Below are 140,294 nucleotides of genomic sequence, written 5' to 3'. Positions count from 1 at the left end.
ATTTGTACTCAGTGTCTGAGGCTTCTCGCTTAAGTGTCCAACAATAATCAGCCAGTATTGATGGATTCCAGTTGCCCTGATACCGTTTCTCCATGACCGCAATGTCCTGGTGAAACCTTTCACCGTGCTCGTCACTGACAGCACCAAGATTTGCAGGGAAGAAGTCTAAATGGGAATGCAGAAAATGAATCTCCAGTGACATGTTACACTTCATGGTTTTGTTTGCTTGAAGCATGTTGTCAACCAGCTGCACGTAGTTTGATGCTCCGTAGTTGCCAAGAAAACTTTTAACAACATCCTTGAATGCTTTCCATGTGATTTTCTCCGGTCCCACTAGAAATTCTTCGAATTAACTGTCGTTGATGACCTGTTTGATTTGTGAACCAACAAAAATGCCTCCTTAATCTTGGTCTTAAACTATGTAGTGAAGTAACAGACATAGGTGGTTTCATAAAAGTGGTGTGTGCCAGGGAACTTTCATGATGATTCCAATGTTCAGCAGTCCAAAATCTTTGTTCTCCGGTGTAATCTATTGATATGGAGCTGTAAAAGGTGAGGAAGATCTATGAAGCAACAGTTCGTCTATCTCAGTCAATGTTTCTGGCCTAAGTCTTTCATTAGGACCCTTCAACAGTCTTGATGAAAGGTCTCAGCCCAGAATGTCAACCGTTTATTCCTCCTGGCCCGCTGAGTTCCTCCAGCATTTTGTGTGTGTTGCTCTGGATTCCTGGCCTCTGCAGATTCTCTCCTGCTTACTTCATCCACCTGAAGTATTTTTTTCTTATTTGAGGTGGTAGTAGGAATACACCCATTGGACTCCTTTTCCCTGAGGTAGGGATGGTGAGAAGGAGGTTTGGGTGAAATCAACAGAACTCCCACTCAATAACTTCCCCTTGTTTGCAATGTTCCTCATTTGTACACTCAGTAGTCACTTTGTTAGGTATACCCTGTACCTTATAAAGAGGCCACTGAGTGTATGTTCATGGTCTTCTGCTGCTGTAGCCCGTCCGCTTCAAGGTTTGATGTGTTGTGCATTCAGAGATGCTCTTCTGCACACCACTGTTGTAACGTGTGGTTATTTGAGTTACTGTCACCTTCCTGTCAGCTTGAACCAGTCTGGCCATTCTCCTCTGACCTCTCTCATTAAAAAAAGGTGTTTTTGCCCACTGAACTACTTCTCACGGGATTTTTTTTGTTTTGTTTTTCACACCATTCTCTGGAAATTGTGGCGATTTCTGTGAGTGAAAATCCCAGGAGATCAAAGTAAAAATTATTATCGAAGTACATGTATGTCACCATATACAACCCTGAGATTCATTTTCATGTGTACATTTTCATGTGTACACATGTGTACTATGTGTAATAGTGTACACATTAATAAATGTGTATATTTATTAATGTGTAAATTAATAAATAGTAACTACAACAGTTTCAATGAAACTTGGCAGTTTCTGGGATACTAAAACCACCCCATCTGGCACCAACAATCATTCCACAGTCAAAGTCACTTAGGTGACAAATCTTCCCCATTCTGATGTTTGGTCTGAACAACTGAACCTCTTGACCATGTCTGCATGCATTGAGTTGCTGCCACATGATTGGCTGATTAGATATTTGCATAAGCGAGCATTGGATGTAAGGGTGTACCTAATGAGGTGGACAACGATTGTAACTTCTCACGATAATCCTGTTGCTCAATCCCACACTGTTTTCTGATGTCACCCCCAATGCTTCGCCCTTTCCCTTGTATCCAAAACAGAGCTTAATCAAGTTGTGCTCACTCTCCCAGCACTGGCCCACTATGTCCCTCTGTTACTGTGAGGCAGCTCATCAGGACTTTGGGATCATAGAGTCATGGAGCATTACTTTCAGTCCATCTAGTCAGTGCTGAACTATTATTCTGCCTAGTCTTGTCAACATGGGCCTGTACCATAGCATTAGGGAGGCAGGCTGGAGACACAGCACATCTCTACCAAAGGAAGTGTGAGCAACTCCTTCCCACCACGAGCCTTTAGTTCACCCTTGTTGTACCTGCTTAGCCCAAGTGAAGGCATGGGAGCAGGTGGTGGGTGGTCGTACGAGCAGCCGGTGCAGATCACAAGTCCTGGTTATGTGACCACTGACACCAGGCAGACAATCTCCGAAGAGTATTGATAATGACTGGGGTGACCCGTCTTGTAAAGACACTGGCCAGAAGAATGCAATGGAAAAACACTGTTACCTACCCCATGGGTATCTTGTGACTGTCTTACGACCATGATGCAATTGAGTATCTGGTGAGCATGATGTAATTGTCTTGTGATGGTGGGGTGATGTAATTTTCCCGCCAGTGTGAGGTCACATGATGTAATTTTCCCGCCAGTGTGTGGTCACATGATGTGATGTTCCAACAGGTATATAAGGGGAAAACGCTGTTGTGATGCAGGTTAGTTCGATAGTTTGTTAGTTAGTTTTGCTGCGTATTTGTCTCATGACACAGTTTCATTTTTAAAGTGGAATTTTTATTTTCAATTGTAAGGAGCAAAAACCGTTGTGCTGGCAGTTTCGCCAGTTGCTGCCAGTTCTGGTTTGTTGCATGCTTGATTTACTGTTGCAGTCTAGTATCGGAGAGTAAAGACTTTACCAAAGTACGGGAACCCGAAGGATTGAGTGAAGTTGGTGTCATTCAGCGGCTTTGTAAAGGATCGACCTTATTGAATCTTCATTCGGGAATAGTGGCCTGCATCTGAGATAACCCCTGCAAGATCAGGAAGGTTTGTGCAGTGTTCACGCTCCAGGAAAAAGGTCAGTTCCTTTAAGCCGTTTTATTTCCTTAGTCGTGAATCCTTTGGACAAGGCATTGCTTGGCTGTAGGATCGGCAGATCATCGTTGCTTCGAAGAAATCAGTCTCTCCTTACTGACTGTGTAAATCACTTGGACATTCAAATTTACCACTTTAAGACTGTGTTCGAATTTACCACTTTAAGAACTATTCCAGAGTTTGGCTGTTTGCTAAATTGCCGGAGAGCAGTTAACTCCCAGTTAAGTTAGTAGTTTGTTTACTTTTCACTTTTGTTGAGCGGAGTTTAATAAATGTTTATGTTTGTTTATAAAACGTGACTCAATTTAATATCCATTGTTGCCGGCCACAGAACACCACTTCCTTAGGAAAATTTACCAAGAACAATCTTGGTCACGGGATGACCATGATTTCCTACAACATAGGACATCATGACCGTAGCCCTCTATACCCCTCCCATCATGTACGCACCCTTCTCTTAAATGTTGCCTTTGAACCCACCTCCAACACTTCCACTGGTAACTCACCACCCTCTGAGTGGGTCCTCCTCATGTTCCTCTTAAATATTTCACCTTTCACCCTTAACCTATGACCTCTAGTACTAGTCTCACCCAACCTCAATGGACTAAGCCTGCTTGCATTTACCCTGTCTATACCCCTCATCATTTTGTATACCTCTATCCAATCTCCCCTCATTCTCCTACGGTCCAGGGAATAAAGTCCTAATCTATTCAGCATTTCTCTATAACTCAGGTCCTGAAGTCCCGGCAACATCATTGTAATTTTTTTTTCTGTATTCTTTGAATCTTATTGATATTCCTCCCGAAGGTAGATGACCAGAACAAGGTAAATCATCAACATTTCAAAGTATATTTAATCTCTTCTCAGAAATAAAGAAACCCCATAGGATGACAGAAACGTCAAAGCCCAGGAGCCACCTCCCCCACGAGCCCTCCCTCCACACAAGCAGTGGCAAAGGCCTCCATCACAGCCAAACCTCAAGCCTGCAAACTGAGTGGATGAATCATCTAAATAGGATATTTCAGCAAGGAAAGTCACAATGGGTCTATGTAATGAAAACCTACATCGTGGGGGATATTACAGGAGAGAGAAGTAGTACTTAATAAATATTACAGGGAGGAAGATTATCGTGGGGCACATTAGATAAGAACATTACAGTGAGAGGTTTTACTGTGAAAACACATTACATCCAGGCCATGGTCTTTTCTCGCTGCTGCCATCAGGAAGGAGGTACAGGAGCCTCAGGTCCCACACCACCAGGTTCAGGAACAGTTATTACCCCACAACCATCAGGCTCCTGAACCGGCGTGGATAACTTCACTCACCACAATGAGCCTCAGGTCCCACACCTCCAGGTTCAGGAACAGTTATTACCCCACAACCATCAGGCTCCTGAACCAGTGTGGATAACTTCACTCACCACAATGAGCCTCAGGTCCCACACCACCAGGTTCAGGAACAGTTATTACCCCACAACCATCAGGCTCCTGAACCAGTGTGGATAACTTCACTCAACTCAACTCTGAACTGATTCCACAACCTAAAATACAAGGACTCTACAACTGATGTTCTCAGTATTATTTTTTAAATTTTTTTTTGTTGTTAATTTTTTGCATTTGTTCAATGGTCAAATTAAATACACTATCACCAAATACTACCCTGAGATTAATTTTCTTCTGGGCATTCACAGTAAATAAAAAGAAACACAATAGAATCAATTAAAATACAATCTCAACAGAGATGGACAAACAACCAATATGCAAAATACAACAAAATATGAAAATGCAAAAAAAAAGAAAATAATAAGTATAATAAATATATAAGCAATAAATATTGAAAACATGAGTTGCAGAGTGAGTCTGTAGGTTGTGGAATCATCTGTATAGAGCCATATTACATCATTAAAACATTGAAATATATTGTTATCAAATGAATTATATTAGGCATAAAATGTCTGTAAGTTTAGTTTTCCCAGGGAGAGGGAACCAAAAACTGGAGGGTATAGGTTTAAGGTTCAAGTTCAAGTTCATTGTCATACAAACATATACTGTATATGTATACTGCCAAAGGAAACAATGTTCCTCTGGACCAAGGTGTGCAATGCAGTTCATATAACTGACACATAACACAAAGGTAATACAGATAAATTACCAAAGAATAAGGTACATTTATGACACAAGTCACCTATGACAACACAAACACCTACATCATGATGCTGTTCATCAACTATAGTTCAGCATTTAATACCATCATTCCCACAATCTTTGTTGAGAAGTTACAGAACCTGGGCCTCAGTACCTCCCTCTGAAATTGGATCCTCAACTTTCTAACTTGAAGACCACAATCTGTGTGGACTCGTGTTAACATATCCTCTTCACTGATGATCAACACTGACGCACCTCAGGGGTGTGTGCTTAGCCCACGGTTCTACTCTCTGTATACACATGACTGTGTGGCTAGGCATAGCTCAAATACCATCTACAAATTTGCTGACGATACAACCATTGTTGGTAGAATCTCAGGTGGTGACGAGAGGGCGCACAGGGATGAGATATGCCAACTAGTGGAATGGTGCCGCAGCGACAACCTGGCACTTAACGTCAGTAAGACGAAAGAGCTGATTGTGGACTTCAGGAAGGGTAAGACGAAGGAACACATACCAATCCTCAGAGAGGGATCAGAAGTGGAGAGAATGAGCAGGTTTAAGTTCCTGGGTGTCAAGATCTCTGAGGACCTAAACTGATCTCAACATATCGAAGGCAAGTTATAAAGAAGGCAAGACAATGATTATACTACATTAGGAGTTTGAAGAGATTTGGTATGTCAACAAATACACTCCAAAACTTCTATAGATCTACCATGGAGAGTATTCTGACCGGTTGCATCACTGTTTGGTACGGGGTGGGGGGGACGGTGGGGACGGGGGTGCTACTGCACAGGACCAAAACAAGCTTCGGAGGGTTGTAAATTTAGTCGGCTCCATCTTGGGTACCAGTCTACAAAGTACCCAGAACATCTTCAAGGAGCGGTGTCTCAGAAAGACAGCGTCCATTATTAAGGACCTCCAGCACCCAGGACATGCTCGTTTCTCACTGCTACCATCAGGGAGGAGGTACAGAAGCCTGAAGGCACACACTCAGTGTTTCAGGAACAGATTCTTCCCCTCTACCATCCGATTCCTAAATGGACATTGAACCCTTGAACACTACCTCACTTTTTAGATATATATTATTTCTATTTTTTGCACGACTTTTAATCTATTCAATATACGTATACTGTAATTGATTTATTTATTTATTATTATGATTTACTTGCTTTTTTCTATATTATGAATTGCATTGAACTGCTGCGGCTCAGTTGACACATTTCACAACACATGCCAGTGATAATAAACCTGATTCTAAGGTCACAAAGTAAACAATATGTGCTATTGCCACTTCATGGGCGATGGGATCTGGGGGTGGCAGGGAGTTCAGTAGTTTCATAGTCTGGGGGAAGAAGCTGTTTTCCATCCTAACAGTCCTTGTCCCAGCACTAGCCCTAGCCCTTTTGCCTGATGGTAGGGGGTCAAAGAGGTTGTTTAATGGATGGGAAGGGTCAAGAGGGCCCTGCATGATGAATATCTCAGATGGGTAAGAGAGAGCCCAGATGATCCTATCAGCAGATGACAAGAAATCCAAGGGGGACCTGGCACAACTTTTTCCTGCAACATGCAGAGGGTGGTGTGGAAATGGAACAGCCTCCCTGGGGGAAGTGGTTGATCCAACATAATGTTGAACACAACATTTACAAGACAGTTGGACAGATATGTGGGTGGGAAAGGTTTAGTAGATATGGCAGGCAAATGGATCGTCTTAGATGGGGAATCTCAATCTGTATGGGCTTGTTGGACTGAAAGCCCTGTTTCGTTTCCATCTGTCTCGACGACTCTGTAAGTGTCACAGGGAAGAGCATTACAGTGAGAGACCCGGCGGTGAGGGCGATGACACAGCCCTGTGACTGCAGGCTAAGCAGCAATTGGAAATTACAACGGATTCCACACACCCTACAGGATTAGAACAGGAAATCATGTAGTCCTGAATTAGAAGACCAGCCCACTAGGAGTTCTAGATGATAGTAATTTGATACTTGTAGTTCACAGCCGGGAAGCGGCCCTAACCCAACACCATCGGCACCCTCGCCTTTACCTTGCTGAATGTCGTAATGAATAACGGCGGATTTTAGCGTGTAGTAATGGGTCGGCTGACCGCAAGCACACGATCTGTAGGGCAACACGCCTGGGAGCGGAACTAACGCGTTGCCGCGGCTTGACCCTCGAATCGGGGAAGTTCTCTCTGCGTACAAGTGGGTTATTGACCGGCACCCTGTGGCTTTCCCCATGGTGGTGTGCGATTACGATCGCAGCTCTTCTCTCCCGGAGGCCTTGCAATGGGCGATGTGCCGGGTCGCCTAGGGTCCGTGGGGATTCAGAACACACGGTGGAATCCCCAAAGCCCCAGTATTCCCGACATGTCATTTCACATATCCCCGGTTCAGGGATGCTTGTGGGATCTTCGTAGATTTTCACGAGTTCTCCAAGAACCCGTCCGCAATATCGCGTTGAAATTCCTTTTCCAAGGCGAGATCTAACCCGGTTATTGGATAAACCGTAATATAAATATTGAGAGCGCTGCTGGGCGGTACACTGTATACCACCCAGCTTTAACGGGTGAACTGTGAGATGATAGTTTTGCAATGGTCGCCTGCAAAATAAAGCTGACCTCAGGGATATTTTCAGGGCCTGATGGATCTGTCGGGGACGTGCCTAAAGGGGTGTTTACAACCGGCAAACTCGGGTGAATGAGATGACAGCACTCACCCGCCAAACTATCGTAGCAGTCGATCTCGGTGCTCTCGATAAGTCGGTTCTGCTCCTCGGTCAATCTACCGCGTCCTTTGCGCAGATCGCTCACGTCTTCGCCCCGAGCTTCGCCGATCCGGATCCCTTTGAGTTGCAGTAACGCCCGGTGGTACTTGCCAATCGCCTCGCGGAATTTCTTCTCCCGGTAGCATTGATTCCCCTCGATCTTGAAGCACACGGCTCTCTGGATCTTGCAACCGTTGTCGCTCTCGCTCTCTCCTTGGTGGGCTGCCGGGTTCCTGGGATCCGGCAGCCCCGCCGGACCCCGGAAAGGGTCCCGGGAGCCGGCTGGTGACTGACTGCCTCCCCTCGCTCCTATCCGCGACTGTCGCTGACCGATGCTCCCCCCGCCTATGCCTTGAGCTTTTAGGGAATATTTGCTTTCCATCCCGCCTACAGGCGCACCATTCTTCGCAAGGTCGGAAACCTGTCGCCTTTTGATGGTCTGTAACAGTTTGCTGTGCATATATATATGAGCGATCGCTCCGGCGGTGCTGTTCGCCAACCGAGCTGTCCTTCAGCACCGTGGACAGCGCAAGCTCACACCGGGCTCTCGTGCTGCAGCGGCGCCCGTTTCTCCCGCTTAACCCTTGAAGGCGTTTCCATTTAACCCGCCCACTCTCCTTCAACCACACACACACACACACACGCGTGCGCTGGGGCTCGGGCAATCGCGAAAATAATTGGAACACGAGTAGTAAACGCCGGATAAACCTCCACCCAAATATCAACAACCACTGCAAGGCTGCGTGTTTTCCCGAAATCCCTCTTCCACATCTGCGGCAGTTAGACAGAGCGGTATGGTGATTTGTAATTTAACTCCGCGTGTGCCCACAAGGCGCCGCACCGAGGGAAGGAACTCCGTGCAATACATTTATTGCCACAGACGGCCGGGGAGGCCAAGTCATTGGCTATATTTAAAGCGGCGGTTGATCGGTTCTTGATTAGTACGAGAAGGCGAGAGAATGGGAATGAGGGGGGTTAACAAACCAGCCGTGATAGAGTGGTGGAGGAGACTCGATGGGGCGAACGGTAATACCACGCGGATTAGGCAACATCTGTGGAGCCGTAACAGTCAGTGGTTCCGGTCTCCGACCCCCTCATCGGCTGCTGTCCGTCAGTTTCATTTCAATTTTCTGATTGGAATTGACCTCATGGAGGTGTATAAGATCGTGAGAGCCATGAATACAATACCGGGGCCGGGGTGCTTGGGTTTAAGGTGAGAGGAGTTGATACTTAACACCAGAAAAAAAAGTAGGGAAAGAATTAGGCCATTCAGCCCATCGAGTCTGCTCCACCATTCAATCATGGCTGATTTATCATTTCCTGCCTTCCCCCGTAACCTTTGACACCCTTACTAATCAAGAACCTATCAACCTCCGCCTGTACAATCAATCTATGCATATAAGCTCACTTATGGATTTATATTTATTGTGGTTTTTATTATTGTCTTCTTTAACTTATTGTGTATTTTTGTGCTGAATTGGAGCCAGAGTAACAATTATTTCGTTTTTCTTTTACAGTCGTGTACTGGAAATGACATTTAACAGTCTTGAGTCTGATCAAGGAGAATTCAACGTTCATGCCGTTGGGGCTGTAAACTATTCAGACGAGAAGGCGCTGATCTTCTAGTCTACAAACCCAATGGCACGAGTGTGCTTATCCCTCTACCAGCTTCACTGGGAGCTCACCATCCATCGAATCAGATTTAATATCACTGGTAGTTGTTGTATAATTTGTTGTTTCACACCAGCGGTACATTGCAAAACATAATAAGAAATATTTATAAAAATTAAGTTAAGTGATTTTTCCTGCTCCCTTAAGTGAGAGCACAAAATATAGCAAGGTATGAGTTCAGTGTCCATTCAGAAATCTGAAGGCAGAGGAGGAGAAGCTGTTCCTGAAATGTTCCGGGTGCTTTCAGGCTCTTGTACCACCTCCTTCATAGTAGCAATGAGAAGAGGGCATGTCCTGGGTGATGATGGTCCTTAATGATGTGTGCCAACTACTTGAGGCATCGCCTTTTGAAGATGTCCTCTGTTTTGGGGAGCCCAGTGCCCATGATGTTAAAGATGGCTGTGTTTACAACTTTCTGCAGCTTATTCTGATCCTGCGCAGTGCCTCTCCCCCCCCCCCCCCATACCAGACAGTGATGCGACCAGTTGGAATGCTCTGCACAGTACATCTGTCGAAATCTGTGGGCGTCTTAGATGACGTAACAAATTTCCTCAAACTCCTAATGAAACACAGTCAGTGCTTTGTCCAGCATCGATATGTTGGACCCAGTTTGCTGCCGATCCTCAGAGACGTTGACACCCAGGAACTTGAAACTGCTCACCCTTCCCACTGCTAATCCCTCGATGATGGTTGGTGGTGTGCTCTTTCAACTTCCCCTTCCTGAAGTCCATATTGAGGGATGTGTCATTATAATGGAGACCATACTCCAGAAGTGCTAATGGTATGAACATTGACTTCTTTAACTTCTGTTAACCACTTCCCTCTAATTACACATCCTTCACCTTTCCCCCTACTTTGGTGGCCCTCTCATTACTTCTCTTCTTCTATCTCACAATCATGACCTGCCCATCACTCCCTTCTGGTTTTATTTCAATTTATTTCACTGTCCACTACACCTCAAATCTTTGTATCATCAGCAACTTTGCTGATCCAATTTGCCACATTATCATCCAGATCATTGATATAGATGACAAATAACAATGGACCCAGCACTGATCCCTGTGGCACACCACTAGTCACAGGCCTCCACTCAGAGAAGCAATCCTCCACTAACACTCTCTGACTTCTCCCATTGAGCCAATGTCTAATCCAATTTACTACCTCACCATGTATACCTAGCAACTGAATCTTCCTAACTAACCTCCCATGCAGGACCTTGTCAAAGGCCTTACTGAAGTCCATGTAGACAACATCCACTGCCTTCCCTTCATCCACTTTCCAGTAACCTCCTCGAAAAACTCTAATAATTTGTTCAACATGACCTACCATGCACAAAGCCCTGTTGACTCTCCCTAATAATTCCCTGTCTATCTAAATACTTGTAGATCTTATCTCTTAGTACTCCTTCCAATAATTTACCTACTACTGACGTCAAACTTACCAGCCTATAATTTCCCAGGTTACCTTTAGAGCCTTTTTTTAAACAACAGAAAAACACGAGCTATCCTCCAACTGCATTGCACAATAGTTTTGTGCCAGCAAAGTAATCCTATGCCCATTGTGAATGTAATGCTCTGCTATTGCTGATTTCCTCGGGTAACCCAAAAGGATACACCTCCTGTGCTCCTTGAGACCAAGGTCTCGCTTTAAGTAAGAACTAGAATTCGATTGTAAACAAGGTGGAACAGTGCAAACCTGGTTGGATGAGGACTAACCAATCAGGAGGGACGGGGGTATATATATCCCCGGTCTAGACATGCCTAGGCATCAGCCCTGATGAAGATGGTAGAGTTTGTCATTGGAACATTAGTTAAAGTGACAATAGGCACAGGAATGCCTGTACATAAGGTGGCTGAGAGGAAATGATAAAGTAGTGGTAGTTTTTGATGGGTGGAGGTGTTGATCAGCCTTATTGCTTGGGAAAAGTAACTGTTTCTGAGTCTGGTGGTGGATGTTACATATCTCCTCCCTGATGGAAGTGTGAGCAGGGTGGGTGCAATCCCTTATGATGTTGCTGGCCCTTTTCTGTATATTTGTACTTGATAGGCGTGTATTCTGGGACTGGTGATGTGTTGCACAGTTCGGACTACCTATTGCAGTGTCTTATTGTCTGTTGCAGTGCCGGTAACCTGCTACCCCCCACCTTGTCCATCTCCCTCTCCCTCTGATGCACCCAGGCCCTCTCCCACTGTCCTTCCCCCAGCCCGGTTTCTTCCCCCTCCCTTCTGCTCAATGACTCTAGGTACCTTGGTGAGGCCTTGAAGTTTTCTGAGCAGCTAGGGGTGGATTTATGAGCACCTTGCTCTGACTGCCTAACCAGCTGTGACATCAACTGCATCCGTTCCTGTCCATAGGTAAGGACAGCCATCATAGGCACGGTGGTATTTCAGAAAATGTCCACACCCCTGGAAGGATTACAAGGCATTCAAATTAACATTTTACACTTGAATCTCAAGACATCTCTCACAGCGTTAGTCCCACTTCCATCAGGGAGGAGACTACACTGCATCCACGCCAGGACCACCAAACTCAAAAACAGAACTTACCCCAAGCAGTAAGACTGCTCTACCTGTGAATCCGCCCTCCACACCCCCAAACCACTACTTTATCACTTCCTGTCAGAGTCACTTTATATACAGACACTCATTTGCATATGGACGCACAATCTGTGTACATAAGCTATCTTGTGTATTTATTTTTTTGGTGTTTTTTTACAATTTAAAAAAAATCTTATTGTGCTTCTTTGTGGTGCATCAGATCCAGAACAAAGTCAAATCAAAGTCAAAGTAAATTTTATTATCAGAGTATCATATACAACCCTGAGAGTCATTTTCCTGCGGGCATACTCAGCAAATCTATAGCATGGTAACTATAACAGGATGAATGAAAGATCAAGTAGAGCATAGAGCACCGTGCAAACGCAAATATAAATAAATAGCAAGAAACAATAAGAACATTAAATAACAAGACAAATCACCCCTAAAGTGAGATTATTGGCGTTGGAACATCTCAGTAGATGGGCAGGTGAGCGTAGTTAACCCCTTTTGTTCAAGAGCCTGATGGTTGAGGGACAGTAACTGTTCTTGAACCTGGTGATGTGAGTCCTGAGGCTCCTGTACCTTCTACCTGATGGCAGCAGCGAGCAGAGATCATGGCCTGGGTGGTGGGGATCTCTGATGATGGATGCTGCTTTCCTATGACAGTGTTTCATGTAGATGTGCTCAATAGTTGGAGAGCAAGATGGCGGCAGCGATCATTGGTGATTTTCTGAGTAACATTTGTTTTGTCTTCCTTTACACTCGTGAAATAACTATAAACACTTGAATCTTGTTCTTGTTAAAAACATCACTTATTTGTTTACAATTTTTGGGCATATCATGCGTTCATTTTGGGATCTGTACTTATTAAATAAGACATAATTCTCTTCCAATATCATACATTTGTAGAGCCATTGGTGTGGCATGCTTCATTTTGGATTGGTTAGCACAGGTCTTGACTCAATTAGTGCATCAGCTTGATTTCAAAAATATGTTATAAAATATTAAGTCTGTGCCTGGTCACATGACATAGCACAGTGGTCGCCACTTTCGCTTTGAAGTCAATGTTTAAGCTGCAATCTGACTCATGCCAAAAATCCAGGCTGTGATCTCAGCATAGAGGCGTTTAGGGCAGCAGTGAAGGTCCTCCATCTTTGTATAGGATTCTTCATTGCTGTTTCTGTAATAATTGTTTCTTTGACTGGTCAGGGTTGCTAGCCCTGAGTTGAACCTCCAAACCCAAGGAACTGGAGGACCTCTCTGAGTCTGTCCTCTACCCTTTGACCTGTTTGGCATGGGTGACCCTAACAAGAGCCAACGCAAAAAGCCCTGACTCCAGCCAGCATAGCTCTCCAGGTGATTGAGTCTCCAAACCCTTCGACAAGGTTGTGGTCTTCTTGGAGCAGATAAAGTACTGAAACAGCATTATTCTGAATAAAGTGCAAGGGGGTAACACACACAGAACGCTGGATGAACTCAGCAGGTCAGGCAGCATCTTTGGAAAGGGAATAAACAGTTAATGTTTGGGCTGAGACCCTTCTTCATGACTGGGAACTCTATAGATATTGCCTCCCCTGTTGTGTGTTACTCTGAATAAGCTAGGATTTCAATTGGTGAAGTTAGGGTTGGTCAACGACGGTTTGAGGGATCTGACAAATGCACAAGCTTCCGGCACATTTAGCAGTTCAGACAACACCTAGGGAGGGAAATGGATGGTCAATGTTTCCAATTTGGACTGAGACAGAATCCAGATGGAAGGTCTCGACTTGTAACGTTGACCATCTATCTCCTTCTGTAGATACTGCCTGACCTGCTGAGCTCTTCTGGCATTTTGTGTGTGTTCATCTGGAACACTACCGTCTGTAGAATTTCTTGTGTTTATGAAGTGCATGGGGGAAGCTCTTTGGTCTGTAGAACCAACATTTCTCTCTCAACCAATATCTCTTAGGTGGGTATCTTGGTCAGTACTGACAGGTTGGGTTGAAAGGCCAGTTTTCATGCTCTGTTATTCTATGATCACTAAAGCAGATTATCTGAGCAAAGCACCTTCGCTCCATCCACAAAAACTGGATTTTTCAGTCACCAACCAGTCTCCACCCCCATTCTGACATGTCAAAACATGAGGCCAAACTCAGGTTAGAGGAGCAACACCTCATATCCCATCTGGGTGGCCTCCAACTTGATGGCATGAACATCAATTTCTCCAACTTCCAGTAATTTTCTCCCCTCCCCTATTCAATTCCCCCAATCTGCAACCCCACCCTTACCTCTTCTCTTCTCCTCACCTGCTTATCACTTCTCCCTCCTTCCCTAGCCTATCAGATTCCTTCCTCTACAGCCCTTTACCTATCATCTCCAGTTTCTTAGTTCATTCTCCAGCCCCAAACTTCCTTACTCTGGAATCTTCCCCCTTCCTTTCCAGTGCTGATGAAGGGTCTCAGCCAGAAACACAGAGTCTTTATTGTACTTCACAGATGCTGCCTGACCTGTCAAGTTCCTCCAGCATCTTGCATGTGTTTATCTGACCATTATTACGACGGTGGAACCTTTACCTGCCATATTTCCCACATTAACAAGTAGCTGTGAGATTATAAGGTAGCGTTTTCACATCTTTCTTTGAAGCTTTCTGCTGCTTTTTTTTTGTTAGAGTTGTGGCAGTAATGTTAGCAAGTGACTGTGCTGGATGCCAGGCCCCCAGGAATCCCGGTGTCACAGGCTGACAGGGTCGTAAAGAGCTTTTGGCACATTGACCTTTACAAATCAAAGTATTGAGTACAGGAACTGGAATGTTATGCTAAGGTTGTATAAGACATTGGCGAGGCCTAATTTAGAGTACTGTTTGCAATTCTGGTCACCTACCTACAGGCAAGATATCAAATTGAAAGAGTGCCAAGAATATTTACAAGGATGGTGCCAGGACTTGAGGATCTGAGTTATACGATAAGGTTGAATAGGTTACAACTTCATTCCCTAGAGCCCGGGAGATTTGATAGAGGTATACAAAATTATTAGAAATATAGACAGGGCAAATGCAAGCAGACTTTTTCCACTGAGGTCGGGTGGGAATAGAACTAGAGGTCATGGGTTGCGGGTGAAAGGTGAAATATTTGAAGGGAACTTTTTCCACACAGAGAGCAGTGAGAGCGTGGAATTAGCTGCCAGCACAAGTGCTGGATGAGGTTTCACTTTCAGCAATTTGGATAAGTAGATGGATGGGAGGGGTATGGAGGTCTCTGTTCCCAGTGCAGGTCAATGGGATCAGGCAGAATAACAGTTCAGTATGAACTAGATGGGCCAAATGGCCTGTTTCTGTGCAGAAATTCTATAATGACAATGACTAAGCACACATCAACCATTCTGGGATGGTTGCTTGATCAAAATCCCAATTCCACCTGGCTATCTAGCCTGCAGCTTCTCAAGAAAGTAGTGGGCCATCATTTGTTCAACAGAAGCAAGAAATATCCCAAAATAAATCCTTAAGGAAAGCCTAATTCAAATGGAATTCATTAGCCTTTCCTTCCCCCAAAGTACCTTAAACATAATTAGTCAAGATGATGGGCATTTGAATTGATTTGGATACGATCACTGACAGGACAATAAAATGTATTCAATTAAAGCTGCTTTCAGCAAGGGTAATGGTAGCAACCTCGTTGAATTTCAAAATGTCATTTTGGAATATTAAAAAAAAGGTTCAGGAAATACCCAGCGGTCAGGCAGCAGCTGTGGGAAAAGAATCAAGTTAACATTTATGTAGTTATGTAGTGATGAAGTTTTTTGAATTGTTTATTTGGATCTGCTTTACTTATTGCGAGGCCACCATGTGGGAATTTGCCTTCCGAAGGCTTCCTCATCAAGCCTTTTGATGGCTCTGGGCCTGTACTATACTCATTGGGATGGGGCGGGGTGGAACCTCACTGAAACCTAGGTGTTAGGTTTTAGATTTGAAATTATGTCTGAGTGTTCAGAGGCTTTGATAAAGTGGATGTGGTGATGAGGAGGAATTTCTTTAGCCAGAGAGTGGTGATTCTGTGGAATTTGTTGCCACACGCAGCTATGGCGGTCAAGTCATTGAGTATATTTAAGGCAGAGGGTGATAGATTCTTGATTAGTCAGGATATGGTGAAAAGGCAGGAGATTGGGGCTGAGAGGAAAAAGGATCAGCTATGATGAAATGGCAGAGCAGCCTCAATGGGCCAAATGGCCTCATTCTGCTCCTATATCTTATGGTCTTGTAGGTCAACATTTGGGCTCAAGAAAGATGATGCTGAGATTTTAAAGAGTAAAGCAAGTAGTCAAACAGCTACCAGAAGGTAATCACAGTCCCACTGTACTTCAAATCCAATATAGGTTCCATTAACTGGAGCAAGCCTGAGGTGCCTATTGCTTACACAGTGGCTTCTGGTTAATCGGGCCATCAGTCAGGACAGCCGCTTATTTGGGACAACTATTAAAGTACAAAAACTGATCTAGAAAATACCCAGATTCACTTCATTTATTTGGGGCACTATGTCACTTAATTGGGACAAGACTGTTGCCAAACCATTCCTAACTAGCGTCAGTCACATACATTTATTTATTGAAGGTTGGAGGCCCAATATTTATATATTGATTGAGATACAGTGTGAAATAGGCCTTTCTGCCCCTTTGAGCCATGCTTTCAGCAATTCGATTTAATTCTAGCATAATCACAGGACAACTTAAAATGACAGATTAACCTACAAATCGGTAGGTCTTTGGACAGTGGGAGGAAACTAGAACACCCAAAGGAAACCCAGGTGGTCACAGGGAGAAGTTACAAACTCTTTGCAGGCAGCGGTGGGAATTGAATCTGGATCACCTGTACTGTAATGCATTATACGCTGATCACTACACTACCGCGTGTGGCCGCAGGACACTAACTACACCGAGCTTTGAGCGAACAGTTTTTTAATAGCATCAGTTGTGTGTGTGTGTTTGTGTTTAAAAAGTGATTTTTGTCACTAATAGTTAGCAAGAAATAATCAGTAAGGCAATTCAGTACTGTTTTGTTCACTGTGGTTTCAAACATTCAGATGCCAGAGAGAAAATGAAACGATTTCACTACTTCAACGTTAGGAACTTGAAGAATTTGAAGGGTTTGGCAATCATCTTGAATGTTACAATAAAAATGAAGATTTGGAGAATGCAATTGTTGTAAGCATTGTATGAAGGCAGTCCATTATCTGTACCAGGTGTCTGCACTGAATTTTTACATACATTGGATGAATTCCTCTGTCAATAACAATTAACTAATATAGTTTTATAGAACTGCAGTAGCATTGGTAGTGTTGTAATATGTTCTGCATTTCATTTAAATACATAAATTATTACCGTTTGTCTTTTTTTAAATACCTTTTTAGCGATTTCCATTAAATTTTGGCTAACTGTGGTAGCCACTTAATTAGCCAATATGTACTGGTCCCTATGTTTCTCAATTAACCAGAACCTACTGTAGCTCCATCCCACTGCCAATGCCAAAATCAGAGAGAAATGGACGAAGGATGTTGTAAGCAATATCTGTTTAGTGTGCCTGTAACATCATGCAAGACTGGCCTGAATATTACATTTGGATGACAGACGCTAGAATCTGTAGCAACACACAAGGACTTGGCAGGTCAGGCAACATCTAAAGAAGGAAATGGACTGTCAATGATGCAGATCTACAATTGTTGAGACTCAACTTAAAGCATCAACTGTCCATCTCCATCATAAATGCTGCCTGACCAGCTGAGTTTCGTGTCCGTTCTGTGTTAGTGAATATTAATCCTGTCCAGTTTGAGTGAAGGTAGGATGATTTAAGCAATATCTCCATTTAATATGCATATAATATCATAAAAGACTGGCCTGAATACACTGGACAACAAAAATCTTGTTTCTTGAATATGAGGGGTCATTGATAAGTTTGTGACCTAAGGTAGGAGTAAATTTTAGAAACCTAGCACATTTATTTTTCAACATAGTCCCCTCCCACATTTACACACAGTCCAGCGGTCGTGGAGCATACGGATCTTTGACCTCCAGAAAGTGTCCACAGCAGGGGTGATTGATAAGCTTGCGGCCTAAGGTAGAAGGAAATGAGTTATACAGCTCTCGTTACATGCACATGCATTTCAACTCTTTGACTGATTATGCAGAAAGTTTGAAGTTAATAACTCATCAGGGGTGATTGATAAGTTTGTGGCCTAAGGCAGAAGGAGATGCATTATTACTTCAAACTTTCTGCATAATCACTCAGAGTTGACCTGCATGTGCATGTAATGAGAGTTGTAGAACTCATCTCCCTCTACCTTAGGCCATGAACCTATCAATCACCCTTGCTGTGGACACCTTCTGGAGGTGCAAGATCCGTATGCTCCACGACCGCTGGACTAAGTGTGTAAATGTGGGAGGGGACTATGTTGAAAAATAAATGTGCTAGGTTTTGTAAAACTGACTCCTTCTACCTTAGGCCACAAACTTATCAATCACCCCTCATACTTTATGGTGTACCTTATGAAGTTTTGGGCTTCTGATCAAGAAACTCATCATGAAATTTCCACATGAGGCACAATTTTTTAAAAAATCACCCGTATCTGTTATTTCAATTAATAATTCAAGTCAAAATAACTGATGTCAAGATTAAGGAGGCATTTTTGTTAGTTCATAAATCAAACAGGTCATCAGTGACAGGCATTTTGAAGAATTTCTAGTGGGACCGGAGAAATTCACATGGAAGGCATTTAAGGATTTTGTTGAAAGTTCTCTTGGCAACTACAGAGCATCAAACTACGTGCAGCTGGTTGACAACATGCTTCAAGCAAACAAAACCATGAAGTGCAACGTGTCACTGAAGATTCATTTTCTGCATTCCCATTTGGACTTCTTCCCTGCAAATCTTGGTGCTGTCAGTGACGAGCACGGTGAAAGGTTTCACCAGGACATTGCGGTCATGGAGAAACGGTATCAGGGCAACTGGAATCCATCAATACTGGCTGATTATTGTTGGACACTTGAGTGAGAAGCCTCAGGCACTGAGTACAAATGAAAATCATCAACAAAACATTTTTAGCTCAGTTGAACTATTGCGAAGCGTCACCACTGTTATGCAATTAAACACTTTATATTCAATAAAAGTTAATTTATTGTTTCTCCAAAATCTTACATGATACAAGTAGTCTGAAATTATATTTGTGTTTTAGCTTTAAGTAGTCTATCATTTAAAAAAATTCTGAGGAAGCAACGTTTCCGAAAAAACTTTGTTGTCCAGTGTTATCAAAGTATGTACAGTGTACTGCATATAAACTTGAGATTCACCTTCCACTACAGACAGCACACTGACAAGTAATCTCCAACTACAGAGGAGTTCAGGCATTACCCGGGTTCAGTTTCCAATGCTGCCTATGAGGAGTTTGTGCATTCCCTGTGAGTGTGTGGGTGCCCTACGGCTGCTCCAGTTTCCTCCCACATTCCAAGGAGGTTAATTGGTGACAAGGGTGTAATTGGGTGACATGGACTCATTGGGCCAGAAGAACCTTCTACTGAGCTGTATCTCTAAATAAAATAAAAGATAAAATAGAGATTTGTCTTTCAGGTACGCCTTAAACATTTCAAAATTAGCATCAGTCAACAATGTTATTGAATAAAGAGGGAAGCTTTGGGGTTCTAATGTTTTCTGACATTCATTCTTCAGGTTTCTTTTCCTGTTCTGTGGATGTTTGTGGAGAGTAAGGATTTCAGGTTGTACGCTGTAGATGTTCTCTGATATCAAATTGAACCATTTGAAACTGGCTACTCAGTCAAAGCACAAATCAAACTACAGTAGCAAGAGATGAATTAAAATAATTTTATATCTTCTCAGAAGCAAGAAAAATAAACGCATGGGAATAAACGGTGCCTTATAAACACAGGCATAAAACACTCCAAATGGCAATAACTTTGTAAATAAAATGGCCTGCACCTGATGTTCCTCAGTGCTGAGGTATCCCAACGTGACACATACCCACGAATGGCAGGAGTTCTGTAATGAAGTAAACAGTCCGATTTATCCAAGTCCCCTTTTAACAGGGGTTCCCAGCCTTTTCTTATGCCATGCACTGATACCATGAAGCAAGGGGTCTGTGGACCCCAGGTTGGGAACCCCTGCCTTGTTAGTAGTGACAGTGACCACACTGCACCGGAATAAACTGTGAATGAGGGGAGAAAAATTCCCAGCACAGTCCGAGCGACAATGGCTTGACTGATAACGAGGCGTCACTTAAACCCGTGCGCCAAGGCAGTGATCATATACAAAATATCTACACCAAAATTTACTGACCCCTTGAAAAAGCTTTAACACCCTTCCTATTAACACACGCACACACAAAACAACAGGTTCTGAATAAATTATCAAAACAAAATCTAAATGTTAATTAAAATCTTGTTCTCTCCCATTATCCTTTCAATAGATTCCTTATGTTGATCTTTTGGTGGGAGAATGGTGTGTTGCTGTGAACGAAGGGATACCTAATGCGCATATAAAAATAAAGTGTCATGCGTGCCTTTTGTTACTTCAGTTTCTTGCCCAGCCGTTCGAACACACTGACGGCGGCCGTGGAGTCCATCTGAGCCAGGCGACCCTCTGTACTGCTGGTCACTTTGGTACCGGCCGCAGTCCGTGCCATGTTCTTGATGGTCACAGTGAACTCGGGGCTGCCGCGGCTTTTCGTACTGCTGACTTTGTTGTCCTGTGTGTCGGCCTCGGTGGAGGCGGGCTTCCCCAGCCTATGCCTGATGCTGACCTTGGCTTGGCTCGCCGACTGCAGGCGGGTGGTGGGGACCACACCTGCGGTTTGTACACCCTTGCCGGGCACAGTCCTACTGCCAGTTTTCGGGACTGCCAGCCGTCTTATCGTGGTGGCGGAGGCTTTGGCTCTCTCCCTGGTTATGAGCGGAAGCGCGGGGCTCTCCTGTGCGGACGCGGTCGGAGCCCTCTTCAAGACCCCCGCGTACTGAAGCACAGAACCGGCCTCGTCATCATCGCTGCTCTCCTTCTGACTGACAACTTCGCCCAGGCGGCTGAACACTCCCGTCGGCTGAAAGAGAATCCGTATTTCAGCACAATCAGTCTAACTACCATGAAGACAATAGCACAGCACAGCACAGCAATATCATGAAGGATCCCGCCACCCTGCTCATGGACTGTCTGTCCCACCTCCATCAGGGAGAAGGCTAAGTAGTATCCACACCAGGACCACCAGAGTCAAAACAACTACTTCCCCCAAACCATCAGGTCGATCAAAACCGTCACCCATTAACCCACCCCAATGAACACATCACCGAGCATCACTTTATGTACAGTACTGTGCAAAAGTCTTGTTATACAGCCAGGTTACTAAGACTTTTGCGCAGTTCTGTATTTGTTAACTTGGAGTGGAGAGCAAGCTTGTAAATCTGGCTGGAGCAAAGGATCTTCAGAATGGTGACGGTGGAGCACTGTGGGAGGGGTGTGGGACAGGCTGTAGAGAAGGAATGCTGGTGGGGGGTGGGGGTATCATGGGTGCAGACACACCCAGCCCTGAGACACCAGGCGAGGTCATTTGATTCTAATAACTGGTTTATTGATCATTACAGAACGTCTCTCTGGTGTTTCCCACTCCCTTCCCCTTTTCCCAACCATGATCCTCCTCCTTCTTGCCCCCTCTCCCCTTCCTTCCCATACATATCATCGTATGGGATATCGTATCCCATACGATAGAGACCCATATCAGAATTAGGTTTATCATCACTCACACGTCATGAAATTTGTGTTTTTTTTGCGGCAGCAGTACAATGCAAAACACCACATTGCTACAGTATTGTACAAAAGTCTTAGGCACCCTAGCTATATAGATGTGACTAAAACTTTTGCACAGTTCTGTAGCTTCAATCAGTCTATGTGTTTAACAGTTACTTGTACATTACTAGCCTGTATGACTTGGGACGATGGGAGGAAATCCCCACGGTCACGTGGAGAACATAGAAACTGCTCAAGACACTGATGGGAAGTGAACCCAGGCCACGGTGCTGTACAGCGGCACGCTCACTGCTCTGCTCCCACACCACCCCAGTGTAGTGCTTCTGTTTCTCTGGTGAACAATGTTTGTCTAATGCTACGTGCCTGTGATGCGGTTGGAAATTTTCATTCTATGCATGTATCTGTGTACGTGACAACTTCACTCTGAATTCATTCGGTGTTTGATTCACATGTCCAGCTGCCAGCCAGCATGCTCTCATGATGATATTGATAAAAGTGGACCGAGTGGGATAAATTCTTGATTACTAAGTTTCAAGGTTATGGGGAATGGGGTTGAGAGGAAAAGTAAATCAGCAGAGCAGAATGGATGGGCTGAATTGCCTGATAACGTCATAAGACGCTGGAGCAGAATTAGGCCGTTTGGCCTAGTGAGCCTGCTCCGCCATTCCATCGTGGCCAATTTATTTTCCCTCTCAACCCCATTCTCCTGTCTTATCCCCATAAACTCTGACCCCTTACAAATCAAAGATCTATCAACCTCTGCTTTAAATATACCCATTGACTTGGCCTCTACAGTTGCCTGTGGTAACTAATTTCATAGATTCACCACCCTCTGGCTAAAGAAATTCCTCTTCATCTCTCTTCAAAAGGGATTTCCCTGTAATCTGAAGCTGTATCCCCGATCCTAGATTTCCCAATGTAGAAAACATCCTCTCCACATCCATTCAGTCTGGGCCTTCCAATGTTTCAATGAGATCCCGCTCATTCTTCTCAACTCTGAAGTGTACAGGCCTAGAGCTGTCAAATGTTCCTCATACATTAACCCCTTATTTCCCACAATCATTCCCATAAACCTCTTCTGGATCCTCTCCAATGCCAGCACATCCTATCTTAAATACGAGGCCCAAAACTGCTGACAATACTCCAACTGTGGTCTGACCAATGCTTTAAAAATTCTCAGCAGTACCACCTTGCTTTTATATTCAAATTCTCTCAAAATAAAAGCCACCATGGCATTTGCCTGCCTCACCACTGGCTCAACCTGTAAATTAACCTTTAGGGAATCCTGCCCAAGGATTCTCTGATTTCTGAACTTTCTCCCTATTTAGAAAATAACGTAGGTCTTTTTGCCTTTTACCAAAGTGCATTACCATAAACTTCCCAACTCTTTTCCAGCTGCCGCTTCTTTGCCCATTCTCCTAATCTGTCCAGGACCTTTTGTAGCCTCTCTACTTCCTCAAATCCAGCCCCTCCTATTCTTGTATCATCTGCAAACTTGGCCACAAAGCCATCAATTCCATCATCCAAATCACTGACGTAAAACGTAAAAATAACAGTCTCAATGCCGACCCTGCAGAACACCACTAGTCATGGGCAACCAATCAGAAAAGGATCCCTTTATTCCCACTCTTTGCCTTCTGATAGTCAGCCAATCTTCTGTCCATGCTAGTACCTTTACTGTAATTCCATGGGCTCTTACCAGTTTTAGCAGCCTCACATGTGGCACCTTGTCAAAGGCCTTATGACAATCCAAGTACACAACATCCATCCAGTCTCCTTTGTCTATCCTGCCTGTTATTTCCTCAAAGAATTCCAACAGGTTTGGCAGGCAAGATTTCTCCTAAAGGAAGCAATGCCCACTTTGGCCTACTTTATCATGTGCATTAAGAACCCCAAAACCACATCCTTAACAATTAACTCCAACATCTTCCAAACCACTGAAGCCAGGCTAACTGGCCTGTAATTCCTGTCTGTTACCTCCCTCTCTTCTTAGAGTGGAATAACATTTGCAATCTTCCAGTCCTCTGGAACCAAACCAAAATCTAGTGATTCTTGAATGATCACTACAACATCATCAGCTACCTCTTTCAGTTCACTGGGGTGTAGTCCACCTGCTCCAGGTGACTTACCCACCTTCAGACCCTTGGTCTTCCCAAGCACCTTCTCCTTAGTAATGGCAACTTCACTCACTTCTGCCTCCTGACACTCAAATTTCTGGCATACTGCTAGTGTCTTCCACAGTGTGGACTAATGTAAAATACTTAGTAATTTTGCCCTCCTTTTCCTGGTCCCCATTACTACCTCTCCAGTGTAATTTTCCAGCTGTCAAATATCCACTCGCGCCTCTCTTTTACTCTTTATATATCTGAAAAAAAACTTTTGGTATGCTTTTATATTATTCACTAGCTTACATACATATTTCACCTTTTCCTCCTTATTGCTATATTTAATTGCCTTCTGTCAGTTTTTTAAAAGTTTCCTAATCCTCTAAGTTCCCACTAATTTTTGCTATATTGTATGCCCTATCTTTGGCTTTTATGCTGTCTTTGACCTCTCTTGTCAGCCAAATTACTATCAGAAATTCCAACCATTGCTGCTCTACTGTCATCTCTGCTAGAGTCCCCCTCCTATCAACATTGGCCAGCTCCTCTCTCATGCCCCTGTAATTCCCTTTACTGCGCTGTAATACCAATATATCTGAGCTCAGCTTCTGCCTCTCAAAGTGGCATGATGAATTCTATCACATTATGACTACTGCCTCCTAAGGGTAGTAGTAGGGAACAGTTCAATTACAGTAATCAGAATGGAACTGAATTAGTGTCTCATAAACATGAGAAGAAGGAGGGTCCTAGTGCAAAGCGTTGACTGTTTATTCATTTCCATAGACTCTGTATGTACCCCAGGCTACTGTGGGAGGCGAGGGAGGAGATTGCTGAGCCTCTGGCGATGATCTTTGCATCATCAATGAGGACAGGAGAAGTTCCGGAAGATTGGAGGGTTGCGGATGTTGTTCCCTTGTTCAAGAAAGGGAATAGAGAGAGCCCAGGAAATTATAGACCAGTGAGTCTTACTTCAGTAGTTGGTAAGTTGATGGAGAAGGTCCTGAGAGGCATAATAATATTAGGAATAGTCAGCATGGCTTTGTCAAAGTCAGTTCGTGCCTTACGAGCCTGATTGAATTTTTTGAGGATGTGACTAAACACATTGATGAAGGTAGAGCCATAGATGTAGTGTATATGGATTTCAGCAAGACATTTGATAAGGTACCCCATGTCAGGCTTATTGAGAAAGTAAGGAGGCATGGGATCCAAGGGGACATTGCTTTGTAGATCCAGAACTGGCTTGCCCACAGAAGACAAAGAGTGGTTGTAGACAGGTCATATTCTGCATGGAGGTTGGTGACCAGTGGAGTGCCTCAGGGATCTGTTCTGGGACCCCTACTCTTAGTGATTTTTATAAATGACCTGGATGAGGATGTGGAAGTGTAACTGGCGGTGGTGGAGGCGGAAACAGTAGGGCCTCTTAAGAGATTCCTGGATGGATACATGGAGATAGAAAAATAGAGGGCTATGGGTAAGCCTAGGTAGTTCTAAGGTAAGGACATGTTCAGCACAGCTTTGTGGAATGAAGTTCCTGTATTGTGCTGAGGGGTTTCTATGTAGAAGTAGGCCATTCGGTCCATCAAGTCTGCTCTGCCTTTCAATCATGGGTTGATCCAATTCTTCTGGTCACCCCACTCCCCTGCCTTCTTCCCATACCCTTTGATGCCCTGGCTAATCAAGAACCTATCTATTTCTGCCTTAAAAGCACCAAATGTGTTGGCATGACCTGCTGAGTTTTTCCAGCATCTTGTGCGTGTTGCTTTGGGCGAGTATCTGATAGGACAGAGAGTGGGACTACTTTGATTGTTCTTACACTGAGCAGTTATGGAGTTGATGGGCCAAATGGACTACTTCCAGGATGTAACAACTCCGTGATTCAGTGATGATAATATGCAGGGCATTTTCCGAAGATTTGCTCTCAGAATGACATCAGTATCTCTTCACTGAATGTTAAGGACGTTAACATTTAGTGGAACCTCGCAGGCCCACTGACATAAGCAGCACCTGAATATAGGGCCATTAATCAGAAATTTTAAGGTCATAAGACCACAAGATATAAGAGCAGAATGAGGCTATTTGGCCCATTGAGTCTGTTCCATCATCTCCCCATGGCTGATCCATTTCCCTCTCAGCTCCATTTTCCCGTATCCCTTCATGCCTTGACTAATTAAAAGAATCTATCAACCTCTGCCTTAAATATACTCAATGACTTGACCTCCACAGCCGCCTGTGACAATGAATTCCAGATCATTGTCCAGATCCAGACACACTGGCTAAAGAAATTCCTCCACTTGTCCTCTTAATCTTGGGCCGTGTCATTTGGTGTTAGACTTTCCCACCAGAGGAAATACCCTCCTCTCCACATCCACTCTATCCAGGCCTTTAAACATTCAATGGGTTTCAATGAGGTCACCCCTCATTATTCTGAGTTCCAGTGAGTACAAGCCCAGAGCCATCAAATAATTTTAATATGACAAGCCATTCAATTACAGTATGTATATAACAGTTAAATTAAATAAGTAGTGCAAAAAGATTTTTAAAAAAGTAGTGAGGTAGTGTTCATTGAATGGGCTTCAATGTCCATTCAGAAATCAGATGGCACAGGGAAAGAAGCTGTTCCTGAATCATTGAATATGTCCCATCAGGCTCCCGTACCTCCTCCCTGATGGTAGCAATGAGAACAAGGCCAAGCCCTGGGTGATGGGGGCCATTATTGATGGAAGTCATCTTTCTGAGGCATCAGAATCAGAATCAGGTTTATTATCACTGGCATGTGTTGTGAAATGTGTTAACTGAGCCGCAGCAGTTCAATGCAATATATAATATAGAAGAAAACAAATAAATAATAATAAAAAATAAATCAATTACAGTATACGTATATTGAATAGATTAAAAATCATGCAAAAAATAGAAATAATATACATTTAAAAAGTGAGGTAGTGTTCATGGTTCAATGCCCATTTAGGAATCGGATGGCAGAGGGGAAGAAGCTGAGTGTGTGTCTTCAGGCTTCTGTACCTCCTCCCTGATGGTAACAGTGAGAAAAGGGCATGCCCTGGGTGCTGGAGGTCCTTAATAATGGACGCTGCCTTTCTGAGACATCGCTCCTTGAAGATGTTCTGGGTACTTTGTAGGCTGGTACCCAAGATAGAGCCAACTAAATTTACAACCCTCTGAAGCTTGTTTCGGTCCTGTGCATTAGTACAACCCCCCCCCCCCCTCCCCCGTACCAAACAGTGATGCAGCCGGTCAGAATACTCTCCATGGTAGATCTATAGAAGTTTTGGAGTGTATTTGTTGACATACCAAATCTCTTCAAACTCCAAATGTAGTATAATCATTGTCTTGCCTTCTTTATAACTTGCCTTTGATATGTTGGGACCAGGTTAGGTCCTCAGAGATCTTGACACCCAGGAACTTGAAACTGCTCATTCTCTCCACTTCTGATCCCTCTCTGAGGATTGGTATGTGTTCCTTCATCTTACCTTTCCTGAAGTCCACAATCAGCTCTTTCGTCTTACTGACATTGAGTGCCAGGTTTTTGCTGCGGCACCATTCCACTAGTTGGCATATCTCACTCCTGTACGCCCTCATCACCATGTGAGATTCTACCAACAATGGTTGCATTGTCAGCAAATTTGTAGATGGTATTTGAGCCGTGCCTAGCTACACAGTCATGTGTATACAGAGAGTAGAGCAGTGGGCTAAGCACACACCCCTGAGGTGCGCCAGTGTTAATCGTCAGCAAGGAGGATATCACCAATCCGCACAGCTTGTGGTCTTCCAGTTAGGAAGTCAAGGATCCAATTACGGAGGGAGGTACAGAGGCCCAGGTTCTGCAACTTCTCAATCAGGGTCGTGGGAATGATGGTATTAAATGCTGAGCTTTAGTCGATGAACAGCATCCTGACGTAGGTGCTTTTGTTGTCCAGGTGGCATTGCTCCTTCATGACAAAGGGTGAATGTTTCAGGCCATTCACGTTCAGTTCCCTCTCTGCAGATGCTCCCTGACTTATTTCAAATTGTCAGTAATTTAGAATTTCTTTAAAAGGTTCAGCAGGTTTATTTCATTATAGATATAGAGCTTATATAATAGAATACTAGAAAACGTACAATAAGAGTGTATGCCTTTAAAAGTTTGGGGCCCCACGTGCTTAGATCCCTCAAAGTTGCTGTGCAAGTTGATAAGCTTATTCAGATGGCGTATGGTCTTCATTAGTCAGGTGACTGAGAGCCACGAGGTAGCGTTGCAGCTCTGTGAAACCCTGGTTAGACCACACTTGGAGTCTTGTGCTCACTATAGGAGGGATGGGGAAGCTTTAGAGAGGGTGCAGAAGAGATTTACCAGGACGCTGCCTGGATTAGAGAACAAGCCTGATGAATATAGTTTGAGCGAGCTAGGGCTTTTCTCTTTGGAGTGGAGGAAGATGAGAGGTGATTTGATAGAGTGTACACGATAGTGAAAGGCAGAGATAGAGTGGACAGCTAGAACTTTTAGAAATGGTTAATATGAGGGGGCATAATCAGTGTTTGGAGGAAAGTATGGTGGCAGGGAGGGGAGTGAGATGAAAGTTTTTAATTTTTTTTATTTCTTAATTTTTTTTAATATACACAGTGTGGTTGGTGCGTAGAACACGTTGCCAGGGTTGCTGGTACAGGTAAATACATAAGATCCATTTAAGAAATTATGGATGGCAGGATGGAGATACATCTCTACTAAAGGAGGTGTAAGACACACTTTCCCGCCACTAGCCTGCAGGTCACCTTTGGGCAAGGTGTAGCGTCTGTTTAGCCCACCCCCCTCCCCACCACCACCAATCAGAGTCACATGAAGCCATGGTGGATGGTTGAATGAGTAGCCGGTGCACATCACAAGTCCTGGTTATGAAGAGTATTGGTAATGGTTGGGAGACACCAGGCTTGTAAAGACACTGCCCAGAAGAAGGCAATGGCAAACCACTTCTGTAGAAAGACCATGACTGTCTAAGTCATACAATACAGCGCAGAACAAGACGAGACATTTAAGAGGCTCTTAGATTGGTGCATAGATGATAGAAAAATAGAGGATTATGTAGGAAGGAGGGGTTACATTGATCTTAGAGTAGATTAAAAGGGCCTTTACTGTGCTGTCAAGTCACAAACAAGAGAGATTCTGCAGATGCTGGAAATCTGAGCAACACACACAAAATGCTGGAGGAACTCAGCAGGCCAGGCAGCATCTGTGGCCTGAAACATCGATTGTACTTTGTTCCACAGGTGCTGCCTGGCCTGCTGAGTTCCTCCAGCATTGTGTTGTTGCCTGTACTATGCTGTAATGTTCTACATTCGAATATAGCGTGGACAGTCACAACTGATACTGTGGAATTTTTCTACCGCCCACCTTCTTGCAGTTTCAACAGTATTTATAGCAGCCTTTGATCAGGATAAATCAGGCACACAGAACTTGTTTCCAAGGGCCCAGGTTTTATTGACTATACACAAGTCAGCCATAAACATCTATTTCCATTCCTTGTCACAATGTGACAGAAACTTAATTTTAAATTTGCAACCAATGAATTATTTTCCTTCTGAGAGTTTTAAGGGATGTGGGGCTAATCTCTTTGGTTAGTATCCCAAGGCATGGAACAAAGGAAAACGGTTGGGTCCTTTTTCTTTGAGATGGGGAGGACGATGAAAATGAGGAAGGGAAAGGATTGTGCTCATTCTGCTCACAGGTTAGTGTGGAAATACATTTGTAACCCTGAAGTGTTTATGAATTTATACCTTTGGTAAAGCATATTGTGACAAAATGGAACCTGTGTGATTCCAGTACGCTTTGCAGGGTTGTTTGAATAGGAAGCTTGCAGGGCACATGATTTATAGTTGGATATGCGTTTTATAACAAGGAATGTTTTGAAATTAGAGAGAAACAGGATGCAGATGCTGGGGGGGAGGGGGAGAAATGGCAAAACAAATGGGCTCGTCGAGACGGTTATGAGATAAGACAGGAATGCAATTAAGGGACGGAATGAACTCAAAGATACGAAGCTGATGATTTACTGGACTTTGTAAATGTACAAAAATGATTTGTTTGGAGCTGTAAGGTTGAAGCTACCAACAACTTAGTGTACAGAAGTAGACTTTCCCTTGTAAGTAATAAACGCGCATATGATTTGAACCGCTCTGAGTTTGTTGTAGCCTGTTACTGTATATTAAAAGACCCAGCTGAACCGTACACAACATTAGAAACTTTTTGTTAGGCAAATGTTTAAGAAAATGAAAGAGGAATGAGAGAAAAATGGAGAGCTATGTAGGAGGAAATGATTAGGATTGAATTAGAGTAGGTTAAAAGGTCAGCATAACATCATGGACTGAAGAGCCTGTACTGTGCTGTAACGCTCTACGTTTCTATCTGTTCTTCCTGACCTGCGCCATGAAGTTAGGGAATCTCTCGAGGCAGGCGGTTCATCAACTAAACAACTTGGTGACGAGAAGGCAAACAGGAGCGAGGTGCTTCAGCTTGCTGAGTGGTGTCGCAACAACAACCTCGCACTCAATGTCAGTTAAGACCAAAGATTGAGGACTTCAGAAAAGGTAGGACGAGGGAGCACACACCAGTCCACTTAGAGGGACCCGAAGTGGAAAGAGTGAGTAATTTCAAGTTCCTGGGTGTCAGCATCTTTGAGGATCTATCTTGGGCCCAACACATTGATGCAGTTACAAAGAAGGCACAGCAGAACCGATAGTTCATTAGGAGTTTGAGGTGATCACCAAGAACACTCGCAAATCTTTACAGTTGTACCATGGAGAGCATTCTGACTGCAAGCATCACCGTCTGGTATGGCGGAGGAGAGGGAGAGGGTACTGTACAGGATTGAAATGAGCTACAGAAAGTTGCAAACTCAGTCATTTCCATCATGGGTGCTATCCTCCCCAGCATTGAGGACATCTTCAAGGTGCAATGCCTGAAAAAGGCAACATCCATCACCCAGTATCTGCCCTCTTCTCATTGCTACCATCAGGGAGGAGGTACAGAAGCCTGAAAACACACACTCAATGATTCAGGAACAGCTTCTTCACCTCTGCCATCAGATTTCTGAATGAATGCTACCTCGCTAATTTATTTTTTAACTACTTATCTAACTTGAAAAAATATATATACTTATTGTAATTTAGATTTTATTATATACTGTAAGGTATTGCTGCCACCTAACATCAAATTCACAACATATGCTTATAATAATAAACCTGATTCAGATTCTGCTGGATATTTAGAATATCTACCAAGATATTATGTCACAAGATGGTGGCACGCATGGTCAAGTGGCCACACCAGCTCCGAGCAACAGTGAAATTTCTTGTCCTGTTTACCTGTGCTCTGCACTACATGCATTTTTGAATTATATTTTATCTTATTTATGATAATCTTTTATGCATTGTGTGTGATAAAGGTTTTGTGGATGGCCCAAGGTCACTGTGATCCAGAGGAACACAGTTTTGTTTGGCTGTACATTTACGGTCAGATGACAATAAACTTTAACTTAAATAGTGCATTGACAAGTTTGGCTGAAGGCCCTGTCTCTTTCCTGTAAAACTCTGACTTTAATTCCAGCTGTCTTAGAGGCAGCCATAGCAGGATTAGTTTTCAATACAGCCATGGACCACTACTGCAAGGATAAAGGCCCTCTGGCTCATCTAATCTGTGTTGAACTATTACTTTGCCAGTCCCATCGACCTGCACCTGGACCATAGCACTCTATACCCTTCATATCCATGTACCTATCCAAACTACTCTTTAAATGGTGCAATCGATTCCACATCCACCACTTCCACTGGCACCTCTTCCACACTCTCACCACTCTGAACATGAAGAGGTCCTTCCTCCAGGTCCTGTTAAATGTCACCTTTCACCCTTAACCCTGACCCCTGGTTCTAGTCTCAGCCAACATCAGTGGAAAAGGCCTAGCCTACTTGCAATTACCTCATCTATTCCCCTCAGAATTTTGTTTACCTCTATCTTTTCTCGTTCTCCTACACTTCAGGGAATAAAGTCCTAACATCTTGAGTACAGCATTCTATGTAGTACAGTACTGTTCACAGCAGGTTGTCACTGAAACAATATTAAGCAACCTGTTATTTCTTAAAGAGAAGACTTGCTTAGGTCTCACCTTACTCCCAGTAGTGGTGTCTGCCTTTGTCTCGGCACCAAGCCTATCAAAGACCGACGTCCTTGGCAAACCTGCAATCGAAACAACAAAAGACTCACACAAATAGTAGTTGGCACTACTTCAGTCACGTCAAATATACCGAAGAAAACAAATTACTCCTGGGATTAGGATTTTATTTATTCATATAAAGATAGAGCACGGAATAGGCCCTCCCGGCTCAACGAGCTGCTTCACCCAGCAATGCCTGGTTTAATCCTAGCCTAGTCAAAGGACAATTTACTATGACCAATTAACCTACCAACCAGTACATCTTTTGCATGAGGGAGGAAACCGGAACACCCGAAGGAAGCCCACACACTAAGAGGACGTACAAACTTCTTACCGACGGTGTTGGAATTGAACGCAGAACTCTGATGCCCCGAGGGCGATCAATGTTAATAGTCTGAAGTATTTTGAAGCCTTGTAGTGTCTAATATTTGGATAAGCAAGTACACTGATTAAACTCCATCATCAAAGACTCCCACCATCCAGGCCATGCTCTCTTCTCGCTGCTGCCATTGGGCAAAAGGTACAGGAGCCTTAGGTCCCACACCACCAGGTTATTACCCTACACCCATCAGGCTCCTGAACCAAGCATGGATAACTTCACTCACCTCAACTATGATCCAACCCCACAACCTATAGACTCACTTGCAACTGCTGATCTCAGTATTATTTATAACTTGTTTATTTATTAATATCTTTGTATTGCAGTTAATTTTGTTTTGCACATTGGTTGCTTGTCAGTCTTGGTGTGTAGTTTTTCATTGATTCTATTGTACTGTTTTGCATCTACTGTGAATGCCCGCAAACAAATGAATCTCAGGGTAGAGTACGGTGACATACACGTAATCACAGAAAAATAGCAGAGAAACAGGCCATGGGACCCTTCTAGTCCATTATTAAAAACTATTTAAACCACCTACTCCCACTAACTGCACCGTGACCCTAGCCCATGGTCCATCATCAAGGACTCCCACCATCCGTGACCCATCCATGTACCTATCCAATCTTCACCTAAACATTGAAATCGAGCTTGCATGCACCACTTGTTCGGGGCGCTGTCATGACAAGCTTTTTGCACTGATCTTTTTGGTGTGCTCATCGTATTCCGCGTCTGAAACCTGGCAGAGCTCATCCCTCTCCAGGTCCTTTTTTATGAGGTCAAGTTGCTAACTCGACACTCAACCCAGGCACGGATGGAGAGCATGCAAGGGAGCCGGACGGATTCGAACTGGGGACCTCTCGCCCCAAAGTCCCAAAGATGCCACTACGCCACCAGCTGGCATGGGGATAAGGTCCCAGTACCCATTAAATGCTCCCAGTGGAGTCCTTGGCAGGTTAAGCAGCAAATAACCTCAGCTACTAAGCCCCGGCAAGACCATTTCTATTGACAGAAGAAGGGGCAAAGGCGGGTTACTGGCGCCTTAAAACCAGTTGCTTTGGGCAGATGGGGCTTGTCAGCTGTGGTTGGCAGTTCTCCTAGGAGAAGGAAACTCTGATCTCAAACTTCTGCTGCCTTGCAGTTATACCCGCTCACAGAGAAGGCTTTGGGAGTAAACCCCCAGGGAAAAATCCAGAGTCGGAGGATGTAAGGCAGTCCTGCATTGTGGTTAGCTGACTGGCAACCCCTGCGACGCTGCAGGTAACAAACTCTATCCCTTTGTGGCTGTGTGGCAATGGGGAAACATGCTACATGAACAACAGCTTGCTCTCCATATTGTACTGCCCAGGCTGGTGTACGTAGATAGCAAAGGATGCAACATCCAGGGTAAAGCCTGACCAACAGAAGCCTCGTATCATATATCACACCTATATGTCACCATCTACCACTTTGACATTCATTTTTGTGCAGGCATTTGCAGACAAATAAAGAAATACTATAGAATTTATATTAAAAAAATCTGTAAGGAACAAGATTGACAAACAACCAATATGCAAATGAATGCAAATCATGCAAATAATATAAGAAAGTAAATAAATAACAGAGTTGTAGAGTCTTTGAAAGTGAGCCTGTTGGTTGTGGATCAGTTGAGAGTTGATGTGAATGAAGTTATCCGCACTGGTTTAGGAGCCTGATGGTTGAGAGGTGTGGGACCCAAGGCTCCTATACTTCCTGCCCAATGGTAGTAGAAAGAAGAAAGCATGCCCTGGATAGTGGGGGTCCTTGATGACGGATGCACATCACAGGAAAGCAGCGCTCATCAACGACCTGCACCGTCCAGGCCATGCTCTCTTGTCGCTACTGCCATCAGAAAGGAGGTACAGGAGCCTCAGGACCCACACCACCAAGTTCAAAGACAGTTCTTATCCTTCAACCATCAGGGTCTTGAACTAAAGTGGGTAACTTCACTCACCCCATCACTGAACTGTTCCCACAAACTAGGGACTTACTTTCAAGGACTCCTCATGTCATATTCTCGATATTTCTTATTTATTTATTACTGAACAACTCGCTCTCCACATTGTACTACATAGGCTTGCAGACAGCTAGGGCGCAACATCCATGGTCGACCGTAACCAATGGAGGCTTTGCATTTATTTATTATTATTATTATTTATTTTTCCCCTCTTTCTTTTTGCACATTGGTTACTTGTCTGTCCTGTTGGGTGTGGTATTTCATTGATTCTGTTGTGTTTCTTTGTATTTACTGTGATTGCCCACAAGAAAATGAATCTCAAGATAGTACATGGTGACATGCATGTATTTTGATAATAAATTTACTCTGAACTTTGAAAAAGGGAAGAGTATTAAGTGCTGAGCTTGTTAGTGGTATCCATGTCTAGTGACCGAATAAAGGAATAAGCTCTAGTTACTGGAACATGCTATAATCATGGGGAACAGAAAATGATGACCAACTTATTGGTGCTAACATTTCCACAACCTGCACTATACCTTGCTGTGTTAGCATGCAGAGGTCACCCAACAGTAAGCATGGTGTGATCACATTACCTTTCGTGGCTTGTTGTTCCAGGATTTTCTTAGTTTTTGCTGTTGTCCCTTTTGGCATATTGATTATGTATTTACCTTCCATTTCCGCAGTCACTCGCCGTCGCTTTACAGAATTGTCCGGGCCGGGGTCAGCTGGTCTGGAAAGAACTGGACCAAAACACCAAAGATGAGTGTTGTGTGCAAAAACGACAGCCAATCAGAATCAGATTAATATCACTGGCATATGTTATGAAACCTGTTGTATTGCGACAGCTGTACATTGCAATACATAATAAAAAAGCTATAAATTACAATAGAAAACACGCAGTATAAAGAGAGCAAAAATAAAAGTAGTGAGGTAGTGTACATGGAAACAGAGTCCATCCGAAATCTGAAGGCAGAGGCGAAGCTCTTACTGAAACTGAGTGTGTGCCTTTAGGCTCCTGTACCTCCTTCCTGATGGTAACGAGGAGAAGTGGGCATGACCTGGATGATGGGGGCGGCTTCATTAAGGATACCACCTTTTTGAGGCAAATCTTCTCTCAAGTTGCAGTTCTCTTGCAGACTGCATCAGGTTTTCCTCCAGGATTTCCCTGTATTCTGCTGCATTCATTTTACCCTCCACCTTCACAAGCCTCCCAGGGCCTGCTGCAGTGAAGCATCCCCACAGCGTGATTCAATCACCACCATGTTTCACGGTCGGGATGGTGTGTTTTTGATGGTGTGTGATATTTGGCTTACACCAAACATAGCATTTAGTCTGATGGCCAAAAAGCTCGATTTTGTTTTCATTAGACATTAGATCCTTTTCCCGGCTGACTTCAGTCTCCCACGTGACTTCTGACAAACTCCAGCCGAGATTTCATGTGAGATTTTTTCAACAGAGGCTTTCTCTTTGCTACTCTCCCATAAAGCTGTGACTGGTGAAGCACCCGGGCAACTGTTGTTGTGTGTGCAGTCTCTCCCATCTCAGCCACTGAAGCTTGTAACTCCTCCGGAGCTGACTCAAATTACTTGGCCTCCCTTACTAGTTCCCTTCTTACACGATCACTTGGCTTTTGAGGGCGGCCTGCTCTAGGCAATTTCCAGCTGTGCCATATTCTTTCCATTGTTTGATGATTGACTTAACTGTACTCCAAGGGATATTCAGCGACTTGGAAACTTTCTTGTATCCATCTCCTGACTGTGCTTTTCGCGGAGATGCTTGCAGTGTTCTTTTGTCTTCATGGTGTAGTTATTGCCAGGATACTGACTAGCCAGCAGTTGGACCTTCCACAATTAATTGAAACACCTTGACTGCACACAGATCTCCAAAAACAATCTCCATTTAACTAATTATCTGACTTCTAAAACCTACTGGCTGCACCTGTAATGATTTGATGTGTATTATTAAAGGAGGGGGGTGAATACTTATGCAATCAATTATTTTGTGTTTTGTATTTTTAACTAATTTAGATCACTTTATAGAAATCTGTTTTCACTTTGACATGCGAGTCTTTCTCTGCTGATCGGTGTCGAAAAAGCCAAATTAAATCCACTGTGATTCAATGTTGTAAAACAGTAAAACATGAACCTCCAAGGGGTGGATACATTTTATAGGCACTGAATGCCGGCGACACCTGCGGGCGGATCCCAGCACATCCCCAGGCTGCATTGTTTCTCGACACAAACAGCACATTTCACTGTATGTTTCGATGTATGTCCAGGCAGGGGTTGCACCTCTAGAGAAGGGGCTTGCTGTGTCCATTCTGGGGCAGCTCGCTCACTGTGGCTCCGAGTAGCTGCTGCATGCGACAGTGTCCCAGCATGTGAAGTCAGCTCAGGCGGACGGGGCAGTGTGATTCAACAGCCAGGAAGCGAGTTCTGCACGCTTTGTGCAGAGTGAAGGGCACGACAAGGCATAGAAGGAGACATCCACTGCAACCAAGCAAGTTCCCTGTTTGCAACGACTACTTGTACTGCTGGATACAGACCTCCTAGGTCACCAAGGTCACGCTCTCTTCTTGCTGCTACCATCAGCCTCAGGACTCACACCACCAGGTTCAGGAGCAGTTATTACCCCTCAGCCATCAGGCTCCTGAACCAGTGTGGATAACTTCACTCACCACAATGAGCCTCAGGACTCACACCACCAGATTCAGGAGCAGTTATTACCCCACAACCATCAGGCACCTGAACCAGTGTGGGTAACTTCAATCTCCACAATGAGCCTCAGGTCCCACACCACCAGGTTCAGGAGCAGTTATTACCCCTCAGCCATCAAGCTATGAACCAAAGGGGATACCTTCACTCGCCTCATCACTGAAATGTTCCCACAACCTACGGAATCACTTTCAAGGACTCTTCATCTCATGTTCGAGATATTTACTGCTTATTTATTTATTATTATTATTTCTGTTTGTATTTGCAGTTTGTTGTCTTTTGCATAGTGGTTGAAGGCCCAAGTTGGTGCGGTCTTTCATTGATTCTATTATGGATTAATTGAGTATTACCACAAGAAAATGAATCCCAGGGTGCATATGGTGACATATATGCACTTTGATAATAAATTTACTTTGAAATTTGAAGAGAGGGTAACTTCCCCAGTGAAATGGGTTTTCCACTTTAAAAACTCTGCTGCACAGGCCTGTTGTCATTGTTGGATACAATGGACAACCAGCACGTGACATTCTATAGAAAGTGAATCTAACCTTTATAATAAAAAAAACAATTGGCACTGCAGTAGCAAAACTACAAACATCCACCCTTTTCTGGTTATTCTTTGTTTAATACTGTGTTTCAGTGGTTTGGAAAGGGCACTTCAGTGAAGGATGGCTCTACACGCAGCCCAGTGGGCTAGTAGTGTGGTACTGAACTGAATACCAAGCAACCCACACACAATGCTGGAGGAACTCATCAGGTCAGACAGTGTCTATGGACAGAGTAACACACACACAATGCTGGAGGAACTCAGCAGGTCAGACAGTGTCTATGGACAGAGTAACACACACACAATACTGGAGGAACTCAGCAGGTCAGACAGTGTCTATGGACAGAGTAACACACACACAATGCCGGAGGTACTCATCAGGTCAGACAGTGTCTATGGACAGAGTAACACACACAAAATGCCGGAGGAACTCATCAGGTCAGACAGTGTCTATGGACAGAGCAACACACACAAAATGCTGGAGTAACTCAGCAGGTCAGACAGTGTCTATGGACAGAGTAACACACATACAATGCTGGAGGAACTCAGCAGGTCAGACAGTGTCTATGGACAGAGTAACACACACAAAATGCTGGAGGAACTCAGCAGGTCAGACAGTGTCTATGGACAGAGTAACACACACAAAATGCTGGAGGAACTCAGCAGGTCAGACAGTGTCTATGGACAGAGTAACACACACAAAATGCTGGAGGAACTCAGCGGGTCAGACAATGTCTGTGGACAGAGTAACACACACAAAATGCTGGAGGAACTCAGCGGGTCAGTCAGTGTCTATGGTCAGAGTAATACAAAATGCTGGAGGAACTCAGCGGGTCAGACAATGTCTATGGACAGAGTAACACACAAAATGCTGGAGGAACTCAGCAGGTCAGACAGTGTCTATGGACAGAGTAACACACACAAAATGCTGGAGGAACTCAGCAGGTCAGGCAGCATCTATGGAAAAGAGTAAACAGTCGATGTTTATGGTTGTGACCCTTCTTCAGGACTGGAAAGGAAGGGGGAGAGATGCCAGAGTTAAAAGGTGAGGAATAGAGGAAGGAAGCTAGCTGGAAGGTGGTAGGTGAAGCCAGGTGGGTGGGAAAGGTAAAGGGATGGAGAAGGAGGAGTCTGATAGGAGAAACAGAAGTAGGAGCGAACCCAGGGGGAGGTAAAAGGACCAGTGAGAAGTAGTAAAAGGTCAGAGCAGGGAATTGGGGGGGGGGGGGGGGGATGGAATTTGTTTACCAGAATTGAATATTCATGCCATCAGCTTGGAGGCTACCCATATGGAACACAATGTGTTACTCCTCCACACTGTGGGTGGCTTCATCTTGGCACAAAAGGAGGCCAAGGATCCACACGTTACACCGGGAATGAGAACTAAAATGTTTGGCCACTGGGAAGTCCCGCTTGTGGCGGATGAAGTGCTCAGCAAAGTGGTCCTCCAATTTACAACGGGTCTCACCACGGTAGAGGAGGCCTCAAATGACTGAATGCTACTGGACTCCTGGTTTGAAGTTTGATATTGTCTGTCAGGGGTTCCCAACTTTTTTAATGCCATGGACCAATACCAGTGAGCAAGAGGGAACCCTGCTCTGTATGTTGTTCACACACTTTTTGCAGTTTGTGCAATTTGTTCTTTTTTTTGTACATTTGGTGTTTGATGTTTTCTTCAACAGGTTCCACGGTGTTTCTTTGAATTGTGGCTGCTGCAGGAGGATGAGTCTCAGAGTTGCATTCTGTATACATACTTTGAATTTGAATTTGAGGCTGCACTTGGATATATTTGGATTAGAATTGATTTATTACTGTCACATGAAAAGAGAGTGAAAAGCTTGTCTTGCATACAGTACATACAGGTTCCAGGGTTGAACAGCTTGTCATATGAAGACAGTTTGATGGCTCTGGGCCTGTATTCACTAGAATTCAGAAGGATGTGGGGTGACCACACTGAAACCTATTGAATGTTGAAAGGCCTCGATAGAGTGGGCGTGGAGAGGATGTTTCCTATGATGGGGCAGTTTAAGACCATAGGACACAGTCTCAGTATAGAGGAGTATCGTTTTAGAACTGAGATGAGGAGGAATTTCTTTAGCCAGAGAATGATGAACCTGTGGAATTCATTGCATAGATGGCTGTGCAGGGCCAAGTCATTGAGCATATTTAAGGCAGAAGTTGATAGGTTCCTGATTAGTCAGGGCATGAAGGGATATGGGGAGAAGGCAGGAGAGGGGAAATGGATTAGTCATGATGAAATGGCAGAGCAGACTCGATGGGTCAAATGGCCTAATTTTTGCAGTTTGTACGATGTTTCTTTTTCCCCGCTCTGGGTGTTTGATGTTTTCTTGAACGGGTTCCACGGTGTTTCTTTGTTGTGTGGTTGCCTGCAGGAGGACGCATCTCAGGGTTGTATTCTGTATACAGGATGTGATAATAAATGTACTTTCAACTGAACTGACCTTCAGTGGGTTGGTTATTCAGTCACATGTAAGATGTGAAAGAGGCTATTCCACTTTCCTGCAGAGAGAAAGCAGACAGGATCTCCAGGAGAAAATGTCTAACGCAAAGCGGTGCAGTGGAAGCGTCCTGGGCCCAGAACCCAGGGGTTGATGGATCAAAACCATCCTCTGCTATTCTTCAGCAGTCAGCGCAAGCGACCCAGGTTCAATTCCCGCCTGTCTGTAAGGAGTTTGTAATTCCTCTCCACAACCACCAGAGCTTCCTCTTCCCTCAAAGACGTACGGGTTGTGAGCACGCTATGTTGGTGCCGGAAGTGTGGTGTCCCCAGCACAATCCTCGCTGATTTGATTTGACAGAAATGTTTTGATATACAAGTGACAAATAAAGCGAAAGATCTTTAAATTCAACAAGATCCCATTCCCCTTTCCTACCTGCTTTCTTTGTGGCAAGCTTGTTGGCCACAGTGACGGATATTTTGGAAGTGGTCGTTTCGGGCCTCCGAAGCGGAGTTGAAGGTGGGGATTCTCTGCTCAGGCTGTTGGTAATCATCCGAGAGGCAGCTGAATGGGGAAGAGCACAGACAGGGTGAATGCAGAGAGCACAGTCCCCCACCAGATGTTAACTAAGAAACAGGAACAGATTCATCCTTTCATGCCTGGGTCCGAGAGCAATGAACGACCCAGGATTTGATTGATTTAAGCTCCGGGCTGAATTGGAAAGGTCAGGTATGGGGCTAATCAAGGTGGTGGGACTTGGATCCGAGAGCACATCGAAGCGACAGGGTCCAGGTCCAGGTCCAAGAGCGAAGAACGATGATTGAAGTGCTGGGCCAGATTGAAAAGGTCAGGGTGTTAGGGTTGGAGGTGAAAGACAGGCCGGTTCAGCTCGCTGCTCTGTGAGGTTTGCTCGTCTCTGCACTGAACCAGGCTGTGGGCTGCAACTAAAGGGCTCTGAAATCGGCTGCTGTGATGACTGGCTTCATGGCTGTGGACTCACTTCCATCAACTTCAGTAGTTTGCATGCTTTTTTTTCCACACGCTGGGTGTTTGTCGGTCTTCCATTTTTTTAAATGGGTTCTACTGGGTTTCTTTGTTTTGTGGTTGTCTGTAAGGAGACGAATCTCAAGGTTGTATATAGTATACAGACTTGGATTATAAATGTACTTTGAACTTTGAAAGTGAAGCCATTATTTCAGATAAAATACGACTGATTATATTGGAATTAAATTCATGAGGTATACACCCTGCTGACTTATTATCCACGGAACAGAGTAGATTTCCAGCATCTGCAGATTTTCTCTCATTTATTATCCACGGATCCAGGTACTGAGGGGATCTCCAGCTGGTTCTGAAGGCACCAAGAAACTGGACTACGTACCTGGGGCTGGAGTTCGGGCCATTGCTGAGGTTTCAGAGAATTTATATGTTTCAACACACACGATATGCTGGAGGAACTCATCAGGTCCGGCAGCATCTACGGAGGGGAATAAACAGTTGACATTTCTGGCCAAGTCCCCTCAGCAGGACTGGAGAGGGAGGGGTGGAAGCCAGGTTGGGAGGGTGTTAGTTAGGGATCAAGTACAAGCAGGTGATAAGTGAAACCAAGGGAGGAGGAAGTGGGTATAAAAGTGGAGGGGATGGACGAGGAATTTAAGAATCCCTCGTTTCCTTTCTTCCATGATCCACTGCCCTTTATTATCAAACTCCTTTTCCTTCAACTCTTTACCTCCTCAACTTACCCCTTCCCAGCTTCTCACATCATCCCTCTCCCTTATCCCCCCACCTTCCCCCTCACCAGCATGGACTCCTACCCCTCCCCGTCTTATTACGGCCTCTGCCCCCCTTCCTCCCCAGTCCTGATGAAGGGTCTCGTTCATTCCCCTCCACAGATACTGGGTTCCTCCACTATTTTGTGTGTGATATACATTGGAGTGTTGCAGGGTCTCAACCAATGATCCCTCTAAGGACTAGTGCACAAAGGAATTTAAACCCCGCACAATAGGTTATCACCTTCTACCCCGTTGGAATGTTAATTATAATTCAACATATTAAAGTCATATTTCAAGTTTCAACATATTACCAGATTTTATCACTCAATCTACTTTCACTTCCTGTGATATACTGCCCTGCAGCTGGCAGCAGGCCTTGCCGGTTTTCAGCTGTCACCATGAAATCGTACAGCCTGAAGCGCAGGGCTATCCTCTTTTGACATCCAGAGATGCCATTTTTCTGTCAAAAAGTCCCAGGATATTGCACCTCAGATGAGTGAAATCCTTTTCTTTTGATCCCTCTCTATTCGGAACAGCAAAGTATTTTCACAAAGTTTAAAACCCTGAAGAAAGCTTCCAGCTCGGGTGATTTTTCAGGTTTCTCGCCCCCTCGCTCTGTATGCAACACACTGCAAAGAGAGTCGCCACCTTTTGATGTCATCTTGTGTCTGTGCTGAACTATTATTCTGCCTTGGTCCACTGACCAGCACCTAGACAATAGCCCTCCATAACCTTGTCGTCAATGTGCTCACCCAACTTCCCTTAAAATGTTGAAATTGAACACTTCACTGGCAGCTCGTTCCACACTCCACCAAACTCGTGAGTGAAGAAGATCCCCCTTATGATCCCTTAAACATTTCACCACCCTCTAAGTGAAGAAGTTGCCCTTCAGGTACCTCTTAAACATTTCACCTTTCACCCTTAACCCATGACCTGCAACTGCAGTCTCAGCCACACCGTAGCTTAGAGACCAGTTTACCATGCATAACCACGTCAAGGGCCTTTCTAAAATCTAAACAGACAACAGTCATAAGATATAGGAGCCGAATTAAGCCATTTGGCCCATCAATTCTGCCTATTTCATCATCGCTGAAAGATTTTCCCTCTCAGTCCCAACCTCCTGCCTTCTCCCCGTATCCCTTCATTCTCTAATCAAGAATCTATCAACCACTGCCTTAAATACTCAATGTCTTAGTCTCTACAGCTGCCTGTGGCCACGAATTCCACAGACTGACCAGTCTCTGGCAAAAGAAATACATCATCTCCGTTTTAAAGGACACCCCTCTATTCTGAGACTGTGTCCTCTGGTTTTAGATTCCCCCACATAGGAAACATTCTCTCCACATCCACTATCAAGCCTTTCAACATTCAATAGGTTTCAATTAGGTCACAACTCATTCTTCTGAATTTCAGTGAGTACAGGCCCAGAGTCATCAAGCGTTCCTTGTATAATAACCCTTTCAATCCCAGAATCATTCTCGTGAACTTCCTTTGAACCATCGCCAATGTCAGCACATCCTTTCTTAGATAAGGGGCCCAAAATTGCTCACAGTACTCTAAGTGAGGCCTCATCAGGGCCTTATAAAGACTCAACATTACATCCTTGTAACACACACAAAATGCTGGTGCAACGCAGCAGGCCAGGCAGCATCTACAGGGAGAAGCACTGTTGAGACCTAACGGCCCGAAACGTTGACTATGCTTCTTCCTACAGATGCTGCCTGGCCTGCTCCAGTCCACCAGCATTTTGTGTGTGTTGCTTGAATCTCCAGCAGCTGCAGATTTCCTCGTGTTTGCGATTACATCCTTGTTTTTACATTCACTGCAAGAAGATGAATGTAACTCTTGTTGGTTGGGAGGACATTACCACCTAACTGAGTGCCTCCGTGATAAAATAGCGGTAGTCACATCAGTGCCAAAATGCATCTCTGTCAGCTGCAGCAGTGAGCCAGCTGTTCTCCTCGGAAACAGTCCAAGACCGGAAGCTCCGCTGCGGCACGACAGCGCACATTCCACAGCTGGCTATGTGTCCCACAGCAACCAACCACTGTGAAGTCTGATGCTTCCCTATGTCAGACACTTAATTGAGCAGTAGCGATCAAGCAGGGATACTGAACCAGTTGTTCAAGCATCAACTCAGGCAGTCGGATCTCTTAGCAATCCTGATTTCCAGCAGATAGCGGAAAATGTCCCATGGAGGTATTCCTTACATAGAGTGAGGGAATACCACCTAGATTCTTAATTATTTAAAAAAAATAGATTTTTACTTTGAGAAATGAATTTCAGGGGCATTCACATACATGATATAAAACTAGGACTAGAATATAAAAGTAAGGATGTAATGTTGAGGTTTTCTAAGGCACTGGTGAGGCCCCAGTTGGAGTACTGTGAGCAATTTTGGGCCCCTTATCTAAAGAAAGGGTGTTGGAGAGGGTTCAAAGAAGGACCGCGAGAATGATTCCAGGATTGAAAGGCTGTTTGATGGCTCCGGGACTACACTCACTGGAATGTAGAGGAATGATGGGGAACCTATAGAATCTTGAAAGGTCTCGATAGAGTAGATGTGGAGAGAATGTTTCCTATGGTGGGTAAGTCTGAGACCAGGGGACACAGCCTCAGAATAGAGGGGCGTTTATTTAGAACGGAGAGGAGGAGGAACTTTTTAGCCAGAGGATGGTGAATCTGTGAAATTCGTAGCCACAGGAGGCTGTGTAGGCCAAGTCACTGGGTATAATTAAGGCAGAAGTTGATAAATTCCTGATTAGTCAAGGCATGAAGGGATACGAGGAGAAGAGATTTGGGCTGAGGGGAAAATGGATCAGCCACGACGAAATGGAGGAACAGACTCGATGGACCAAATGGCCTAATTCTACACCTATATCTAATGGTCTTATGATGGGCAGCTGAACAGTTGCCATGTTCACATTAAATAACTGTCACCTTTAGATAGAACTTTACACTCAGTGGCCACTTTATTAGGTACACCTGCAAACCTGCGCATTAATACAAATATCTAATCAGCCAGTCATGTGGCAGCAACTCAGTGCATGTAGACACGGTTAAGCGGTTCAGTTGTTCTTCAGATCAAACATCAGAATGTGGAAAGGAATGTGATCTAAGTGACTTTCATCGTTTAATGATTGCTGGTGCCAGACAGGGTGGTTTGTATATCTCAAACTGCTGATCTCCTGGGATTTTCACGCACAACAGTTTCTGAAGCACAAGGGTTCCCAACATAGGATCCATGGACCCCTTGCTTAACGGTACTGGTCCATGACATAGAGGTCTTGCTCTAGAGGATGGTGCGGACAAAAAAAAACACCCAGTGAACAGCTGTTCTGTGGGCAAAAGCACCTTGTAAATGAGAGAGGTCAGAGAATGGCCAGGCTGGTTCAACTTGTCAAGAAGTCGATAATAACCACGCACTCCAACAGTGGTGTACAGAAGAACATCTCTGAATGTACAATACAATGAATCTTGGAGGGTAACTATGAACATACGCTCAAGTGGCTGATTTAGGATGAAACATTAAGCAGCCTGTCCTGTCTTGGACTTTAGCTCCCAGCAGAGCATAGACAACTGATGACCACCTGTCACCATTGTCCTCTGTTCTGAGCCAGGACTGTCATGTAGACCATGGCTTTATTCGTAGAGTGGGAGATTCCTGTGAATGTCCAGGCTAACACCTCTCCACCACACATTACCATCAAAAAACTTCAACTTGACTTTTATTGCGTTTTCATCCTTGTGTTGACTAGGCAGCCACATTTGGTGACCAAATTATGAAAGTTATTAATTGGCCTTGAAGTGTTTTGAACTGCAACACAAAGTAACTTTTCCTTTTAATGAAAATTCTCATTTACTTCAGTACAACGACGCAGCATAACCCTAACATCATCTCAAAAACTTCTCGATGTGTTGGGGTTGATTAAAAGTTCAAAGTAAATTTATCAAAGGACATAAAGGTCACCATATACAACTGAGATTCATGTTCACAGTAAAAACAAGACACATACAATACAAATAGAATCAATGAAAGACCCTCCCCAACAAGAAAAACAAGCAGTGTGAAAAAGAGAACAAACTGTGCAAATATAAAAGAAATAAAATTAACAATAAATAAGCAATAAATACCAAGAACATCACAATACTATTCTTCAGTTTCAAGTCTTGAGCCAATATTCAGTCAAACTCCACAAGTTACAATAGCTTAAGGTTAAAATTGTACAAATTTAACAGTAAACTTTATCTCTGAAAGCTGCTACCCAAAACTACAATAATGCAACAGAAGTTTTAAGTCAAAAAATTGTCAATGTTGGAAATCTGAAATAAAAAAATCTGCTAGAGGTGAAGCAGTGTCTGCAAAGGGATAACTATGAATACAATCAATTTTTCACATCAATCAGAGTTAAGAATGTTTTAAGCGGCAGAGAAGCGGGAGGGATGACTGTACAATGACTGTATATTTTGCTGATATTCTGTGCGCGCCTGCTGTCTTATGTGTGTAGGCACTGGTCCTCAAGCCTGGGAGGGGCATTGCAGCCACAGCACTCCACCAACCACCCCCCGCCCCGTGTCTGCTCGGCAGAAAACAAGCTATGTTGTGGTCGACTGAAGATTTCAATTGACAGAAGAGTCTGGACTATGTGCATATATATTTTGCTGGTATTCTGTATGTGCTTGTTGCCTTGTGTGTGGGTGTGTGATGCCTGGGAGGGGCATCGGAGCTCATGTGCTTCACTGGGGGTAGTGTGGCACAGCACCCAGGCTGAAGTCGGAGATGAACACCCCCTCCCCCTGGTGTTCGCTCAGTAGGGTACAAGTTTTATTACGGTTGACTGCAGACTGATGGTGTGAGTTCTGGACTCTTATTTTGTGATTGTGATACATTTGTGCTGGCTATCTTGTGTGTGCTTGGTGCTGTGTGTTACTGCCGGTACTGTGTGTTACTGCCTGTGTTACTGCCGGTACTGTGTGTAACTGCCTGTGTTACTGCCGGTACTGTGTGTTACTGCCTGTGTTACTGCCGGTGCTGTGTGTTACTGCCTGTGTTACTGCCGGTACTGTGTGTTACTGCCGGTACTGTGTGTTGCACCTTGAGCCCGGAGTAACGCTGTTTGATTTGGCGGCATTCATGAACATGCTTGAGTGGCAAATAAGCTTGAATTGAAAAGGTTATCCAACTTGTGACATGAATCTCTCTCCACAGATGCTGCCCCTCTTGGGTATTCTGGGGAGGCAAGAGTAATTAATAGTTGGTGTAACACTATTACAGTGTCAGAGACCCGGATTCCATTGGTACCGTGAGGAACTTGTACATTTTCCCCATGACCGTGTAGGTTTCCGCTGGATCCTCTGATTTCCTCCCACAGTCCAAAGACTCACTGGTAAATTAATTGGTCACATGAGTATAATTGGGCAATGTACGCTTGTTGGGTCGAATGGGCTCATTACATGCTGTAGCTCTAAATCAGAAAATAAAGTATGTCCACTGTTCTTTTATTTCAGCTTTACAGCACCTGAGATATTCAGTATCCCACCATCACTATTCCCTCCCCTGTCCTCATGCATCCCCTTGTCTTTAAATCTCCTACAGATTGCGCTGGGTAATGTGACAGTTAGTGTGATGGAGTTCAGAGCTCAGATCCGGCGTCCTCTAAGAAAGTTTGTACATTTATTCCCGTGTGTGCCTGGGTTTTCTCCGGGTACTCCAGTCTCATCCCACAGTCCAAAGACTGACCGGTCATTGATCATTGTAAATTAGGCAAGATTAAATAGGTGTGTTGCTGGGCAGCACGGTTCAGAGGGCTGGAAGGGCGGTGGACGGACAGATGGATAGAGAGGTCATCTGCCACGAGCAAGCCTTTATCATTCCTCTCTTAGGCGGCACAATCGGCATCTGTATCATTCAGTTTCTCAGTGTGCACTTTATCTTAATCACCACCTCTTCGCCCAACTTACAATATGTTACTCTGGATTTCCAAAATCTTGTGTTTATGATTGTTTTTGTAACAGTTCCTAGCTCTAATGAGAGGTCATTAACCTGAAATATTAACTCTTGTTTCTCTCTCTTCACATTCACTGCCTGAACTGAGGTATTATTAAGACAATTTTTCCCCACCATATTTGTGTCTACTTACGTGAGCCTGTTGTTCTTTTTAATTCGAACTGTACGTTTCCAGGAGAGGGGTTTATTGACTCTGTAGCCATCTTAGCAAGTTCCTACAAGAAGATAAAGAGTAAGGTGAGAGGGGAGAACACGATGCAAGCCTATGAAGGTGGGGTGTAAATGTTTTGCTGTCTGTTCGCTCTGCAGAACCTACTCTCCTTGGCATTATGGGGGCTGTCCCATCAGGATCATCACAGTGAGCCTCCAGAAGGCCATGGATCAAGAGGTATGACCTGTGGACCAATGACGCTGGGACCCAAATGGGGCAGAATCAACCCTGGCTGGGTCACCTGGGTGAGAGTATCTGATGTTTATGAACCCCTTTCTGGGCAATAAAAGGGTTGCCATATGGCAGCTCTTGGGCTGTATCCCCTGGAGTTCAGGAGAATGAGGGAGAATCTCAGAAACATTCAGAATTTTAAAAAGACTGAACAGATTAGATATGGCAAAGTTATTTCCCATGGTAGGGGAGTCTAGGACTAGAGGGCACAACTTCAGTATTGAAAGATGTCCATTTAGGACAGAGATGTGGAGAAATTACTTTAGTCAGAGGGTGGTAAGATCTGTGGAGGCCAAGGTCACTGGGTGTGTTTAAAGCAGAGACAGATAGGTTCTTGATAGCTAGAGCATCACAGGGTATGGAGAGAAGTCAGGGGAGTAGGGATGACTGTAAGAATTGGATCAGCCCATGATTGAATGGTGGAGCAGACTCGATGGGCCAAATGGCCTACTTCTGCTCCTATATCTTATAGTCTTAAGTTCAAAGTAAATTTATTATCAAAGTATACGTTACTATATACTACCTTGTGATTCATTTTCTTGCAGGCATTTACATGAAAATATATACAATCGAACTTTATGAAAATAGAGTAAGACCAACAAACAGCAATGTGCAAAAGACAAACTGTGCAAATAAAAAAAATACTGAGAACAAGAGTTGCAGGGTCCTTTAAAGTCAGTCTGTAGGTTGTAGAATCAGTTCAGAGTTGAGGTGAGTTGTGGGACCTGAGGCTCATTGTGGTGAGAGAAGTTATCCACACTGGTTCAGGAGCCTGATGGTTGTGGGGTAATAACTGTTCCTGAACCTGGTGGTGTGGGACCTGAGGCTCATTGTGGTGAGTGAAGTTATCCACACTGGTTCAGGAGCCTGATGGTTGTGAGGTAATAACTGTTCCCGAACCTGGTGGTGTGGGACCTGAGGCTCATTGTGGTGAGTGAAGTTATCCACACTGGTTCAGGAGCCTGATGGTTGTGGGGTAATAACTGTTCCCAAACCTGGTGGTGTGGGACCTGAGGCTCATTGTGGTGAGTGAAGTTATCCACACTGGTTCAGGAGCCTGATGGTTGAGGGGTAATAACTGTTCCTGAACCTGGTGGTGTGGGACCTGAAGCTCATTGTGGTGAGTGAGGTTATCCACACTGGTTCAGGAGACTGATGGTTGTGGGGTAATAACTGTTCCTGAATCTGGTGGTGTGGGACCTGAGGCTCATTGTGGTGAGTGAGGTTATCCACACTGGTTCAGGAGCCTGATGGTTGTGGGGTAATAACTGTTCCTGAACTTGGTGGTGTGGGACCTGAGGCTCATTGTGGTGAGTGAAGTTATCCACACTGGTTCAGGAGCCTGATGGTTGTGGGGTAATAACTGTTCCTGAACTTGGTGGTGTGGGACCTGAGGCTCATTGTGGTGAGTGAAGTTATCCACACTGGTTCAGGAGCCTGATGGTTGTGGGGTAATAACTGTTCCCGAACCTGGTGGTGTGGGACCTGAGGCTCATTGTGGTGAGTGAAGTTATCCACACTGGTTCAGGAGCCTGATGGTTGTGGGGTAATAACTGTTCCTGAACCTGGTGGTGTGGGACCTGAGGCTCATTGTGGTGAGTGAAGTTATCCACACTGGTTCAGGAGCCTGATGGTTGTGGGGTAATAACTGTTCCCGAACCTGGTGGTGTGGGACCTGAGGCTCATTGTGGTGAGTGAAGTTATCCACACTGGTTCAGGAGCCTGATGGTTGTGGGGTAATAACTGTTCCCGAACCTGGTGGTGTGGGACCTGAGGCTCATTGTGGTGAGTGAAGTTATCCACACTGGTTCAGGAGCCGGATGGTTGTGGAGTAATAACTGTTCCTGAACCTGGTGGTGTGGGATAACTCCAAACACTAAGTGTGCAATCTGTTTCACATCTGCCCACATAATGCCGAGTTTTTCATGTTATCCGGCAAAGTGTTGAATGCTGTTTATAAATGTTGTGAAAGTTACTGGGGTGACCAATCTGAGCGATCCATTTCACTACTTAAGGTGGGTGGGACTGCGAAAAATACCTCAAGCCCCAACTAACTGGTTCATCCAAAAATAACCTACTGTTGCCCATAACATAATTTTTCTCTGAAATTAATTTAGCGCAGTTAACTCAGCTGCAAAGGACGGAAATCTATTCTCAGCATCTATCACTTGTTGTATATCTGGGCCATCACAGTTGGATTTCTGGATCTGACTAAGGTTTGCTTGGAACAATAAACCCAGGAAGCATATGTATGTGGAGGGACTCTGCAATTATGCAGCTTCGTTATTTCACATGTGCATTTAATAACTGCTTTGCCTTCACATCTTAATTGAGCTAAATATGGCGCTAGAGGGCGACTTCTTCCAGTTCATCTGCAAAACAGTTTAAATTATTCTCTTTAATGTCTCTTTCTTGCCTTTTCAAGATAGTTGAGGTGCTGTCGGGGTCTGTGACCTACATCTGCGGTTCTTCATGGTGGCAGATTCTCACTCTCTGAGCTCACCGAGAGGTCTAGTTTTCAATATCTCCAGGAGCAGCCTGGAAGATGCGTCCCTTTAGAGTGGGGCACTGCGGCTTGTGGACAACCCGATTCATCACCGTTATTACCGACCGAAGTGTCATAGGACATTAGAACATCAAGACAGCAGTGTATGCTGCTGTCAAAATAAGCAACACTGCAGACTGTAACATCAAAACAGCCAGCAGTGAGCTTCCCCTCTTGCTGTGGCAAAAGTGATACCCCTCTCCCTTGTGAGTGAGACAGAGTGCGCCTGTGGGATGTCAGAGTGTTGAGATGATCAGTGTTTTTTTTGTTGGACTGTAGATCAAGGTCTCTTTGGAGGCTTGGCAGGTGGTGGGGGCATGATGCTTTTGCTGAGGCAGTTGGGGGGAGGGTTGATGCTTTTGCTGAGGCAGTTGGGGGGAGGGTTGATGCTTTTGCTGAGGCAGTTGGGGGGGGACTGCAGGGTTCTAACATTTTTCTGTCATTCATTTATTGGTGTTTTCTATTTCGTGAATGTCTGTGAAGAGTAAGAAGTTCACGCTGTATACAGTATGCATTCTCTTATATTAAATGGAACCACAGAACCATTATTTGTAAGGTATGATATTATTGCAATCAAGAGTTGAGTATGATGTTCTCCTAAGGCAGGAGATCCCAACTTTTTTTATGCCATGGACCAATACCATTAGCACGGGAATGGCAACCCCTGTCCTGGTTAGGGTTTTTGTTTGTTCATTCTCTCCTTTCACAACTGCTGCTTGTTCTCTGCGCTACAGTGGGGGTCACTCTCACGTAGCGCAGCTCCCTCTGGAACAGATTTCCTCCAGGTGCACCTATTGAGCGCAATTTCTTACCAGTTTTTAGAAAGAAAAAAGTGAAAAGCAGCTGGAATATTAATAAAATAGAGCACTTTTGATTATTGGCATGAATGAAGAGGATAAGAGGGAGATTAGTCTCAACAGAATCATATTAATATCTTCCATTTTACTAAAGGCCAACATAGTGCCAGAATGCACAATCATTAATTTGAAAGTTCAAAGCAAATTTTACTGTCAATGTACACATACAGCGGCATGCACAAGTTTGGGCGCCCCGGTCAAAATTTCCATTACTGTGAATAGCTAAGCGAGTAAAAGATGACCTAATTTTCAGTCAAACAGGGGTTTTGATTTGCCTTTCTAGCAATACTATGAGCAGTTCTCTCAGAAAGTTTTCTTGGTCTTTCAGACCTCAACTTGACCTCCACCGTTCCTGTTAACTGCCATTTCTTAATTACATTACGAACTGAGGAAACAGCTACCTGAAAACACTTTGCTATCTTCTTATAGCCTTCTCCTGCTTTGTGGGCATCGTTTATTTTAATTTTCAGAGTGCTAGGCAGCTGCTTAGAGGAGCCCATGGCTGCTGATTGTTGGGACAAGGTTTGAGGAGTCAGGGTATTTATAAAGCTTTGAAATTTGCATCACCTGGCCTTTCCTAACTATGACTGTGAACAAGCCATAGCCCTAACAAGCTAATTAAGGTCCAAGACCCTGGTAAAAGTTATCTGAGAGCTCAAATACCTTAGGGTGCCCAAACTTTTGCATGGTGCTCCTTTCCTTTTTTACACTCTAAAATTGTACAAAACAAAAATAATACACTAATCTTGCTTAAAATGTTGAAAAGAATGTTTCATTTTTAACTTGATCACTTTTGGAGATCAGTTCATCTTCTATTCACTCAACTATTCACAGTAACAGAAATTTTGACCGGAGGGGGTGCCCAGACTTTTGCATGCCACTGTAGGTCACCAAATACAAGCCTCAGATCCTTTTTCATGTGGATATATCAGCAAATCTATAGAATAGCAACTATAACAGGATTAATGAAAGATCAACGGGAGTGCAGAAGACAATAAACTGTGTAAATGTAAATATAAATAAATAGCAATAAATAATGAGAACATGAGATAAAGAGCCCTTAAAGTGAGATCATTGATTGTGGGAACATCTCAATGGATGGGCAAGTGAGTGTCATTATCCCCTTTGTTCAAGAGCCTGATGGTTGAGGGGTAGGAACAGTTCCTGAACCTGGTTGGGGCTCTTGTACCTGGCAGCAGTGAGAAAAGAGCCTGGCCTGGGTGATGGGAATCTAGGCTTTGCTCCAAAATGCTTCCTGTCTATAGAGGCCCTCTCATTTTTGGCATTTAGTTTAGGAGCCATGTGATGAAGAAAGCAGCTGTAGCAGCACTCACCTGCTTGTAAACCACTTTGGCATGTTTTAGAATGGCAATAATATCCCCGACAGCTGTGATGCCCAGTTCATTCATGATGTCTTTGGTGAGGTCCATGAGCATGTTCTTCTGTATCCTGCGTAAAGAAAGAAAGGTTTTGCTGAGTGTCAGTGTGGCAGGCTCAAGACCTGGCTGGTGCACCAAGTTAAATGCCGATATTGTCCCTTTGGAGAAACCTTTATTAACCCTAACGTCTCAGGATATCAGAGACCTCTGAGGAAACCCACGTGGTCCCAGGGAGACAAAGAAATACTTCTGGATGACTGTCCCTGTCAAAGTATAGGAAACAGGAGCTTCAATTGCAAACAAACCCCAATTCACCATGCGATAATGCCCAAAAGACATACAAGCAGAATCAGGCATTCGGCCCTCAAGCCTGCCCTGCCATTCTATCATGGCTGATAGAACACCATTTTCCTGCCTTCTCCCGTAACCTCTGACACCATGTCTTGACTGACTAGGAACCAGACAAACTGCCCAGAGGTGTTGGTTAAGAGATTAATACCAGAGACACAAGAGATTTCAGATGCTGGAATCTCTGGAGAAACATGAAAAAATACTGGAGGAACCGATCTGGTGGCACCTATGGACAGCAAGATGGAACCTGAGCGTGGATTCCCTACGCAGATCTCAGATTCATACAGCACTACAGCACAGAACCAGGACCCTTGGCCCATCCAGTTAGTGCCATGCTGTTATTCTGCCTAGTCCCATCAACCCATATCTAGACCAATACACTTTATAATCTTCCCATCCACGTGCCAGTCCAAACTTCCCTTAACTGTTGCAATCATACCCACATTTACCTCTTGCACTGGCAGCTCACTCCACACCCACACCACCCTCTGAGTGAATGAGAATCAGGTTTAAAATCACCAGCGTAAGTTGTGAAATTTGTTGTTATGTGGCAGCCGTACAATCCAATATATAAAACTGTGAATTACAGTAAATATATGCATTAAATAGTTAAATTAGTGCAAAAAAAGTGTAGTGTTCATGGCTTCAAAGTCCATTTAGAAATCTGATGGCAGAGGGCAGAAGCTGTTCCTGATTAGTTGAGTGTGTGCCTTGACAATTCTGTACCTCATCCCTGACAGTAGCAATGAGAAGAGGGCATGATCTGGGTGATGGGGGTCCTTAATGATGGATGTCACCTTTTTGAGGCATCGTTCCTTGAAGATGTTCTGGATACTACGGAGGCTAGTGCCCATGATGGAGCTGACTGAGTTTCCAAATCTCTGCAGCTTGCTTCAATCCTGCACAGTAGCCCCCCCTCCCATATCAGACGGTGATGCAGCCAGTTAGAATGTTCTCCATAGTAAATGTGTAGAAATTTGACAATGTCTTTGGTGACATTCCAAACTCCTAATGAAATACAGCCACGGTCTGCCCTCTTTGCAACAATATGTTGGGCCCTCATGTTTCTGTTAAATATTCCATTTTTCACTTTTAAGCTATGAACTCTAGTTCAAGCTTCATCTGAATTCAGTGGAAAAAAACCTTCTATTATAATACTACTTTAAACCTAAATCCTATGACTCTAAGAATTACTAATAATGATTTCCTTGTCCATTCGTCCCTTCCCACTCATCTCACTCTCGGCACTTCTCCCAGCCCATTCACCTCCTCCCGCACCTCCATTCAGTCCTTCCACGCGAAGCAAAATTCCATCTACCAATCTGCTGGGGTCGCCTATTGTGTCCAGTGCTCTGGATGTAGCCTGATCCACATTGGTGAGATGTGTCGTAAACTGAGGGACCGCATCGTCGAGCAGCTCTACACCATTCACCACAAGCAGAAATTCTCGATGGCCAAACATTTTAATTCCAATTCCCTTTCCCGTTCTGTCATGTCAGTCTGTGGCCTTCTCTTGTGCCAGTTGAGGTCACCCTCAGGGTGGAGGAGCAACACCTTATATTCTGCCTGGGTAGCCTCTAAACTAAAGGCATGGATATCAATCGCTCCTCCAGTAAAAAAAGATTTCCTCCCCCTTCCCTCTTCTTCTATTCTCCACTCTGCACCCTTACTTCTTCTCGCCTGCCTATCATTTCTCCCTGGTGTCCTTGCTCCTCATCTTTCTCTTATAGTCCACTTTCCTCCATCAGATTTCTTATTCTCTAGCACTTTATCTTTCCTACCCAAATGGCTTCATCTATCATCTTCTAGCTTACCCTCCTTTCCCCTCCGCCACCTTTTTAATCTGCTGTCTTCTCCCTTCCTTTCCAGTCCTGATGAAAAGTCTCGGCCCAAAATTTCAACTATTTATTCATTACCACAGTTGCTGAGCTCCTCCAGTATTCTGTGTTTAAAGGTTCATTTTAATATCAGAGAATGTATTCAATATACAACCAGAAACTCATACTCTTCAGACATCCACAAAGCAAGAAACCCATAGAGTGACTGACAGAAACTGTCAAAGCCCCCACTCCCTCCCTTCACACAAATAGTGGCAAAAGCATCGAATGCCGCTCCTCCCCACACTCGTGCCAGAAGCACTGGGCCACCCACCATGCAAGCAACAGCAGAGGCTCCCCAAAGAGACCCCAATTCAGAGTCCATCACCCAGCACTTCAGTATCTTAGACAGACTTTCTCTAATAATGTTCTCTTTGTCCTAACACTTTATACTGTGTTCTAGATATTACTTTTACCTTTTACTAACTCGAAGTTTAGATGGCGTGCAAAACCACGTTTGTCACGGTACCTCTCTACATGTCAAGTATAAAGCAGTTTATAGTCGACATTTCAGGTCAGGGCCCCTCATCTGGGCTGAGAGAGGGGTTAGCCAGTGCAGAGTGGATCCAAAGGAGAAGGGTCTATAGTTAGGGTGGCTAAGCAGATAGAGCAAGGAGCAATGAAAATGGCAATGAGGGGTGAGGAGGTGATAGGTTTAGGCAACAAGGGTCTGTTGCTGGTGGTCTAAAAAGGAAGGAAGAGGGAAGAAGTGAGTGTTGTGTGAGGGTTTGGCTTATTTGCCAGTCAAAAGCTGCTTCCACCATGTTGGTCGTTGATTGGTCCGTTTAAAAGCTGCAGCTGCACTTAAGCAACACACACAAAATGCTGGTGGAACACAGTCCTGACGAAGGGTCTCGGCCCGAAACGTCAACAGTGCTTCTCCTATAGATGCTGCCTGGCCAGCATAGAAACATAGAAAATAGGTGTAGGAGTAGGCCATTTGGCCCTTCAAGCCTGCACCGCCATTCAGTATGATCATGGCTGATTATCCAACTCAGAACCCTGTACCTGCTTTCTCTCTATACCCCCAATCCCTTTAGCCACAAGGGCCATATCTAACTTCCTCTTAAATATAGCCAATGAACCGGCCTCAACTGTTTCCTGTGGCAGAGAATTCCACAGATTCACCACTCTCTGTGTGAAGAAGTTTTTCCTCATCTCGGTCCTAAAAGGCTTCCCCTTTATCCTTAAACTGTGACCCCTCGTTCTGGACTTCCCCAACATCGGAAACAATCTTCCTGCATCTAGCCTGTCCAATCCCTTTAGAATTTTATACGTTTCAATAAGATCCCCCCTCAATCTTCTAAATTCCAGTGAGTATAAGCCTAGTCGATTCAGTCTTTCTTCATATGAAAGTCCTGCCATCCCAGGAATCAATCTGGTGAACCTTCTTTGTACTCCCTCTAAGGCAAGAATGTCTTTCCTCAGATTAGGGGACCAAAACTGCACACAATACTCTAGGTGTGGTCTCACCAAGGCCTTGTACAACTGCAGCAGAACCTCCCTGCTCCTGTACTCAAATCCTTTTGCTATGAATGCCAACATACCATTTGCCTTTTTCACTGCCTGCTGTACCTGCATGCCCACCTTCAATGACTGGTGTACAATGACACCCAGGTCTCGTTGCACCTCCCCTTTTCCTAATCGGCCACAGTTCAGATAATAATCTGTTTTTCTGTTCTTGCAACCAAAGTGGATAACCTCACATTTATCCACATTAAATTGCATCTGCCATGAATTTGCCCACTCACCTAACCTATCCAAGTCACCCTGCATCCTCTTATCATCCTCCTCACAGCTAACACCGCCGCCCAGCTTCGTGTCATCCGCAAACTTGGAGATGCTGCATTTAATTCCCTCGTCTAAATCATTAATATATATTGTAAACAACTGGGGTCCCAGCACTGAGCCTTGCGGTACCCCACTAGTCACTGCCTGCCATTCTGAAAAGGTCCCGTTTACTCCCACTCTTTGCTTCCTGTCTGCCAACCAATTCTCTATCCACATCAATACCATACCCTCAATACCGTGTGCTTTAAGTTTGCACACTAATCTCCTGTGTGGGACCTCGTCAAAAACCTTTCGAAAATCTAAATATACCACATCCACTGGCTCTCCCCATCCACTCTACTAGTTACATCTTCAAAAAATTCTATAAGATTCGTCAAACATGATTTTCCTTTCACAAATCCATGCTGACTTTGTCCAATGATTTCACCTCTTTCCAAATGTGCTGTTATCACATCTTTGATAACCGACTCTAGCATTTTCCCCACCACCGATGTCAGACTAACCAGTCTATAATTCCCCGGTTTCTCTCTCCCTGCTTTTTTAAAAAGTGGGGTTACATTAGCCACCCTCCAATCCTCAGGAACTAATCTTGAATTTCCAGCATCTGCAGATTTCCTCGTGTTTGCTCGCAGCTGCACTTAAGCTCCAGTTTTAAACTCCTTGGAGATATCAGATTAGCACGTGTGGGAGGCTTTCTCTCACTCCCCCCACCCCCGGCCTTTGTCTCCGGGGCACGTTTCACGGAAACACTGGGGAGGTATGCTCCACTCACACTTTTACCTAAGTAACTGTTTGCTGAATATTTAGTTTTGTAGTTTGTGTAACTTGGGGATACTTAAATGTTTGGTCTAATTTTTTTACTGTTGGTAAATAAATGAGTAATACGCTTATTCACAGTCAGCGTTTTCTGTCTCACTCACCAAACCTGTGAACCTGCTTCCATGGTACAGTGGGTGAACAAACCTTTAAGGACCAAATTAAAAAGACCTTAAGGGCCTAGACAGAGTGGATGTGGAAAGGCTGTTTCCTATAGTGCATGGGTTCCCAACCTTTTTTATGCCACGGACCCTCACAATCAACCAAAGGGTCCTTGGACCCCAGGTTGGAAAACCCCTGCTATAGTGGATGCGTCTAGGGCCAGAGGGCACAGCCTCAGAATAGAGGGATATCGATTTAGAATGGAGTTGAGAGGGAATTTCTTCAGCCAGAGTGTGCTGAATCTGTGGAATTCATTACCACAGCTGGCTGTGGAGGCCGAGTCATTGAGTATACTTACAGCGGAGATTGATAGGTTCTTGATTAATCAGGACATTAAACGGTTAGGGGGAGAAGGCAGGAGAACTGGGTTATGAGGGATAATAAATCAGCCATGACGGAACGGCAGAACTGACTCAAAGGGCTGAATGGCCATATTGGGCTCCTAGGTCTTTATGGTTTTATATTGTCAGCTCCCGTTCCAGTTTTTTTAAACTATTTGTCTAACTGAATCTAGTGCAATTCTCACAAGGTGCTCCTCTCTGAAGAAAAAGAGGTTAAAAGGAGACTTGATTCAAGTGTGTGGATGCATTATAATAGGCAGGATGATGGGATTATATGACATAAATAGAGAGAAGCAATTTCCATTAATGGAATTCAAAGACCAGGGAAATTGATCGAAAGAGTAGGAGGGGTGTGTTATCAGGGACTTTTCCTTTAACTCAGATATACCGTAGATTCCGGATTATAAGCCGCTACTTTTTTCCCACATTTTGAACAGCTTTGAACTCTGCGGCCTATAATCCAGAGCGGCTAATACATGTTTTTTTTTTCATGCCGCCTCGTAAACATTTTGCCTCGTAACAGTAGACCAATAAAATTGATGAGTAGTTCACAGAGGTCCAATGAAATTGTACGATAAATCAAGCGCACTTTCACAATTAAATTATTGTAAATCAGTCATTTGTACTCACCCTCATCAACATGGAAAATACTCGAAGCAAGACCCGAGCGCGTCAGACCCGATTAGACCCGATCGCAATGCGCAAGCGTCAGACCCGATTAGACCCGATCGCATTGCGCAAGCGTCAGACCCGATTAGACCCGATCGCAATGCGCAAGCGTCAGACCCGATTAGACCCGAGCGCATTGCGCAAGCGCGTCAGACCCGATTAGACCCGATCGCATTGCGCAAGCGTGTCAGACCCGATTAGACCCGATCGCATTGCGCAAGCGTCAGACCCGATTAGACCCGATCGCATTGCGCAAGCGTGTCAGACCCGATTAGACCCGATCGCATTGCGCAAGCGTGTCAGACCCGATTAGACCCGATCGCATTGCGCAAGCGTCAGATCCGATTAGACCCGATCGCATTGCGCAAGCGTGTCAGACCCGATTAGACCCGATCGCAATGCGCAAGCGTCAGACCCGATTAGACCCGATCGCAATGCGCAAGCGTCAGACCCGATCGCAATGCGCAAGCGTCAGACCCGATTAGACCCGATCGCATTGCGCAAGCGTCAGACCCGATTAGACCCGATCGAAAACGCTGCTTTTAAGTTAAAGTCGATCAATAACTTTTCCTGGTAGGCTGCAATATATATATTTTTACCAGTCGCTAGGAGATATTGGAATGTTGTTCGTGCTGTTCAGTAAAAAAGTATATGCAACGTAATTTGTGTTACCGATACGTATGTATATTTAAAAGTAGCGGTGCGGCCTAAAATCCGGTGCGGCCTTTACAATTAAAAAATTGATTTTATTTCTAAAATTAGAGCCTGCGGCTAATAATCAGGTGCGCTCTGTAGTCCGGAATCTACGGTAGGTTGTGAACTGCAATTCACTGCCTATAAGAATGGTGGAAAAGTCATCCAGAACTTTCATAGGAAAACTCAAAGTTCAAGGTACATTTACTATCAAAGTATGTACAGTGCTACACAAAACTCTTAAGCACATGTCTATATCTAAGGTGGCTAAGACTTTTGCACAGTACTGTACTCACCATGGAGCAGAGAGTGAGTTTGTAAATCAGGCGGGATCAAATGATGTTTGGAATGGGGAGTACTGTGGGAAGGGTGTGGGACAGGTGGTCGAGGACTGCTAGGCATGGGGGGGGGGGGGTGACGTGGCTACAGACACACCCAGCCCTGAGAGACTAGGTAGGGTCATTTGATTCCAAACAACTGGTTTATTGAGCATTCTGGTGCTTTCCATACCCTCCCCTCTCTCTTCCCCCTTTCCCACTCTCAGTCCACAATAGAAACCCATATCAGAATCAGGTTTATCATCACTCGCATATATTTTTTTTGCAGCAGCAATACAGTGCAGTACATTAAATTACTACAGTGCTGTGTAAAAGTCCAGGTGATCCAAGACCACATGAACAGCCAATGAGATTGCATGACCTACTGCAGTGATAGACAAATTGCAATGGTCCCAGGTTCTTGCTGAGACAGGATTTCATTAATCCATAACCAACCTCTCTAAGCACTTCATCACAGTGAAAGAGTTTGGTACAATCAGAATATGGTCAGACATGGATAGTGAGAGCAATTTCAAGTTTGAACGTGTCAAAATTTCTGAGGATCTATCCTGGGACCAACATCTCGATGCAGCTACGAAGAAGGCACTGCAACTCCTATTTCATTAGGAGTGAGTGGATTCAGTATGTCACCAAAGCTAGCCTCTGGAGTATCCAGGGCATCTTCAAGGAGCAATGCCTCAAAAAAGCAGCATCCATCGCTATGATCCCAATCACCCAGGTCATGCCCTCTTCACATTGCTACCATCAGGAAGGGCGTACAAGAGCCCGAAGGCACACTCTCAATGATTCAGAAACAGCTTCTGATTACTGAAAGGAGATTGAAGCTATAGGGGGAGGGGGTGGGGGACAGAGGGAGAGATGGAGGAGATAGGGAAGGGGGAGGGTGACATGGAGAAAGTCTTGGAGGGAGAAAGAGAGAGAGAAGGAAAGACAGAACAAAGGCATGATAAAGTTTAAGGGAATGGGGGATTCTCAGATTCCTGTAAATAATGGGTTAAGTACCAACTACGTCTGTGTATTTTGTGAGTGACTGCAGCGTGTTTGAATAATGTCTCACAGCTGCTTCTTTAGAGTAAGATAAGGGTTAAAGTTCACACAGATCCACATAAGATTGTCTCCTGATTTTTCACACCTTTTGGTTTTGACAAAAGGCGGTACAATAGACAATCAACAGTAGGTGCAGGAGTAGGCCTTTCGGCCTTTCTAGCCAGCACCGCCATTCACTGTGATCATGGCTGATCATACACAATCAGTATCCCGTTCCTGCCCTCTCCCCATATCCCTTGACCCTGCTATCTATAAGAGCTCTATCTAACTCTCTCTTGAATGCATCCAGAAACTTGGCCTCCACTGCCTTCTGGGGCAGAGCATTCCATATATCCACCACTCTCTGGGTGAAAAAGTTATTCCGCATCTCTGTTCTAAATGGCCTACCCCTTATTCTTAAACTGTGGCCTCTAGTTCTGGACTCACCCATCAGCGAGAACATGCTTCCTGCCTCCAGTGTGTCCAATCCCTTAATAATCTTACCTGTTTCAATCAGCTCCCCTCTCATTCTTCTAAATTCCAGTGTATACAAGCCCAGTCGCTCCAATCTTTCAATATATGACAGTCCCGCCATTCCGGGAATTAACCTTGTGAACCTCAATAGCAAGAATGTCCTTCCTCAAATTTGGAGACCAAAACTGCACACAATACTCCAGGTGGGGTCTCACCAGGGCCCTGTACAGCTGCAGAAGGACCTCTTTACTCCTATACTCAATTCCTCTTGTTATAAAAGCCAGCATGCCATTAGCTTTCTTCACTGCCTGCTGTACCTGCATGCTTGCTTTCATTGACTGATGTACAAGAACACCTAGATCTCGTTGTACTTCCCCTTTTCCTAACTTGACTCCATTTAGATAGTAATCTGCCTTCCTGTTCTTGCCATCAAAGTGGATAACCTCACATTTATCCACATTAAACTGCATCTGCCATACATCTGCCCACTCACCCAACCTGTCCAAGTCACCCTGCATTCTCATAACATCCTCCTGACATTTCACACTGCCACCCAGCTTTGTGTCATCAGCAAATTTGCTAATGTTACTTTTAATCCCTTCATCTAAATCATTAATGTATATTGTAAACAGCTGCGGTCCCAGCACCGAACCTTGCGGTACCCCACTGGTCACAGCCTGCCATTCCGAAAGGGACCCGTTAATCACTACTCTTTGTTTCCTGTCAGCCAGCCAATTTTCAATCCATGTCAGTACTCTGCCCCCAATACCATGTGCCCTAATTTTGCCCACTAATCTCCTATGTGGGACTTTATCAAAAGCTTTCTGGAAGTCCAGGTACACTACATCCACTGGCTCTCCCTTGTCCATTTTCATAGTTGGATAGTACCTGATGGAAATTAGACAGGACGTTCCTTTCTTAATTAAAGCATAAACTGGTAGATGTTCTTATCTTTGTAATTAAGTTTTGGCTCCAACAAACCAAGTAGGACATTCCTTTTTTAATTAGTGGCTGGAATGTCTATCAAACTGATTGTTCTTTTGTATCAACAGTCCATTGACTTGGCTGAAATGTCTATCAAACTGATTGATCTTTTGGATCGGTGGCCTTACAAATTGTTAACGGTTCTGGAAGACGAACAGTGAACTTGTGGAACTGTTGGAGGGATGAGAATGCTTCTCCCCTGATGTCAGGACCAAGTTCCCTCACGGGCTGAGCTCGAAGAAATAAACTGGTGAAAAGATAAGTAATGTTCTTCTGTGCTGTGGTGATTTGGTCCGGCGTTTTTTAAGTTTACAGGCAGATGGAGAGGAATGAACTGAGAACATGAGTTGCAGATTCCTTGACAGTGAGAAGACCAGCCCATGAAAGTACTTTCAAGTTCTTCAATGAAGGTAATTATGGCTCAAATGACTCTCATCTGCGCTCAAGACCTCTGCAGTGCCATGAAAAGGTAGGGAATTGTATTATTGGTATCAGCTCCTCTGCTCACTACTGAGCGAGGGAAGAGATTACTTTCCTTCGAAACTACGTCCATTTGTGAAATGCTCCATGTGAGATACCCCATGGAACAATAAACCTCAGTCAGGAAAACATTTTTACAAAGCAGCCAGATAATAATGACTTCACATAGGGAGGGGAAAAAAAACAAATAACTGCTTAAGTGAATAAATGGCTGGATTCCAATGCAACATCTCATAAAGGGAATATCTTCTGTCTTTTAAGCAGGGAAGCCAATGAATCTCTTAGGTTTCATTAAATGAAATGGCAGCCACTTTCCGAACTGCATAGCTTCACAAACAACAAAGCAAACAAGTTTCTGGGTTGGTGTTATTCATGCGAGGTGATCCCCACACTCTGCCTCACTGCGGAGGAGGTGATGTGCACTGGTCACACTCCACCAGTCTCACTGAGATGACCATTCTTCACATGGACCAAGGAGGTGAGTTTAACATTCTCATCGCGGAGGGGCACACCTCTACAGTACAAGCTTACTTGACAATAATGGCCATTGCAGTTTTAATTAGACTTATTACAGAAACTTATAATGACAAACATTCAATATTCTGCTGCTTCCTTTATCATTCTTGTATTCCTGCATAACACTTTTACCGGATTACCAGTGGTAAAGCCCTCCCCACCATTGAGCACATCAACATGAAATGCCGTTGCAGAAAAGCAGCTTCCATCAGAGATCCCCACCACCCAGGACATGCTCTCTTCTCGCTGTGCCATCAGGAAGGTGGTACAGGAACCTCCGGACTCGCACCACCAGGTTCAGGAATGGTTACTACCCCATAGCCATCAGGCTCTTGAACCAAAGGAACAACTTCGCTCGCCCCATCATTGAAATGTTCCCACAACCTATGGACTCACTTTCAAGGACTCTTCATCACACATTTTTGATATTTTTTGCTTATTTATTGTTATTATTTCTTCTTTTTGTATTTGCTCAATCTGTTGTCTTCTGCACTCTGGTTGAACATCCTAGTTGCTGCAGCCCTTTGCTGATTCTGTTATGGTTATTATTCTATCGACTTAATAGAAAACATAGAAAACCTACAGCACAATAAAGGCCCTTCAGCCCACAAAGTTGTGCCAAACATGTCCCTACCTCAGAAATTACTAGGCTTACCCATAGCCCTCTATTTTTCTAAGCTCCATGTACCTATCTAAAAGTCTCTTAAAAGACCCTATCGTATCCACCTCCACCACCGTCACCGGCAGCCCATTCCACACACTCACCACTCTCTGCGTAAAAAAACTTACCCCTGACATCTCCTCTGTACCTACTTCCAAGCACCTTAAACCTGTTCCCTCTCGTGCCAGCTATTCCAGCCCTGGGAAAGAGCCTCTGACTATCCCTGTGCTCACTGTCTCCATACTGAGTATGTCTTATTGAATATTGAGCATGCCCACAAAGAAATGAATCTCAAGGTTGTATATGGTGACATATATGTACTTTGATAATAAAATTTAACTTGAACATTGCTAATATTAAAAACCAGAAAAAGAAAAAAAACTGCAATACCCAAACTCTTGAGGTTAGAAAAACAGAAGGCTGGGAAAACAGGATTCAGTACATGAGTGTAAAAGGAAAGGGAAAAAAAAAGATTGTTACTCCAGATCTGATTGTATGATGTGGGCGACCATGGTCTTTCCATGGCCATGACTGTTCTTGGCAAGTTTTTCTACAGAAGTGAATTGCCATTGTCTTCTTCTGGGCAGTGTCTTTACAAAACAGGTGACCTGCAGCAATTATCAACACTCTTCAGAGATCGTCTGCCTGGTGACAATGGTCGTATAATCAGGACTTGTGATCTGCACCGGCTGCTCATACGACTGTCCACCACTTGCTCCCATGGCTTCACATAACCCTGATCAGAGTGGGGGCTCAGCAGGTGCTACACCTGCCCAAGGATGACCTGAAGGGCTAGTGGAGGGAAAGAGCGCCTTACACCTCTTTTGGTAGGGACATATCTCCACCCTGCCACCCATACACTATATTGCTGCCGTAAAATAAAAAACGTCACAACATTCTGGTGTGACGTGCAGAAAAGCAGTTCGCATAACACTATTACAGTGCCAGTGATCAGGGTTCAGTTCTTGCTGCTGTCTGTATGGAGTTTATACGTTCTTTCCAAGACCGTATGGGCTTCCCATAGTCCAAAAGCCGTACATGTTAGCAAGTTGTGGGCATGCTACATTGGCACTGGAAGCACGGCAGCATTGATCGTTGACACAAATGATGCATTTCACCGGTTGTTTTGAGGTACATATGACAAATAAATCTAATCCTATATGGGTGGGTTGAGTTGTTCTGATCTTAACAACTTACTTGCAAACGTTCCATCACCATACGGGTGACATCACGAGGGCGCTGTTTTTTATGGTGTGCCCTCTGGATACTTGACCTTTATATACCTATCAATCAGTTGATTAGTCGCCATTACGGAAGCACAATTGTGATATAGGCAAGAGGTCTCGTCACTGGTTACATGGCAAACTCAAAATCGAGGGGCGACTTTTTAGAACAGAGATAATGAGTAATTTTTTTTTAGCCAGAGAGAAGTGAATCTGTGGAATGCTCTGCCACAGACTGCAGTGGAGGGCAAGACTGTGGGTATACTTAAAGCAAAAATTGATGGCTTCCTGATTGGTCAAGGCATCAAAAGTTATGGCAAGAAGGAAGATGCATGGAGTTGAGTAGGATCCAAGATCAGCAATGATGGAATAACAGTGCAGCCTTAATGGCGTGAATGGCCTAATTCTGCTCCTATGTCTTATGGTCTCGGGGAGAACATACACTCTCCTTACAGACAGCAGTGGGAATTGAACCCTGGCTGCCTGTACTGGAAAGTGTTGTGCTACCATGTTGCCCCTTTGTTAACCTATGAACCAGTAGGTCTTTGGACTGTGGGAGGAAGCTGAAGCACCCACAGAAAACCCAGGCGGTCATGAGGAGAACGTATAAACTCCTTAGAGGCAGCAGCGGAAAATGAACCTGGGGTACCGGTACTGTAAAGCTCTGTGCTAACCACTACATCACCATGCTGCCCCTTAGAAATGGGTAGCAGACTCAATGGGCCAAATGGCCTAATTGTGCTCCTACGTCTCATGGTCCTACATCCTGCCACCAACAACTTGCTCATCAGCTCCTTTGAATTTTAGAACATAGAATAGTACAGCACAGTACAGGCCCTTCGGCCCACAATGTTGTGCCAACCCTTAAACCCAGCCTCCCATATATTCCCCCACCTTAAATTCCTCCATATCTGTCTAGTAGTCATTTTTGCGCTCAAGTCCCTGAATGGGACTTGGTCCGAAGTCTTTAGCTCGAGCTAAAGGAGTTCTGCCCACAGAAAATCTGTTACAGCATTTTGAGTGTTAAGGAGGAAACCTCGTTTGTACAGATGCCCACCATACTCTCAATGGCTCAATTTTATATCAGAGAATATTTACAGTATGTAACCTGAATTTTTCTTCTTCACAGAATCCACAAAACAGAAAAACGTCAAAAGGATGAAAGACAGAAAAACATTAGTACCCCAAAGCCCCCCTCTCACTCACAGGCAGCAACAAAGCATTAACCCTCTCCCCTCTCACATGTCTGAGCAGGAAGAAAGCAATAACAAAGTCCCCAAAGAGACCATGATCTACGATACATCAAAATCTACAGCCCATAACCCAGCACCTCAACGTGCCACGGGCTCACTCTCTCTAACAAGGGAGAGTGAGGTGTCACCCCTTTCATAGTGAGAGGGAAGGCAACAAACAATGTTACAGTCTGTAGTGTCGTTTTTATTCCAAGTTTTTTGAGAGTGTGAATGAGAGTGCTGAGTGGTGACTGAGTAACAGTGGTGGCGGGGGGGGGGGGGTGGGGGGGGGAACGGGCAGAGAGAGACAGAGGTAAAGACAGGGTTCGATCTTCCAAGTATATTAATAAAACAACAGAGTACTGCCAGATCATTTGCCATTACCAGTGCATTATTTAATTGTTAGCTAAATTTATCTTATGCGAGAGTAATTTATGGGAAGTACAGCTTGTGAGCTGGAAGCCATTTTCAGTCACTTTTTTAAAAGAATCTAAATTATTGTCTTTGACAGTAGAAATATTGATGCAGAAAAAGACGAGTGCCCACTAAATGATTTAGAGAGATTTGAGTATTGTGTTACATAAATCTCAGAATGCCAAGATGCAGATTATTAGCAAATGGTTAGGAACCTTGATGATGCCTACACTCTCACCTCCACTCAGGGCCCCAAGCAGTCCCTCCAGGTGAGGCAATACTTCACCTGCAACTCTGCTGGGGGAGTCTACTGGTGCCCATACTCTCGATGTGGCTTCCCCTACATGGGCTAAAACTACTGTAAATTGGGAGACTTCCTTGTCGAGCACCTCTGTCTGCACCATCTGCCACAAGTGGGACTTCACGGTGGCCAAATATTTTAATTACATTCCCATTCCAACATGGGAATACATGGCCTCCTCTTGTGCCAAGATGAGACCATCCTCGGGTCAGAGGAGGAACACGTTATATTCCATCAGGGTAGCCTTGAATGTGATGGCATGAATATGGATTTCTCCTTCCAGTAAACAAATTCTTCCCCCCCCACCCCTCTTTCCTTATACCCCACGCTGACCTTTTCTCACCTGCCTGTTACTTCCCACTGGGTCTCCTCATCCTTCTCTTTCTCCTATGGTCCACACTCTCCTCCCACCAGATTCCTTCTTCTCCAGCCCTTTCCCTTCCTACCCACCTGGCTTCACCTATCACGTTCCAGCCATCCTTCTCCCCCACCCCCCCACCCCACCCCAACGCTTTTTATTCTGGTATCTTCCCCCTTCCTTCTCAGTCCTGAAATGTTGACTGTTCATCCATTCCCATAGATGTTGACTGAAATGCTGAGTCCCTCTAGCATTTTGTGTGTGTTGCTAGTGATGCTTCAGCCTTGATAAGAAGTGAAGAGCATAGCAAGTTCTTTTTTAAAAAAAATATATTTGTTTATTGAATGTGGGCAAAAATAGGCATTTAGTATTCATTGGTACTGCCTCTGAACTGAGGCAGTTAATAGTCAATTAGATTGCCAAATGTAAAGTTCAAAGTAAATCTTATCCATCTATACAAGTTGCAAGAGAAAATTTGTGAAACCTTTGCAGTTAGCTGGTTTTCTGCATTAATTACTCATAAAATGTGGTCTGATGGTCATCTCAGTTACAATAATAGACAAACACAATCTGCCTAAGCTAATAACACACAAACAATTGTAATCATGATGTCTTTATTGAACACATGGTTTAATCATTCACAGTCCAGGCTGGAAGTGTGTGAACCCTTGTATAGTATTTAACATCTGGTAGAACCTCCTTTAGCAGCAGTAACCTCCACCAAACATTTCCTGTAGCCACTGATCAGACTTGTACATCAGTGAGGAGGAATTTTAGACTGATCGACCAATTAAAAAAATGGTTTCAGTTCATCAATATTTCTGGGATACCTTGCATAAACAGCCCTCTTCGGGTCATGCCACAGCATCTCAATTGGGTTAATGTCTGGACTCTTGACTTGGCCAATCGAAATCACACACATTTTTCTTTTTAAACCATTCTGTTGTTGATTTACTCTTGTATTTTGAATCACTGTTTTGTTGCATTATCTAACTTCTATTAACCCTCAGGTGATGGAGCGTTACCCTGATATTTGCCTGTAGAATGTCTTGATACAATTTTGAATTCACTGCTCCCTCAATGATAACAAACTGTCCAGGTCCTGAGGCAGCAAAGCTATCCCAAACCATGATGCTCTTTCAAACCTTACTTCACAGTTGGAATGAGGTTTTGGTGTTGATGTGCAGTGCCCTTTTCCCTCCAAACACAGTAGTGTCCATTTCTGCCAAAAAGTTCAACTTTTGTCTCATCTGTCCACAGAATACTGTCCCAGAAGCACTGTAGAACATCCAGGTGGTCTTTTACAAACTTGAGACATGCACCAATGGTTTTTTTGGAGAGCAGTGATTTCCTTTGTGTTGTTCTTCCATAAACACCATTCTTGTTCAGAGTTTTTCTTATAGTGGACACACAAACAGACACTTCAGCAAGTTCTGGAGATTTCTGCAAGTCTTTTGCTGTTACCCGTGGTTATTTTTTCACCTCCTTCAACATTGCACATTGTGCTTTTGGTGTGATCTTTGCAGGATGCCCGTTCCTAGGGAGAGTAGCAACAGTACTGAATTTCCCCCATTTGTAGACAATTTCTCTGACTGTGGACTGACGAACCCTCAGGTCTTTAGAAATGCTCTTGTAGCCTTTTACATCTTTATGCATGCATCTCTAAAATTCTTCTTTTAAGGTCCTCTGGAAGTTGTTTTGATTGAGGCACAATGTACCTGAAGGTATCTTTCTTGAGAAGAGCAGGCTTCATCAGTAACCTGACTTTGTGTGTCTTTTTTAATAGGGCAGGGCATTTCTAAAGCCCAACCTTCAATCTCATCTCATTGATTGGAAAACCTGACTCCAAATAGCTTTTGTAGAAGGCATTACCCCAGAGGGCCACTTACCTTTTAGAACCTAGACCGTGACTGTTTGAATGGTATACTTAGTAATGACGAGAAGTACAACTGGTGTGTTATTAGTTTAGGCAGTCTGCGTTTCCTATTCCTTAGGTAAAGATCAGACCACAGTTTATGAGTAATTAATGCAGGAAACCAGGTAAAGGGTTCAGAAACGTATTCTTGCGACTGTATATTTATATTAAATAGCTAAACTAAAAATAGTGCAAAAACAGAAATAATAAAAAGTGAGGTAGTGTTCATGGGTTCAATGCCTATTTAGGAATCTGTTGACAAGAGGAGAAGCTGTTCTGGAATCACTCACTGAGTGTGTACCTTCAGGCTTTTGTACCTCCTTTCTAATAATAACAATGAGAAGAGACCACATGCTCAATGGTTGGGAGGGCTTTACCCATGATGGACTGGGCCATATCCACGATTTTTTGTAGAATTTTCCATTCAAGGGTATTAGTATTTCTATACCAGGGTGTGAGATAGCCGGTCAATATGCTCTCCACCACACATCTATAGAAGTCTGCAGTTATACTTAGGTCAGTGAGAGAAACAGCAACATATTGCTGCCCTGAAGCACATCAGTGAACCAGGTAGACTTACAAAACTCTGATGAATTCACACATACCATTGCTAAAGCAACTTTTTTTACCCCTAAATTCCACATTTACTTAAATTTAAATCATTAAGTTCCCTAAACTATCAACATCAGAACAGTGAGCCGTTGGCTTCCCCCCTCACCGTGGCAGGATCAGTATCCCTCTCCCCTTCACTACTGACAGAGAGAGCCTGTTGGCTTCCCCCCCTCACAGTGGCAGGATCAGTATCCCTCTCCCCTTCACTACTGACAGAGAGAGCCTGTTGGCCTCCCCCCTCACTGTGGCAGGATCAGTATCCCTCTCCCCTTCACTACTGACAGAGAGAGCCTGTTGGCTTCCCCCCTCACTGTGGCAGGATCAGTATCCCTCTCCCCTTCACTGACAGAGAGAGCCTGTTGGCTTCCCCCCTTACTGTGGCAGGATCAATATCCCTCTCCCCTTCACTACTGACAGAGAGAGCCTGTTGGCTTCCCCCCTCGCTGAGGCAGGATCAGTATCCCTCTCCCCTTCACTACTGACAGAGAGAGCCTGTTGGCTTCCCCCCTCACTGTGGCAGGATCAGTATCCCTCTCCCCTTCACTACTGACAGAGAGAGCCTGTTGGCTTCCCCCCTCACCGTGGCAGGATCAGTATCCCTCTCCCCTTCACTGACAGAGAGAGCCTGTTGGCTTCCCCCCTTACTGTGGAAGGATCAATATCCCTCTCCCCTTCACTACTGACAGAGAGAGCCTGTTGGCTTCCCCCCTCGCTGAGGCAGGATCAGTATCCCTCTCCCCTTCACTACTGACAGAGAGAGCCTGTTGGCTTCCCCCCTCACCGTGGCAGGATCAGTATCCCTCTCCCCTTCACTACTGACAGAGAGAGCCTGTTGAGATGTTGAAGTGTTGGGTTGGAGGATAGTTTTTGAGGGACTCTACATCACGGTGCCTGCAGAGTTTGCATTGCTTGCATGGTGGGTGGTGGGGGGGGTTGGTGTTTCTGCTGCTGTTTGCGTGTGAGAGGGGAGAGGGGCACTTCGGTGTTCTGATATTTCTGTCATTCATTCTTTTGGGGCACTTTTTTCCCCCTCTGTTTCATGGATGTCCATGAAGAGTAAGAAATTCACACTGTATACTTCCTCTGATACTAAATAGAACCATAGGTGAAATTTGAACTCATGTGCCCGCATCAATTTAAGAGATTACTTTTTTTTTTAAAATGAGATTACCTTTGATGTACATTGAAACATACAGTGAAATATATCACTCCAGCACAGCTTGAAAATATGCTCAGGACAACGCACATGCATTGCCATACTGCCAGCGTCAACATAACGTGCCCACAAGTTACTAACCCTGACCTATAGTTTGGAAGGTGGGAGGAAACCGGACACACGGAGGAATCTCTCATGGAGACTGCACGGCACGGTAGCATAGTGGTTAGCAAGAGGTTTTACAGTACAGGTACACCAGGTTCAATTCCCACCGCTGTCTGTAAGAAGTATGTACGTATTTACCGGTGACCATGTGGGTTTCCTCCAGGTGCTCTGCTTTCCTCCCACAGTCTAAAGACGTGCCAGTCGGTAGGTTAATTGGTCATTTTGTATGGCTGTATCTTACTGATATCTTCCATGTGCTCGCTATTTTGTATGTGCTATGTCTGCTTTGTGCTGTGCAACCATTGTAGCTTGGCCCCAGAGTAATGCTATCTCGTTTGACTGTATTCACGGGTATTCGTGTATGGTTCAATGACAACTGAACTTCAATAGAATTGAATTCGGTTGGGATTGAACCAGGAGATTACTTGGTGGTGTGGCTTGATGGGCCTATTCCATACTGTATCTCAATACACAAGAAAACAAACTCCTTACAGACGGCAGCGTGAATCTTCCAGTCGCTGCTGATGTAAAGTGCTATGCTAACCACTATGCGGTCTTGCTGCCAGGATGTTTCACTGCAATTCCATAGGGCTCTGGTGAGAACACACCCTCATGAGGCACCCGTTAGTCTTGCGAGAGCATGGATCTGCGCCGGGAAAGTCTTGCTTCAGTCTGTGTTGCTAGAGCAGCGTCTGATGTGGCTGTAGAGGCCCACACGGGAGTGACGGTCTCGGCTGCAGCGACTGCACTTGAAGGCGCTGTCCTCCGCTGTTGTCTTGGTGCTGTTTTTTTTCGGTGAGTGCACTTTTCTTCAGCAGCAAGCCTCAGCTTCTCTTCTCTTTTCAGACCCCTGCGTAGTTCCAGCCTCCAGCGAGAGCCATCGCTCGCAATGTCCTCCCTCCTCTGCGTAGTTCCAGCCTCCAGCGAGAGCCATCGCTTGGAATGTCCTCCCTCCTCTGTGTAGTTCCAGTCTCCAGCGCGAGCCATCGCTTGCAATGTCCTCCCTCCTCTGTGTAGTTCCAGTCTCCAGCGAGAGCCATCGCTTGCAATGTCCTCCCTCCTCTGTATAGTTCCAGTCTCCAGCGAGAGCCATCGCTTGCAATGTCCTCCCACCTCTCGATGTTCATGTTCAGTGACTTCATGTCTCTCTTGCAGACATCTTTGAAACGAAGATGGGGCCGCCCTTGTGCTCTCTTGCCAGAGGCCAGTTCCTCATACAGCAGGTCTTTCGGGATCCTCCCATCTGACATGCGGTGTACATGGCCCAGCCAGCAGAGACGGCATTGCTGGAACAGGGTGAAGAGGCTGGGTATCTGGGTGCGGACCAGGACCTTATTGTTGGTGATCCAGTCAGCCCTCTTGATGTCCAGAATGCGTCTCAGGCTGCGGAGGTGGAAGGCAGAGACGCCGCTCTTGTCTGAAGTAGAGGCTCCCTCCAGGTCTCGCTGCCGGACACAGGCCCTGTAGACTGCACTCTTGGTGTGCGTTGTCAGCTTTCCATTCCCCTAGACTCTCTCAGCCTGGCGAATGTTGAGGCTGCTCATCCCATCCGTCTGTTGATCTCGGGGTCTAGGGAGAGACTAGGAAGAACACACCCTAAACGATGAATAATTAGGCTTTGTTATCTGTGAAACAGAATCACAGAACATGTTTGACACAGGAGGCAGCCATTTAGCACAGCACATCATGTTAATACAAAATTGCGCAACGCTATTACAGCTCAGGGCATCCAAATTTAGAGTTCAATTCCAGCAGCCTCTATAAAACAGTTTGTATGTCCCTTCCCAAGTGTGGACGGGGAGGGCGGGAGGCTTCCTCCGGTTTCCTGCCAAGTCCAAAGACATACTGGTTAGTAGGGTAATTGTAAATCATCCAGTGATCGGGTTGGGGTTAAATCGGTGGGTTGCTGGGTAGCATGGCTCAGTGGGTCAGAAGGGCCTGTCCCGCACGGTGTCTCTGAGTAAATAAATAAAAATGCAGAGACATTACAGCAGCCTTTCTCAACATTTTTGCCCTGGATGAACCCTTGAAATAATTTTCAGGTCTCAGGGAACCCCTGAATAAAAATTATACCCACAGCTCACAGCTTGTTAGCGTGATCAGTAAGTTGTTGATATAATAATCCAAAAATAATTGTCAATGCTCTTTTGAGAGAGAATGAATTTTTAGCCAACCTTTCTTTAAAAAAAAAGACAGGTAGTTAAGCATAGCTTAACGTTCTTGAATGCAATCTCTTTCTTTCTCTTTCATAAATTTTAAAAACTCATAAGGCAAACATGATTTCTCAATTCTGGATTGAACTTGAGACAAGCACACACAGATTTCACCCTCAACTGAAATGAAACAATCTCTATGCTTGCTCTTGATGCCTCTATCCTGAGGCTGTGCCCTCTTGTCCTAGACCCTCCCACTATGGGAAACATCCTTTCCACATCTACTCTGTCTAGGCCTTTCAACATTCGAAAGGTTTCAATGAGATCCCCCCTCATCCTTCTGAATTCCAGTGAGTACAGACCCAGAGCCATCAAACTTTCCTCGTATGATAACCCTTTCATTCCTGGAATCATCCTTTGAACTTCCTCTGGGCCCTTTCCAACGCCAGCACATCTTTTCTAAGATGAGGGGCCCAAAATTGTTAATATTCAAGGCGAGGCCTCACCAGTGCCTTATAAAGCCCCAGAATCACATCCTTACTCTTGTACTCTAGACCTCTGGAAATGAATGCTAACATGGCACTTGCCTTCCTCACTACCGACTCAACCTGCAAGTTAACCTTCAGGGTGTTCTGCACAAGGACTCGCAAGTTCCTCTGCATCTCAGATTCCTGGATTTTCTCCCCGTTTAGAAAATAGTCTGCACATTTATTTCTACTACCAAAGTGCATGACCATGCATTTCCCAACATTGTATTTCATTTGCCACTTTCTTGCCCATTCTCCTAATCTGTCTAAGTCCTTCTGCATCCTACCTTTTTCCTCCACACTACCTGTCCCTCCACCCATCTTTGTATCATCTGCAAACTTGGCAACAAAGCCATCTATTCCATCATCTAAATCATTGATATACAGCATAAAAAGAAATGGTCCCAACAATGACCCCTGTGGTAGACTTCTGGCAGCCAACCAGAAAATGATCCTTGAATTTCCACTTGCTGCCTCCTACCAATCAGCCGATGCTCTAACCATGTTAGTAACTTCCCTGTAATACCATGGGCTCTTAACTTGGTAAGCAGCCTCATTTGTGGCACCTTGTCAAAGGCCTTCTGGAAGTCCAAATACACAACATCCACTGCATCCCCTTTATCTATCCTATGTGTAATCTCCTCAAAGAATTCCAATAGGTTCGTCAGGCAGGATTTTCCCTGAAGGAAACCACATCAACTTTGTACTATCTTGTCCTGTGTCACCAACTACTCCATGACCTCATCCTTAACAACTGACTCCAACAACTTCCCAACCACTGAGGTCAGGCTAACTGCTCTATAATTTCCTTTCTGCTGCCTTCCTTTCTTAAAGAGTGGAGTGACATTTGCAAGTTTCCAGTCCTCGGACACGATGCCAGAGTCCAATGACTTTTGAAAGATCTCATCTTGAGTGCAGGATCAGAGTACAGCTCACAGAGTTCTTCCTCTTCTCTCAGTCGAGTTCTCAGAGGAAGGGTTCTTCACCTAGTCATACACTTGTGTTGAAAGGGAGGAAAAATACTGTTCAATTTTGTTCTGCAGTTCTTCTGGATGGTTTTCAATAAGACTCGAGACTTTCTGATATCCTTCCTCAAGCTCAAGGCCAAGCAGCAGAGGAAACCTTTCAAGATTTCCAAAGATTCAGTAAAGTGAAAATATTTTCTCCAGGGCCTTGCAGAGACTTGCTCAACTGGTTCATATGATGTCAAATGTCGGTTAAGTAGGCTAGTTTCTGCAGCCATTCTTCATCTTCAAAGCACTTAGAAAAATCTGGCCTATTTTCTTGAAAGTACTCCTGCAATTCACCTTTCAGCTCAAACACACTGTTAAGAACTCTTCCTCTTCTAAGCCACTGGATTTCTGCCTGTAGCAGGAGATTGGTGTGCTCTTTTTCCAGGCTTTCATACAATTTTTAAGCATTCTTGAGTGAACTAGTCTTAAAGCTACTAAATAACTTGCTTTCTGAACTCTTTTACTAACTGTGACTTTATTTTCAAAAGTTTTAATCTGTTTGTTTTGAGATTCCAATAGTCATTTAAATAATCAGCACATTTATATGTCATATGGCTGCGATTTGTAGTTCAGTGTCTTTTCAAATTTGCTGGAGCCATTGCTACATTTGCAAGTTGTTTGCCACAGACCAGACACGATGAAACAGGACAACTTGGATCACCAGTCCATGTAAAACCCAGTGATAAGCAACCTTCATTGTAAAGATGGACATTTTTTTCTGCTTGTTGTTTCACTAGAGCAGTGAATTGACTCAGAAGATTGTAATTCTTCATCATTAACCTTATCAGAATTGTCCATAGGCCTAGTGCTAGAATCCTCCTCTTCAAAAATTACCACACTAGACCGTCTTTAGATTGAAAAGTTTCCTCCAATTTTCTACTATACCAGCAGAGTTTGCTCACTCCCATAAGGCAGCCGGCAGAGCACAAGGGGAAAATGGGGGAGGTAATACAGGAGGGAGAGGCTGACGTCACAGCCCAAGTTGGGCACGTTCATTCAATGCTTGGAAAATGCACTTCACACTCATCAGCCTACTGTACTCCCCTCCGTGCAATACAGCACTCACCAGTTATCATTCTGCTGTCTTCCCACCATGCAATACACCACTCACCAATTATCAGCCTCCATCCTCCCCTCCGTGCAATACAGCGCTCACCAATTATCGGCCTCCATCCTCTCCTCCGTGCAATACACCGCTCACCAATGATCAGCCTCCGTCCTCCCCTCCGTGCAATACAGCGCTCACCAATTATCGGCCTCCATCCTCTCCTCCATGCAATACAGCGCTCACCAATGATCAGCCTCCGTCCTCCCCTCCGTGCAATACAGCGCTCACCAATTATCAGCCTCCATCCTCTCCTCCGTGCAATACACCACTCACCAATTATCAGCCTACCGTCCTCCCCTCTGAGAAGTACACAAATTATCAAATTCCCCTATCTTGCGTCAAAAACTGAGAATGGACTCAACCAAATAAACATGGCCTGACTGCGCACTGCCATTCTGAGCTGAGAGACCTCTGTTATTGGGGCCGATCGGTCACTGCCCACCACTGCAAGGACTAACATCGCACATTGCACAAAGTTCAAAACAATGATTATTTTTTTAAAATCACGATCTCTCACGGAACCCCTAACCACCACTCACAGAACCCTAGGTTTCAGTGGAAGCCTGGTCAAGAAACCATGTAATAGAGGGACTCACTTATCAAGAAATCTGTATTTAGATCTCTATTATTTATGTTACGAAAGCAAAGATCTGCAACAACAAAACCCTGTGGAAACACTGCCTACAGTATTCCATTCACAGCATGGTCACAAACTACTAACCTTTGCTATCTACAAACTGCCTCAAATTCAAGGTCTCACTTGCTGTTCTGACTTATTAGTTTATGCTCCTGACTGGATGGTAATATATGAACATTGAAACACACACCTAATAGCATTGAGAAGTACATCAGCTCATTAATGCAAATATTTAATCAGCCAATCATGTGGCAGCAATTCAATGCATAAAAGCAGGCAGACATGGTCAAGGGGTTCAGTTGTTGTTCAGACCAAACATCAGAATGGCAAAGAAATGTGATCTAAGTGACTTTGACTGTGGAATGACTGTTGGTGCCAAGCAGGGTGTTTGAGTACCGTAGATTCCGGACTACAGAGCGCACCTGATTAAAAGCCGCTGGCTCTAATTTTAGAAATAAAATCAATTTTTTAATTGTAAAGGCCGCACCGGATTTTAGGCCGCACCGCTACTTTTAAATATACATACTTATCGGTAACACAAATTACGTTGCATATACTTTTTTACTGAACAGCACGAACAACATTCCAATATCTCCTAGCGACTGGTAAAAATATATATACTGCAGCCTACCAGGAAAAGTTATTGATCGCCTTTAACTTAAAAGCAGCGTTTTCGCTCGGGTCTGATGAGCTCGCGTAACGCGATCGGGTCTAATCGGGTCTGATGCGCTCGGGTCTGACGTGCTCGGGTCTGATGAGCTCGCGTAACGCGATCGGGTCTAATCGGGTCTGATGCGCTCGGGTCTGATGCGCTCACGTAACGCGATCGGGTCTAATCGGGTCTGATGCGCTCGGGTCTGATGAGCTCGCGTAACGCGATCAGGTCTAATCGGGTCTGATGCGCTCGGGTCTGACGTGCTCGGGTCTGATGCGCTCGCATAATGCCCCCACCTTCCCGTATATATCCCACAAGACGCGGCGAAACCGGGTGTGACGTCATAGCATCCCGGGATGTAGTACAGAAAACAAATATAGTTAAAACACTTCTAACTTTAACTAACAAATGAATTACTAAGCGAAAATATTATAAACTAAGTAACTGCCATAAAGGCAGCACAATGCTTTTCTTCGAGTGTTTTCCATGTTGATGAGGGTGAGTACAAATGACTGATTTACAATAATTTAATTGTGAAAGTGCGCTTGATTTATCGTACAATTTCATTGGACCTCTGTGAACTACTCATCAATTTTATTGGTCTACTGTTACGAGGCAAAATGTTTACGAGGCGGCATGAAAAAAAACCATGTATTAGCCGCTCTGGATTAAAGGCCGCAGAGTTCAAAGCTGTTCAAAATGTGGGGAAAAAGTAGCGGCTTATAATCCGGAATCTACGGTATTTCAAAAACCGATCTCCTGGGATTTTCACACTCAACAGTTTCTAGAGTTTACAGAGAACGGTGCGAGAAGCAAAAGACACCCAGTGAGCGGCAGTTCAGTTCTGTTAATGAGAGAGGTCGGAGGAGAATGGGCAGGCTGGTTCAAGCTGACAGCAAGGTGACGGTAACTCAACCATGTGTTAACGACAGTGGTGTGCCAAAGAACATCCCTGAACAAATAGCAGGTCGAACCTTGAAATAGATGGGCTAAAACAGCAGAAGACCACGAATGTACAGTCAGTGGCCACTGTATTAGGTCAAAGTGAGCTGCTGTACCACAAACTGTATCTGAATTTTTAAAAATCCCTCATAACACACTTTGCACTTATCCTTAGGTCTAGTTCCCTGGTCTTGCATTATGAAATCCCATCATCCTGCCTATTGTAAATCACACACTTCTATCACACACAAAATGCTGGTGGACTATCACATCTCTTTTTCTCTGGAGAGGAGAACCTTGTACTAAATTGCACTAGATTAAATTAGACAAATATTAAGAACTAAAGGTTTCTTAAGGTTGTCATAGCTAGGGGAGGAGGTGGAGATAAGCTCCCAGTAACTATTAAATGCTTCAAATGGCATACGTTTCAAATAGCCTTTGGCAACCAAGCCCAGCTCCTGGCCTTCACATGTGATCCTGACCGACGGAGTACCTCAAAAACGAAAGACACAGGCACAGGAGCTCTGAATGCACGGACCTTCACTCTCTCGATCCCAAACCCAAACTTACCATCAAACCTACAGACAAATGGGCACTGTTGCAGTGTGGCAGATTGACTACTACCTTACTGAGGCCAGGCGACAATTCTCAGACACCTCCTCTTACCTCCCAATTGAAAAGGACTCCACTCTAAATCATCAGTAACCTGTTTCAAACACCATCACTAACCTCATCCACTCTGGAAGACGTTCATCAACTTCCACCAAACATAGTTCCCTTAGCCCACACTGCTCACTTCTACCTCCTACCCAATATCCACAGATCTGACTGTCCGGGTAGGCCCATTGTTTCCTCCTGCTCCTGCCTCACTTGTGTTTTCATACCTCGACTCCATTCTATCCCTCTTCTTTCATAAGAACATAAGAAATAGGAATAGGAGTAAGCCTTGCTCGATTTTACTCGTATGTTAATCCAACCTGTGATAGATGTCATTCTGATATAGCTTCGTTGACTCATATGTTTTGGTCCTGTCCTTGCTTACAAAACTATTGGAAAGATATTTTTAATATTATTTCAAGAGTTTTAAATATTAATCTCCAACCACACCCTTTTACTGCAATTTTTGGCCTACCAATGATAGATAATAATTGTTTATCCGCTTCATTCCAACGAATGATTGCATTTATTACACTAATGGCTAGAAGATCCATTTTACTGAATTGGAAAGAAGCCAATCCTCCAACAGTATTTCAGTGGTTTTCCCAAACTATTTCCTGTTTAAGTTTAGAAAAAATTAGAAGTGTGGTTTTCGATCCTTCAGTTAAATTTGAGGAAACTTGGAGACCATTTATTCAGCATTTTCATATGAATTAAACGGTCTGATCCTGAACCTTATTGTCACTATCCTGAATTGTGTGGATGGAGGTTGGGAGTCATAGGCACTACTGTATATATATAACATTATGCGATTGCCCATGTTGGTTAGTTTTTTTTTTCTATTTAGTTGTTGTTTTTTTTTTTGGGGGGGGTTTCTCTTAATCATTTATATTATTATATGAGTTTGAGAGATTCTATGTATGGATCAATATATATTTGAATGTTTATCAATCTATTATGTACTCTCAAATGTCTTGTAACAATATTTTTCTTCTGTTTTTTTTTTAAAAAACTAATAAAAAGATTTGAAAAGAAAAGAAAGAAAGGAGTAAGCCATCCAGCCCATCGAGCCTGTCTCGCCATTCAATAAGATCATGATTGATCTGTCCGTAAACTCAGCTCCATCTACCTGCCTTTTCCCCATACTCTTAATTCCCCTACTATGTAAAAACCTATCTGTTTCTTAAATATATCGAGTGAAGAAGCCTCAACTGCTTCCCTGGGCAGAGAATCCCACAGATTCACCACTCTCTGGGAAAAACAGTTTCTCCTCATCCACATCCTAAATCTTCTCCCCTGAATTGTGAGGCAATGTCCCCTAGTTCTAGTCTCACCTACCAATGGAAACAACTTTCCTACTTCTATCTTATCTATCCCTTTCAAAATTTTGTATGTTTCTAATAAGATCCCCTCTCATTCTTCTGAACTCCAGAGAGCATTGCCCCAGGCGACTCAATCTCTCCTCAAAGGTTAACCCCTTCATCCCTGGAATCAACCTGGTGAACCTCCTCTACATTGCCTCCAAAGCCAGTATATCCTTCCTCAAGAATGGAGACCAGAACTGCACACAATACTCCAAGTGTGGCCTCACCAGTACCCTGTATAGTTGCAGCATGGCCTCCCTGCTCTTGAATTCAATCCCTCTATCAATGAAGACCAACATTCTGCTTGCCTTCTTAATAACCTGTTGTACCTGTAAGCCAACACTTTGCGATTCATGAACAAGCACTCCCAAGTCCCTCTGCACAACAGCATGCCGCAATCTTTCACCATTTAAATACCGTAGATTCCGGATTTTAAGCCGCTACTTTTTTCCCACATTTTGAACAGCTTTGAACTCTGCGGCCTTTAATACGGAGCGGCTAATACATGATTTTTTTTCATGCCGCCAAAAACATTTTGCCTCGTAACAGTAGACCAATAAAATTGATGAGTAGTTCACAGAGGTCCAATGAAATTGTACGATAAATCAAGCGCACTTTCACAATTAAATTATTGTAAATCAGTCATTTGTACTCACCCTCATCAACATGGAAAACACTCGAAGAAAAGCATTGTGCTGCCTTTATGGCAGTTATTTAGTTTATAATATTTTCGCTTAGTAATTCATTTTCTAGTTAAAGTTAGAAGAGTTTTAACTATATTTGTTTTCTGTACTACATCGCGGGATGCTATGACGTCACACCCGGTTTCGCCGCGTCTTGTGGGAAAAATGCCGGTTTGCGATAAACAGGACGGCGGGGGGGAGCGGCGGAGCCAAAACGCTGCTTTTAAGTTAAAGGCGATCAATAACTTTTCCTGGTAGGCTGCAGTATATATATTTTTTACCAGTCGTTAGGAGATATTGGAATGTTGTTCAGTAAAAAAGTATACGCAACGTATATTTAAAAGTAGCCGCGTTACAGGCACGGTTTGAAAAAAAGCATTTGCAATATGTATTTGTTTATGTTACCATATGGATTTAATTAAAAGTTAAAAAATCCTCACGTGTAATATCTTTCTGTGTAAATATCTCATATTACAACGTGGGACACCTGCGGCCGAAAATCCGGTGCGGCCTGTACAAGTAAAAAATTGATTTTCTTTCTAAAATTAGAGCCAGCGGCTTTTAATCAGGTGCGCTCTGTAGTCCGGAATCTACGGTAATAATCTGCTCTTCTATTATTCCTTCCAAAGTGGATGATCTTGCATTTATCAACATTGTATTCCATCTGCCAGACCTTGGCCCACTCACTTAACCTATCTATATCCCTCTGCAGACTTTCCACATCCTCTGTACAATTTGCTTTTCCACTCAGTTTAGTGTCATCAGCAAATTTTGCTACACCACACTCAGTCCCCTCTTCCAAATCATCAATGTAAATGGTAAAGAGCTGTGGGCCCAGCACCGACCCCTGCAGCACCCCACTCACCACTGACTGCCAACCAGAGAAACACCCATTTATACCAACTCTCTGCCTTCTGCTGGTTAACCAATCCACTATCCATGTCAATACACTTTCTCCGACTCCAAACACCTGTATCTTATTTATAGGTCTCCTGCGCGGCACCTTATCGAACGCCTTCTGGAATTCCAAGTACATGACATCCACCCGTTCCCCTCTATCCACTGCACTCATTGTCTTCAAAGAACTCCAGTAAGTTTGTCAAACAGGGCCTGCCCTTTCTGAATCCATGCTGCGTCTGTCTAATGGAACCACTCCTTTCTAAATGTTTCGCTATTTCTTCCTTAATGACAGCTTCAAGCATTTTCCCGACTACAGATGTTAAGCTAACTAGCCTATAGTTGCCCGTCTTTTGCCTACATCCTTTTTTAAAAAGTGGCATGACATTTGCTGTCTTTCAATCCACCAGGACCTGCCCAGAGTCTAGAGAGTTTTGATAAATGATTACCAATGCATCTACTATAACCTCCGCCAATTCCCTCTGCACCCTGGGATGCATCCCATCAAGACCAGGGGACTTATCTACCTTCAGGCCCTCTAGTTTGCTCTTTAGTGACATTAATTTTATCAAGGTCCTTACCTCCCATTTCGTCCATAACATCCTTCTTTGGCATATTAGACATGTCCTTCACCGTGAAGACTGACACAAAATAGTCGTTCAATGCCTCAGCCATTTCCTTATCACCCAATATCAACTTCCCCTTCTCGTCTTCCAACTTTAGCCACCCTCTTCCGCTGTATATATTTATAAAAACTTTTGCTACCTGTTTTTATATTTTATGCTAATTTATTTTCATACTCTATCTTCCCTTTCCTTATTTCTTGTTTACTCTGTTGCTTTTTAAAGTTTTCCCAATCCTCCAGTCTCCCACTATTCTTTGCAACTTTGTACACGAGCTTTTAATTTGATACTATCTTTTTTATTTCCTTAGTTATCCAAGGCTGGCTCTCCCCACACTTACTGTCCTTACTTTTGACTGGAATATACTTTTGTTGAGCACTGTGAAAAATCTCTTTGAAAGTATTCCACTGTTCCTCAACTGTCCTACCAAATAGCCTGTGCTCCCAATCCACATTAGCCAACTCCATCCTCATACTGTTGTAGTCTCCCTTGTTCAAGCATAATACACTAGTTTTAGATCCGACTATTTCATCCTCCATCTGAATGCAAAATTCAATCGTACTGTGATCACTCTTTCTAAGAGGATCCCTGACTACCAAGATCGTTAATCTTACCTGTCTCATTGCACAGGACTAGATCTAAGATAGCATTTTCCCTTGTAGGTTCACTAACATGCTGCTCAAGAAAGCCATCACAGATGCATCCTATAAAGACCTCCTCAAGACTTCTTTGACCAACCTGATTCACCCAATCTATGTGGAAGTTAAAATCCACCATGCCAACTACTGTTCCGTTCTTACAAGCCTCAGTTATTTCTTGGTTAATCGCCTGTGCCACTGCAATATTTTTATTAGGTGGCCTATAGACAACAACCACCAGTGATTTTTTCCCTTTGCTACTCTTAATCTCTACTCAGATGGACTCAACATTCTGCTCCGTAGATCTTATATCATCTCTCACAATCGCCCTGATCTCATCCCTAATCAAGAGCACCACCTCACCTTCCTGCCTATCTTTCCGTATTACCTGATACCCTTGGATATTTAATTCCCAGTCATCTCCACCTTGCAACCAGGTTTCTGTAATGGCCACTAAATCATATGCCTTGGTGCTGATTTGTGCCACAAGTTCACTAACCTTGTTTCTAATACTACGGGCATTTAGATAAAGTGCCCTCATACTCAGTCCCTTCACACCTACATCCGGAACACTTCACAATCTCAACAACTTTTAATTCCCTGACCACTTCAATTTCACCATAGATGTCCAGACCCTATGCACTTCTATCCCCCATCAAGAAGGCATTAAAGCTCTCCACATCTTTCTCAACAAAAGATCCAACCAGTTCCCTTCCACCACCACCTTCCTCTGTCTGGCAGAACTGATTCTCACCCTCAAGAATTTCTCCTTTGGCTCCTCATACTTTCTCCAGACTCAAGGTGTAGCCATGGCAACGTAGAACAGTCCATGTTCCAAGCCTTCCCTGGTACTGCTCCCCAAATCTTTCTCCACTACATTGATGACTGCACTGGTGCTGCTTCATGCGCCCATGCTGAGCTCACCAATTACATCAACCTTGCCTCCAAATTCCACCCTGCCCTTAAATTCACTGACACCTCTCTCCCCTTTCTTGATCTCTCTCGGTTTCCATCTCTGGAGACAGACTGTCTGCAGACATCTTTTATAAACCTACCAACACCCATGGCTACCTTGACAACAAGTCTCCCCACCCTGTCTCCTGTAAAAAAAATCCCATTCCCTTTTCTCAGTTCCTACATTTGTTCCAAGGATGAGGCCTCCCTTTCCAGAGCATCAGAGATGTTCTCCTTCTTCAAAGAACAGGGTTTCCCTTCATCACCATTAATGCTGCCCTCAAACACATCTTCTCCATTTCCTGGATATTCACACTCACCCACCTTCCTGCTGCCTTAAAAGGGACAGAGTTCCTCTTGTCCTCACCTACTAGCCATGAGTCTCTGTATCCAACACATCATCTTCTGCAACTTCTATCATCTGAACAGGATCCTACCACCAAACACACCTTTACCTCCCCTCCACTCTCTGCTTTCCACAGGGATCGCTCCCTCGGTGATTTCATTGTCCATTCATCCCTCCCCACTAACCTCCCCCAGCACATATCACCGCTAAGGACAGAAATGCTATACCTGCCCATTCACCTCCTCCCTCAGCCCCATTCGGGACTCCAAACATTCCTTAAATGTGAGGCAACACTTCATTTGTAAATCTGTTGGAGATGTCTATCATATCTGGTGCTCCTGATGCGGCAGCCTCTACATTGGTAAGACATGATATAAATTAGGGGATCACTTCATAAAGCAGCTCTGCTCCATCCACCATAAGCAGAATTTCCTGGTGGCCAATCATTTTAATTCCCATCCCCATTCGTCAGTCCACGGCCTCCTCTTTTGCCATGATGAGGCCACTCTCAGGGCAGAGGAGCAACACCTCATATTCTGCTTAGGTAACCAACCTAATGGCATGAACATTGATTTCTTCTTCCAGTAAATTGTTTTTACCCTACCACTTCCCCCTTCCTCCATTGTCTACTCTGGCCTCTTACCCCTTCTCCTCACCTACCTATCATCTCCTCTGGTGACCCTCCTACTTCCCTTTCTCCTATCATCCACCGTCCTCTCCTATCAGATTCCTTCCTTGTCAGCCCTTGACCTTTCCCACCCTTCTGGCTTCACCTATCACCTTTTGGGTCGTCCTTCCCACCCCTCCCCACCACCTTTTTATTCTGCCGCCTTCCCCCTTCCTTTCCAGTCCCGAAGAAAGGTCTCAGCCCAAAACATTGATCGTTTATTTATTCCCATAGACGCTGCCAGACCTACCGAGTTCCTCCAGTACTACGTCTGTGTTATTCTGGAACAGGAGTTGACAATATGGTCTTTGAGGCTTTGTTCTAACACCAAATAAAGTTGCCTTGGAGGGCATATTATGAAGGCTCACTGTTTTTGAATTGTGGACTTAGTTCTTAGATACTAGTTTTGCTTTCTCCTGCTGCTATTTATATTCACTTTTGTAAAAACATATTCCCCATTCTTCTATTGCTGGCTTGTAACACCTGGAGACATCCTGACTTCCAGTTTGGCCTACGTGGAGTTTGCCTCTGTGACTATGTGGGTTTCCTCCAAGTGCTCTGGTTTCCTCCCATATTCCAAAGGTTTGTTGCTTATAAGGAAGAATAATATTACATGGAAAATTAATGAGGGATTGGATTGCTTGTCCTGACCGAAATGTGGCTCCAGGATACCACTCCCGACTCAGGCATCCAGTTAGAGGGCCTAACCTGCCTTCAGGTGGACAGATAAGCTGCGACTCTGGAAAGAACCGCGGAGGTGGTCTGTGTGTTTACGTCAGTAAGAACTGGTCTTGGTGGTAATGGCCCATTGCTCACCGCAGATAAAGTTTTTAAATGGTGAAGTGCAACCCCTTCTGCGTACTGAGGGAATTCACTGCCACTGTGATTATTGGTGTTTCCGCTCCCCACTCTGCACCTGCTGTGCTGCTGCTGGGGAAGCGCTACAGGAGCTCTATATGCAATCTGTAACCTGGTCATTGCTGCTGGTGACTTCAATCATGCCAGCTTAAAAACTGCCAAAAGCTCTACCAGTATGTCAACTTCACAACCAGAGGAGAGGATATATTAGACCTGCTTTACACCAAAGCTCAAAGAGCCTACAAATCTGATCCCCGCTCCCACCTCAGATATTCAGACCACATATCTGTTTTGCTCATCCCTGCACGTAGGCCACTGGTTAAACGAGTCAAACCAGTTCAGAGGGAAATCAGGAGCCACCCCAGGACTGCTTCAACAGCATGGACTGGAGCACACTTAGGGAGATGACTACCTATATCACCACATCAACATTGATGAATATGCAAGATCAGTGATTGGCTGCATAGAAAAATGCATTGAGGACGTTACCATGATTTAGCACTGCACTGCCAGGGCAACCAAGAACCATGGTAGCTAAACATTTTAATTCCAATGCCCATTCCTGTCCTGACACATCGCTTCAAAGCCTCAGGGTGGAGCAGCAACACCTTCTTCTTCTGTCTGGGTAGCCTCCAACCTGATGGCATGGATATCGATTTCTCAAACTTCCGGTTAAAAAAAGTTATTTTCCCCTTCCCTCTTCTTCTGCTCTCTACTCTGGCCTCTTACCTCTTCTCACCTGACCATCAGCCCCTCTGGATTTCCTCCTCCTTCCTTTTCTCCCATGGGAGACCCGTCTCTCCTATCAGATTCCTTTATCTTTCCTACTCAACTAAGTTCACCAATAACCTTCCAGCTAGCCTCCTCCCCACCTTTTTATTCTGCTGTCTTCCCCCTTCCTTGTCAGCCCTGAAGAAGGGTCTCGGCACGAAAAGTCGACTGTTTATTCCCCTCCATGGATCATAGATGCTGCCTGACCTGCTGAGTTCCTCCACCGTCACATAGTTTTTCTAACAGAGGAGTTAGAGTTATTGTGCTACAGTACAGAAGCAGACCCTTCAGCCCATCTTGTCCATGCTGATCTGTTAATCTGCCTAGTCTCATCAAACTGCACCTGCAGCGTAGCTCTCTATATACCCCTCCCATCCATGTACTTACCCAAACTTTGCTTAAATGTCTGTTAATTCTCCCTTAATCTACATCAAACTCCCAAATGAGTCCTGGTGTTGATGCTGAAGACCAAAGCCCAGATATCAGGGCCTGATGGCCGGAACACTGTATCTGCCCCAACATTTGCAAATACGGACGCCGGAGATGGGGTTGGTGGACTGTGTGTATGTCTGGGTGGGAGAGAGGGAGGAACGGAGTCTGTTTTGCTGTTGTTTTATTGCTTGTTGCATTCTGTGTTGCTCTGCAGAGCATTGTGGGCATGCTACATTGGCACTGGAGTGGATGGCAACACTTGCGGGGCACCCCCAGCACATTGGTGTGTTAACACCAATAAACATTTCACTGCACAGTCGGCCCTCCTTATCTGCGGGGGATTGGTTCCAGGACCCACCGCGGATACCAAAATTCGCGGATGCTCAAGTCCCTTATTTAACATGTATCAGTGCGGTGGTCTTTAGGATCCAGTGGAACCCCGGACTTTATTTAACATGTCTCCGTGCGGTGGACATTAGGACCTGGTGGCGCAGCTCTGAATCGCAGTGTTTCTGTTCACAAAAATAATCCCATCGCGATTGAAAATAAGATGGAAGTAATAAAGTAATCGGAAAGAGGTGAAACGCCATCAGTCATTGGAAAAGTGTTAGGCTACATTCGGTCAACGACTGGAACAATTTTAATGGAGAATGTGAAAGGCCCTGTCCCGATGAAAGCTACAATTATTACTAAGCAACACAGTGGTTAAATTATTGAAATATGTATGTTTCTTAAGTGTTTTATATGCATAGAAAGGTAAAATATGTACTATATACTAAGAAAAATGTTTGACTAACTGACGCTAAATAATTCTGGATGTACCTGTTCCGACTTCAAATCCGACTCAAGAACAGAACTCATTCATAACCTTGGAACTGCCTGTACTTTTAAGTCATTTCTAGATTACTTATGTACAATGTCCTGTGTATGTTACTAAAAAGGGCTTCTTTGGTTTGTTACGAGTAGGAATGTTTCTTTGTCTGTTAAATGTTTCTCTTGCCGTTGTTTCGCTTTAGAATGGCTGATATGGTAATTGTATTCATTTGTTAATCAATGGGGAATGTTATTGTGTTTTGTGAGGCTGGGAACTTGGGGGAGGGGTTGCGCGGGCTTGGGGGTGAAGGGAGTCGGGAGGGAGACGCCGAGGAAGGTGGACGTGCGCTCGGAAGACCACCGGGGAGTCCGAGGTGGAAGACGTGGAAGTCGGAGGCAAGCGGCGAGGGGTCGAATGGTTTGCTGGATGAGCTCCAACGAGTGCACTAAACTGACTGAACTTTGATAAGTTGGCGCCTTTTGTTTTTTTCTTGTATATATATATATATTGTATTGCCTAATACTCTTTTAATTTTAGTAAACTCTTTAAAGTGTATTTCATACCGGTATTCGTTGTGGGTTTGATACTGTTGGCGGGCGTGAGGCATAAACGCGATTCTCACAGCACCTGCGTGTACGGGAGGCGGGGTTGGTGAGTGGCTGGATCTCTTTTTCCCCTAGACATATACCAGCCTGTTGGGTAAGTGTTACATTTGTGGGGTGCTCGCCCGGGATTGGATTGTCAGGGGGCTGTGGAATCGCGCAGGCAGCAGAGCGGAAATGGACAGGGATAAGATTGTTCGCTGGTGCGAATTTGAAGGTGTACCAGTTCAGTACACATGCGTAGTGAGCGGAGTGGATTTTCGAGTTTCGGGAGACGCGGTAGTGTGGGGGTTAAGTTTGGTGAACGGTATGGGGCAGGTAGAATTGGTAGCTAGACGGTGTGGTAAAGAGATGGAGTCTAGCTGGGTGTTGGTTCATACGAGTGCTGACGTCAGGACATTGGAACTGCCGGCGACGGTCAGTGTACCGGGGGAAGAGGAGCTGTGGGGGCTCCACCCCTTCTCCAAGGATGAGGCTGAGGAGACATCAGAGGAGGAGCTAGAGCTAGAGGAAAACCCCAGGGAGGTGGCAGAAACTAGCAAAGGGAGGAGGGAGGAGTGAGTCGTGACTAGGCCCCGCCCCCAGGTAGGGGGGGAAGCCTCGGAGCTGGCAGCCGCACTTAACTCCCTGGTGGGAGTGGCCGAGAGGCCACGGCTGAAGCTGGGGGTGTTCTCCGGAGCCAAGCCTACTCCGGACGGGGAGGTGGACTATGAGACCTGGATCGAGCATACGTCCTTGATGTTAGAGGAGTGGCCAGGCTCGGAGGAGGAGAAGAGGCAGCGATTGGTGGGAAGTTTGAGGGGTTTAGCAGCCAAAACAGTCCGGGAGTTGAAAGCTGAAAAGTCTGGGGCCTCAGTGGAGGAATGTATAGAAGTTTTGGAGGGAGCGTTTGGGTTGTCAGGGGAACCCTGGCTGCTTTTAGCAGAGTTCCAACGCCTGGAACAATGGAGAGGGGAAAAGCTCTCCGAGTACATATTTAGGATGGAGGGGATGCTCTCGGGGCTGCGGCGCCGGGGGGTAGTGAAGGCGCCTGACGTGGCTAGCGTGAGGATGAGTCAGTTATTCAGTGGCTCTCTGGAGGAGGACAAGGTGGCGTGGACTATCCGGCAGGCTTATAGGAAAGGCCCTCCTCCATCGTTCGGGCCACTGATTAGAGAGGTGTGGGAGGAAGAGAGAGCGTTGGGGCGAAAAAGGGGCGCGGGCCTACGGGAGCGATCCTCAGCGATACAGGAAGTGGTGGCTGGGTGGAGGAATGACAACCCACCAGGGGGTAGAGAACCCCCTCTGGAGGGGAGGGACAGGGGAGGTACCCACTCTCAGGGGCGACCAGTGCAGTGGGTTGGGAGTGGGAGTCGTCCTGGGAGAGGGGGGCATTTCAGGCGGGACTGTGGGCGGCCGAGGGTGTGCTATAGCTGTGGAGAGGAGGGACACTTTAGGTGGGATTGTGAGAGACAAGGAGTTCCGCGGAGGACAAGCCCCCCTGCGACTAAGAAGGGGGAGGTGTCGGGAAACTTAGGAGAGGCTCAGTGAGGGAACGGACTGGAGCCTCTGGAGGAACACATTCCCAGAGATCAGCCAGGGGACCACCGGGTGTCCACGCCTCTATTCCAGATGGGCTGGTAGGACCCCGTGCCAGTGTGGGTCTACGGATAGAGGGAGTTTACGCAAAAGCCGTTCTGGATACAGGATCGCAGGTGACCTTATTGTACTGGTCTTTCTACAACCAATATCTAAAGCATTTGCCCGTAACCCCATTTGACGCCCTGCAGATTTGGGGTGTGAGCGAGGGTGACTACCCGTACGATGGGTACTTATCGGTGAGATTGGAGTTCTCGGAGGGCGATGTGGGAGTGTCCGAAGCTATTGAGACGTTGGTGTTGGTGTGTCCTGACCCGGTGGAAACCGGTGGTGCTGCCCTCCTGGTGGGGACTAATTCCCCCGTTGTGCGACGGCTCCTGGGAGCTTGTAAGGAGAAAGCGGGGGAAGACTTTCTGGAGACCCTCTCAGTGCATCCAGTGTTTCGAGCAGTGTTCGAAGAAGGGGTTGCCTCCCTAGGACTGGACCCGGAGTGTAAACGAGGGACGGTGTGGTGTACGCAGGCGATGTCCAAGGTGATCCGACCCGGGGAGGTAGCACTAGTGATGGGGACCCCCAGATTCCCAGGAGTGCCGACGGGCGAAGCCCTGTTAGTAGACGCCCCGGACGATCTTGAAGGGGAGACACGATTTCCGGTGGGGGCGCTGGTGAGGCCCGAAGTGCAGAGACCAGGGGTGGTACATGCGAGGCGTATAGCTATAAGTGTCAGGAACACCACGGCGAGAGAAATCACCTTTAAGAGGGGAATGCCGCTGGCACATCTGTTCCCGGTGACGGTAATGTCTAGCGCACCAGTGAGGACCCCTAACGGGGAGGGATCGGAGCATCGAAGGGAGCTGACTGCTGAAGTCTTTAACTTCGGGGATTCTCCTGTGTCGCCGGAGTGGAAACACAGGCTAGTGGAGAAGATGCTGAAGATGGAAGCTGTTTTTTCTCGGGGCGAGTTTGATGTTGGCTGCTCCAAAAGCACTTGCCACACCATCCAGTGACGGAGGACACCCCGTTCCGAGAGAGATCCCGGCGGCTGGCTCCGGCAGATGTTGAGGACGTGTGGCAGCACTTGTGCAAGTTGAAGGAGGCCGGAATCATAGCTGAGTCCCGAAGTCCTTATGCGTCCCCAATAGTGGTGGCACGGAAGAAGAATGGGCGAGTGCGCATGTGTGTTGACTACGGGACGTTGAATCGGCGAACTGTCCCTGATCAATATACTGTCCCAAGAGTCGAGGATGCGCTGGCCTGCCTGAGCGGTGCGAAGTGGTTCAGTGTGCTGGATTTAAGAAGTGGGTATTACCAGATCCCGATGAGTGCGGGCGATAAAGAGAAGACCGCTTTTATCTGCCCGCTGGGGTTCTTTCAGTTCGAACGAATGCCCCAAGGCATATTGGGAGCCCCAGCCACCTTCCAGAGGCTCATGGAGAGAACTGTGGGGGATATGAATCTGTTAGAGGTGCTGGTGTACCTGGACGATTTGATAGTGTTTGGATCGACTTTGGAGGAACATGAGGAAAGGCTGTTGAAGGTGTTGGGCCGGATTAATGAAGAAGGGTTGAAGCTTTCCCTGGACAAATGCCAGTTCTGCAAGTCGTCGGTTAGCTATGTTGGCCATATCATTTCGCGAGAGGGAGTGGCTACTGATCCAACCAAGATAGAGGCCGTGACCACCTGGCCGAGACCCCAGAAAGTGGGCGCTCTGCGCTCATTTTTGGGGTTCTGTGGGTATTACCAGCGATTTGTGAAAGGATACGCCAAAGTGTGTCACCCGTTGACTCAGCTGTTGTGTGGCTATCCCCCGGTGGGAAAGAAAAGGACGGGGGACCAGAGGCAGGACGCTGGAGGATACTGGAACCCGGCGGAACCTTTTGGCTCGAGATGGGATGATCAATGTGAAGAGGCGTTCCGATCTTTGAAAAGGGCACTGACCCAGGCCCCGGTGTTGGCTTTTGCCGATCCCCAGAAGCCATATGTGCTGCACACGGATGCCAGTCGAGAGGGTCTCGGGGCTGTTCTGTACCAGGAGCATGGCAAAGCATTGAGGCCGGTAGCCTTTGTCAGCCGAAGCTTGTCGCCATCGGAGAGAAACTATCCCACTCACAAGTTGGAGTTCCTGGCGCTGAAGTGGGCGGTGGTGGACAAGTTGGGCGATTACCTGTACGGAGCCAAGTTTGAGGTGCGAACGGATAACAATCCGCTCACTTATATTCTGACTTCGGCAAAGCTGGATGCCACAGGATATCGGTGGCTGGCGGCCTTGTCGGTATATGATTTCAGCCTGAGGTACCGCCCTGGAAGCAAGAATGTCGATGCGGATGCTTTGTCTCGTCGGGAGCCGGGGGAACAGGAGAGGGACGAGGAGTGGGAGAGTGTCCCTGCCCCTGGAGTGAAGGCGATGTGTCAGTTTGCTATCACCGTGAAGGCTGAGGGAAGAGGGAGGCTGGAACGAGTCGTGGACCAGTTGGGGGTTTTTAATGACGCCATACCCCTAGCTTACTGTGACCTGACCGCACTGCGGACTAAACAGTTGCCGGAACTGAGTCCGGGGGAAGTGGCAGCTGCTCAGCAAAATGACCCGGGCATTGGCACAGTGTAGAGAGCGGTCGAGAGGGGGGATGGAGCGTTGGCTGAGAAGGCGAAACACCCATTCGTGTCCCTGTTGTTGAAGGAGTGGTCTCGGTTGAAGTTAAAGAACCAAATCTTGTACCGGTTAACAGCGCCTCCGGACCAACCCCACTGTTGGCAACTGGTCCTGCCGGAGGAGTATCGGCAGGCTGTACTCCAGGCCCTACATGATGATTCTGGACACTTGGGGGTGGAAAAGACCTATGGATTACTCAAAGACCGGTTCTATTGGCCCCGGATGAGGGGTGAAGTCGAAGAATACTGTAGGGGCTGCAGTCGTTGCATCCGGAGGAAGACCCTGCCCGCGTTGGAGGCTCCACTGTCGCACTTGCAGAGTGCGGGACCTCTGGACCTGGTATGTATGGATTTTCTGTCGATTGAGCCTGACACCAGCAACACCGCGAATGTCTTAGTCATCACCGATCATTACACTCGCTATGCTCAGGCATTTCCCACTAAGGATCAGAAGGCGATGACAGTGGCGAAGGTGTTATGGGAGAAGTATTTTGTTCATTACGGCCTTCCCAGGCGAATCCATAGCGATCAGGGGCGGGACTTTGAGAGCCGCCTTATCCATGAATTACTGACTACGCTTGGGGTTGAGAAATCCAGGACTACCCCTTATCACCCACAGGGAGATCTGCAGCCAGACAGGTTCAACCGGACCCTGTTGGATATGCTCGGGACGCTGGAGATTGGGCAGAAAAGCAGGTGGAGTCGTCATATTGGACAATTGGTTCACCGTTACAATTGTACTCGCAATGATGCTACAGGATATTCGCCCTATTATCTGATGTTCGGGCGGGAAGCGAGGTTGCCCATTGACTTGTGTTTTGGGGGTGAAGTGGGTGAATTACCCGGGAAGTCCCATCTAAAGTATGTGTCTGACATGAAGAGGGAGTTACAGCGGGCGTACGAGTTGGCCGAGGCGGCGGCTACCAAACAAAATCAGAGGAATAAGATGCGGTATGATCGAAAGGTGAAGTTTGTTCAATTATTGCCGAGCGACCGGGTCCTTTTACAGAATTTGGGACTCCCTGGTAAGCACAAGTTGGCAGATCGATGGGCGGCCAGCCCCTATGTAATAGAGAGCCAGATGCCGAACCTGCCAGTTTACTGGGTGAAACCTGAGGATGGGAAAGGGCCTATCAAGGTACTCCATCGGAATCACCTGCTGCCGCTGGGTCAAGCGGTGCAGGTGGATACAGAGCCAGAGTGGGAGGTTACGCCCAGTACAAGGACTCTGCGAGGGCGCAGAGAAAGGGAAGAGCCCGCTGCTGAAGAGCGGGGATGGGTCCCTCGCCCGGAAATGGCTACTGATTCGGAAGAGGACGACTCAGATGAGTGGCCCCTGTTCCCATTCCTGGTGCTCCAGTACCAGGAGAAGAGGCTTCTGGCCCTTCCCATACTGAATTGGGTGAGAGGAGGGAAGGTCTTGAGGGTCAGATGGAGAGGCAGCCAACATTGGTGGGAGAGAGGGTGGAGCCCGAGAGATCTCAGGTGAGGGAGGACCCCTGTGAGGAAGGGGGTGAGGGTCTGTCAGGTAGACCTGGGGTGTCCGAGACAGTGGGTTCGCAGGTGAAGAGGAAGCCCAGTGGGGCAGAAGGGGTATGGAGATCTCAGAGGATTAGGCGCCCCCCGGAGCGGTTGACATATGTGGTACCAGGAGAACCGAGTGTGATTTCTACTACTCTGGGTAGTTATGTCACTGCTTTCTGCACCTGGGTTGGGTTTTGTGTGTTGCAAGAAGCTTTGGGGAACTCTAGTAATGCCATGAGGGCATGACATTTGCTGGTGGGGAGAGAATGTACAATGTCCTGTGTATGTTGCTAAAAAGGGCTCCTTTGGTTTGTTACGAGTAGGAATGTTTCTTTGTCTGTTAAATGTTTCTCTTGCCGTTGTTTCGCTTTAGAATGGCTGATATGGTAATTGCATTCATTTGTTAATCAATGGGGAATGTTGTGTTTTGTGAGGCTGGGAACTTGGGGGAGGGGTTGCACGGGCTTGGGGATGAAGGGAGTCGGGAGGGAGACGCCGAGGAAGGTGGACGTGCGCTCGGAAGACCACCGGGGAGTCCGAGGTGGAAGACGTGGAAGTCGGAGGCAAGCGGCGAAGGGTCGAATGGTTCGCTGGTTGAGCTCCAACGAGTGCACTAAACTGACTGAACTTTGATAAGTTGGCGCCTTTTGTTTTTTTCTTGTATATATATATATGTATTGTATTGCCCAATACTCTTTTAATTTTAGTAAACTCTTTAAAGTGTATTTCATACCGGTATTTGTTGTGGGTTTGATACTGTGGGCGGGCGCAAGGCATAAACGTGATTCTCACAGCACCTGCGTGTACGGGAGGCAGGGTTGGTGAGTGGCTGGATCTCCTTTTCCCCTAGACATATACCAGCCTTTTGGGTAAGTGTTACACTTATAATACCTAATACAATGTAAATGCTATGTAAATAGTTGTTATACTGTATTGTTTAGGGAATAATGACAAGAAAAAGTAGTCTGTACATGCTCAAGCAACGAGTGCTGGAGAGAGAACTTCCGGGTTTTCCCGATCCGCCGTTGGTTGAATCCACGGATAAGGAGGGCCGACTGTATCTTTCAAGTACATGTGATAAAAAAAATCTGAATCTGAAATGTTCACATCATGGATAGAAGCACCAGGTTTGACCATTCTAGGTTTACAGTACATAAGAGAAATTCTTCACTATACAGGGAAGTTACTTTCAAACTAGTGAAGGCTAGAAACTTGCAGAATAACAGGCCTACCTATTATCCACAAAGCTGACAGCATAGTTGACAGCTGGTCCTGCTGGAATCCCGGCATCTTTGAAAAACTGAATCCACTCTGACGTGGCTGCAGAAAAGAAAAAAGGTTTTCATTTTTGAAGTTTGTCAACTTACAGGTAGGGCACCCATCTTAAACAAAACCACAGAGAAGTACTTCAGACTGGAAATATTGACCAAGATTGGACTCTGTAGTTCATGCAACACACACAAAATGCTGGAGGAACTCAGCAGGTCAGACAGTGTCTATGGTCAGAGTAACACACACAAAATGCTGGAGGAACTCAGCAGGTCAGACAGCGTCTATGGACAGAGTAACACACACAAAATGCTGGAGGAACTCAGCAGGTCAGACAGTGTCTATGGACAGAGTAACACACACAAAATGCTGGAGGAACTCAGCAGGTCAGACAGTGTCTATGGACAGAGTAACACACACAAAATGCTGGATGAACTCAGCAGGTCAGACAGTGTCTATGGACAGAGTAACACACACAAAATGCTGGAGGAACTCAGCAGGTCAGACAGTGTCTATGGACAGAGTAACACACACAAAATGCTGGAGGAACTCAGCAGGTCAGACAGTGTCTATGGATAGAGTAACACACACAAAATGGGGGAGGAACTCAGCAGGTCAGACAGTGTCTATGGACAGAGTAACACACACAAAATGCTGGAGGAACTCAGCAGGTCAGACAGTGTCTATGGACAGAGTAACACACACAAAATGCTGGAGGAACTCAGCAGGTCAGACAGTGTCTATGGTCAGAGTAACACACTAAATGCTGGAGGAACTCAGCAGGTCAGACAGTGTCTATGGACAGAGTAACACACACAAAATGCTGGAGGAACTCAGCAGGCCAGGCCGCGTCTATGGAAAAGAGTACAGTCGACTGTCCTGCTGAAGGGTCCCGGCCCAAAATGTCAACAGTACTCTTTTCCATAGGTGCTGCCTGGCCTGCTGAGTTCCTCCAGCATCTTATGTGTGTTGCTTGGATTTCCAGCATCTGCAGATCTTTGCTTCTCTATAGTTCATGTTATGATGTGTTTCTGGTTGCTCCTTTTTATTTATTGCTATTTTGGGCGATTTTGAATCGGAGCAGTCTGCAGTTAATGAACAATGAACTAAACTGAAAATGTCTAGACTCTTTCAATTCTGTGTTTTATATTCTGTCTTTCGCTTTTTTTGGTTGTCGTTTGCATGATTTGTTTTTTTCTGCGCGTGATGGGGGGGGATTGATGTTTTTCGTTGAATTAGTTCCACTGTTTTCCTTATTTCCTGGCTGCCTGTGGGCAAGATGAACCTCAGGGTTGTATACAGCCTACGTACTTTGATAATAAAAGTACTTTGAATGTCTGAGCTCCTTTAGGGTGAAATTTTTTGGCTGAATAGAAAGAAATAACTAAATTTAAACTGTAAACAGACTATCTGCCTGGGGTAAAATGGGAAGGGGCACCCCAGTCTATCGAGGGCACCATTCTTTGTGCAAACACAAGAGATTCCGCAGATGCTGAAAACCTTGAGCAACACACAGGGTGATGGGGGAACTCAGCAGGTCAGACAGCATCTACGGAGGGGAATAACAGTTGACAATTTGGACCAAGACTCTTCATCGGGTCCCAATGAAGGGGCTTGAGTCTGAAACATCGGCTGCTTAGTCCTCTCCACAGATGGTACCTGACCTGCTGAGATCCTCCAGCAATTTGCGTGTGTTCTTCACCATTATATTTGTATTCATTTTCTGGGACCTTAAGAGTCACTGACGAGACATCCTTAAATGCCTTCAAGGAGGCGATGGTGGACAGCTTTATTGACAACCATGGCACTCCTTCTGATGAACGTACTCTCAATCCCTCCCCCACAGTGTCATTAGGCAGGGAGTGTCAGAATCGAGACCCAGTGAAAAGGGTGGTGGGGTTGAGATATGTCTCTACCAAAGGAGGTGTAAAGTGCTCTTTTCCCCCACTAGCCTGCAGGTCACCCTTGGGCAAGGTACAACACCTGCTTACCCCCTATACCTACACCCCCTCCTCCCACCCCCCTCGATCAGCCATGTGAAGCCACGGGAGCATGTGCTGGATATCACAAGTCCTGGTTATGTGACCACTGATACCAGGCAGAAAATCTCTGAAGAGTATTGATAATGGCCGAGGTCACCAGTCTTGTAAAGACACTAACCAGAAGGTGGCAATAGCAAATCATCTCTGTAGAAAAATTTGCCAAGAACAATCATGGTCATGGAAAGACCACGATCGCCCACATCAAACAACGTGGCACGGAATGAACAACAGTGAAGGAACCTTGAAACATTTCCAACTCAGGATGTTCCCTGACATGGAGAGGAACTGAATATTTAAAAATTCAGTGCATTTATTACCAAAGTACAAATACATCACCGTATACAACAATGAGATTCAATTTCCTGTGGGGATTCACAGTAAACACAAAGAAACACAATAATGTTAAACAACAACGAGGGACAAACAACTGACATGCAAAAGACAACAAACTGTGCAAGAAGAAACAAAATAATACTAATAAATAATAAGCAATAAATATTGAGAACATGAATTGTAGAGTCCTTGAAAGTGAGTCTATAGGTTGTGGAATCATTTTAATGTTAGTGTGAGTGAAGTTATCCTCTCTGGTTTAAGAGCCTGTTGGCTGATGGATAATGATTGTTCTTAACCTGCTGGTGTGGGGCTTCCTGCTGCCAGCAGTGAGGAGAGAGCACAGTGCCCCTATGCAGCTGCTGTCCAAGTCCTTCCTGGCGGTAGAGGTCATGGGTTTGGAAGCTAGTGTCAGAGCAGCGCAGTTGAATAACAGCACCACATCTGCAAATGGTGTACACTGTGGCTAAGCTGCACTGCTGGTGGCTGGAATGAACTGTGCAGGTTAATCCAGAAATCTTAATACTCTTTTCCCTTGCCTTGGAGTGTAGCGGACTGCGGGGTGATCTTATAAAGGTGTACAAAATCATGAGGGACATGGAGAGGTTGAATGCAATCATTTTTCTTCCCTGAGTCAGGAATCAAGTGCTAGAGGGCATAGGATTCAGGTGAGAGCCAAAAGATTTAATAAGAACCTGAGAAGTAAATATTATCTCCATGTTTAGAACTAACATATGTGGAACAAGCTACCAGAGGAAGGCACACAATTAACATTTCAGGATCAGCTTCTTCCCCTCCACTGTTAGATTTCTGAACAGAACATGAACCCGTGAAAACTCCCTCACTGCTGGCTCTCTTTTTGCACTGCGCATTTATTGCAACTTAGAGAATTACAGAAAGGTTGAAGAGTACAGAGAAAATTTACAAGGATGTTGCCGGGTTAGGAGGACTCGTGTTACATGGAAAGATTAAATAGGTTAGGATGCTATTCCTTGGAAAGTAGAAGATTGAGAGGAAATGTGATAGAGGTAGAGACAATTATGAGGGGGATAGATAGAGTAAATGCAAGCAGGCTTTTTCCACAGAGGTTTGGTGCAATTACAACCAGAGGTCATGAGTTAAGGGTGAGTGGTGAAATTTAAGGGGAACGTGGAGGGAATCTTCTTTACTCAAAGGGTGGTGAGAGTATGGAATGAGCTGCCAGTGCAAGTGGTGCATGCGAGCTCAATTTCAACATTTAAGAGAAGTCTGTATAGGTACATGGATGGCAGGGGTATGGAGGGCTATGGTCTTGGTGCAAGTTACTGGAAGTAGACTGTTTAAATGGTTCTGGCATGAACTAGATGGGCCAAATGGCCTGTTTCTGTGCTGACTCTGGGTAAAATGAAAACTTGCTGCAGCACCAAAGGCTCACAAGTGCAAACGACAGACAGAAAGCAATCAAAACAGTGAACTGAGAAAACAAAACCTGCCAAAACAAAGCAAAAAAAGACACAATCAGAGACATGGTAGTTCAAGAGGTGGGCCAGTGTTCCGTACGGTTAGGGCTGTGTGGGTTCACGAATTGGCCAGCATGGCAGTGTAGTGGTTAGTTCAACGCTTTACAGTACTGGCGATCTGGGTTCAATTCCTAGTGTGGCCTGTAAGAAGTTTGTACATTCGCCCCGTGACCACACTCCTTTATTATTGGTTTATTTATTTACGTACTTACTTATTGAGTTACAACGTAGAATAGGCTCTTCCGGCCCTTTGAGCTCCCCCGATTTAATCCTAGCCTAATCATGCACCAATTTACAATGACCAACTAACCCACCGGCCGGTAGGTCTTTGGGCTGTGGGAGGAGACCCACATGGTCACAGGGAGAGCGTACAAACTCCTTACAGGCAGCGTCAGGAACTGAACCTGGGCCAGCTGTTCTGTGAAGTGTTGTGCTAACCTCTACACCTCTCTGTCCCCTGGGGGATTGCTGGGCAGTGTAGCTCGAAGGGCCTATTCCATGCTGTATCTCAATAAATAAGATAAAATAAAAATAGAATTTGATGGTTGTAGGAAAGTAGTTTTCCTGGTTGTGTGGGACTTCAGACGTACGCTCCCAGCCATAAGAAGTGGGCATGAGAGAGGCAGTAGGATCCTTGATAACAGATGCTGCCTTTCTAATGCAGCACCTCCTATAGGTGGTGGTAATTAATGGGAGGGCTGTGTGCAAGATGGACCTGGCTGTATCCATCATTTAGAATGGGAGGGGGTACTCTTAGCATAACACATCACTCACTTAAGACCAAGACAAGAAAGGAGAACTCTCTCAGATGATGATGAATCTTTGAAATTCTTTACTGCTGAAGGCAGGGGAACCCAACAGATTAAATGCATTCGGGGTGAAAAGAGAACTCTTGGGGAATGAAAGGTATGGGAATCAGAAAGTTAAATTCAATCAGTTAAGACAATGTGACATACAGTTGCAAGTTTGTGAACCCTTTGCAATAATCTGGTTTTCTGCATTACATCTAAGCCACAAAAATAGGCAAATGCAATCTGCCTAAAATAATGACACACAAATAATTGTGCTTCTTCTCGTCAATACTGAGTATACCATTTAAACAATCATGGTTCAAAAAAAGTACGCAAACCTCTGGGGTAACGCCTCCTACAAAAGCTATTTGGAGTCTGGTGTTCCCATCAATGAGATGAGACTGAAGGTGGGGGTTGTAGAGGTGCCCTGTCCTATAAAAAAGTCAGGTTACTGGCAGAGCCTGCTCTCTTCTCAAGAAAGGTCCCTTTATGTGCACCGTAAGGGAAAGGGGCATGACACATCAACAGCAAAACCTCATCCCAACTGTGAAGCATGGTGAAAGGAGAATCATGGTTTGGAGCTGCTTTGCTGCCTCAGGGCCTGGACAGCTTGCAATCATTGAGGGGACAATGAATTCAAAATTCTATCAAGATATTTCACAGCAGAATGTCAGGGTAGCAGTCCATCGGCTAAAGCTAAACAGAAGTTGGATGATGCAACAAAACGATGATTTGAAACACAAGAGTAAATCAGCAACAGAATGGTTTAAAAAGAAGGAAATTTGTGTTTTGGAATGGCCAAGTCAGTGTCCAGACCTTAAGCCAATTGAGATGCTGTGGCATGACCTGAAGAGGGCTGTTTATGCAAGGTATCCCAGAAATAATGATGCACTGAAACAGTTCATGGGGAGGAATGCTCTAAAATTTTTCCTCGCCAATGTGCAAGTCTGATCAGCAGCTATAGGCACCGTTTGGTGGAGATTACTGCTGCCAAAGGAAGTTCTACCAGTTATTAATTACAAGGGTTCACATACTTCTTCCAGACTAGACTGTGAATGATTAAACAATGTGTTCAATAAATACATGAAAAGTACAATATTTGTGTATTATTAGTTTAGGCAGATTGTGTTTGTCTATTATTGTGACTTAGATTAAGATCAGGCAATTTATGAGTAATTAATGCAGAAAACCAGGTAATTAGAAAGGATTCACGAACTTTTTCTTGCAATTGTAGCTAGTTCAAGAGGGCATAAAATTTATCCCTAGCTCCAAATGCTGATCTTAGATGTGATCATTGATGACCATTGTTGGCACAGAATCTCAGATGGTGACAAGGAGGAGTACAGGAGCGACATATACCAGCTGGTTGAGTGGTGTTGCAGCAACAACGATGCACTCAATATCAGTACGGCCAAAGAACTGATTGTGGACTTCAGAAAGGGTAAGACGAGGGAACACACACCAGTCCTCAGAGGAATCAGAATGAGAGAGTGAAGTTCCTGGGAATCAACATCTCTGAGGACCTAACCTGGACACAACATATCGATGCAGCTATAGAGAAAGCAAGACAGTGGCTATATTTCATTAGGAGTTTGAGGTGTCACCAAAATCACTCACAAATTTCTACACATGTAGCATGGAGAGCATTCTAACTAGTTGCATCACCTTCTAGTATGGGGGTGGGGGGGATGAACTACACAGGATCAAAGTAAACTGCAGAGAGTTGTAAACACAGTTAGCTTCATCATGGGTACTGGCCTCCGTAATATCCAAGACATCTTCAAGGAATGGTGCCTCAAAAAAAGCAGTGTCCATCATTAAGGACTTCCATCTCCCAGGACATGCCTTGTTCTCATTGCTACCATCAGAAAGGAGGTACAGATGCTTGAAGGCACACACTCAACCTTTCAGGAACAGCTTCTTCCCCTCTGCCATCTGATTTCTGAATAGACATTGAACCCATGAACACCACTTCAATACGTCTTTTATTTCCTATTTTATGTTCCGTTATTCACAATTTTTTTCTTTCTCAATTATTATATATTGCATTGTACTGCTGCCACATAACAACAAATTTCATGATATATGCTGGTGATATTAAACCCGATTCTGAGTAAGTTAGTACTTAACATTGGATCTAATCCAGGAGTTCACAGCCTTTATTATGCCATAGAACCTTACCGTTAACTGAAGGGTCCATGGACCCCAGGTTGGGAACCCCTGATCTAATGCTTCTTTGGTCTTGACCCAGAAGCTTGACTGTTTGCTCATCTCCATGCATTCTGCCTGACCTACTGAGTTCCTCCAGTGTTCCGTGTATGTTGCTCTGGATTTCCAGCGTCTGCACAATCTGCTGTGCTAAGATCGAATCCTTGGCTTTTCATGTGCTGTTTGAAATCCCGTCTTTTAATTTCTACCATTGTTGGAATTCTACTGTGACCTGCAGCTCAGACGTTCACTCACTGAAGGTCAGTTGGGCACAGAGCCCCAGAGACAAGTGCTAGGATGAAAATAGCACCACATGAGTAACAGAGAACGTGGATTACTAAATAAAACTGCTTGCAGGCAGGGCACAGATTGGTTTGTGATATGAATAACGTATTACCACACATCCGTGGATTAATGTAAGATTAGTAGCACAGAAGTGAAGCCAGAACAACTATGCACAGGAGATGGTAGAAATTTGGAATAATCATCCACAAACAAGTGAAGTCAATATTAAACCCTAGACCAATGGTTCAATGGCTCCATTTAATATCAGAGAATGTACACAATTTCCAACCTGAAATGCTTTCTCTTCATAGACATCCATGAGACAGAAGAAAACCCCAAAGGATGAATGACAGGAAAATGTCAGCACTCTCCTTCCAACGCACAAGCATCAACTCTCCCTCCACGCCAGCCCTCTTGCTCCAACAAAAACATCAGCCTCCCCACCACACACCATGCAAGCGATAGCAAAGCCTCCAACGAGACCATGATCTAAAGTCCATCAGAAACTACCTATCCCAACACCTCAATGTGCCAGTGATATTAAATCTGATTCTGATCTCTCTCTCTCTCTCACTCCCGCCACAGCAAGAGGGATGCCAAAGGCATCGAGGGAAATGGGTCAAAGAAAGATAAATACGAGCAGTTCATAAGTCATCCACTGAACGGCAGGCAGGCTTGAGAGCTGGACCGTCTGATCCTGCTCCAATCAATTAAACTACTTGACAAATAAGACCATCTATTCCCCAGCAAAGCCACAGTACATTTCTTTACGCAACCTTGAGATTCATCTCCTAACGGGCAGCCACAAAACAAGGAAATCCCCTAGAACAAAATAAGACTGTCAAAAACCCAATATGCAGAAAGAAAAAAACTAATTGTGCTGACAATAAACATAAGCTAATAGCATTCAGAACTGAAGTTTGCAGAGCCAGGGATGGCTGCGGCGATCCAGGAGCCTGTTAGATGCAGGTCTCAGCCTCAGTTCAGCGGAGACAAGCAAAGCTCAGCTGAACTAGCCCATCCCTAGCCACCAGCCCTGACACCCTGACTGGGTTGTTCCCTACTCTCAGACCCGAGCCCTACCACCTCGATCTGGCCCGTACTCGACCTTTCCAATTCAGCTCAGCACTTAAATCGATCAAACCTCGGGTCTTTCCTCACTCACAGACCTGGGCTCTGCCACATCAAATTGCCTCCAAGTCTGCTCAAGCAATGGCATACATCGGCTCGTTCCCTGCTCTCCAGTCCAGACGCGTCATGCCGCAACTTTCCTGCTCCTCCAACACTGGTTTACACTGCAAAAGTGCCAGGTCGTACAGGCAGTTCAAAAGCTGAACTACGACAGGGAAGTTACAGGCTAGTACTTGTGCTGATCACTTACCAGAGAATGGTGATCAATAAAGTATTTAATTGTTTTCCTTTTCTTTTTAAATGGCCACCAACAATCACTGAGATTCACTAGTGTCATTATAAACCGGATCTTAATCAGAGACAGCTGAAGTACAATCTGATAATGGCCTCTAAACTGAAAACAGTATTTCGGATTGACATAAACAAAGGATCTCCTTATGACAGGCTGACCAAAAGTGATAGAGACTCAGCAACAAATCCACCACGGATTTATTGTTCTTGGTCTATTCATTGAGAGTCAAGAATGTTCAATTTGCTTACAAACAGAGCAGTTACAATGAACAGCACTGGATGCTCTTAAGAGAAGCCTGCATAATTAGGATATAATGTCGATACTTTATAAAGCATTAGTGAGGCCTCAAAGATTCAAAGGTCCAATTTAGTGTCAGACAAACGTATACAATATACGATCCCTCCTCCCCCCCACCAGAAACAAAAGCAAGCATCAGCTCCACCACCGAGCACAGGCGTGAGCTGGGCGATAGCAAAAACACAGACTTGCAGTTACCCCAGAGACTTCGCATCTCACCCGGCATTCGACAAACCACTCTCTCCCCCTAATCAGGGAGATGGAGGTGTCCCCCATTTTCACTTGGGAGTATTGTGAGTAGTTTTGGGGCCCCTTATCTGAGAAAGGATTTGCTGACGTTGGAGATGGTCCCGCAGAGGATCACAAAAATGATTTTGGGATTGAAAGGCTTCCCATATGAGGAACGTTTAATGGCTCTGGGCCCCTACTCACTGGAATTCAGAAGGGGGGTGGGAATCTCACTAAAACTATCGAACGGTGAAAGGCCTTGATAGAATGGATGTTTCCTGTGGTGGGAGAGTCCAGGATATTGCACTGGCAACTCATTCACGCTCTCACTACCCTCTCAGTGAAGAGGTTTCCCCTCGTGTTCTGATTAAACTTTCCACCTTTCAGTTATAACTTATTTGAAGTTAGTGCCAGAATCTAAAGGAATTTGTTTTTTTACAACTATTGAGTCAGCTGCAGTCAGCCATGAAATTTACTCTTCACTATCCAGTGACTGCTTTATTTTGAGATACACCATGGAAAAGGCTTTTCCAGCCTTTCGAACTGCACCGCCCAGCAATTCACCGATTCAACCCTGGCCTAATCACAGGACAATTCACAATGACCAATTAACCTACCACCCGGTACGTCTTTGGACGGTGGGAGGAAATTGGAACATCTGGAGAAAACCCACGTGGTCGTGGGGAGAACGAACAAACTCCTTACAGGCAGTGGCGGGGAATTGAAGTGGGGTTGCCTCTACGGTAAAGCATTGTGCTAACCACTACAGTACTGTGCTGCCCCATAAAACCAATAAAAACAGCACCTCAAATCAACAAACACCACGTAAAAGTCACGTTGGGAAAGCTTTTGATCTCTGGAGTGTGAATCTAGAGCACACCCATAATCCACATGGATTCTTAAAAGGTCCAACTAGGTACCAAAATACAGAGCAAAGACCTGAGTAACAGAGGGCGGATAAGTCATGATAATATGCTCTTATCACAAAGACAAGCTCCATAATGAATTTAATGGTTATTTGGTGTCAACAATAAAACAAAACTAAAAATGGCTTGTTAATTCACCAAGAATGATGAATGGTTTTGAGAGAGTGAATGTGGAGAGGATGTTTCCTATAGTGGGTGAGTCCAGGACCAGAGGACACAGATAAGAGTACATGTGGAGAGGATGTTTCCTGTAGTGGGGGAGTCTAGGACCAGAGGGAACAGATAAGAGTGGATGTGGAGAGGATGTTTCCTATAGTGGGGGAGTCTAGGACCAGAGGACACAGATAGAGTGGATGCGGAGAGGATGTTTCCTATAGTGGGGGAGTCTAGGACCAGAGGACACAGATAGAGTGGATGTGGAGAGGATGTTTCCTATAGTGGGAGAGTCTAGGACCAGAGGACACAGATAGAGTGGATGTGGAGAGGATGTTTCCTGTAGTGGGGGAGTCTAGGACCAGAGGGAACAGATAAGAGTGGATGTGGAAAGGATGTTTCCTGTAGTGGGGGAGTCTAGGACCAGAGGACACAGATAGAGTGGATGTGGAGAGGATGTTTCCTGTAGTGGGGGAGTCTAGGACCAGAGGACACAGATAGAGTGGATTTGGAGAGGATGTTTCCTGTAGTGGGGGAGTCTAGGACCAGAGGACACAGACAGAGTGGATGTGGAGAGGATGTTTCCTATAGTGGGGGAGTCTCGGACCAGAGGACACAGATAGAGTGGATGTGGAGAGGATGTTTCCTATAGTGGGGGAGTCTAGGACCAGAGGACACAGACAGAGTGGATGTGGAGAGGATGTTTCCTATAGTGGGGGAGTCTCGGACCAGAGGACACAGATAGAGTGGATGTGGAGAGGATGTTTCCTGTAGTGGGGGAGTCTAGGACCAGAGGACATAGCCTCAGACGTCGCTTGTAAACAGAACTGGAGAGGAATTTCAAAGATGAATAGAGGGGGCTAGGGGCTAACGAGAATGGTTGATCAAATCAACTGCCTGGGTGGGGGGAGAAGAAACTTTTAAGATGGTGACAACACACAAAATGCTGGAGGAACTCAGCAGGCCAGGCAGTGTCCATGGAAATGTTTCAGGCTGAGATCCTTCAGCAGGTCAAGGCCATTCAGCCCATTGAGACTACTCCACCTTTCCATCAGAGCCTATTTGTTATCCCTCTCAAACTCCATCCTCCTGACTTCTCCCCATTACCCTGTTGTGGGGAATCTGGTGCCACAGATGGCTCTGGAGGCCAAGTCATTAGGTATGTTTAAGGCAGAAATTCTGATTAGTCAGAGCATGAAGGGATACAGGGAGAAAACAGGAGAATAGGTTTTTTAAATTCCAGAATGATTTAATTAAGTGGATTTGAATAGAGCAGTTGGTATGGTGGAATTTGCACTTAAATCTCTGGATCATATCCAAAGCCTCTGGGTTGCTGGTTCACTAATTTCAAAGTAAAATTATTTTGTATCCAAAGCAGTTATGAATACCTTTCAATACATGAAAGCAGCTTCTCTCCTGTGTATAATGCATAAGTAACTGCAGCTTTGAGCTTCAAATTACAAGCTTAAAAACAAAATGACATCACTATAGGGTGTGAATTGTTTTAACGGCAGTAAAGGTTATAAACAATTGGCTGAAACCAGTTCAGTTCTTTCACATTCTTTTCAAGAGCTGGGACCACACCCTATGGCATGAGGCCACTCTGAGGGTGGTGGAACAATACCTCATGTTCCAACTGGGTAGCCCCCAACCTCATGGCATGAATATCAGTTGCCCCTCTTCATCTATTCCCCACTTCGGCCTCCGACCTTTTCTCACCTACCTATCACCTCCCCCTGGTGCCCCTCCTCCTTCCCTTCCTCTTCTTGTGCACTCCCCCCTTCACCTTTCCACCAACCTGGCTTCACCTATTACCTTCTAGCTCTCATCCTTCTCTCTCCACCTTTTTATTCTGGCATCTTTCCCCTTCCTTTCCAATCATGAAGATGGGTCCAGCCTGAAACGTTGCCTTTTCATAGACACTGTCTGACCTGCTGAGTTCCTCCAGCATTTTGTGTGGGTTACTCTGACCATAGACACTGTCTGACCTGCTGAGTTCCTCCAGCATTTTGTGTGTGTTACTCTGACCATAGACACTGTCTGACCTGCTGAGTTCCTCCAGCATTTTGTGTGTGTTACTCTGTCCATAGACACTGTCTGACCAGCTGAGTTCCTCCAGCATTGTGTATGTGTTACTCTGTCCATAGACTGTCTGACCTGCTGAGTTCCTCCAGCATTGTGTGTGAGCTGCTCTGGATCTCCAGCACCTGCAGACTTTCTCCTGTGTATTATCACTAAAGAACCCCCTTTACTTTCAGGCTATGTGACACGAGGTGTGGCAGCTGTCACAAGCCCTCAGAAAGCCAATGATCAGCATGGCCAGTCTCAACCTTCTCCGGAACATTCACGAGCTATGCAAGTTCATTCAGCCCTTCCAATCCATCTGTGATTGCAAATTAATCAAAAGTTGAATTTGCCTGAAAAGACATTCATTACCACACACTTGCTTCAATACTTTAATGTTAATATGGTGTATAATATAATGAGGGGCATTGATTGTATGGATAGCCAGAGGCTTTTTCCCAGGGTTAACACGAGGGGGTAGTTTTAAGGTGCTTGGAAACAGGTACCGAGGGGGTGTCGGGGGTGGTGGGTGCATGGAATGTACTGCCAGCGGCAGTGGTGGAAGCGGATACAGTAGGGTCTTGTAAGAGCCTCTTAGATAGGTACATGGAGCTTAGAAAAACAGAGCGGTATGCAGTAGGGAAATTCTAGGCAGTTTCTAGAGTAGGTTACATGGTCGGCACAACATTGTGGGCTGAAGGGCCTATAATGGGCAGTAAATTTCTATGTTCTAATACTTCTCCCATTGCCTGTGTCTGAATTCTGTATCTCAGATAATCCAAGCAAGCTGCCACTCAACTGGCCACAGGCTTCTACTGAAAATCCAAAGTAAAACACACCAAGAAACACAGGAGGTCAGGCAGCAACTATGGACAACGAATGAGAGCTGACAAGATACTTCATCAGGACGGGAGGGCGAATGGGGCCTTGGCTCAGCCTCACCTAGGCTGCACCAAAGGAGTTTTTGAGTGATAACTTCTGCTTAGTACTGCGCAAGCACTGTTATAACACGCAGTTGGTGTGAACGGCGTGAGAGTTAAATTGTAAAGTGAACTTTTTGACTAGATCCTCTAAATTGATTTAATTGAGTCTATCTTTAAAAATATTAATGTCGGAAATACTGCTCAGCTCTGGCTTGAAGTGCAAGTAATGGAAGGAGTATTAACGTTAAAGTATTGAAATGAGTATATAGTAATGAATTTTAGGGTTTTTTTGAGCTTTCAAATTTTCTTAGTGCAATGGTATTAATTTTGGTTTAAAAATTCCCAGCCTTTTGAAGGACTAAATGATTTTATACTTATATGCCTTGTATAAAATTTTTGAAAGTGATTGTCCTGTTCCAGAAAACGTTGTAACCAGCCAGCCATGTCAAAAATAGACGAGCTGGTCATTGCCTTGAGGGTCTGTGACATCTCGCTGCCTACAAAAAAAAACAGCTGCTACACTTCCTGTCAAATTAGATTGGAAGCAAAAGGGGTTCTTTTGAGATAATAAACACGAGAAGGTCTGCAGATGCTGTAAATGCAAAACAAATCACACACAAAATGCTGGAGGAACTTGGCAGGTCAGGCAGCATCAATGGAAAGGAATAAAAAGACAACGTTCGTGGCCGAGACCCTTTAACAAGACTGGAAAGTAAGGGGCAAGACGCCCGAATAATAAAGGTGGGGAGGGTGGGGGGTTAGGACTAGAGCGGAGCACAGCTTCAGCCAGTCGGCAGGCACTCCCCTTGGGTTCTGTGCTCCAGTCCCCGCGTTATGGGAGACGGAAGGCCGCTGGGAGCGGGACAGGGATCGGCTGCAGTTCGCCGCCACCGAGCTCTGGGGCTTCTCGTCCATCCCCAGGCCCTGGACCCCACTTCTCATTCAAGGAGACGTGTGTGGATTCGCCGCCGAGTTCCGAGGCTACTCGCCCCTCCCCAGGACCAAGAGCTGCCTTCTCACCCCAGCCCGAGATCCGTATCTCAATTTGCCGCCGACACCACGAGCGGGTTCAGCCGGCACTTACCGAGAGTCACAGACACCATGTTAGCTCCGCGGCGCGCCTGACGTCATCTCCGGGCGCCCGACGGGAAGACGACCAGTTACTAGGGAGACGGGATAACGAGACAATGACAGACAGAAACAACCAATCAGAAGGCCGCGCCGGGAGATGGGCTAGACGGGGCAACCAGGGGCAACGTCGCGAGATGGCGGGGAGCTATGAATGTTGCCTGGAGTCAGGCAATGAAAGCCATGGAGCAAGTCTCTATATGCCCATTGACCTTTTTGGAATGGGCGACGCATAGGTAAGGTCAGAATTGGGATCGTCATCATCATCGTGAGGTGCCGTGTCCAACTGGAGTAACCATGGACAATACCTGGGCAAGGGGTAGCTGTGGACAATAGCTGTCTAGGTATTCTCCATAGTTATCCCATGTCTAGGCATTACCATTGTTACCTCATGTGTAGATATTGTCCACAATTACCTCATGTGTAGGTATTGTCCATAGTTACCCCATGTCTAGGCATGACCAAAGTTACCCCATGTTGAGATATTGTGCATAGCTACCCCATGTCTAGATGTTGTCCATAGTTACCACATGTCTAGGCATGACCAAAGTTACCCCATGTTGAGATATTGTGCATAGCTACCCCATGTCTAGATGTTGTCCATAGTTACCACATGTCTAGATGTTGTCCATAGTTACCACATGTCTAGATGTTGTCCATAGTTACCACATGTCTAGATGTTGTCCATAGTTAACCCATGTCTAGATGTTGTCCATAGTTACCCCATGTCTAGATGTTGTCCATAGTTACCACATGTCTAGATGTTGTCCATAGTTACCCCATGTCTAGATGTTGTCCATAGTTACCCCATGTCTAGATATTGTCTGGTTCCAAGGTTGTCAAGCTGAGGAGTGGTAGTGGGGACAAGCTCCCACTAGCTAAAAGTGCTCCTCACGGCATGCGCCTCAAATAGCCTCTGATAACCAAGTCCAACTCCTGGCCTTCTCGTGTGGCTTAGCCTCTAAGCCCGGTGGAACTGTTCCTACTGACGGGAGAAGGGGCAAAGGCAGGTCCTGGCGCCTTAAAACCAGTGCTTTGGGTAGATAGAGCTCGTCAGCCTGGGAAGGCAGTCCATCTGAGAGAGGGAAAACTCTGATTTCAAACCTCTGATGCCTTGCGGCCATACCCACTCGTGGGAGAGGCTTCGGGAGTAAACCCTGAGGACAAATCCGGAGCTGGAGTCCCTAAGGCAGTCCGACGTTGTCTTCAACCTCGTTCTGGCAACTCCTGTGATGACACTGGTGCCAAGTTGTATCAGCCCTTGCCCTTCCCTGGGACAACATCGGTGGCGTGGAGAGGGGAGACTCATTGCATGGGCAACTGCCGGTCTTCCATACAACAGACTGAAGCTAGACTTTTCAGGCGCAGATCCATGGTCTCGCGAGACTAACGAATGCCTCACATCAGATATTGTCCATAGTTACCCCATGTCTAGATATTGTCCATCCATATTTACTAACTATGGGAGGAACTGTACATAATACCTAGACATTAGGTAATATTGGACAATATCTAGATATGCGGTATCTATGGACAATACATATACATAGGGTTACTATTGACAATAGCCTTACATGAGTTAAGTGTGGACAATACCAATAGAAGAGGGTAACAATATCTAGACATGGGGTAACTACGGACAATATCTAGACGGGGTAACTATTGACAATATCTAGATATGGGGTAACTGTGGACAATATCTAGACATGGGGTAACTGTGGACAATATCTAGACGTGGGGTAACTGTGGACAATATCTGGACATGGGTTAACTGCATCCAGAGATACCGGCCACGTGACAGACGCACTGCCACCTGGCTGGTCGGAGGACACACCACATGCCAATCAACATTTGGTCCCTCCCAACTAATCAATGCACAACTAAATTATTCGTCACCTTAATTGGATTATCTCGCCCAGCCCCATCTATAAAAGGTGAGACTTGTCCCTGGCTCGCTTTCTCTTACAGACCACCTCATTGGAGGTAAGTGCATTGATTTATGTTTGGGAAGGTCTATCGTTTGTCCTGTTAAGGGAGCCGCGGCTATCCAAGGTCAAGGGGGATAGCTGTCGTAGTGCTTTTCCCTTGTTCTTTGTTTGTGTAACCGTACCCTGTCCCCACACCACTTCCTGTGTATTGTAGTTGCTTGTGTTGACCCGACTTCCCCTTTAATAATAAATTCCTTATTATTAAAACTGTGTGTGTCCAGGCCTCTACTGTTGAGACTCAAAGAACCAGTTATTTCCATCACAACATTTGGCGCTGTGAGCAGGGTCTCATAGGTTTTGGCTGGACACAAGCACAGGGGATAATGTTCTGGAATAAGGGGAAGAAAGCCAGTGCAGGCACCCAGGATAAGATCCCCGGGCGGGCTGATGAAAGGGAGGGATTTGAGAGTCTGGCCAGCATGCTGGCAGACCACGGAAAACCAGTGGACTGGTCTGAGCAGTTAGAGCCCCGTGGAGAGAAGCTGGGCCATCATGTGGTCTCCCTCCTGAAGGAATCAGAGTTCCCCAAAGCCAAGGGAAGTCAAAGGGGTGCCTTCTGGTTGTTTGCGTCCCTGCTGAGACGCCAGGTTAGAATTACTGATCACCTGCAGCACTTGTGTGGTCAGAAGGACAGGGAAATTGAAGACCTCAGTCAGCGTTGTTGCACGCTGAAGGAAGCAGCACAGGCTGCCCAGGCCCGAGCCAATGACCTTGAAGTTAGGGGAACTGAACTTGCCTGTCGCCTCATAAAACTTCAGCAGGCCGGGGCAGCCCGTCGGTCTGGCTGGCAGCCGGACCATTAAAGATTCCAGCCTTAGTCCAGTGCGGTGACAAGCTGGACGCATGGCTGGGGGATGGAGACATCTGGCTGGATAGTGACGACGAGGGAGTGCCCGAGGAACCAAGGTCCCACAACCACCCTTCCCCCTTCTCACCCGAGCCCGAACATGCCCGACCCGTCACCACGCGGTCCCAGGTTCACCGCAGGGAGGAAGGGAACAAGGGGGAGACGGATGGACCTTCCCCTAGTCACTCCCAGACCACAGAGACCCGGGACTTCTCCCCCAAGGAGCTGACCCAACTGGCGGATAGGTACCGCCAACGACCAGGCGAGCACCTCGCCGCCTGGCTGCTCCGGCTGTAGGACGGGGGGGGGGGCCCCAACCTCAGCCTCTCCCATCAGGAGGCAAGCGCCCTGGGAAGACTCTCTGACCAGCAGAGCATAAACAATGTGCTGTGGGCGCCACAAGCAGAAATCCACGACGGCACAACCCTGTGGGATCGGGTAGTGACCGTGGTACGAGCTCGCTATCCCACACTTCTGGAGTGGGATCTACAAGGGCGCCCGCAATGGGGTACGGTCTGTGAGGTCGTAACCAGATAGATGGCATCCCCACCCCCAACCTATATGCCCTGTGGAAGGAGCATTGCAGGGGGAAGACTACTTACAAAAAGACCACCCACACCGAGCCACCCTCCGCGCCTCCCCTGCCTGAAACTGACTCGAAGGCCCTCGAAGCAGAACTCAGACAGCTCGTCAGGCAGGAAATGTCCCACCTCCACCAGCAAAGTGCCTCACCCCCGGCGTGGCAGCCCTCTTCCCCCCTCCCATAGGATGAAGGCCAGGGCCCCCGGTGCATTTGCTCTCTCGCCCTTTCCCGCCCAGGGGGCCTGAGGCCACATATACCCATCACAGTACATTGGGGAAAGGGAAACACACAGAGGTGGATGGCGCTTGTCGACACAGGCGCCCAGCACACCATTATCCCAGGCAATCCTGCCTCATGGAGGGGTACGGACATGCAGATAGAGGGATTGGGGGGCTCCCTGTTACCAGCTGGGGAGGTCACCCTTCGCCTAGCCATAGGCAACCATTCCCCCAGACGTGCACAAGTCCTTATTGCCTCCTCCCCGGAATGTATCCTCGGGATCAATGTTTTAAAGGGACAATCACTTGAAACAAACGGGCAAGTTCACCTTCGGCATCGCGCGAGCCACTATTGTCGTCGGGGCGGCTAAGTGGGAGCCAATTGTTATTCCCCCTCCCTCCAAGATCATCTGTAACAGTCAGTACAGAGTGCCGGGGGGGGGCTCCAAGAAATCGCAGACTCCATTCAAGCCCTGTTACGGGAGGGAATTATTAGAACCGCTGCCTCGCCTTTCAATAGCCCCATTTGGCCCATCCAAAAGAAGAACGGCTCCTGGCGGATGACCGTTGATTATAGGCAATTGAACAAGGCTGTACCTGACATTGTCACCCTTATTGAAGACATCGCAGGCCGTCCCCATAAACCCTGGTACGCTGTTGTCGATTTAGCGAATGCATTTTTCTCGATTCCCCTGCACTCAGATAGCCAAGACCAGTTTGCCTTTACTTGGGATAGCAGACAATGCACATTTTGTCACCTACCCCAAGGCTACATTCACAGCCCCACTATCTGCCATGGCCTTGTCTTCCGCGATTTACACAACATCCAGTTCCCACCGGAGATTTCGATTGCACATTATATAGACAATATTCTTCTCCAAGATCCTTCTGAGACCATTGTGTCAAAGGCCCTTCACATGCTAATCGAATCCCTCAGGGGACGGGGCTGGGCCATTAATATGGAAAAAATACAGGGCCCCAGCCAGGGTGTCATTTTCCTTGGAGTACAATGGAACTCCGGGCACGGAAGCATACCCGGTGCCGCTAAAAATAAAATTTTATATTTTGCCGTCCCCTCGAATAAAACTGACACACAGAGATTCGTGGGGCTCCTGGGCTATTGGCGGCAGCATGTACCCCACTTGACCCTGCTTCTCCGGCCGCTCTATAGGATCTCCAGGAAAAAATCCACATTTCTCTGGGGGCCAGCGGAACAGGCTGCCTTTGATACGGCGAAACTAGGGGTGGAACAAGCCATGCCACTTTCTTCCCGCCAGGCGGGTCTGCCTTTTGAGTTACAGGTCTCAGCGAGCGAGACGGTCGCCGAGTGGAGCCTCTGGCAGAAGACCCCAGGGTGTAGAGTCCCCCTTGGTTTCTGGACTAAGTCCCTACCTGAAGCGGCAGTTCGCTACAGCCCCTTCGAGCGCCAGCTGCTAGCCTGCTACCTAGCGCTCCTCGCCACAGAACACCAAACAGGCACCGACCCTGTCGTCCTTCGCCCCCATCTCCCCATAATGCGATGGGTCAAGTCCCCCGATTCTACCCACAAGGAGGGCTGTGCCCAGAGGTCCCCCATTGTCAAGTGGAAGTGGTACGTCAAGTGGAAGTGGTACATTGCGGAGCGGGCTGAGCCTGGTCCTGAAGGGGTCAGCCGCCTCCATGAACAAGTCATGGCTTTCCCCCAGTCCCAGGACCCTGCCCCGGACATCCTCGAGGTACAACCCTCCCCAGCATGTTGGGGTCAACCCTTCGATTCCCTCGACCCCGACAGCAAACTGCGTGCCTGGTTCACAGACGGCTCCAGCCGCTGGAAAGGGGGTAAATAATTTTGGGAAGCGGCAGCACTTCATCCCGCCACACGTAGAATTTTAACCACCGAGGGAGAGGGGGGTTCCAGTCAACTTGCCGAGCTGGACCAGTGCACATCTATACTGACTCCTGGGCAGTAGCTAACGGCATTGCATTGTGGATGGCCCAGTGGCAAGACATGGGGTGGGAAATACACGGACGGAATACACGGAAATACACGGACGTCCCCTCTGGGGACAGCACCACTGGCGTTTCATTTGGGACCAGGCTACCCACAGGAAAATTTCTGTCCACCATGTGGATGCCCATACCCGGAAAGATAATGAAGAGGCAACGTTTAACGCTGCTGTGGACCAGGCTGCCCAAATATCATCTGCCACCACTTCCACCCCTGACACAGACCCCAGTGCACTAGCTGCGTGGGCACACCGCAAAGGCACGCGGCGCTGGGCTGAACAATTCGGTGTCGCCTTGACACTCGATCAATGTAAAACCTCTGTAGATAACTGCCCCATCTGCCAGCTAGTCAAGCCACGGGACTGGCCGATAGGGCCACCGGGCCACATTCGTCGTGGCACGGGAGCGGGTCAGGTATGGCAAATCGACTTATTGGACCGCTCCCGCGACAGAATAAGAAGCAGTATGTCCTCACGATGGTGGACACATACTCAGGTGTCCTGGTGGCGGTGCCCTGTGAGAGGGCCGACCAGAACGGCACCATCAGAGGATTACAGCACCTCTCCTCTCTCTATGGGGTCCCATGGGAGGTACAATCCGATCAGGGCTCACACTTTGATGGGACCAAAGCCCAGACCTGGGCGGCTGAGGAGGGGATCTCGTGGCTGTTCCATCTACCCCACCACCCCCAGGCATCGGGCTTAATTGAAAGAATGAACGGCCTGCTCAAGGAAAAAATCCGCACTCTGACACCCTCTCGCACGCTGCAGGGGTGGCTAAGTGTCCTTCAGCAGGCCGCTGACCAGTTAAACACACGGCCCACTAGCCAAGGGAGATCCCCAATGGCCCGCCACCTGGCACAGTCCCCATCTCCCGACTGGGAAACCACCGAACCCCCCCGAGACCGAGGACTTGGGCAGAGTATGGATCCGACAGCCACACAGCCTCCCCAGAAAGGGGGAAATTGTCGCGCGCGGTCCAGGGTACACCCGCTGGGTCGCCATTCCGGGCAAATCTGACTTGTCCTGTATACATACCCGGCATTTAACCAGACGGGAATGAGTTTCCTCCTACACCTACCCCCACCCCTCCACCCCCGTCTCCCTCTACAGGACAATGGTGCGACTCCAGTCATCCCTCCTGGTCGCTACGATGCTCGGCTCCGTGACAGCTGCCAACACCTTCCTCAGGGTCGCTTACGAGTTTGCCAGCAACACCAACAGATCGGACTACTGGATCTGCTTGCGGGCCCCAGCAGACGCTGATGATGCGCTGCCACTCACGCCGATCCCACTGGATGACATTGAGATGAACTGTTTACACAGACTGTTTGCTCCTGCTGGTTTTGGTAGATCTGTTTGGGGGGGCCCTGCGGGCAGTCCCCCACCACTCTCCTCCCCACTACACAACATCTCTTCCCTTGACCCCCGATGGGGTGGGTGCTTCAGGAACTGCTATTTCCCTCCCTACAATTTGACCTCCACCCGAGTCCCCACCCTCATTTATTCCACAGCCACTGAGTAGACCTAACGAATGCTGTGCAGACTCCGCAATGTGCACACTTCTAACTTTTCCGTTGGTCACAGCAACTGTGAGCGAAACTGGTACCCAGGTGCCCCAGTGACCACTGCCGACCATGCCGCTAAGCTGGGAGCTCCCTGGACCCTAAACGGGACCCACTGGATCTGCGGCCACCACGCCTACCCGTGGCTCCCCACGAGCTGGTACGGCTGCTGCTTTCCAGCATATGTGGTGCCCTTCATCCACCCCCTGAATGACCTTGGGGAGCATCCGGCGTACAGCGGCCACCGAGACAAGAGGGCCATTACAGAGGCAGAGACCTTGGGGAGCTTCCGGCGTACAGCGGCCACCGAGACAAGAGGGCCATTACAGAGGCAGAGAGGTTCTGGATGATAGCTTTTCCCAGTTATGGCTGTCCTGGGAGGTGATCCAGATGACCAGTGTGCTCGAGACTCTGGCCAACGAGACGGCAGTGGCACTGCAACACACGGAGGATGCCCTCACCCGAACGGCGGCAGAACTGACAGCTGTCAGGATGGTCACCCTGCAGAACCGAATGGCACTGGACTACCTACTCGCTGCTGATGGTGGAACGTGTGCAGTGGTTGGTAAGGAATGCTGTACCTTTATCCCTGATGAGTCCAGCAACATCACTCACTTGGCCGCTCACATTTGGGACTCGGTGGCTAAAATTCAAAAATCAAGGGACCAGCTCCTCCAGCACAACACATCATGGGGCAATTGTTGGCTGTTTGGGTCCCTAGGGGGGTGGTGGGCAACTGTCACTCACTGGTCCATCGCACTCATTCTTGTAATCATAGCCATTTCTATACTATGTTGCGCATGCCAGCTGATTAAGAGTGTCTCTGCATTTACTTAGCTGCTCAAAATTGGTTATTTCTGGTATATGCGATTTTGTTCCACCCTCTTATGTGTGTTGGCTATGTGGTGCATCTTCCGAGGGGTGGAGTGTATCCAGAGATACCGGCCACGTGACAGACGCACTGCCACCTGGCTGGTCGGAGGACACACCACATGCCAATCAACATTTGGTCCCTCCCAACTAATCAATGCACAACTAAATTATTAGTCACCTTAATTGGATTATCTCGCCCAGCCCCATCTATAAAAGGTGAGACTTGTCCCTGGCTCGCTTTCTCTTACAGACCACCTCATTGGAGATAAGTGCATTGATTTATGTTTGGGAAGGTCTATCGTTTGTCCTGGTAAGGGAGCCGCGGCTATCCAAGGTCAAGGGGGATAGCTGTCGTAGTGCTTTTCCCTTGTTCTTTGTCTGTGTAACCGTACCCTGTCCCCACACCGCTTCCTGTGTATTGTAGTTGCCTGTGTTGACCCGACTTCCCCTTTAATAATAAATTCCTTATTATTAAAACTGTGTGTGTCCAGGCCTCTACTGTTGAGACTCAAAGAACCAGTTATTTCTATCACAACATTTGGCGCTGCGAGCAGGGTCTCATAGGTTTTGGCTGGACACAAGCACAGGGGATAATGTTCTGGAATAAGGGGAAGAAAGCCAGTGCAGGCACCCAGGATAAGATCCCCGGGCGGGCTGATGAAAGGGAGGGATTTGAGAGTCTGGCCAGCATGCTGGCAGACCACGGAAAACCAGTGGACTGGTCTGAGCAGTTAGAGCCCCGTGGAGAGAAGCTGGGCCATCATGTGGTCTCCCTCCTGAAGGAATCAGAGTTCCCCAAAGCCAAGGGGAGTCAAAGGGGTGCCTTCTGGTTGTTTGCGTCCCTGCTGAGACCCAGGTTAGAATTACTGATCACCTGCAGCACTTGTGTGGTCAGAAGGACAGGGAAATTGAAGACCTCAGTCAGCGTTGTTGCACGCTGAAGGAAGCAGCACAGGCTGCCCAGGCCCGAGCCAATGACCTTGAAGTTAGGGGAACTGAACTTGCCTGTCGCCTCATAAAACCTCAGCAGGCCAGGGCAGCCCGTCGGTCTGGCTGGCAGCCGGACCCATTAAAGATTCGAGCCTTAGTCCAGCGTGGTGACAAGCTGGACGCATGGCTGGGGGATGGGGACATCTGGCTGGATAGTGACGACGAGGGGGTGCCCGAGGAACCAAGGTCCCACAACCACCCTTCCCCCTTCTCACCCGAGCTCCAACATGCCCGACCCGTCACCACGCGGTCCCAGGTTCACCGCAGGGAGGAAGGGGACAAGGGGGAGACGGATGGACCTTCCCCTAGTCACTCCCAGACCACAGAGACCCGGGACTTCTCCCCCAAGGAGCTGACCCAACTGGCGGATAGGTACCGCCAACGACCAGGCGAGCACCTCGCCGCCTGGCTGCTCCGGCTGTAGGACGGGGGGGGGGGGGGGGCCCAACCTCAGCCTCTCCCATCAGGGGGCAAGCGCCCTGGGAAGACTCTCTGACCAGCAGAGCATAAACAATGTGCTGTGGGTGCCACAAGCAGAAATCCACGACGGCACAACTCTGTGGGATCGGGTATTGACCGCGGTACGAGCTCGCTATCCCACACTTCTGGAGTGGGATCTACAAGGGCGCCCGCAATGGGGTACGGTCTGTGAGGTCGTAACCAGATAGATGGCATCCCCACCCCCAACCTATATGCCCTGTGGAAGGAGCATTGCAGGGGGAAGACTACTTACAAAAAGACCACCCACACCGAGCCACCCTCCGCGCCTCCCCTGCCTGAAACTGACTCGAAGGCCCTCGAAGCAGAACTCAGACAGCTCGTCAGGCAGGAAATGTCCCACCTCCACCAGCAAAGTGCCTCACCCCCAGCGTGGCAGCCCTCTTCCCCCCTCCCATAGGATGAAGGCCAGGGCCCCCGGTGCATTTGCTCTCTCGCCCTTTCCCGCCCAGGGGGCCTGAGGCCACATATACCCATCACAGTACATTGGGGAAAGGGAAACACACAGAGGTGTATGGCGCTTGTCGACACAGGTACCCAGCACACCATTATCCCAGGCAATCCTGCCTCATGGAGGGGTACAGACATGCAGATAGAGGGATTGGGGGGCTCCCTGTTACCAGCTGGGGAGGTCACCCTTCGCCTAGCCATAGGCAACCATTCCCCCAGATGTGTACAAGTCCTTATTGCCTCCTCCCCGGAATGTATCCTCGGGATCAATGTTTTAAAGGGACAATCACTTGAAACAAACGGGCAAGTTCACCTTCGGCATCGCGCGAGCCACTATTGTCGTCGGGGCGGCTAAGTGGGAGCCAATTGTTATTCCCCCTCCCTCCAAGATCATCTGTAACAGTCAGTACAGAGTGCCGGGGGGGGGCTCCAAGAAATCGCAGACTCCATTCAAGCCCTGTTACGGGAGGGAATTATTAGAACCGCTGCCTCGCCTTTCAATAGCCCCATTTGGCCCATCCAAAAGAAGAACGGCTCCTGGCGGATGACCGTTGATTATAGGCAATTGAACAAGGCTGTACCTGACATTGTCACCCTTATTGAAGACATCGCAGGCCGTCCCCATAAACCCTGGTACGCTGTTGTCGATTTAGCGAATGCATTTTTCTCGATTCCCCTGCACTCAGATAGCCAAGACCAGTTTGCCTTTACTTGGGATAGCAGACAATGCACATTTTGTCACCTACCCCAAGGCTATATTCACAGCCCCACTATCTGCCATGGCCTTGTCTTCCGTGATTTACACAACATCCAGTTCCCACCGGAGATTTCAATTGCACATTATATAGACAATATTCTTCTCCAAGGTCCTTCTGAGACCATTGTGTCAAAGGCCCTTCACATGCTAATCGAATCCCTCAGGGGACGGGGCTGGGCCATTAATATGGAAAAAATACAGGGCCCCAGCCAGGGTGTCATTTTCCTTGGAGTACAATGGAACTCCGGGCACGGAAGCATACCCGGTGCCGCTAAAAATAAAATTTTATATTTTGCCATCCCCTCGAATAAAACTGACACACAGAGATTCGTGGGGCTCCTGGGCTATTGGCGGTAGCATATACCCCACTTGACCCTGCTTCTCCGGCCGCTCTATAGGATCTCCAGGGAAAAATCCACATTTCTCTGGGGGCCAGCAGAACAGTCTGCCTTTGATACGGTGAAACTAGCGGTGGAACAAGCCATGCCACTTTCTTCCCGCCAGGCGGGTCTGCCTTTTGAGTTACAGGTCTCAGCGAGCGAGACGGTCGCCGAGTGGAGCCTCTGGCAGAAGACCCCAGGGCATAGAGTCCCCCTCGGTTTCTGGACTAAGTTCCTACCTGAAGCGGCAGTTCGCTACAGCCCCTTTGAGCGCCAGCTGCTAGCCTGCTACCTAGCGCTCCTCGCCACAGAACACCAAACAGGCACCGACCCTGTCGTCCTTCGCCCCCATCTCCCCATAATGCGATGGGTCAAGTCCCCCGATTCTACCCACAAGGAGGGCCGTGCCCAGAGGTCCCCCATTGTCAAGTGGAAGTGGTACATTGCGGAGCGGGCTGAGCCTGGTCCTGAAGGGGTCAGCCGCCTCCATGAACAAGTCATGGCTTTCCCCCAGTCCCAGGACCCTGCCCCGGACATCCCCGAGGTACAACCCTCCCCAGCATGTTGGGGTCAACCCTTCGATTCCCTCGACCCCGACAGCAAACTGCGCGCCTGGTTCACAGATGGCTCCAGCTGCTGGAAAGGGGGTAAACAATTTTGGAAAGCGGCAGCACTTCATCCCGCCACACGTAGAATTTTAACCACCGAGGGAGAGGGGGGTTCCAGTCAACTTGCCGAGCTGGTGGCAGTAGCCCTCACCCTCCAAAACACTACCGGACCAGTGCACATCTATACTGACTCCTGGGCAGTAGCTAACGGCATTGCAGTGTGGATGGCCCGGTGGCAAGACATGGGGTGGGAAATACACGGACGTCCCCTCTGGGGACAGCACCACTGGCGTTTCATTTGGGACCAGGCTACCCACAGGAAAATTTCTGTCCACCATGTGGATGCCCATACCCGGAAAGATAATGAAGAGGCAATGTTTAACGCTGCTGTGGACCAGGCTGCCCAAATATCATCTGCCATCACTTCCACCCCTGACACAGACCCCAGTGCACTAGCTGCGTGGGCACACCGACCCCAGTGCACTAGCTGCGTGGGCACACCGACCCCAGTGCACTAGCTGCGTGGGCACACAGACCCCAGTGCACTAGCTGCGTGGGCACACCGACCCCAGTGCACTAGCTGCGTGGGCACACCGACCCCAGTGCACTAGCTGCGTGGGCACACAGACCCCAGTGCACTAGCTGCGTGGGCACACCGACCCCAGTGCACTAGCTGCGTGGGCACACAGACCCCAGTGCACTAGCTGCGTGGGCACACCGACCCCAGTGCACTAGCTGCGTGGGCACACAGACCCCAGTGCACTAGCTGCGTGGGCACACCGACCCCAGTGCACTAGCTGCGTGGGCACACAGACCCCAGTGCACTAGCTGCGTGGGCACACAGACCCCAGTGCACGAGCTGCGTGGGCACACCGACCCCAGTGCACTAGCTGCGTGGGCACACCGCAAAAGTGGCCACTTAGGGGCCGATGGCACGCGGCGCTGGGCTGAACAATTCGGTATCGCCTTGACACTCGATCAATGTAAAACATCTGTAGATAACTGCCCCATCTGCCAGCAAGTCAAGCCACGGGACTGGCCGATAGGGCCACCAGGCCACATTCGTCGCGGCACGGGAGCGGGTCAGGTATGGCAAATCGACTTATTGGACCGCTCCCGCGACAGAATAAGAAGCAGTATGTCCTCACGATGGTGGACACGTACTCGGGTGTCCTGGTGGCGGTGCCCTGTGAGAGGGCCGACCAGAACGGCTCCATCAGAGGATTACAGCACCTCTCCTCTCTCTATGGGGTCCCATGGGAGGTACAATCCGATCAGGGCTCACACTTTGATGGGACCAAAGCCCAGACCTGGGCGGCTGAGGAGGGGATCTCGTGGCTGTTCCATCTACCCCACCACCCCCAGGCATCGGGCTTAATTGAAAGAATGAACGGCCTGCTCAAGGAAAAAATCCGCACTCTGACACCCTCTCGCACACTGCAGGGGTGGCTAAGTGTCCTTCAGCAGGCCGCTGACCAGTTAAACACACGGTCCACTAGCCAAGGGAGATCCCCAATGGCCCGCCACCTGGCACAGTCCCCATCTCCCGACTGGGAAACTACCGAACCCCCCGAGACCGAGGACTCGGGCAGAGTATGGATCCGACAGCCACACAGCCTCCCCAGAAAGGGAGAAATTGTCGCGCGTGGTCCAGGGGACACCCGCTGGGTTGCCATTCCGGGCAAATCTGACTTGTCCTGTATACATACCTGGCATTTAACCAGACGGGAATGAGTTTCCTCCTACACCTACCCCCACCCCTCCACCCCCGTCTCCCTCTACAGGACAATGGTGCGACTCCAGTCATCCCTCCTGGTCGCTGCGATGCTCGGCTCCGTGACAGCTGCCAACACCTTCCTCAGGGTCGCTTACGAGTTTGCCAGCAACACCAACCGATCGGACTGCTGGATCTGCTTGCGGGCCCCAGCACACGCTGATGATGCGCTGCCACTCACGCCGATCCCACTGGATGACATTGAGATGAACTGTTTACACAGACTGTTTGCTCCTGCTGGTTTTGGTATATCTGTTTGGGGGGGCCCTGCGGGCAGTCCCCCACCACTCTCCTCCCCACTACACAACATCTCTTCCCTTGACCCCCGATGGGGTGGGTGCTTCAGGAACTGCTATTTCCCTCCCTACAATTTGACCTCCACCCGAGTCCCCACCCTCATTTATTCCACAGCCACTGAGTAGACCTAACGAATGCTGTGCAGACTCCGCAATGTGCACACTTCTAACTTTTCTGTTGGTCACAGCCACTGTGAGCGAAACTGGTACCCAGGTGCCCCAGTGACCACTGCCGACCATGCCGCTAAGCTGGGAGCTCCCTGGACCCTAAACGGGACCCACTGGATCTGCGGCCACCACGCCTACCCGTGGCTCCCCACGAGCTGGTACGGCTGCTGCTTTCCAGCATATGTGGTGCCCTTCATCCACCCCCTGAATGACCTTGGGGAGCATCCGGCGTACAGCGGCCACCGAGACAAGAGGGCCATTACAGAGGCAGAGAGGTTCTGGATGATAGCTTTTCCCAGTTATGGCTGTCCCGGGAGGTGATCCAGATGACCAGTGTGCTCGAGACTCTGGCCAACGAGACGGCAGTGGCACTGCAACACACGGAGGATGCCCTCACCCGAACGGCGGCAGAACTGACAGCTGTCAGGATGGTCACCCTGCAGAACCGAATGGCACTGGACTACCTACTCGCTGCTGATGGTGGAACGTGTGCAGTGGTTGGTAAGGAATGCTGTACCTTTATCCCTGATGAGTCCAGCAACATCACTCACTTGGCCGCTCACATTCGGGACTCGGTGGCTAAAATTCAAAAATCAAGGGACCAGCTCCTCCAGCACAACACATCATGGGGCAATTGGTGGCTGTTTGGGTCCCTAGGGGGGTGGTGGGCAACTGTCACTCACTGGTCCATCGCACTCATTCTTGTAATCATAGCCATTTCTATACTATGTTGCGCATGCCAGCTGATTAAGAGTGTCTCTGCATTTACTTAGCTGCTCAAAATTGGTTATTTCTGGTATATGCGATTTTGTTCCACCCTCTTATGTGTGTTGGCTATGTGGTGCATCTTCCGAGGGGTGGAGTGTATCCAGAGATACCGGCCACGTGACAGACGCACTGCCACCTGGCTGGTCGGAGGACACACCACATGCCAATCAACATTTGGTCCCTCCCAACTAATCAATGCACAACTAAATTATTAGTCACCTTAATTGGATTATCTCGCCCAGCCCCATCTATAAAAGGTGAGACTTGTCCCTGGCTCGCTTTCTCTTACAGACCACCTCATTGGAGATAAGTGCATTGATTTATGTTTGGGAAGGTCTATCGTTTGTCCTGGTAAGGGAGCCGCGGCTATCCAAGGTCAAGGGGGATAGCTGTCGTAGTGCTTTTCCCTTGTTCTTTGTCTGTGTAACCGTACCCTGTCCCCACACCGCTTCCTGTGTATTGTAGTTGCCTGTGTTGACCCGACTTCCCCTTTAATAATAAATTCCTTATTATTAAAACTGTGTGTGTCCAGGCCTCTACTGTTGAGACTCAAAGAACCAGTTATTTCTATCACAACATTTGGCGCTGCGAGCAGGGTCTCATAGGTTTTGGCTGGACACAAGCACAGGGGATAATGTTCTGGAATAAGGGGAAGAAAGCCAGTGCAGGCACCCAGGATAAGATCCCCGGGCGGGCTGATGAAAGGGAGGGATTTGAGAGTCTGGCCAGCATGCTGGCAGACCACGGAAAACCAGTGGACTGGTCTGAGCAGTTAGAGCCCCGTGGAGAGAAGCTGGGCCATCATGTGGTCTCCCTCCTGAAGGAATCAGAGTTCCCCAAAGCCAAGGGGAGTCAAAGGGGTGCCTTCTGGTTGTTTGCGTCCCTGCTGAGACCCAGGTTAGAATTACTGATCACCTGCAGCACTTGTGTGGTCAGAAGGACAGGGAAATTGAAGACCTCAGTCAGCGTTGTTGCACGCTGAAGGAAGCAGCACAGGCTGCCCAGGCCCGAGCCAATGACCTTGAAGTTAGGGGAACTGAACTTGCCTGTCGCCTCATAAAACCTCAGCAGGCCAGGGCAGCCCGTCGGTCTGGCTGGCAGCCGGACCCATTAAAGATTCGAGCCTTAGTCCAGCGTGGTGACAAGCTGGACGCATGGCTGGGGGATGGGGACATCTGGCTGGATAGTGACGACGAGGGGGTGCCCGAGGAACCAAGGTCCCACAACCACCCTTCCCCCTTCTCACCCGAGCTCCAACATGCCCGACCCGTCACCACGCGGTCCCAGGTTCACCGCAGGGAGGAAGGGGACAAGGGGGAGACGGATGGACCTTCCCCTAGTCACTCCCAGACCACAGAGACCCGGGACTTCTCCCCCAAGGAGCTGACCCAACTGGCGGATAGGTACCGCCAACGACCAGGCGAGCACCTCGCCGCCTGGCTGTAGGACGGGGGGGGGGGCCCAACCTCAGCCTCTCCCATCAGGGGGCAAGCGCCCTGGGAAGACTCTCTGACCAGCAGAGCATAAACAATGTGCTGTGGGTGCCACAAGCAGAAATCCACGACGGCACAACTCTGTGGGATCGGGTATTGACCGCGGTACGAGCTCGCTATCCCACACTTCTGGAGTGGGATCTACAAGGGCGCCCGCAATGGGGTACGGTCTGTGAGGTCGTAACCAGATAGATGGCATCCCCACCCCCAACCTATATGCCCTGTGGAAGGAGCATTGCAGGGGGAAGACTACTTACAAAAAGACCACCCACACCGAGCCACCCTCCGCGCCTCCCCTGCCTGAAACTGACTCGAAGGCCCTCGAAGCAGAACTCAGACAGCTCGTCAGGCAGGAAATGTCCCACCTCCACCAGCAAAGTGCCTCACCCCCAGCGTGGCAGCCCTCTTCCCCCCTCCCATAGGATGAAGGCCAGGGCCCCCGGTGCATTTGCTCTCTCGCCCTTTCCCGCCCAGGGGGCCTGAGGCCACATATACCCATCACAGTACATTGGGGAAAGGGAAACACACAGAGGTGTATGGCGCTTGTCGACACAGGTACCCAGCACACCATTATCCCAGGCAATCCTGCCTCATGGAGGGGTACAGACATGCAGATAGAGGGATTGGGGGGCTCCCTGTTACCAGCTGGGGAGGTCACCCTTCGCCTAGCCATAGGCAACCATTCCCCCAGATGTGTACAAGTCCTTATTGCCTCCTCCCCGGAATGTATCCTCGGGATCAATGTTTTAAAGGGACAATCACTTGAAACAAACGGGCAAGTTCACCTTCGGCATCGCGCGAGCCACTATTGTCGTCGGGGCGGCTAAGTGGGAGCCAATTGTTATTCCCCCTCCCTCCAAGATCATCTGTAACAGTCAGTACAGAGTGCCGGGGGGGGGGGGGGGCTCCAAGAAATCGCAGACTCCATTCAAGCCCTGTTACGGGAGGGAATTATTAGAACCGCTGCCTCGCCTTTCAATAGCCCCATTTGGCCCATCCAAAAGAAGAACGGCTCCTGGCGGATGACCGTTGATTATAGGCAATTGAACAAGGCTGTACCTGACATTGTCACCCTTATTGAAGACATCGCAGGCCGTCCCCATAAACCCTGGTACGCTGTTGTCGATTTAGCGAATGCATTTTTCTCGATTCCCCTGCACTCAGATAGCCAAGACCAGTTTGCCTTCACTTGGGATAGCAGACAATGCACATTTTGTCACCTACCCCAAGGCTATATTCACAGCCCCACTATCTGCCATGGCCTTGTCTTCCACGATTTACACAACATCCAGTTCCCACCGGAGATTTCGATTGCACATTATATAGACAATATTCTTCTCCAAGATCCTTCTGAGACCATTGTGTCAAAGGCCCTTCACATGCTAATCGAATCCCTCAGGGGACGGGGCTGGGCCATTAATATGGAAAAAATACAGGGCCCCAGCCAGGGTGTCATTTTCCTCGGAGTACAATGGAACTCCGGGCACGGAAGCATACCCGGTGCCGCTAAAAATAAAATTTTATATTTTGCCGTCCCCTCGAATAAAACTGACACACAGAGATTCGTGGGGCTCCTGGGCTATTGGCGGCAGCATATACCCCACTTGACCCTGCTTCTCCGGCCGCTCTATAGGATCTCCAGGGAAAAATCCACATTTCTCTGGGGGCCAGCAGAACAGTCTGCCTTTGATACAGCGAAACTAGCGGTGGAACAAGCCATGCCACTTTCTTCCCGCCAGGCGGGTCTGCCTTTTGAGTTACAGGTCTCAGCGAGCGAGACGGTCGCCGAGTGGAGCCTCTGGCAGAAGACCCCAGGGTGTAGAGTCCCCCTTGGTTTCTGGACTAAGTCCCTACCTGAAGCGGCAGTTCGCTACAGCCCCTTTGAGCGCCAGCTGCTAGCCTGCTACCTGGCGCTCCTCACCACAGAACACCAAACAGGCACCGACCCTGTCGTCCTTCGCCCCCATCTCCCCATAATGCGATGGGTCAAGTCCCCCGATTCTACCCACAAGGAGGGCCGTGCCCAGAGGTCCCCCATTGTCAAGTGGAAGTGGTACATTGCGGAGCGGGCTGAGCCTGGTCCTGAAGGGGTCAGCCGCCTCCATGAACAAGTCATGGCTTTCCCCCAGTCCCAGGACCCTGCCCCGGACATCCCCGAGGTACAATCCTCCCCAGCATGTTGGGGTCAACCCTTCGATTCCCTCGACCCCGACAGCAAACTGCACACCTGGTTCACAGACGGCTCCAGCCGCTGGAAAGGGAGTAAACAATTTTGGAAAGCGGCAGCACTTCATCCCGCCACACGTAGAATTTTAACCACCGAGGGAGAGGGGGGTTCCAGTCAACTTGCCGAGCTGGCGGCAGTAGCCCTCACCCTCCAAAACACTACCGGACCAGTCCACATCTACACTGACTCCTGGGCAGTAGCTAACGGCATTGCATTGTGGATGGCCCGGTGGCAAGACATGGGGTGGGAAATACACGGAAGTCCCCTCTGGGGACAGCACCACTGGCGTTTCATTTGGGACCAGGCTACCCACAGGAAAATTTCTGTCCACCATGTGGATGCCCATACCCGGAAAGATAATGAAGAGGCAACGTTTAACGCTGCTGTGGACCAGGCTGCCCAAATATCATCTGCCACCACTTCCACCCCTGACACAGACCCCAGTGCACTAGCTGCGTGGGCACACCGCAAAGGCACGCGGCGCTGGGCTGAACAATTCGGTGTCGCCTTGACACTCGATCAATGTAAAACCTCTGTAGGTAACTGCCCCATCCGCCAACTAGTCAAGCCACGGGCCTGGCCGATAGGGTCACCGGGCCACATTCGTCGTGGCACGGGAGCGGATCAGGTATGGCAAATCGACTTATTGGACCGCTCCCGCGACAGAATAAGAAGCAGTATGTCCTCACGATGGTGGACACATACTCAGGTGCCCTGTGAGAGGGCCGACCAGAACGGCACCATCAGAGGATTACAGCACCTCTCCTTTCTCTATGGGGTCCCATGGGAGGTACAATCCGATCAGGGCTCACACTTTGATGGGACCAAAGCCCAGACCTGGGCGGCTGAGGAGGGGATCTCGTGGCTGTTCCATCTACCCCACCACCCCCAGGCATCGGGCTTAATTGAAAGAATGAACGGCCTGCTCAAGGAAAAAATCCGCACTCTGACACCCTCTCGCACACTGCAGGGGTGGCTAAGTGTCCTTCAGCAGGCCGCTGACCAGTTAAACACACGGCCCACTAGCCAAGGGAGATCCCCAATGGCCCGCCACCTGGCACAGTCCCCATCTCCCGACTGGGAAACTACCGAACCCCCCCGAGACCGAGGACTCGGGCAGAGTATGGATCCGACAGCCACACAGCCTCCCCAGAAAGGGAGAAATTGTCGCGCGTGGTCCAGGGAACACCCGCTGGGTTGCCATTCCGGGCAAATCTGACTTGTCCTGTATACATACCCGGCATTTAACCAGACGGGAATGAGTTTCCTCCTACACCTACCCCCACCCCTCCACCCCCGTCTCCCTCTACAGGACAATGGTGCGACTCCAGTCATCCCTCCTGGTCGCTGCGATGCTCGGCTCCGTGACAGCTGCCAACACCTTCCTCAGGGTCGCTTACGAGTTTGCCAGCAACACCAACAGATCGGACTGCTGGATCTGCTTGCGGGCCCCAGCACACGCTGATGATGCGCTGCCACTCACGCCGATCCCACTGGATGACATTGAGATGAACTGTTTACACAGACTGTTTGCTCCTGCTGGTTTTGGTATATCTGTTTGGGGGGGGGGCCCTGCGGGCAGTCCCCCACCACTCTCCTCCCCACTACACAACATCTCTTCCCTTGACCCCCGATGGGGTGGGTGCTTCAGGAACTGCTATTTCCCTCCCTACAATTTGACCTCCACCCGAGTCCCCACCCTAATTTATTCCACAGCCACTGAGTAGACCTAACGAATGCTGTGCAGACTCCGCAATGTGCACACTTCTAACTTTTCCGTTGGTCACAGCAACTGTCAGTGAAACTGGTACCCAGGTGCCCCAGTGACCACTGCCGACCATGCCGCTAAGCTGGGAGCTCCCTGGACCATGAACGGGACCCACTGGATCTGCAGCCACCACGCCTACCCGTGGCTCCCCACGAGCTGGTACGGCTGCTGCTTTCCAGCATATGTGGTGCCCTTCATCCACCCCCTGAATGACCTTGGGGAGCATCCGGCGTACAGCGGCCACCAAGACAAGAGGGCCATTACAGAGGCAGAGAGGTTCTGGATGATAGCTTTTCCCAGTTATGGCTGTCCCGGGAGGTGATCCAGATGACCAGTGTGCTCGAGACTCTGGCCAACGAGACGGCAGTGGCACTGCAACACACGGAGGATGCCCTCACCCGAACGGCGGCAGAACTGACAGCTGTCAGGATGGTCACCCTGCAGAACCGAATGGCACTGGACTACCTACTCGCTGCTGATGGTGGAACGTGTGCAGTGGTTGGTAAGGAATGCTGTACCTTTATCCCTGATGAGTCCAGCAACATCACTCACTTGGCTGCTCACATTTGGGACTCGGTGGCTAAAATTCAAAAATCAAGGGACCAGCTCCTCCAACACAACACATCATGGGGCAATTGGTGGCTGTTTGGGTCCCTAGGGGGGTGGTGGGCAACTGTCACTCACTGGTCCATCGCACTCATTCTTGTAATCATAGCCATTTCTATACTATGTTGCGCATGCCAGCTGATTAAGAGTGTCTCTGCATTTACTTAGCTGCTCAAAATTGGTTATTTCTGGTATATGCGATTTTGTTCCACCCTCTTATGTGTGTTGGCTATGTGGTGCATCTTCCGAGGGGTGGAGTGTATCCAGAGATACCGGCCACGTGACAGACGCACTGCCACCTGGCTGGTCGGAGGACACACCACATGCCAATCAACATTTGGTCCCTCCCAACTAATCAATGCACACCTAAATTATTGGTCACCTTAATTGGATTATCTCGCCCAGCCCCATGCTATAAAAGGTGAGACTTGTCCCTGGCTCGCTTTCTCTTACAGACCACCACATTGAAGGTAAGTGCATTGATTTATGTTTGGGAAGGTCTATCGTTTGTCCTGGTAAGGGAGCCGCGGCTATCCAAGGTCAAGGGGGATAGCTGTTGTAGTGCTTTTCCCTTGTTCTTTGTATGTGTAACCGTACCCTGTCCCCACACCGCTTCCTGTGTATTGTAGTTGCTTGTGTTGACCCGACTTCCCCTTTAATGATAAATTCCTTATTATATCTGTAACTACAGACAATATCTAGACATGGGATAACTATGAAGAGTACCTAGACATGGGTATCTATGGACAATATCTAGACATGGGTATCTATGGACAATATCTAGACATGAGGTAACTCTGGACAATACCGAGAAATGGGGTAACTATGGACGATATATAGAAATGGGTTAAATTTGCGCAATATCTAGACATGGGGTAACTATAGACAATATCTAGACATGGGGTAACTACGGACAATATCTAGACATGGGATAACTATGGACCATATCTAGACATGGGCTAACTATGGACCATATCTAGACATGGATTATCTATGGACATTATCCAGATATTGGATAACTATGGACAATATCTAGACATGGGCTAACTATGGACATTATCCAGATATTGGATAACTATGGACAATATCTAGACATGGGCTAACTATGGACATTATCCAGATATTGGATGTGTGTGTCCAGGCCTCTACTGTTGAGACTCAAAGAACCAGTTATTTCCATCACAACAGCAACTACAGACAATATCTAGACATGGGATAACTATGAAGAGTACCTACACATGGGTATCTATGGACAATATCTAGACATGAGGTAACTATGGACAATACCAAGAAATGGGGTAACTATGGACGATATATAGAAATGGGTTAAATTTGCGCAATATCTAGACATGGGGTAACTATGGACAATATCTAGACATGGGGTAACTACGGATAATATCTAGACATGGGGTAACTACGGACAATATCTAGACATGGGGTAACTACGGACAATATCTAGACATGGGGTAGCTATGGACCATATCTAGACATGGGCTAACTATGGACCATATCTAGACATGGGGTAACTATGGACATTATCCAGATATTGGATAACTATGGACCATATCTAGGCATGGGCTAACTATGGACATTATCCAGATATTGGATAACTATGGACAATATCTAGACAAGGCTAACTATGGACCATATCTAGACATGGGGTAACTACGGACCATATCTAGACATGGGGTAGCTATGGACCATATCTAGACATGGGGTAGCTATGGACCATATCTAGACATGGGGTAACTATGGACATTATCCAGATATTGGATAACTATGGACCATATCTAGACATAGGCTAACTATGGACATTATCCAGATATTGGATAACTATGGACCGTATCTAGACATGGGGTAACTATGGACATTATCCAGATATTGGATAACTATGGACCATATCTAGACATAGGCTAACTATGGACATTATCCAGATATTGGATAACTATGGACAATGCACAGAAATGGGGTAACAATGGACAATATCCAGAATCACAATCAGGTTTATTATCACCGGCATATGACATGAAATTTGTTAACTTAGCAGCAGTTCAATGCAATACATAATTTAGCAGAGAGAGAAAAAATATAATAATAATAAATTAACAAGTAAATCAATTATGTATATTGAATAGGTTATTTAAAAATGTGCAAAAACAGAAATACTGCATATTTAATAAAGTGAGGTCGTGTCCAAAGATTCAGTGTCCTTTTAGGAATCGGATGGCAGAGGGGAAGAAGCTGTTCCTGAAACACTGAGTGTGTACCTTCAGGCTTCTGTATCTCCTACCTGATGGTAACGGTGAGAAAAGGGCATGTCCTGGGTGCTGGAGGTCCTTAATAATGTATGCTGCCTTTCTGGGATACTGCTCCCTAAAGATGTCCTGGGTACTTTGTAGGCTAGTACCCAAGATGGAGCTGACTAGATTTACAACCTTCTGCAGCTTTTGTCGGTCCTGTGCAGTAGCCCCCATCCCCCATACCAGACAGTGATGCAGCCGTGCTCTCCACGGTACAACTATAGAAGTTTTTGAGTGTATTTGTTGACATGCCAAATCACTTCAAACTCCTAGTAAAGTATAGCCGCTGTCTTGCCTTCTTTATGACTACATCAATATGTTAGATCCTCAGAGATCTTGACACCCAGGAACTTGAAGCTGCTCACTCTCTCCACTTCTGATCCCTCTATGAGGATTGGTATGTGTTCCTTTGTCCTACCCTTCCTGAAGTCCACAATCAGCTCTTTTGTATCACTGGCGTTGAGTGCCAGGTTGTTTCCACTAGTTGGCATATCTCACTCCTGTACACCCACTCATCACCAACTGAGATTCTACCAACAATGGCTGTATCATCAGCAAATGTGTAGTTGATATTTGAGCTATGTCTAGCCACACAGTCATGTGTAAACAGAGAGTAGTGGGCTAAGCACACACCCTGAGGTGCGCCAGTGTTGATTGTCAGTGAGGAGGAGATGTTATCAGCAATCTGCACAGACTGTGGTCTTCCGGTTAGGAAGTCAAGGATCCGATTACAGAGGAAGGTACGGAGGCCCAGGTTTTTCAACTTCTCATTCAGGATTGTGGGAATGATGGTATTAAATGCTGAGCTATAGTCGATCAACAGCATCCTGACGTAGGGTGGGTTACTATCGTGTAACTATGGTACTACCTGTACATGGGGCAAATATGGATTATTACCTAGACATGGGGTCACTATGGACAATACCCAGATATGTGGTGACAATGGACAAAACATGGGGTAACTGTGGACAATATCTAGATGGGGGGTGGTGGTGACGATGGACATGATGTAAGTAGATGCAAAACCTATAAATGGGGAATAATGGGAATTCATTAACATGAGCAAGTGTTGGAATAATTCAGAAGATTTATAGCTTGGGTGATTGAATTTTGGGTTGAGTTGTTTTCCGATCTTAGCAACCTACTTGCAAGCGTTTCATCACCATACGAGGGGACTGCATCAGAGCACTATTAATTGTGGAGTTCTCTGAATGTTTGGCCTTCATATACTTAATAATCTGCTTATTGGTCAGCACTTCAGAAACCCATTTGTGATGCGGGGAGAAATTCTCATCACTGATTGTGTGGTGAAATTCATGCGTTGTGGACAGGAATTCTACATGCACTGGCTCATCAATGAGATCAACCTCTACACGTTTGTTTACAGAATTGTTCATGGAAAACCGCGCTTCTGGGAATTCTCTTGCAAACTGCGTGTTGGCCTGTGCCATGACTTTCACTGATGCCAAGTCAAATTTTTCCCCCTCTCAATCTTCATGGGTAAGCCAACAGCAACGTTGAGAAGAGTAGTTTGCAGACCAAAAGATCAAAACCAAGCTATTAGACAAGACCAATATGGTCTGCAAAATCCAATGTGGGGATTGCAGCCAGTATTACGTTGACCAGGCTGGGAGAAAACTATCAACAAGGATCCATGAACATCAACTGTAAAATGACATGACCAACTCTCCCTCGTCTCTACCCAATAAATATGGCAATGGCTAGTTCTGGTGTAACCATGGGAAATGCCCTGCAATGGCATAACCAGAGGTAATTACCACCTATTAATGGGGTAACCATGGGCAGTAAACAATCTGTTGGAAGAGCTCAACAGATTGAACGGCATCTGGAGGAGGGAAGGAATTGTCAAAGTTTTGTTTGAAAGTCTGCATCGGCAGTTTCACGTGCCTCAACCTTTGCCATCTTTCTCCAATCTCATTTCTCCATCACACATCCAAAATCTCTTGCCTTCTGATCAATTGTACATAAGTTGACTCTGACTCTTATCACAGTCAGTCACCTTATGTACAGACACTCTTGTGCCTAATGTCATTATACGGACATACAATCAATCTGTATAGAGGCTATTTTATGTATTTATATTTATTGTGTTCTTTATCTAATGGTCCTCCAAAAGGACCACAACCTTGTTGTGGTTTGGAGGTTTGTGTGCTTCAATGACCCAGAGAGCTATGCTGGCTTCAGTCAGAGTTTTATGCTTTGGCTCTTAGCAGGGTCACCCATGCTAAACAGGTCAAAGAGTAGAGGCCAGACTCGGAGTGATCCACCGGTCCTCCAGGTTTGCGAATTCAGTTCAGGGCTAAAAGCCTGACTGGTCAAAACTGTTACAGAAACAGCAATGAAGAATCCTTCTGCTGTACATCTGAGTGTGACGGTATTCCTGAGTCTCCACCTGGGACTTGTAAGACTGACAGTAGTGAAAACCGAGAGGAAGCTACTGACATGATAAAGGAAGCCCTGAACACCCCCAGAAATGGAGGACCTTCATTGCTGCCCTGAATGCCAGCGGTGTAATGGGCAGTAAGTAAGTAATCTTATTCTGTGGTGTTTATTTTTGCGCTGCATCAGATTCAGAGTAACAATTATTTTGTTCTCCTTGACACTTGTGTACTGGACATGATATTAAACAATCTTTAAGTACTGTACTGGTGCACCAGCCGATAGTTTTAGCTTTCTTCTCACTGCTATCATTGGACAGGAGTATTTGGTTCCACACCACCAGGTTCAGGAACAGTTATTAACCCACAACCATCAGGCTCCTGAACCAGCGTGGATAACTTCACTCACCACAATGAGCCTCAGGTCCCACACCACCAGGTTCAGGAACAGTTATTACCCCACAACCATCAGGCTCCTGAACCAGTGTGGGTAACTTCACTCATCACAATGAGCCTCAGGTCCGACACCACCAGGTTCAGGAACAGTTATTACCCCACAACCATCAGGCTCCTGAACCAGTGTGGGTAACTTCACTCACCACAATGAGCCTCAGGTCCCACACCACCAGGATCAGGAACAGTTATTACCCTGAAACCATCAAGCTCCTGAACCAGTGTGGATAACTTCACTCACCACAATGAGCCTCAGGTCCCACACCACCAGGTTCAGGAACAGTTATTACCCCACAACCATCAGGCTCCTGAACCAGTGTGGATAACTTCACTCACCACAATGAGCCTCAGGTCCCACAACACCAGGTTCAGGAACAGTTATTACCCCACAACCATCAGGCTCCTGAACCAGTGTGGATAACTTCACTCACCACAATGAGCCTCAGGTCCCACACCACCAGGTTCAGGAACAGTTATTACCCCACAACCATCAGGCTCCTGAACCAGTGTGGATAACTTCACTCACCACAATGAGCCTCAGGTCCCACACCACCAGGTTCAGGAACAGTTATTACCCCACAACCATCAGGCTCCTGAACCAGAGGGGATAACTTCACTCACCACAATGAGCCTCAGGTCCCACACCACCAGGTTCAGGAACAGTTATTACCCCACAACCATCAGGCTCCTGAACCAGTGTGGATAACTTCACTCACCACAATGAGCCTCAGGTCCCACCCCACCAGGTTCAGGAACAGTTATTACCCCACAACCATCAGGCTCCTGAACCAGTGTGGATAACTTCACTCACCACAACACAAACTGATTCCACAACACAGATTCACTTTCAAGAACTCAACAATTCAGTATTATTTATTTACTTTTTTATTCTTTGCATATTGGTTGTTTGTCATCTTTGTCTTTCATAATTTCTCTTTTTCATTTTCCTTTAATTGCCTGCAAGACATTTGCCAAATGCTGGGCCAGATGGATTGAGAAGGCAGGGTGTTCCGACCGGAGGTGAGGGTTGGTTCTGTTCACTGCTTTGTGAAGTTTACTCCACACTATGCTAAACTGATGCTGAGGCTGTGGCCTGCTCCAGGCTTTGTGCGTTCGTTCTAAATGCTATTTGCTTTCTTTTATTGTTTGCACAGTTCTTACCCTCCGTCTGCACATTAAGTGTTTGATGGTCTTTTGGGTTTCTTTGCTTTGTGGCTGCCTGTAAGGAGATGAATCTCAAGGTTGTATAATGTATACGTATTTTGATAATAAATGTACTTTGACTATTGAAAATGAATCTCCAGGCAGTATATGATGGCGTATACTGTATGGACTTAGAGAATAGATTAACTTTGAATTTTGAACTTTGGATGGCATACCAAATGTCTTGTCAGATACAAGGCCTTATTATTAATTATGGAAAAAGTTGCTGAAATTGTACAGCATTTTGATCTTTAAATATGATGTTAATCCCCAATGGCCAAATATGGTGATTTATTGTGTAACGTGAAGTCTTACAGGAAACCTACGCGAGTACAGGAGTTCTTGAGACAATGTCATACAATGTGTCTGCATTAGTATCCAAACTCAGAGAGCAACAGTAATACATTAACTCCAATGCAAGGATCATCCCTAGGTACAAGATTTCAATTTTGATTTACGATATTTCAATTTTGTTTCCATTAGGATCATCTATGTGTGCAGAACAGTTAGCCCTACTTCAGTTGTTGTGAGAATGTTGGAGTCCATTATTAAGCATGGGGTTTTGGGGTACTTGGAGGCACAGGATACAATAGGCTGAAGTCAACATAGCAGCTCACACAAAATACTGGAGGAACTCGGCAGGCCAGGCAGCATCTATGGAGAAGGTCCTGTTGAAGGGTCTCAGCCCAAAACATCAACTGCACTCTTCTCCACAAATGCTGCCAAGCCTGCTGAGTTCCTCCTGCATTTTGTGTGTGTTGCTCTGGATTTCCAGCATCTGCAGTTTTTTTTTCACGTTTGTGAAGTCAGATGGTTTCCTTAACGGAAAATCTTGTTTGATATGTTGTTCCCCTAACCCTTTTCTTCTATTCCCTACCTTGACTTCTTACCTCTTCTCACCTGTCTATTGCCTCCCCCTGGTTTCCTTCCACTTCCCCTTTCTCCCATGGCCCATTTTCCTCTCTCATCAGATCTCTTCCTCTCCAACCCTTGACCTTTTTCACCCACTTGGCTTCAGCGATCACCAGCTCCTATCCTCATCCCCCTCCCCCCACCACCTTTTTATTCTGGCAACTTCTCCCTTCCTTTCCAGTCCTGAAGAAGGGTCTCGGCCCGAAACTTCAACTGTTTATTCATTTCCACAGATGCTGCCTGACCTGCTGAGCTTCTCCACCATTTTGCCTGTGTTACTTTGGAATTCCAGTATCCGTAGACTTTCTCGTGTTTAAAATATGCAGGAATTATTTGACGAGATAATAGACTGCATAGACAGTGGAGAGTCAGTGGATGTTGTTTAGTTGTACTTTCAAAAGGCCTTTGACATGGTGCCGTACATGAGGCTGCTAAACAAGATAAAAGCCCATGATATTACAAAGATACTAGCATAGGTAGAGCATTGGCTGCTGACAGGAGGCAAAGAGTTGGAATAAAGAGGGCCTTTTCTGGTTGGCTAGTGGTGACTTGTGATGTTCTGTAGGGGTTGGTGTTGGGACCATTTCTTTTCACAATGATCTGTATGACAGAATTGATGGTTTTGTGGCCATGTTGACGGATAATACAAAGATAGCTATGGGGGCAGGTAGCTGAGAGAGTCTGCAGAAGGACTTGGACAGGATGGGAGTCTGGGCAAAAAGGTGGCAGATGGAATTTAGTGTAGGGAAGTGTATGGCCATAGAATAAAGGTGTAGGCTATTTTCTAAACAGGGAGCAAATTCAGAAATTGGAGGTGCAAAGGGACTTGGGAGTCCTAGTGTAGGATTTCCTAAAGGTTAATTTGCAGGTTGAGCCAACGGTGAGGAAGGCAAATGCAATGTTAGCATTCATTTCAAGAGGACTAGGATATAAGAGCAAGGATGTAATGCTGAGGCTTTATAAGGCATTAGTCAGATCACATTTGGTGTATTGTGACATCAGGATGAAGGGTCTCGGCCCAAAATGTTGACCGCGCTTCTCCCTATAGATGCTGCCTGGCCTGCTGCGTTCCACCAGCATTTTGTGTGTGTTGCTTGAATTCCCAGCATCTGCAGATTTCCTCGTGCTGGTGTATTGTGAGCAGTTCTGTGCCCATATCTAAGAAAAATGTGCTGGGATTGGAGAGGGTTCTGAGAAGGTTTACAAAAATGATCCCAGGAATGAAAGGGTTAACATAATGAGGAGCTTTGATGGCTCTGGGCCTGTACTCACTTAAGTTTAGAAGAATGAGAAATGAGGGTGACCTAATTAAATCCTTTTGAATATTGAAAGACCTAGACGCAGAGAGAATGTTTCCTCTAGTGGGGGAGGTTAGGATCAGAGCAAGATGCCTCAGAATACAAGACTTGAACAGAGTTGAGGAGGGATTTCTTTAGCCAGAGGGTATTAATCTTTGGAATTCATTGCGATTGATGGCTGTAGAGGCCAGGTCATAGGGTATACTTAAAATGGATGTTGATAGGTTCCTGATTAGTAAGGGTTTCAAAGCTTACTGGGAGAAGGCAGGAGAATGGGGTTGCGAGGGATAATAAATCAGCCATGGGAATGGCAGGGAAGACTCAATGGGCCAAATGGTCCAATTCAGCTCCAATAACCATGGAAGAAAGGGAAGTTCGAGAAATCAATGGTCATGCCGTCAGGTTGGAGGCTACCCAGACGGAAGATAAGGTGTTGCTCCTCCAACCTGAGTGTGGCCTCATCACGGCAGTCGAGGAGGCCAAGGTGTGACATGTCGAAATGAGAGTGGGAAGTAGAATTGAAATGGGTGGCCACCCGGGAAATTCTGCTTTTTGTAGCCATTGTCAGAAATCCACACTACCCAGGTCATGCTTTCTTCTTGGGAGACCGCTTTGTCGAA

General features: G+C 46.5%; 3 protein-coding genes across 7 annotated transcripts in view; 1 reads left to right on the top strand and 2 right to left on the bottom strand.

The window, feature by feature from the left end:
* ttc9b (tetratricopeptide repeat domain 9B) overlaps positions 1 to 8,461 on the bottom strand; it is a 117,916-nt gene extending 109,455 nt beyond the window's left edge. The window contains exon 1 of one of the 2 annotated variants that reach the window (XM_073063847.1): positions 7,660 to 8,461. In XM_073063847.1, the coding sequence (XP_072919948.1) occupies positions 7,660 to 8,167 (508 nt within the window). In that variant the 5' untranslated portion in view covers positions 8,168 to 8,461. The remainder of the gene's footprint in view (positions 1 to 7,659) is intronic. The other variant, XM_073063848.1, reaches the window with a different exon arrangement.
* An 11,280-nt stretch (positions 8,462 to 19,741) lies between these two features.
* Positions 19,742 to 110,360, bottom strand: c12h19orf47 (chromosome 12 C19orf47 homolog). Of its 4 annotated transcripts, none has more exons than XM_073063843.1 (8): positions 110,224 to 110,360; positions 95,934 to 96,021; positions 53,010 to 53,124; positions 47,965 to 48,046; positions 40,488 to 40,616; positions 34,926 to 35,072; positions 31,934 to 32,004; positions 19,742 to 20,983 (listed from the first exon to the last, which is right to left on the bottom strand). In XM_073063843.1, exons 1-8 carry the CDS (start codon positions 110,240 to 110,242, stop codon positions 20,456 to 20,458), a joined length of 1,179 nt encoding a protein of 392 aa, XP_072919944.1. In that variant the 5' UTR covers positions 110,243 to 110,360; the 3' UTR covers positions 19,742 to 20,455. The 4 variants fall into 4 exon arrangements, with proteins under 4 accessions (XP_072919944.1, XP_072919945.1, XP_072919946.1 ...); XM_073063844.1 differs by having other exon boundaries at positions 35,001 to 35,072; XM_073063845.1 differs by lacking the exon at positions 40,488 to 40,616.
* A 44-nt stretch (positions 110,361 to 110,404) lies between these two features.
* LOC140736650 (uncharacterized) lies at positions 110,405 to 116,908 on the top strand. Its single transcript, XM_073062459.1, is given in 5 exon segments — positions 110,405 to 110,438; positions 113,014 to 113,395; positions 114,200 to 114,338; positions 114,341 to 115,721; positions 116,235 to 116,908. Coding segments are annotated over 5 exon segments (2,610 nt in total).
* Positions 116,909 to 140,294: the final 23,386 nt, after the last annotated feature.

The sequence above is a fragment of the Hemitrygon akajei genome, chromosome 12 (genome assembly GCF_048418815.1).
Source record: "Hemitrygon akajei chromosome 12, sHemAka1.3, whole genome shotgun sequence".
Classification (NCBI taxonomy): domain Eukaryota; kingdom Metazoa; phylum Chordata; class Chondrichthyes; order Myliobatiformes; family Dasyatidae; genus Hemitrygon; species Hemitrygon akajei.
This window is presented reverse-complemented; position numbering and strand designations above follow the sequence as displayed.

What these genes read in the sequence shown, in the direction of transcription:
- c12h19orf47 (XM_073063843.1), bottom strand. An exon ending in GTCAGCTTTGTGGATAATAG is followed by an intron (nt 53,125 to 95,933) that starts GTAGGCCTGTTA and finishes TTCTTTACGCAG; the next exon opens with GATACAGAAGAACATGCTCA. An exon ending in GGAACAACAAGCCACGAAAG is followed by an intron (nt 32,005 to 34,925) that starts GTAATGTGATCA and finishes TTTCGATTGCAG; the next exon opens with GTTTGCCAAGGACGTCGGTC.